Raw genomic sequence first — 121,896 nt, forward strand, 5'->3', positions numbered from 1 at the left:
TATAATTTCAAATCAATAAACTCTCGAAATAATAATGTTTCTACATTACAGATAAGGAGAAAACGTAGAACTCACCACAAATTACGTCTAAGGCGCACAAATGTATGTAATCAACCAAATGGACAACATCTCTTTTGCTTTGGAGTGCCACTTGTAGGCTCTGCACAAATTGCCGCGCCTGCCTATCAAAAATCTCCACAAACTGCTCGAGGATTTTAAAATGGAATGCTGGAGTAAGCACCTTGCGCCGTGCGAACCACTTACGGCCTCGGCTAACCAGAAGACCTTCGTTCAGCCAGCGTTTAAGGGCATCATATTCGTCAGCCTTTTCCAACAGCTGAGTGCCGCCCAGGACCACCTCCAGGTCGCTCACATCGGATAACAGCAGACTAAAGATTGGACCCAACCAAAGTTTCACCGTGCCGCCATACCGGTCGAACAGGCCCATAAAAAGCGTGCACGCTTCAGCCGGACTAAGGCCTAAGAAAAGATGTGCATGGCCCACCAAAGGCAGCGATGGGGCGCCCCGGAATTGAGCAGCCAACTGACGCACTCGCTGAAGGCGACGCAAAGGCGGATAGGTGATGGCGATCAGTGCCAATAACAGACAAACGGCAGCGATGCCTACTTCGATCGGCGACAACAGACTCATTTTTAATTACTGATTAATGCACACTGATTTCTATTTAATATGTAGGGCCACAAAAGATTTGTTTTGCTTATCAGCAAAGCCTGGATTGGAAGCTCATTGACATCCACTAAAAAAAAACAAGTGGAGACGCTAAAGTCGGGTGTCCCGACTTTGAAATACTCTGTACATTATGCGCGTTTGTGTTGGTATCGACTCGTCTTGTCATCCTGATCAAGAATATATGTATATACTTTGTGGGGTCTGACACACCTCCTTCTGCCTGTTACATACATCCTTTCACCCTTTGGGCACAGGCTATAAAAATCTTATTGATTATACCTCCTTGGGTATTCGAACTCACGGAAAGGGCGTATAACAGCACATTAACACAGGAATTGTTAGTAATTGACTAGTAATAAATTATCGTCGCACTTTAAATTGAATATTTGAATGTTAAAGTCCAAATTGAAGTCTGCACACATTAAAAATACTAAAATAAATAAATAAATATTTAATTCTGCATGTTAATATTTAAATTTACGTGTGTTTTTATACTTTGTACCCGTAGGGTAAATAGGTTTGCGCAAAGTACATATGTAACAGGCAGAAGAAAGCATCTCCGAACCCATATATACAAGTATTCTTGATCAGCGTGACGAGAGAAATCAATCTAGACATGTCCGTCCGTCCGTCCGTCTGTCCAGATGAACGCAAGGATCTCAGAAACTATAAAAGCTAGAAAACCCAAAGTTGGTATCCAGATTCTCTTAGGTCCGAGAAAGGACAAGTTTGTGTTATTTTTGGAATTTTCCCCCCCTTCCACCACTAAAGAATTACGTCAATACTTTCCACATTTCAAAAGCTACATAAACCAAACTTTGCACACGCAATCTATGTACAGTTATCTACTTTAGTCTAAAATTCTTCTTCCGCTTTTTGCTTCTGCTATGGGCGCATATGACTCAGTGACGGAAGTTTGTCTGGGTACAGGGTATTTCACTGTCGGGCTTGCTCGACTGTAGCGTTCTCTCTTGTTTTATAGGTGTAGCAATGATATTTTGGAGGCAATATAATGCATATACAAGTATATGTATATATGTATGTATATATGTACATAAGCAAGAGGATTCTCTACGGCGTAATACTTAGAATGTTGACACTGCCGCCAGCAAAAGTCTTCTGTAGCCAAAAGTCAAATGGTGTATCTTTTCATTTCAAAACTTGACAGTTTCATTTAAACAAACGGCGAGGCGAGCACAGCACACTAAAAGCGCTAGCCTTTTCCAGCTTTGATATATCAGCTGATAGTGTGGCGAACACTTTTTTAAAAGTCAAAAACTTTGAAATATTAGTCAGAGGCTATCATAAAATTTAGTTTTTCAGGTTTTTTATTTTTATTTAGCACGTCAAGCGGTAGAGTAGAAGGGTATACAAAAACAAGTGGAGAAACTATGACATATATGGCTATAACTTCCTGTTAAATCGGTCTATCAATATGAAACGGAGTACAGACTCATGAAGTTTCAATGAAAAATTCCAAAAAAAATACGGGAGTTATGGAAAATCTGTAATTACGTGGGAGAGGGGGAAGGGAGGGAAATTCCAAAATGCACGTTTTCTGCGTATTCACATAAGTCATCTGAGCCTAGAATTTGGTGTCCCTGGGTTTTAAAAGTCCGAGATTTAGGTGATTATACGAACGGAAAAATAATGAGATCCAGGTGTTCATACGGACAGACAGACAGACAAACGGACAGACAGACAGGACTAGATATACACTGCCACTGGGGTCTGCCACGCCTCCTTCTGCCTGTTGCATTTCTTAGCTCGTGCAAACCTAATATAGTACTCTTGTACTTTTCGTGTACACGTAGTGGAAACTGATTTTCCCGATTTATAAAATTTATTTGGTAATTCGCTTTGGCGTTTCCAACACGACAATGCTCCGATTCACACTGCCCGGACGATTAAGTCTTGGATTGAAGCACAAAACGACAACTTCTTGAAGTGGCCGCCTTTCTCACCGAACATCAAAAAAATGGGTCACGTGTAGGGATAGCTGGCTCGCAAAGTTAACGAATCTGGCACACAGTATTCTAACAAAGAGGAATTGACTGAAGGCATTAAAAGTACTTGGTCAGCCATTCCTTTATTATAGTATTGGATCTATGAGATAATTCTCAACTAGGGAGGATCGACTAATTATTCAAATTATAAAGAAATGCTTAAATTAGTTACTATATAAGTTTCAAAATAAGTTCCTACCTGAAAAGGTTTAAAAATTAAAAAAAAAAGTGCTATGTGTTAACCTGATGACCATTTATTTTCTTGATTTTTGGTGGATTAGCAAAAAAATTTTTGTTAATATTGAAAAATGGAGGAACATTTATCTTTTGTCTAATTTAGTTAAACATTAATTTGTTTATAATCGCCGGAATTTTTAGAATTTTATCTTTTTTAGTTTTAATAGAATTGAGGGGAAACTATTAAAAGCAGGGGTGTGCTAACCTGATGACGCGCAGTGTGTATGTAAAGACAGAATGTACTGTCCACGAAGACAACAGAGTAGGGGAACACAGAGCAAAATGAAATATGAATGAGGATGTGTGTGCACAAAAATGTACTCTGATTCATGAAAATCTCAAAGTCAGATAGAAAATAAGTATCACGAACCACCAAACCGTCCATCCACCCACCCAAGTATGCAGTCCACAATTTCATTTCTTGTGTAAACATTCATACATACGTGTATACATCTGAGTATACGAGTAGCCACAAAAACAATAAAGACAAACGAAACACAGGAGAATATTACAGTCAAGCCAATCCGACAGTGAAATACCCCGTATCCGCTGTGATATATAAATATAAATAGATACATACATGGATTCAAAAGTACGTTGTTATACGCGCTTATAGCAGAACCAAAAAATGCAGAAACTGCTGCTGAAGCTTGGGATTACGGTTATCAGGTGTTTAAATATAAGCCTATTTACTGAACATAGTGACGAAATTCTAAAGCATGGTAGGAGGAAATATATAATAATATACAAGTATTGTATAAGTATATAATAATAGGTATATAATATATACAAGTAAGTCTGTGTTTCTAAGTGACTTGGATAGTGTACATACAAAGTTTGGTCAGTGTGGCCTCAGCCGTTTCTGAGATCCATGCGTTCGTTCAGATCGTCCATGCTAATCAAGAATTGTGGGGGACAAAGCTACCATTAATCCCTTACTACACGACGGGGGTAGGGTACACCAATCATTACGTATAATGATGCTAACAAGTAGGCGTCCTTCAACCGTGCCGAATTCCAAAATTCTTGCGTCGGTCGTCGACGTCATTTCGCTTCAAAGTTTAAGTAAATATTTATATACGTCTACATAGCTATATACAGACATACTACTTATACATTCATCTGCCTTTTTTCTATTTCGAGAATGGCCGGCTCATGGCTATATGAAGGGATCTGTGCTTTGCAAATTCTTCAAAATCGTTTCCATCAAATCTGACAATTTACGTGCAAATGCTTACCGGATATGCGCGTTTAATTATTATCATTTATTAATTTATCATCGTGTTAAGTACGAGCCGACTGCAACAAAAACAAATCCATAAGAGAAAATATAGGGTAACGACATACTCGCACGAGTACGTACAGATGTATTCCTTCAGGATTCCATTCTTTTTATGTAATGGATATATACGGAAAGAAGCATTCCGATTCCTTAAGGTTTGTATATTTTTAATCACCGTGACGAGACGAATCGATATAGCCATGTCCGTCTGTCTGGATGAACGCCTAGATTTCGAAAACTGCTGAGCTCACATTGACAAAACTCGGTATATAGACGCTCCCTATCAACAGGCAATACGAGATTTTTATTTGACTTTATTTGTGCGAATTTGGGCAAGGGAATTTATTTGCCACGGTCTGACCAATTGAAATTATGGGTTTTCCAAAATTATGAATTTGAGTTTGTCAAACGCTAGTTAAAGGACTAACAGATCTGACCGTCATCTTTAGTCGAAATCTCGAATGTAGTATGTACATACTTGTATAAGTAAGTATATTGATGTTTATTTTTACGCATTTCCTACAGTAATTGCCCCAGTATTTGCCCCTTGCCCCTTACTCAGTCGTGTGGAATTTTTGTAATCCAATTATTTTGTCTGACGTAGTAGTACAAGTATAAATGAATTTTTGAACTTGCAACAATCGAAGCATGTGGAAGTTTCGAAGGAAGGTTGGTTTGTGTAAACAAATAATGCCTTCGCTCATTCGCTCATTCGCTCATCAAGTGGAGAGCGTTTCCCTAAATTACAGCTACCTCCAACTGCACTGCAAAAAATGCGTTGTCATTTAAACATTCGCGATTCTGCGTATTATTCTAATTGCGTCGCCAGCCACTCTTCTAGCAAGAGAAGGCCGAAAGAAATCAAAGTCAAAGGCAGAGACTCGCCACCAATACACACATGGCCATGGTCAGGGCCATGTTCTGGGGGTGACATGCGTGCCAATCGTATGAGCTCAAAAATGACCACAGAATATCAATACATATGTTCCTGCATACATACGTTATGTATATACTTGTATATATATGTAGAAGGTGGTCCGTATAGTGGTTTTTTGAATCATATGGTGTTTTGACAGTGAATACTCTGTCCTCACGGAACGAAATGAACAGCTTAAAGCTGGAACCACATTGGGAAAAATCGCAGAATCTGCTCGAAACATCTTATTTTGACGAAGCGTCTACGTTAACAAGCAAAACTGCCGAATCGGGGTAAACGTGTTATAAGCCGTATCGGCGATGTGAATAGGCTGCGAAGCAGCGATTTAACTCCGCTTGACTTTTTTTGGGGTGCCGTGAAGGACCGATGTCATACAAACAATCCATTAACGATTCAGGCTGCTAATTGAATATTTAGCAATCCATTCGAGGGATAGAATCAGAAACTGTCACCAAGGTCGTGCCCAACTGGGTTAACAGGATCCGCTACTGCAAAGCTAGTCATGGCACCCACATGAGTCAACTCGACTTCCATAAATAATGTTTGCTCTTTCGAATGGATATTTATTTAATTTATTAATTCAACAAAAGTTCTGTCGATACATTCCATTATAATTATTAAAATATATTTTAACATTTTATACATATTAAAATAAAAAAGTTAAAATGATGATATGACTTAATATAAGATTATAATCTAAACTTAAAAGATAAGTAAGCCTAGAAAGAACAAGAGAGAACGCTACAGTCGAGCAAGCCCGACAGTGTAATACCCTGTACCCAGGTAAACTTCCGTCACTGAGTTATATGCGCCCATAGCAGCAGCAAAAAGAGGAAGAAGAAGAGCGAACTTGTTGCAGCAGTTTGGAGGGGTTGTACTGGAGAGAATTTGTTTTGCTAATAACTTTTCTTAGAATTGACTGAATTGAATCAAACAACAGTAGACAATTTTATATAAATTATGTGTGCAAAGTTTGATTTAGGTAGCATTTGAAATGTGGACGCTATTGACGAAATTCTGTAGCGGGGGAAGGGGAGGAAATTCCAAAAAATAAAATAAACTCGTCCTTTCTCGGACCTTGGAGAATCTGGATGCCAACTTTGGTTATTCTAGCTTTTATAGTTTCTGAGATCCTTGCGTTCATCCAGACGGACGGACGGACGGACATGTCTAGATCGATTTCTCTCGTCATGCTGATTCAGAATATATATACTTTATGGGGTCGGAGATGCTTCCTTCTGCATGTTACATACTTTGCACAAACCTAATATCCCTTTTTTACCCTACGGGTACAGGGTATAAAAAGCTGTACAATATCGTCTATTGATGCCTCCGACACACAATTTTATTTACCAGTTGACCAGCTATGCCTCGATTCACAGCCATATGTGGTCAGAGACATTATAGACCTAACAAACTAAGCAAAAAGTAAGTAGAGGAGAACTTAAGAACTAATTATAACAAGAAAGGAATGCTAATGTTGAGCTGGCTCAACTCTTAAGTACCCTGTACCACCCCACAATAAAAAATAAAAAAATAAATAAATTTAAAAAAAAATTTAATTTGATAATTTAACTAAATACACATGCATGCAGACATAGGTGTGTATGTACAATTTCAACAGCAGGGAGGGAAATTCCAAAATACACATTTTCTGCGTATTCACATAAGGCATCTGGGACTAAAATTTGGTGTTCCTAGGTCTTATAGTCTGCCTGTTACATACATTCGCAGAAAACTAGTATAGCCTTTTACCCTTTGGGTACAGGCTATAAAAAGTAAGGAGTAGAAAGAGAAAGAAGAAAAGAGAAAAAGTAAGTGGCACAGAGATAAAGAGAAACAGGGAAAGAGGAAGTTGGAACACCAACACGGTGGGGGAAAATGCCAGTCCTGCAAGCTAGAACAAGTGGTTAGCTAAGCACCAAGATTGCATGCAGTTCAGATCATCCTGCAGGCGATGAAAATGAGACATGTCTGTGTGTCTGATAGTCGGAATAAACGCCTAATTCTTCGAGACTATACGAGCTAAAGACACCAATTTAATTTTTAGAATATATTTCTTTAAATTCTTTTCTTCTTTGTGGGAGTGGGTACAGGGTATTTAAGAGTTTAGCTCACTTTCCTCTAGCATTCCGATCTTGTTTTTTGTCAACTTCATTTTTTTTCTAGACTAGCTCCCCCTATGGGCGACTAGCTCTTCACACTTATACAAGTATCAGATATAAGATACATACTTGTACATATAGTGAGAGCTCGGAGAAACTTACGCAGCAAATAGACTGCAAAAGTTGTACCAACCTCAAGGACAATCATTGCACGAGTGGGATTCGTTGCAGTAATGCTGACTCAGACCAATTTGTCAAGATTCTGCTCAGAAATTACAAAAATGCAACAGGAAATGGCAATATATAGTCGTACATACTTGTACATATCTATGTAAATATGTACTATATATTTATATATACTTGTGTACATCCATTTTCATTCATTAATTGGTCTTGGCGATAGCTAATGTCAATGCGCACTATATAAGTATACCTAATTATGTATACAATTATTCGTAGCTATATACTTACACACATGCATGCCTTGAACTTACATACATACTTGTATGTGTGTATGTATGAATAAAATGTGTATTAGTGTTGCGCAAAAAGAATGTAGAACGCGACTGCCCCTTTAGTCACTTGTAAATACATATCAGCTCTTCTCTATATACTGAGCTACCAAGCCGAGTGACCAATAATCAACAAGTTGCAAGATATACAAGTATTATCCATTGTAGATATGCGTTACCAAATAGTTTGAGACCTATGGTCATCTCTTCCAGCCTGTGCAACATATCCACCAAGTGTGAAGGCACAACGGTATCTCGTCATGATGATGATCTGCCGTTTGCTACGACTGGAATACAAGCACCGGGCATGTAAGTTGATAAGCTTCTACTGTTGTCCTTTAACAAGGCTGCCAATTTCGCTTTTTTCCCGTCAAATCTGGCTGTTTTGGAAGGCCAATTGTGAGTAAAATTTGGGAATTGCGGCAAACGGGATTCTGATTTTTTAGAAATGGGTTTGGCTTTTTCCCCGCTTCTTTTTATGTTGCCCCGGTTACATAAAAACTATGAAAACTGGCAGTTTCGTCATTATTTTTATCGATAATTGCCAATGCCCCACCCCACCAAGCGAAAGTGACGAGATGCTTAGGTAAAAAGCGAAAAATTCCAGGTTTGGAATCGCAAAGAAGACACGGACAAGCATAGGGCTTACTGCAGCTATTGCAAGATCACTATCACAGCCAAGCTTGGTGATTTGCGCGCTCATGCAACAACAAAGAAGCCCACAAATGCAGCAAACATTTTGACGGAGGAACTGCAGGGCGAGTAAAGCTCAAAACTCATTAATGCAGCGGTATCGGAGAATCAAAAGTCAGTCCCTTACCAATCGAGTTAACGGACATCAGCGTTACAAAACTTCTAGATATACATATGTTCATATATATGCATACATATATATATACATATGTAGGGTATAAAGGGTATATTAGGTTTGTGCAAAGTATGTAACATGCAGAAGGAAGCATCTCCGACCCCATAAAGTATAAATATTCTGGATCAGCATGACGAGAGAAATCAATCTAGACAAGTCCGTCCGTCCGTCCGTCTGGATGAACGCAAGGATCTCAGAAACTATAAAAGCTAGAGTAACCAAAGTTGGTACCCAGATTCTCCTAGGTCCGAAAAAGGACGAGTTTATTTTTTTGAATTTTCCCCCCCTTCCCCCGCTACAGAATATCAATTGTCAATAGCGTCCACATTTCAAATGCTGTTTAAAATTGTATTCAAATCGGTCAATTTTAGGAAAAGTTATTAGCGAAACAAATTCTCGTAGATGTGGTTATCAAATATTATTCCGTCCGGCGTCGTGTATTCGTCTCCACATTTCTAAATCTCGTATCATCAGAAATTAGAAATCTAACATGCATAGTCGAGGGCGTTAAAAATACATTGATGCTTTATAAACTAGACATAACAAGTAAAAAAGCTAAAGTCGGGTGTCTCGACTTTGAAATACTCTGTACTTATGTTTACAATAATTATAGAAATTAAAAAAATTCAGAAAATTAAAAAAAAAATTTGGATCGATTTTACCTCTCTCGGCATTTGAACTCACGTAATTGCACATTTACATAGCAATTACATCTGTGTGAGTGTATGTATGCCTATGCGCATCTATTCGTGTCTGTGTAAACATGTTAGCAGTCAACCAAAGCATCAGCATCAACAACAGCTGCGGGCAGCGCCTGGGCAGCAAATACATACATATATTTATGGCTATAACTTCTTAAATCGGTCTATCATAGTGAAACTTGGCATACGGACACAATATCACTAACTGGGGGTATTTACAAAATTTGAATTCAAAATTCCAAGAATTACGGGAGTTACGATTTTCGCGTGAGAGGGGGGGGGGGGGAATTCCAAAATACACATTTTCTGCGTATTCACATAAGGCATCTTTGGTGTTCCTAGGTCTTACAGTCTCCGAGATATAGGCGATGATACGAATGGAAAATCGAGAAAAATCAAAAAAATAAAAAAATAAAGCAAACTGCGGATCCGGAAACCCGGATCATACAGCTAAAGCCGACCGGGATGTCGCGTAATACAGTGTGTATACCCTGTAACCAAGGGGTGAGAAGGTCATATGCAGCTGTACATACTTGTAGCTAAGAGCGAATGTACAAGTATATACATATGTGTGTATGTATGTATGAATGACTAATTGTGTGTTTACAGCTGAAAAGAATAAGAGGAAGAATAACCAAACATGGTATTCGGTAGGTATTTGTTGCTGTTTCAACAGTACCATATCAGCAAGTGAGATAACGACAACGGGAACTAGTATGTAAGTATGTACTCGTATGTACATATGTACAAACATATGTGCATATGAACGTGTATGCAGTTCACAATCGCAGTCGTCTTGTGATTTAAAAGTCGCAGCCATTGCTGTTGCCACCGCGGCAGAAAAATCACAATTTCCCTCAACACTACGAGGGACGTGCACCTTCATGGTACCTGTTGACGTTGGCGTGCCATACACGTACATACATACATACGTACATATGTACATACATATGTATGTATGTATAATTGCAAAATAGTGGTATACAAAGAAATCGTTAAGTTGCCATGCACTTGCGGCTGTCAGCTAAACATGCAAACATTATTGTACTCAAATTTGTTTAATTAGGAGCATTTATTCAAAATGGGCTGGCTAGCTGCTTGGATGGAAGGCGACAAGCCAAAACAGCTGGGCGCGCGCCTAACGCATCGGAGCTAGTAAGAATCTCAAAGCGTCTGCGGCAGCCGCGTCTGCTAGCCACATCTCGAACGGCATCCAAATAGAAATTTGAAAATTGTTGCTGTTGCATTTAGATAAATGTGGCATTCTAAGTGAGTTCAAATTGTGAACAAATCGTACAAGTATATGTGTTATAATTTACATATGTATGTACATATACATATATAAATAAATGTATATAGGTTAGGTACACATACATACATACTTGTATGTGTATGTATATTTGCTCGTACCTAGACATCGCCACCATCGAATGTTTATTGGCAGAGAATGCTGGGATGTGGTCGTCCCATCATATTGCATGCCGTGCCGATCACTTGCCCACTAGATGACAATCTATTTTGAGTGTCACTACTTGGTCGATCACCACTTGAGGTCGGGGAGGGGTACACTGCTCTTTTTCTTTCGGTGCTATTGGCTTTTGACTTTGAAACTGAGACAGCGGCGACTGTAGCAAGTGAGACGACCGCGGCAGGCGACTGCTTCCGGTTTTTCCCAAAAGCAATACCAGAAAGATTAGTTGCCAACGCGCCACTCGTCGTTTATGGGGCTCTGATGCGTTCAACCATTTTATTTTCTATGTGCTATGCTCTAGGTAGTGTGCCATGTGCGCCATTGTAGTATGCATATACATACATTCTTGTATGTACTTATAAGTACATACTTTACAAGTATGTGTATACAATGTTCATATGAAAGTTAACTCAGAAACAAATCAAGCATTTCCTTATAATCTCAAAAGGTTTTAAGGATATCCCAAGAAGCCCGAGGTTACATAACAGGCATAAAAGGCGTAGTGAGTCCCATATAGCCACGAATAATTGTAGATGTGTGTCCTCCTGTCCGTCCATATACACATCAAAAACTGTGAAACTATAGAAGCGAGGATTTCGATAACAGGCGCTGGACATTTTCTTACGCAGTCCAAAGGTGATTTTGGCTATGTAGACTCATAGACATCTTAAGTCATCTTAAGCTTTCCATATGTTATAGACCAACCATGAACTATTTATTTACCAATACTCCTGTCTAGATGCACAGCTGACTTCCCTTCGCACAACCGTATTCGGGATTTGTATTCTCAGTATAATGCAGAGTTCATTACAATCTCCCCGTTTTAACCATCTCCGTGGAAATCGATGACCACAATTGACTATAAGTTGGGTCACTCCTTTCTTTGGCTAATTAATTATTGCAGCTCCGGCATGAGATATTCATTATCTACTAGTTCATATTAGTCTTCCTTTATATATTAACGTCTTTAACCACATTTGGTATCGAATGTGTGTCATCTGTTTAAATGTTTCCCATTTGGGTTCGATGCAGTTTACGCTAATTTCGTGTTGTATATACATATGTACAAGTATGTATGTATATGTAATTGCATATTGTTGATTTTTTAAATAAAATTATTTACTGACTGATTGGTGATTGGTGATTTGGTGTACTCTTGGTACACTCTAAGAAATAACACAAAATAGACTGCAAGGTCGGTTTTCGTTGGGGCTGGGGTTCTCCCTTGGAGAAATTTTAACTCGAAAAGTTGTGTCCAATCAACGCCCAACCCACATGGTAAGAGCTAGAAAGCTAATATTAAGGCTCTTTTTTGACGTATAGGTTACCTCTAAACTTGATTTGTATACTCTAAGAAGTACAAATTAAGCTGCGTAATAGGCTTATGTACTCTGAACCTGAACTGTGCAATGGTATATTAGGCAGACAGAAGGAGCCGTGGCAGACAACACAAAGTATAGTATGATTACCATGACAAGACGAGTCGATTTAGCCCTGTCTCTCCGTTCGTAAGAACTACTAGATCTCAAGGACTGTTATAAGACCTAGAGACACAACATTTTCCACACAGTTGTCCAATATGTGTACGCTGTGCAAGTTTATTATACTCTGTACAATGTACAAGGGTATATTCGGTTTTCGGGAGGTGAAAAATGTAACAAACAGAAGGAGGCGTGGCAGACCCCACAAAATACATATGGATGTTCCTAATCAGCATGACAAGACGAGAAAACGAGACTATAAGACCTAAAACACAAAATTTTTTATTTTGGAGCTAGAGACACTACATTTTAGCCCAAGATGCCATTTATTAGTCCGCAAGTACACGTGTCCGTACTTCAAAATTTTCCGTCTTCCCCCAAACCCCCGATATTAGTGAATTTCCATAACTCCCTTAATTCTTGAAACTTTGAAATCGAATTTGGTAATTACATCCTGTTAGTGCTTTTAATCTTGTTAAGTTTCATCATGATAGGTCAATTCAAAGGAAAGTTATAGCCGTAAGGCTTTTCTCTGCTCAAGCTCTGTCCGCAGCTGATGTTAGTATTGCTGTTTCGACTGAACTCTATACTGCGCACAAGCTCACACACAGACACGCATAGACAAAGGAACGGAGTATTTCCCAAGTCGTCGCACCAGACTTAAGCTTTTTCACTTGTTTGAAAATTGAATATTGAATACAAAAGAAGAAAATATTTTAAAATATCTCGATGTATAGTATATAAATGTGTATAGTATATAATTGTGTATAGTATATAAATGTTCCAGCTTACAATACATAGCAAAGAAGTTTGCAACTCGGTGGTTCCTAGAGAACAGTATAAAATAAGCTCGTATTGCCGGGATATTAAATATTGTTATCCAGTTGGGTGAATGTGGGATCAACCGCCTCCGACATCAAGGCGTTCACACAGACACTTTGCACAATCCAAATTTTTCAAATATTCAAATTAATTTGTATACTTTCAACACACTAAGCTAGTACACCCTTTTCCCTTTGGTTGCAGGGTATAAACATATAACACGTACATACTTGTAGATTCGCACAATTCCAATAGAATGCATTTGCAACAATATTGTGTCTAAATGTGACTACTTGTATGTTATCGTGTATGTGTGAGTACAGAGTTGAGCCAAAACAACAACAACAGGAGCTGCGGGCAGAGCATGGGCCGAGAGTACACTTTTGGCTATAACTTCCTATCCTATCATGATGAAACTTAACATGAGGACACATAAGCACTAACTAGATGTAAAATTAAGGCATTATATGGGAACTTGGGCTTGGTGTCCCTAGCTATTTCGACTAAAATGTTATACATAGGTGTTCTTACAAACTGATATGAATGTATCGATATGTCTCGTCATGCTAATCAATTATGTATGTACCAATGATATGGAGTCTGCATGCCTCCGTTTGCCTGTTACATAAATATTTTATTTCAATAAAACCCACGTTCCCATCCCTTTATACTTCGCTTAATCTGGTCGATTTTAAAAACAAGCAAGTTCTTTGCAAAATGATTTTGTAAATACTTTGGAATATTACATATTTGGAATGGAATTCTTTTAAAAACTAAAAACATAAATGATTATTAAATGATTATTTCCTAAGTATACATAGATATACACACACACATACATACATACATACATACATATATATAAGCTTCAAGATAAAGATCAACTGTGTATATGTGGGTGTTTTTATCCAATCTATCTAATATTAATTTGTGTGCTCGTACAAAAGTTAATCGAAATTGTTTCCTTCGGTTATAAAACTTTCCCATTCCTCACACAATTGTGCATGATTTAGCTGAGTGTACCTGCTTCTTGTATACTCTCTCCCTCTCTCTCTTTCTCTCTCAGTGGTTAGATCGCGTACGTGTGCGTTGTGTGTGTGTGTATGTGTTAGCCAGCTATAAAAGCTCATCGCATTCGCTTGTGATGCTCATTTTGGTTCGAACGACCAAACGGCGCGCAAAAAGAGAAAAGTTGAAAGCAAAGGGAATACATACTTTTTCAGTTGATTTTTTTTCCCAAATATTTTCAAAGTGTTAAAAGTGTATTACAAAAGCAAAACGAAACTATATCAAACAAAAAAATACAAGCTCAAGCAAAAATTTGAACGAAAAAATAACAAAAAGCTCATATCAATTGTGAGTAAAGTTCGAAAATTGAAAAAAAAAAAAATTGGTATAGAATGTGAAACTGTTGGCGAAAGGTCAGGCATCCTGGCAGCCCTTACCATCTGGGCCTCCTCCAACTATTGGATGAGTGTGAGCCACCTGTGGATGTGGTTTCTCGTGTGTTTCTCGTAGCGTCAAGATACTAGGGCGTGTATAAAGTGTGACTTGACACACAAAATGATTTTCTTGCTGGGTAAGGGAAACGAACAAGATAATCAACTTGTCATAAAAAGAAAACACGCTGCGCAACGCACATACAAGTAAATGAAAATGTTCGAGATTGCTGGGCAAGAAATGCAGCAACGGCTACGGCGGCGGCGGCGGCGGCAAGCGCAGAAGTTTTCACATTTGTAACCAACTTGAAACGGGAAAACGGCTAATACTCGTCTGCAGCCAGAAAAGTCCGGTTGTATGTTTGAGTTTACGTTTTAATTCGGGGTCAGGTTCGAGCTTGGACTTGCGTGCAAATGCGCATGCGCGTGTGCAAAGTTGAAAGCTCAGCCTTAACGGTAGTCTGTTTTTATTACGACGTATGTTTCCCATTTTTCCTCAACTGGCGCAACTATTTTTCTTCTGTTTGTGTTTTTTTCTTTCTTGTTTCTGCATATTTTAAGCTACTTCTCCTTTTTTTCTCATCATTTTGACCGCCTTTATTAATGAGTGTCGCTTAGGCGTTGTTTTGTTGGTCTTGTTTTGGAGTTAGCCGCGAGTCATAAAAGAAATGGTAAAATGAGCCTCAATGGGTTGGGAAGCAAAGTCCATTATAGACGGCGATCCATGCAAGACAAATTTCTTTGTTATAATGTTTTCATAACCTCTACTTTTTGCAATGTTTCGCACACCTAATTCGATTTTATCCACCTCTCTCTTATTGTCATTGTTTTCTTTCAAGTTGCAGATTGCTTCCGACACTGACCCCGCCACAAGTACAAACACAAAAGTTTGGCAAAAGTGTGACGAAAGTCGGAGTTACCAAAGGTTTAACAGTTACGCTCCATTATTAAAGTATACAACTAATACAAAACTGCAAAATCCAAATAAAATGACAGACGTTTCGCATGAGTTGGGCTCCCTCCGATTTGTTGTGGTAAGTAGCGAATACCTCCCCATCTGATAAGCAGTTGGGAGTATGAGTTTGAGGTTTGGCCAAAGCTGCAGGCAGCAACATAATTTTACAAAAAGATACATCATTCTTCCTATACATTCATTGTCATAATATTGATACTCAACTAAAATTAATACAAGTGATAGTGTTTTTTTTTTGGGGTATGCTCTTAATCGGTTCTGACCTGGCGCCTACCCCTATCTATCTAGCTTGAGGTCACCGACCTCTTTGCTTGTACATACATACATCGCATGTTACATATATATTTATGCATATACTATTTATGCATATAAAATGAAAATTTATTTTTAAATGTCAAAATAATTTTAATTTATGCAAAATTTATATTAAAATGTATAAAAGATTAAAATTATCAAACTAATAACTTCAAAATACAATCAGTATATACTTAGTATGCGAAAATATGTTTATAAATTTTGAATGTATGTATATACAAATATATATATCTATATGTTCATATCCCTATATAATGTTACCAAGAAAGGCAGAGAAAAGTTCAGTTAATTAAGTTTGATTAACTTGGTCGCTCAAAAAATAGTAGATAGGCTATTATAAAAATCACTGTCAGGGGCGTTACAGAAATATCTGCCAACCAAATTACGACCGAAAACCAATTCTCAGTCTCACAAAAATCTCTTTTAGTTGACCTCAACTCTCACACCTTTTAGCAAGATATTTAGTTAAAAACACTTATTCTTTTCCCACATAAAAACATCACTTTTTCCACATACTTGTATAAACAATCCGACCAGTGACCTGCATTACAAATATTTTTCATTTCACCATTTTATACTCTGTACATAAAATGTACAAGAGTATATTAGGTTTGCGGGAGCTGAAAATCTGACAGGCAGAAGGAGGCGTGGCAGACCCCACAAAGTATATATATTCTTGATCAGCATGACGAGACGAGTCGATCAAGCCCTGTCTATCTGTCCGTATGAACACCTGGATCTCAGAGACTATGTTATGTGTGTACGCTGTGCAAGTTTGTTGAATTTTTTTGGATTCGCCCCCCCACTTCCCCCCTTATGGGGGTTTTCCCGATTTTCCGTTCGTATAATCGCCTATATCTCGGTGACTATAAGACCTAGGGACACCAAATTTCAGTCCAAGATGCCTTATGTGAATACGCAGAAAATGTGTATTTTGGAATTTCCCTCCCTCCCCCTCTCCCCCCCCCAAATCGTAACTCCCGTAATTCTTGGAATTTTGAACTCATTTGAAATTTGGGAAATACCCCCAATTAGTCATTATGGGTCCGTATGCCAAGATTCACTATGATAGACCGCTTTAACAAATCGATCAATTTTTTTTTTAAATTCTCTTAATTTTTTTAATTTCTATAATTATTGTAAACATAAGTCCAGAGTATTTCAAAGTCAGGACACCCGACTTTAGCTTTTTTACTTGTTTTAAATTAGATTATTACTAAATCTATAGTTAAAACACTAGTTATCATACACAGAAGCAAAAACAACAGCACAATTAAATTGCCAACATAGTCTTGATTCAACATTAAATACTTGTATTTAGAACTTTGTATTTTGCTGAGTTTAATATTACAAAAAAATTGGGCCAAAAAATTAAACTTTTCATTAAATAATGCACGATGCATTTAAAAAATAATTTATGCATATGATCAATGAAAAAACTTCAACAAATCCAACTTAGTTCCATTCTAAGGCGAAAAAGTGCGTTATAATAATGAACGTGTGGTCGACTTTGTATGGAACAATTTTTTGTAGGGGGAGCAACCCCCCTACGCCCTACTTATGTATTGAATATTTTCTATTTAATTTAATTTTTTAGATTTATTTATTTATTTTACATTTTTTCTTTTTGTGGAAGTATTTAAAAGTTGAGTCCGCTCCACTCTAGCATACCTTTAAATTGAATCAAATTAATCAAATAAAAAAATACACTTACAGTCCTCATCTTCAATAAAATACGTTTACCCTCAATGTTGTGTCTTTGCGTATGGACAGACAGATGGACGGACAGACCGACGAGCAGACGGAGTCGACTCGTCTTGTCATACTGATGAGCAATATAGTATATGTATATACAAATGTACTTTGTTGCGTCTGCCACGCCTCCTTCGGTGTGGCATGTTAGCGGGTCACAAATACTGCGCATAACAGGGCTGGCATGTGCATTGCATTGCTTGGCGGAAAATAACTTTGAAATTTATGTTGATGTTACTCATGAGTTAGGTCTTTGCAGTTGAATTCTTTAGGGAGTTCTTCACCCTATTTTTAGTAAAGTATGTAGCTAGTTGACTAAAAATACAAACACGAAATGAAAAGTAATGCAGTATGTGTGTACGCAGTACGAGTTTGTTTCATTTTTTAGATACATTCACCCACTCCCCCTTCTTCAGCTTTTCCACTTGTTTGTTTCTTAATTTAACGAATTTGTTTGCACTAAAAACTAGAAAACTATAATTGGGTCGTTGCCCAAATTTGAGCAAAGTTTATGAATTTGTTCCACATTTATGGAAATCATCCCTATTTTAAAAATGTTAGGAGTTATTTCCTTACAATATAACAGATTTAAATACCTTAACAAATGTATTTCTCTGCGTTATTGATAATCTGGTCATTTCTAGTAAAAGTATACAATAATAATGAAGCTTTTTATCCAACAGACTCAACAGAGGGATAACTTGGTCCTAACTTTAACCCTAATTTAATTGGGGAAGCGACATAAGCTTCGCAGATAACTAACATACATACATACAAGTATGTATGAACGAGTAAGATGAGAATATGTTTCTTCCTAGATGTCCCTTCTTTTAATTTCTGATCAAACAAAGCCCGAAATCGTTTAATTTCCAGATATTTTCAAAATATACGCGTTTCCCTACTAAGACGCTTGGTATGTATGATTTATTTAAAGACAAAGAATTTCGGTAAAAGTTGGGTCACCCAGCGGCATTTGCGAAATCTTTAAAGATTTTAAATCCTGTTCTTCTTACGCAGCAAATTTAAAGACATAAATACCTTTAAATTATTTATGCCTACAGCCTGGCGCCCAACAATCGGCACAAAACAACAAAATTGTTCAAAATTGTTGTTTTTTAACTTATGCGCAAAAAATGGATTCTGTTAGTATTTTTCGTTGTTGTTATTGTTGGCCATTGTTAAGCATTTGCTGGAACACATCCAAGCAGCCTGATTAGAGATCATTAAATTGGAATGACATAAATATCAACTTTTCTAACGCCGTCAACGGCTGGCAAGCACAACAAACAAAATAATTTCGCTGTGTTTTCATTTAATTTGTCGCCATATGAATAGCCAAAAAGTATGTACCAACAACGGTATACATATGTGCATATGCTCAGTATACATACGTACGTGTATGTACATGTGCACTTAAGGCACTCATGCTATGTATATACACACATATGCATGTACATATGTATGTAAATGTATATAGACATGGCTGACAGCGACAAAAGAACATTTTCACACATACACATCAAAAGCTTGAAACACGGAAAAATTCTTGGCAATGACCATCGTTTGAGTTGAAATAGAAATAAAATATGTAGTCTCAAGAACGTATACCATGGTACACAATTCTATATATACATATGCATACATATATACATTTCATGCCCCAGGATTTCATCTAGGGGGCATGTTTTTTGCGGATTTGGTTGCAAATTATTTGTACTAGAGTAAAGTAACTTTAAATATATGAACAAATAGGTAAAAATAAAACACAAACCAATGGAAACGTGTTCATATAGTACAAATGTATTTTATTTTCATATCTAATAGGAACGATAAACAAAGAGCATAATGGGAGAATTTAAATTCTACATAGTGCCATACTATTTACGTTTTATACCTAAAATATAAATTCAAAATAGTAATCGTCTTTAATCAGCCTGGTCGGCTGGATAAATTTATACTGATCTTGGCGGACCCGTTTACGGTTACGAATAAGTATAATAAATACTTTGAAAAAAAAAAAAAAAAAAAACCGTGTAAAGCGAGTCAACATAAATGATATAGTTTGGATATAATCTTTTTATCGGTTATTGTTCCTATATGTTCGACGCACTGCATTAAGTCCAAACTGTTTGGGTTGAAGTAAACTTACAACCGGCAATATCAAAGGTGGAAATTCAGCTATAATTAATTAATAATATAAAAGCCGGCTTCATTGCGGTAGAATGAAGCTGAAAGGCAGATTGGGCATTGGCACTGGGTCAATGGATAACTTTTGCCCATTTCATGCATATGATTATTCTATAGTGGGTGAAAGGTCCCAGAACACCTCAATAGTTTTTTGGGGGAAATAGCACGCCTTACAAACTCTTTTAGGATATGCCAACCTCGTAGTATACATTTTAGGCTAACTTGGGAAAAGTTTTATTTGTTGTAATACTGTATGGATGTAACATGAAGGCATACACATGTTCATGTTGGCCGTGCTTAAAATGCCTCCTTGCAGTGTGTTTTTGCATGTTTATGCAAAATAAAATACATATATGTATGTACATATGTATATGCATATATGTACGTTTATATCTAAAAAATGTGTGTGTAATTGTCACCAACAGCTGCATAAAAATTGCGTATTCATATGCCGCTCAGTTTCCATTTTATTAGCAATTGTATGGCAAGTTTTTCTCTCCATTTTCATGTTTCACACAATTATTGTGGCTTGTGAAATGTTTTAATTTATTATTGTGTATGCATTTTTATGTATGTATGTATTTCACAGCAAACTTTCTCTGCAAGCCGAAAACTATGCAAAATCACTGCATTTCTGCGACGGCATCGCCCTGTTTTTAGTTCGTTCACACATACATACATACATGCATACATACATACATACATACATACATACATACATACATACATATGTATGTATATATAAGTACATATGAATTTACTATACATGAGTTGACGCAAAGCTTTTGGCACTCTGTTACCGAATTCTTGCTGCTTTTCATTCATCGTAGATATTTACGTTTAATATTTTTCATATGAATGAAATTCACTTTACAAATAAGCGCACAGAAAACTTAATGAGGAAATTTTGGAAACTGAAGAGACGTCATTGCGTTGTTTTGATATTGAAAAGAAAATGCGCAAATGGTATAATTCATACATAAATACATTCATACAAATACACATATACATATACATATGTATATGTATGCATGTATATATACACGTACATGTTTGTTTGCATATAGCCAACTGGAGTATAGCCCTCTTAATACTTAGACATCAAAAGTTGATGATATTCAGAATTATTAGCGAACTATCTTTAGTAAATTCATTGGGACTTGTATGTACATACATACATACATATGTACATAAGTATGTATGACCGAACCGCGGAAAAAAATTTACTTGAAGGTCATCTTTTGCTTTGAGCCTTTTATTTAATTTAATTTATTTTTTCTGTTGTTTGTTGTGTCTTGGCAAAGGCGGCTAGAGGAAGCGTACGAGTAGCATGGTTTCTTTTTCATCAAAATGCCTTGTATGTATGTACATACATATGTATGTATGTATTTTATTTATTTATGGCACGACATTTGCGCATTCCTTTCCTGTACTCATATCTACACACATATGTACATATGTATGTATGTACAATACAGTAAGTAGAAGCGCGTAGCCAAACATATCTATTTTATGCATGTATGTATGTATGTGTGTACCTATTTTACATACTTTAGTGCTAAATTAAAATTGTAATGAATGCACGATGCATTTAAAAAATAATGTCCGAACCTGTTACTCCGCTTTTTTATCAATGCATTCTCTCCCTCAGCCACTTTCAAAATTGTTCATTACATTTTTGTAAACTAATCTTAAACGAATTAATTTAATTCAATTTAATTTACTTACAACGTGCGCATGAATTGCTTCAACACAATAAATTTACATCGGGATTTCATCTAGATTTGTACATTCATATGTATGTACAGGGTGCGCCATCTTTTATGTCGGTATGCAAACATTGAATAAAATTGAAAATAAACAACCGATTTTCAAGTATGAGATATTTTTATTTAATTTGGTTACAATTAAAATTTCATTAACTGAGGTTTTCAACACTGGTCTACTCAAGTCAATCGGTTCACTAATGACAAAGTTATTCAATATCTACATACCGACATAAAAGATGGCGCACCCTGTACACTGTGCGTCATCAGGTTAGCACACCTACATTAGCCAAATACAATTGCGTCTGATTTTGTTGTTGTTAACTTTAAGCAATACTAGTTTTGTGCGCATGTATGTAACACACAGAAGGAGGCCCCACAAAGTATATATATTCTTGATCAGGATGAGAAGCCGAGTGGATATAGCCTTGTCCGTCCGTCCGTCCGTCTGTCTGTCCGTATGAACGCAAGGATCTCAGAAAGTATAAGAGCTAGAATAACCAAACTTGGTTTCCATATTCTCCTAAGACCAAGAAAGTACGAGTTTAAGTTTTTTTCGATGCACCCCCCCACTCCCCCGCAATTCGTGTTTTTTCTTATAACTTCCGTAATTCTCGGAATTTTGAAATCAATTTTGGTAGGTTAGTACTAATGTGTCTGTGTGCCAAATTTCATCATGATAGAAGAAAGTTATAGCCATAAGTAAAATCGCTGCTCATGCGCTGCCTGCAGCTCTGTCGGCAGCGCTGCCCGCAGCTGTTGTTGTTGTTGCTGCTTTTGTTCAACTTTGTGCTGCATACATACACGCATATAAACACGCATAGGTACGTGATGTAAATGTATGCTGTTAAAACTGAACATAAACATGTATTCTAATTTAATTTAATTAATTATTTTAATTAATTCATTCATTCATTTTTTTAATAATTTAATTTTTTTTAATTTTTCTTTTTTGTGGAGAGTACAGGCTATTTTACTGTCGGGCTTGCTCGACTGTAGCGTTCTAAATTGTTTGTTTTCTATTTTTCTCACCTTTGTATGCACTATCAGTAATAGTCTATCACTGACAAAGAGAACATGTGATAACAATATACCGTTATACGGTTTTTAATATTTTATTTTATTTTCAATGGAAAATGGTGCTTAATTTTGTCGTCATCAGGTTAGCACATGCAATTGGCTTTTCGTTTATCTTTGGAATTTGAACAGGTACATGAAATGTAGAAGGGTATACTAGGTTTGCGCGAGCTGAAAAATGTAACAGACAGAAGGAAGCGTGGCAGACCCCACAAAGTGTATACATACATATATTCTTGATTAGCATGACAAGACGAGTCGATCTATGTCTGTCTGTCTGGTTGTCCGTCTGTCTGTCCGTATGAACACCTGGATCTCAGAGACTATAAGAGCTAGTGACACCAAATTTTGCACAAAGATGCCTTATGTGTGTACGCTATACGAGTTTGTTTTATTTTTTAATTTTCCCCCCACTTCCCCCCTATGGGGGTTTTCCCGATTTTCAATTCGTATAATCGCCTATATCTCGGAGACTATAAGACCTAGGCACACCAAATTTTAGTCCAAGGTGCCTTATGTGAATGCGCAGAGAATGTGTATTTTGGAATTTCCCTCAATCCCCCCTCTCCACCGCAAATCGTAGCTCCCGTAATTCTTAGAATTTCGAATTTTGCAAATACCCCCATTTAGTCATTATGTGTCGGTATGACAAGTTTCACTCTGATAGACCGATTTAACAAGAAGTTATAGCCATAAATATAGTTGCTGCCCAACCGCTGCCCGCAGCTGTTGTTGATGCTGATGCTTTGGTTAACTGCAAGCATGCTTACACAGACACGAATAGACGCGCATAAACATAGATACATACACTCACATAGACGCAATTGCTTTGTACAATTTCTTACTTAAAATGTCGGGATATGGTATAAATAATAAATGCGGTAATAATAAAGTGATTTCCGATGCTGATAAAAGAGCAATTTTGAGAGAAGCATCAATCTCTCATAAATGGACTGCAAAGATCGAGGCAAATGTTGGTGTTGAAGCCAGCTTATCTACTGTTTAAAGGTGGTTAAGAAATGCTCCACATTTGAAAAGATTAAAACTAAAGAAAAAACCACCACTTAACTATGCTCGGAAGGGAATACGATTAAGTCAAACTCTGCTTAAATTTTGATTTTAGGGTTGGTTTTTTTTCGGATGAAAAGAAATGTGATTCGGAATGGTCCGATGGATATAATTTTTATTTCCATGATCTTGGGAAGAAAGAGCATCATTTGGTTCGACTTCTTAGTCGGGTGGGTGGTGTAATGGTGCGGGGAGCCAGCTCATGTTGTGTTACGTGCGAGTTGTAATTTTTGAACACGAATATTTATGCAAACACTTATAAAAACGTATTTTCCCCATTTCAAAAATTTGCTTGGTGATTTCCCTGGATGTTTTCAACACGACAATACGTCGATTTATTGAAGCGGCCACCTTACTCACCGGGCATCAATATAATAGAAAACGTGTGGGGATGACTGGTTCGCAAAGGTTACGAATCTGGCAGACAGTATTCTACCAAAAAGGAATTAATTGAAAGCATTAAAAGTGCTTGGTCAGCCATTTCTTTAAGTTATATTGGCCAAATTTAAAATGTGAATTTTTCGGTTGACTTCGAAAAAAATCACAAAAAAATATTGAAAAGTAGAGGAAATCAGGGGGTGTGCTAACCTGATGACGCGCAGTGTATGTACATATGTATCAGAGAACTCCAACGAGTACTACATTTTCGGTCATACTCAAGTATTCGGTATGATTATTTCATTTGGGTATAGTGACAAGCAATGACTGGTTGCGAAGGAGCACTCAGTTCGAATCAAAACTGCAAAAACTGAGTAGTGAGCGGTTGTGGCCGAAACTTCTTGCATGAATGCAAGAAATGATCAAACGTCGTATTTGCAATCATGCCCGCATGACCGAAATGACCAATGAGATGGGCGCGTGCACGTGCACTTGCATTTTCCATTGTTTTTTCGGCTATTAGTTCAATAGTAACTTCATATACAAGTATATGCATATAAATTAAAGAATCCAACAAAACTATTAGCGAAAAGAAATACCTTCCTTTTTATTTCAATTAAAAATAGTTATGCTATTTTAATTTATACTAATTTGTTTACTTTAAGATATTTGAGTTCATTTTTTAAGAAATAAAACGCTGAATATCATAATATACAAAAAAATAAATATGTTTTGTTTTCATTCTGTACCTCTTTATTTCAAATACGTACACATGTTTGCGCATAATTGAAAACACCCTTAATGGACACTTCTTTTATTCGGACACTCTCTTTGGCGGACACCTTTTCTAAAAACATTCGATCGGTGTATAAAGTATGTATCTAAGTATCCCCTTAAGCGGACACTCCCCTTAGCCAACCGTGAGTGTTCAGCCACGAGAGTTTTCCCTGTACATAAATATGTGCATGCATTTTTTATATGGTCATATCCGGGTAAAACCCGCGCAATACTCGAGACATACTCGGGTAAAACCTGCGCTATACTCGAGTAATACCCGAGTATAACTCGCGCAATACCCAAACAATACTCGAGCAATAACGGTATTATACTCATTCGATCAAACGCTCATTGTGCAAAGTCTGGTTTGTTTTGATCAGGACCCAGTCATCTTAAACGAAGTGACCGAGCCTGAACTGTTTTAAAGCAAACCAATCAAGACCGGTGCTTGTTCGTAAAAATAGAAAGATTGCTCATGCAAGTTCGATCATAAGAAAAATGCTGAGAGTACTCAACTCGTTCAAGCTCGTTTGCAGCCAAGCAAAGATCTGATTTGATTGCATTTTCAGCAAGGGCGGTCGAACACACTCGAACATACTTGTTGCAGTTCTTTGGTGTGGGAGTGGTGCATCAGACAGAGGGGTGCATCAAAAAAAATACAAGCTCTTCGATACCAAGTTCAGTTTTTCAAGCTTTTGTTCTTTTTAAGATCCTTACGTTTATACGGACAGGCGGACATGGCTTTGTCGACTATTTAATATATGTATACTATAAACTTTGGGGGTTTGGTTTTTGGGTACAAGGTATAGCACATTGGTTTAAATATACATATTTATATATACATATGTATAATATGTATCTTTCGTATGCACTTGCAGGATTCACCACTCTCATCGAAGGTGGCCATGTTTAACAATCAGGCGACACAGCACAAGCAGTCGCAGTTATTGAATCCATTTTCGCAAGACGGACGTGCCTCATCGCCAAAACCAACATTTTCCAAGGATCAGTATGGCAAGCCACTAGCTGGCAGTTTGACTGAGATGCGCGGTCAAAAGGCTAATATTCATGTAATGAAGGAAATGGTTGAACTTTGTCAGATCATTAGTTCTGAGGGGTATGAAGTAAAGGATGAACCCACTATGCGAGTAATACCATTTGGGGAGCTGTTCAATGTAAGTTCACACACTGATCTGATGCAGCCAAATATTATGATACATTTTATGTTCTATACGGTAGATCTACAACTATATTTCCGATAAAGTGGTTGGCATACTGCTCCGTGCACGCAAACATAAGCTAGTTGAATTTGAGGGAGAGATGCTGTTTCAACGTCGTGACGATGATGTGCCCATATTTTTGCTCAAGCCTGTTGCCGAGATCCGGCGCGAGCTAGAAGCCAAAATCGAGGATATAAAACGAGCAACAAGTCCAGCGCCACAATCGACGTCAGTGTTGCTTGATAAGAGTGCACACGAGAAAAAACTTCAAGTGCAAAAGGAGCAGAAGCGCCAATCCAAGTCGCGTACACCATCGCCTGCAGTTAAATCGAAATCAACGTCACCAACGCCAACGCCAGCTGAGGCAAAGCCACCATTACCACCGGCAGCAACACCAGTACCAACGCCAGTAGCAACGACTGTAGTAATTGAAGCAAAGGACGCTTCAGCTCCGGTCAAACCAAGCGCAGAAATCACAGTAACTGCTACGCCTGCTATTATTGTGGAGCAACCGCCTCTAATTACATCTCCAGCTGATGAGACGTCAAAAGTAGCTGAGACAGACGACCCAGCAATGAAAACAGCACAGGTATCTAGTGAGCAATCACCGCTAACAAATGCTCCCCAAAAGGATGTCCCTGTTACTGCTATTGAAAGACAGGAACAACGTGAGTCCATGATCACCGAAAAACCCAATACTATTGCTGCCCTCGCCACCATGCCGGTAACAATACCAACAGAAAACGCCGCTGCCAACAATGATTTGCCCACTATTGTAATCGAAGCCTCTGCTGTGTTTGTCCGTACAGTCAGCGTAGACAACACCTCTACAAAAGGCTCAGAAGCAGCGCCTACGGAAACTGTCGGCTCTGTTAATGCGGATCCAGATGGCAACATCAACTAAATTGTTTGATACAACTCTCAACTAAAGAAGCGGCAGCTTTAAATTGCAATACTTTAGTTTAAAGCCCATTTAGTTTAGTTTATAATTAGTGCTAACATATGTGTATAGTATAATGTACATACATACATATGTAGATATGTAAGTATGTACATATGTATGTATGTACATACAACATATTTATTTGCACATTACTGAAGACAAGGAAGAAAGTACATTCATGTGTAGGTATATATGTATGTACATACATATATGTATGTATGTACGTCTGTATACACAATATGTATGAACATACATATGTATGTAATAAAATGATCAGCTTAATGTGTTTGACGCCCAAAGAAATAAACATATTATGCTAAAAAAAACCCAAACGTAAAATAAATGCTACCATAGATAGACACAGTATTATATAAAACTCATTTATGCATGAATATTATATAATATGCAGCAGTATAATAAAACATACACATGTACAATATGTACATGCATACACATGCCCCAATAATTTTATCTGTTGCTCTCTATTGGCACCACTTTCCATTGAAAAGATTTCAGCAAGGTGGCAGCACCATCTTAGAGCGAGCGCGCTACGATAGCAAAAAAAACAGCTGGGGAGTCGGCCTATATATGGTGGGAATTTCAGTTTACGCAAGATAAGCAGATAAAGATAAATTAAACATAGGCAATTAGTATTATAGTGACTCAAATCAAAGCCTATTGCTCTTCAATAACTGCCATATTCATGCGCAAGTTCACTGCCCTTGCCCTTGGAACAGGCGCCGGTTTGGTGGCCTATTATTACCAGCGGTTATGCGATCCACAAAAAGTGGTTCACAACTCCTGGACGAACAGCGAAAAGCCCATAAATGAGTATGCCCTCTGGGACAGCAACTGGGATTTTCGTGACCCGAAGAGTTTGGTGCGACCGCAGAAAACCGAATTGCCGCAAGAGCAAAATCGGTACAACAGCGAGCTAGAGAAAGCCGTGCCCAAGAGTGCGCGCCATATCATCCTTGTAAGGCACGGAGAGTACCTGGATGTGGGTAATACGGATGAAACGCATCATTTAACGGAACGCGGTAGACTCCAGGCTAAATATACGGGTAAACGACTCCGAGATCTAGGCATCAAATGGGATAAAGTTATTGCATCTACAATGGTGCGTGCGCAGGAAACAGCGAGTATAATAATCAAAGAGATTGACTTTGATATGAACAATGTCAAACATTGCGCTTTCCTGCGAGAAGGAGCGCCCATTCCGCCACAGCCCCCAGTGGGTCATTGGCGTCCCGAAGCTTCGGTGAGTAGAAAATGTGAGCCAAGCGTCCTTCTAAACATCTGTCAATTCACTTGCAGCAGTTTTATCGCGATGGTGCACGCATTGAGGCAGCCTTTCGTCGCTATTTTCATCGCGCCTATCCCGACCAAGAAAAGGACAGCTATACATTAATTGTAGGACATGGCAATGTGATACGCTACTTTGTGTGTCGTGCCCTTCAGTTTCCACCAGAGGCGTGGCTTCGGATTAGTATCAACCATGCCTCCATCACATGGCTGACGATCAGCGCGTCTGGCAATGTGACTATCAAATATTTGGGCGATTCGGGTTATATGCCGGTCAATTATCTGACCCATCGCATACCACGCGACGCCAAGGGTGTTGTGTAGACAACCAGCCGCCATCCCCCACCTCTATGTAAGATGAAAGAGAACCAAGTAAAGCAGCGTAGCTGGCAATTTTGCATTTATCCTAGTTGTTTTTGTTCTATTTGGAATTGGCCAGACAAGTTGTATTTTGGGAAATAGATACTTTTACACCTTTTTTCGGAGCAAGGTTACAATTGCAAAAACCGGTGTCACATATACGAATATATGGTATGTAAATTAACAACGGGGCCATATGAATCGACGTATATAGTTTGTATCGTCGCAATATGGTTCTTATTCCTGCAATATATAACACTACTCTTTTATACCCTGTACTCATGGTTACAAGACGTTCGTAGAGACATATATATGTTTTACTGATTAGTAATAGAGGGGAAATTGGGGTGCATCAGAAAAAAAACACAAACTTGATCTGCCTAGGGCTTAGGCGAACCTTGATACCAAGTTTGGTAATTCTAGCTCTTGTACCTTCTGAGATCCTTTGGTTCATACAGACGGACATGGCTATATCGACTCGTTTTGTCATACTGATCAATAATATAATTATGTACTTTTGGGGGTCTGCCACGCCTCCTTCTGTTTGTTACATTCGCACTAAACTAGTATGCCCTTTGGGTACAAGGTATAAAAATATATTTTTATATGTATGTATATGGGTACGAAGTAATTAAATGCATTGTATTTCATGTAAGGAAATTTAATTATCGACTCTAGCATTAAATTCTCGTTATGCCCTTATTACCTTACGGGTAAAAAGGATATATACATATACATATGTACATATATAGTATTAAGTTTATGCATGCAAAAAAAGCATCTCTGACCCCATAAAATATATACTTGTACATGTGTATATTCTTACTCAACATGACGAGAAGAATCGATCTAGACATGTCCGTCCGTCTGGATGAACACTTGGATTTCGGAAACTGAGCGCACATTAGCCAATCTTTGTATGCAGACGTTCCTAGTCCCTAGTCTCTCCCCTCTCCCAATTATAGAATTTCGTCTATACTGCCTACATTTTAAAATCTACATAAACCAAAATTTGTACACGTAATATACATATATATATTTCTACATTTGTGTTTTTATACCCTGTACCCAAAGGGTGAAAGGGTATACTAGTTTTGTGCGAATGTATGTAAAAGGCAGAAGGAGGCGTGGCAGACCCCACAAAGTATATATATTCTTGATCAGGATGAGAAGACGAGTCGATATTGCCATGTCCGTCTGTCCGTCCGTCTGTATGAACGCAAGGATCTCAGAAAGTATAAGAGCTAGAATAACCAAACTTGGTATACAGATTCTCCTGAGCCTGAGAAAGGACGAGTTTGTGCATTTTTCCCGATGATGAAGTGGGTACAGGTTGGCCCGTTCCAATTTTTAATATCTAATTATTTTAAAGGCGATGTATGATGATGCTAACCTGGCGGTCCTGCAGAATGGAAAAACAAGTGTACCTTTCCAGACAAACACAGGAGTCAAGCAAGGCTACCATCTATCGCTACTGCTCTTCAACATCGTGGTAGACGAGTTCATGAGGGAAATTTGCAAATCCAAGCGTAGTATCACTGGAGCTTCAACAGACATCTTGAAGACTTGGACTATGCGGACGACATCTGTCTGATCTCTCACAATCTCTGTTATATCCAATCCTAAGCTGATGACCTCGTGGACTTAGCCAGTCGGGTCGGGCCTTAAATAAACACGGCTAAAACAAAAGCGATGCGCCTCAATCGCGCCCGCCAAGCAAACATCAACATATGTGGAACCCAATCGAGTTTGTCGATAACTTCACATACCTCGGCACCATTATCTCCAACAATGGTGGCGTGAACGAAGATGTATCGAGTCGTTTTACCAAAGCCCGAACAGCATTCGGAAGACTGTATCGCATATGGAGAAGCGGACAGTTAAACAGAAGAACCAAACTGCGTATCTTCAATGCCTGTGTCAAGTCCACATTACTGTATGGGAGCAAGACGATTCCGCCCTAAGGGGGATTTTCGGAAACGCCGTTCGTATAATCACCTATATCTCGGAGACTATAAGACCTAGGAACACCAAATTTTAGTCCAAGATGCCTTGTGTGAATACGCAGAAAATGTGTATTTTGGAATTTCCCTCCCTTCCCTCTCTCCACCGCAATTAGTGATATTTCAAAACTCCCGTAATTTGGAATTTCGAACTAAAATTTTGCAAATACCCCCAGTTAGTGAATATGTGTCCGTATGCCAAGTTTCATTATGATAGATCGATTTAACAGGAAGTTATAGTCATAAATATACATATTTGCTGCCCAGCGCTGCCCGCACCTGTTGTTGATGTTGGTGCTTTGGTTGACTGCAAACATGCTCACACATGACATGCATACACTCATATAGACGCAATTGCTTTGTATATGCGCAATTATACACCCTTTACGTGAGTTCGAATACCGAGAGAGGTAAAATCGATCAAAATTGATTTTAAATTTTTTTAATTTCTATAATTATTTTAAACATACATATGTACAGAGTATTTCAAAGTCGGGACACCCGACTTTAGCATTTTTACTTGTTTCATTTAAAAAATGTGTTCACGACATTCGACTTTTCGACGTCGGCTGAATGTACTCCAATTCCTAATTCTTTGGCATAGCTGTTTGAAGGACTTGCTGCAGTTTTTGTAAGCATTTACGTATGCCTACATCAACGCCCGGACCGCGTTTCTGCTCTACGATCTGCGCCTCATTTTTAACAAATGGCAGCAGGGGCGCAACTAGGGCTGGCACCAGCTCACTGATTTTAAAGAGCATTTGAAAAAAGAAGTAGGTACAGTGAGCCATATGTTTTTTGGCTAGTGTGCAGATATCAGCGGCGAAAGCGTCACGTATTGTGGAAGACCGCTGGAAGATTCTATGGCTGATAAGCGCGCGATACAATTCTAGAACTAAGATGCGACTGTGGGCATTTTCGTCCACAAACATCACGTGCTCAAGCAGCGGCTGGTGTGCAGCTTTCAGTAGGGTCAACAACTGTGCCTCTCCACTAGCCTGTTGCTCCGTGCTTGGTACATCCTCCAGCCCATTAATCAGCTGCTGCAATATGGTTACGACGAGCCCCGTATTTGGGCCCGCCTGTCGTTGCTGCACAACCAGGAACTGCGCCATCAGCTTTTCCAACACAAATTGCGACAGCTGTCCCTCCACATCAGTCTGCAATATGCTCGCATAAGGGCGCGAAACCAACTTGGCGTTTGTCAAGTTTCTGAAGTACGGCGTCCAATGAAGAAGAAGCTTTTGCAATGTCCAACCAAGATACGCGTCCGTTTTATAAGGTAGCCGACCTATGCCTTGCAGCAGTACCGGGAATATTTTGTGCATCATCTGTGGCAGGCGGCCTTTAGGTGGTGTCCCCGTCTGCAGAGACGTAGGCAAGAGAAAACGCGACAAAGCCAAATGAAAGAAGCAGCTCGGTTTCGAACGCACATAGGCCAAGGGAGCGCAGTTGTAAATAACAATGGCTATAAAACTGTAGAAGCGTGTAACCAGTTCAGGACGCTCTGCGTGGATTCGCTCCGGTGGCAGCCACAACTCAAAGTTGTGTACGTAGGCATGCAGTTTGTTGCTTAATTGCATGCGCACATGTGCATTGTCCTGGACGTGCAGGTCGAGCGCTCTAAAGAAGGCGCAGAGTGGTTCTCTTGTCTCCAATGCTGACGGTTCAATGTGCAGTGCCTGAAACTCTGAAAGCTGCTGGACATGTGGCGTTAGCGCAATCACAGCTTCGTGATGCGGTGTCAGTAACACTAGCGACTTCACCCATACTTGTATGATGACAGCATCTGTCAGTATGATGCCGCCAGATTGTTTATCCGCATGCTGATCCTCCAGCACATGCAGCAGTAGCTGTGCATTGGCCGCCATATTCGCTGGTGTACCATGTAGAAAACCTGGTAGCAATTTACCATCTTTGAGACAAAAGTCTGCGGACAGTTTAGGCAACCAAGTACTGTAGCTACTAACGTACTGTAGACGGAGCAAGGGCAGTATATGGTCCTGGAGTGCCTGCCACATATCTTGGACTCCCGCGTTTGGGACTTGTAATTCACGTATACGCTCAAAGATCAGATGTAGCGTCTCCCAGACGCGATCCTGGGCAGCCTGTTCACTGTGTTCTACGTAATGGACCAGCCAAGAACTGATCAAAAGATGCTCACCATGAGAAAAGTCGCAAGTCTGCTTGTAGATCGGCTGAAGTGCAGCTACAAAAACACTAGCTACATCCAAGTCATTTTGCACTTTCTTGAGCTGAGCCAAAAGCTTCTTAACGTATTCGTCCACCGGCACTTGACGCTCTACGTGCAACAATAGCAGTGCCATGTGACCTTTCGCTGTGACCAGGCGACGATTTGGCGGCAGCTTGTCCAATGACATACAAAGCATCATCTCTCGCAATTTAGGCGCCAACTCCGCAAAATCACAGTATGAGAGCAATAAGCTCAGAAAAAGCTCGATCACTTGGTGTATGCCCTGCTCGTTAAGCGCTAGCATTTTTGCGGCGCTGAATTTGCTGAAGATACGACCCAACACTTTTTGCACCTGGTTACTATGTCCAAGCAACTGCAGCGACTTGCCAAGCAGCAGGACGAAGAGAGTAAAGCTGCCTAAATTCAGATCATCCAGCTGCTGCTTTCCGAGCAGCTTGCGATAGCGCTCCAGGTATGCGCTCCCACTTGCGCATGTTTTTGGCAGCTCTTGCATCCGCGAGCCGACTATAGTCAAGCTACAGTTGATGGAGCGATGCATATGCTCCCAGATATGGCAGAGTACGTCTGAGTTGGGCCGACCGAATTGCAGCTGCAGTGGCGCTAAAAGGCAGAGATAGACACGTCGTTGCTGCTCATCTGGCTGACAGTTGAGGAACTCTTTGAGGCAGGCTGCAATTTGGAGGACCTCTGATGAAGGAATGGACTCTTCTTGCTTCCACTGGGCACTGAGACGCACCAATGAGAGACGCAACCACGCATGGAATTCATGACAGGCCAAGTCTTTGGAAGAATCGACTGTAAATTAAGGACGTTAGGGCATGTGGACGAAAATAAATGAAAAGGCTTCTTAAATTAAAACTTACGCTGCGTCTTGTAGCGGTACATGGCTCGGTCAAAGAGTGGCCAGAATTCTGCTTCCTCGGGAGGCATCAAAGTCGACAGCTGGTACGACCACATAGGCAACAAGCGCTGCAGTAGCATCCAAAACTCCTTTATACAGGGACATACAAAAGCTGAAGAGTGCAACAATTCAACTTTATGTTTGCTGTGATGAAAATAGCTGGCACACAGAATCAGCTCATCCAGAGTGCGCTCCAGTTGGTCATAAAAAATCTGTTGTGCCTCCTGTAGTTCCTGCCCATGTACCTCGTACTTCAGGATCAGGTACAAATCCAGCATACGCCATTCTAACGCACCGTGGTAGAAATGATAGGCGGGCGCTTGGCATTCGTTGCCCTTACTGTGCTCGGCGAAATACAAGACACGCCACGTGCCCGCATCCAGAATGTTGTTGAGCAGCTCTCGCAAATAGGTAACAGGTTCCCGCAATACTGGCCAATGCAGTTCCATAAATTCATCGTGTAGCAGCAGATGATAGCAGTGTGTGACCTGTTGACGCGCTTTGTACCAGTCGATTTGGGTCTGCGCCGATCTTAAATGTTGCTGCTCTACCACAGTCGAGTAGAACTTTTGTACGTTTTTGCTGTCGATTATACAAATATACATATCGGTTGACTATTACTGATGCCACTTAATTGATTCTTACCATGCATCGCTTAGGAGGAAACTCATTACAGCGCGCACTTGTAATTGTCCTGGATCAAAGCCAAACATCAGATTGTCCAGCTTGGTGCATGGGGGCAGCTCATGCAACCCATAACCAAGGCCAATGAAGCTATCATTGCGAAAATCTTGCACGCGCGATTCTCGGCCGCTGCAATTGAATTCCGGCAAAACTGCTGTATATTCATTGTGTGCAGATTGTTGTTCAGATGGCAAGCAAACAGTAGTGTTTACTTGTTGCTTATCTGTTTGAGTTGCAGCCAGGAAAGCATTAAGAATATCTTCATCGTCATCCGATTGAAACAGGTCATAATCCATAATACATGTGTATTGTATTGTCTGTCAAAAAAGCTTTTAAAAAGAAACTAAGAACAATGCTGATCGCTTTTACCTACTTTAGCATAAGAACTAGCGTAAAGGGTGTAGGGACGTAAGAAAGCATCGATCTATCGAGTATTGACAATGTTCTTTACATCGATGTTTTACGATGTTTTGTTGCTTGCGATGCATCGCCGATTCATCGATATTTGTTCATACATGGAACATTTTGCATGTCTTGTTCGACGGTCACATTTCTTTGTGCGGTCAAAGCCAAAGTAAGTTTTCCTGTAAATTGCAGTATTTAAAGAGTATGCGTATAGCCACTTTAAAATTGTAAAAGGCGTCGGATTGATTTGTTTTTAAAATTACATGCTCATTAAAAGTCAGGATTATTTTACATTGAGTAAAATTCTGTGACAGCATATCTTGATTAATACACGTTGTTTATTTAAAATATCCCTGTTGATTTCTCCCCAAATATGAGCCGTTTTTCTATGAAAAGTTAATTTTTGAAAACATCGACATCGATGTTTTCTCTTCGACTAACATCCCTGTAAGGGCGCACACTACATAGGAATATGTGTATTTGTATACATATGTATGTCTCGTTTGCCTGAGCAAAGCAGCAGCAACAACAAACAAATTGCAAAATACACATTTGGCCATTCATTGCGTATTCACATAGTACGTCTTGGAATACAATTTGGTACCCTTAGGTCTTATAGTCTCCGAGATATACATATGTACATACATAGGTGCTTATACGAACCGAAAATCGGGAATTCCCCCATAATATAGATCAAGAATACTCATATGCATATGCACACATACATACATATGTACATATGTGTTTTGTGGGGTCTGCCATGCCTCCTTCTGCCTTTACATTTTTCACCTCCCGCAAACATATAACAATTAGCAGCTCAAGGCTCATTGTTATGAAACGCATCACAGTCAGCTTGTCTTTTAAGCAGCTGAGTATCTTTTCGATTCACCAATAGGAAGTTATCGCTAGAGATGTGAGGCATTGTTGAAATCCAAATTTGATAAGCAACTTTATTTTGGATTGGACATTTGGACTTTCGAATAGGTCCGATTGTAGAGTGCACACAATAGATAGATTGGTGTAAGAGACAAAGGAGTCTGTGAACAATATGTCGCTGCGCCCACTTGTCGAAGGCGATTGCGGAGCCGTAAACCCTTTAGTACAACTTGGTGGCCAATTCACTCGCGATGTTGCACACAAGGATGAAGGTCTTACGAAGGCGCAATTTGAGCGCAGTATGCGCTCCGACGAGCGGCTAGTACAAGAATTTTTTGGTCAAGCAGCTGGTCCACCCCAGTCTTTTCAAATGGACACCTTGCTTCAGGAGATGCGCGATATTAACATAAGTGGAGATGGAGTGTCGCAGCAACAGTGCATGCAGGACCAGGTGGCCAGCCAGTGGAGTGCGGACTTCACGCAGCAAATGGCACCCGCACTCCCTAATAATATGGTGCACATGCAACCACAGCCACAGCCACAGTTGCATTACGTTCGGGAGTTTTTTGATGGACCTGGGACGAGTAGTCGGAATTTCTATGCACCACCTATGATGCGACAACCCTACATGGCCATAGCTGCTGGTCCTCAGCAGCATAACACATTCTTCGATACGAACACGATTATAACGGAAAACATACCGATGGCTCAGAAGGGTGAATCTGTTGATGATTGGATCACTGACTATCAAACTAGCAAGAAAGAGAATGAGCAAACTGTAACCAATTTCAACGAGAAATTCTGGCAGCGTCTACAAGAAGAATGGCAGAAGCTGGCTGAGGAGAACGAACATCCCTGGCTCTCCGAATACAATGAGAACTTAGACGCTTACAAGGAGTACGAGTTCGCCGAAGAAAATCCCATGTCCGAGCTGGATAATGCTTTTGAGAAGGGAAAAGAATATCTATCCAAAGGCGATATACCAAGCGCAGTACTTTGTTTTGAGGTGGCGGCCAAAAAAGAACCGGAGCGCGTGGAAGTCTGGGAGCTGTTAGGCATATCGCAAGCCGAAAACGAAATGGACCCGCAAAGCATAGCGGCACTGAAACGGGCTTTGGAACTACAGCCAGAGAATCAACGTGTACTAATGGCTCTGGCCGTGTGCTATACTAACGAGGGCCTGCAGAACAATGCCGTGCGCATGCTCTCAAACTGGCTACAAGTGAATCCACGCTATCAGCACTTGCTCACAGCCCATCCAGAGTTACACTCTGAACAGATTTCACTTGCTTCGTCGCTCATAGGAGCGAATAAACTGCGCGAACTGCAGCAAATATATCTGGAGGCGGTGCGTATAAATCCAGCGCAAGTCGATCCTGATTTACAGGAGGCACTAGGCGTACTTTACAATTTGTCCAATGAGTACGACAAAGCCGTCGATTGCTATCGCTCTGCCCTGCATGTAGATCCACAAAATGCTAAAGTGTGGAATCGTCTTGGCGCTAGTTTGGCTAACGGCTCGCGCTCGGTAGAGGCTGTAGAGGCCTATCAGCAGGCGCTTCTGCTTCAACCAGGATTCATACGCGTCCGTTACAACGTCGGTGTGTGTTGCATGAATCTGAAGGCATACAAAGAGGCCGTGGAGCATCTGCTGACCGCTCTGACCATGCAGGCACACACCAACGCCGCGCGCGAGTTGCCAAATGCGGCAGCAGCTACAACAGCCGGTGGACAGCATCAGATGTCCGAATCAATTTGGAGCACCCTGAAAATGGTCATTTCACTTATGGGCCGGAGTGATCTCCAGGGCTACGTAAGCGATCGAAATTTGACGGCCCTCAATGAGGCGTTCAAGGAGTAGGCTCTCGCTTAACTTTCGGTCTTTCGGTGAAGAGCTTAGTTGTACATAATGTATTTAAATGCATACCTCTGTTTCGCTTTAAATTTTTGGTTTCATGTATTTAGCTATCATACATTCTGCCTTTTTCTGGATTTTTGTGTTAAAGCACAGAATTGAAGATGGCAAATATATATACGTATACGTCTATATTTATATAAATGTATGTAAAGTTCACTTAAATAGTTAATTGCTATACAAATTCATAAAATGACCCTTAACCACTATCTATGGTAAGCGCTTATAATCGATTTTTTCCAACTGCACCAACGGCTTTAGCTGATCAGCAAATACGCGCATTTCCTCCCCAACACTCTCTTGACCATTGGGCGCAACCACTGATAGCTCCACAATATAGCTTTGTGAAATCGGATCATTATCTTGCTGCTTGCCGGGTATTATTTTGATAAGCTTTGATACGGTTATTTTCATGCGTCCCTTGCGAAACATAAAACCTGCATAAATAGACTTATTTTTATTCATTTAATTTCCATGATGGCCTGCCACAACTTACCCTTGGCTATGTATTCAAAATCGAGGCGAAACCCCATTTCTGTGAGAAATTCAAGAATACCATTAGTACAAGCGCAGTCCATGCAACTTCGCACCAATGTAGGCTTGCGTTGGTCCACCTCCGGTTGTCCAAGATAACGCATCTGGAACGGTGCATCACGATCCAAGGCGCGTCGCACCCGCAGAGTTAAGGGTGCATTTTGATTGGGTTGCCGCAAGCTCATGCACACCTCCAGGTCATGAAAAGTCTCCGGTGATGTGTCCACGTTGTCGCATAGGCCTTTTAATCTGCATGAAAGTTGTTAGTAATTTGACGAATCCAAATTCCTGTTGATTACCTGTGCATTAAGTGCTCCACCGCAGAGTCCAGAATGGAGCCCTGAAGCAAAAACTCAAGATTAGGAAGAAATCGATTTTGAAGAGCATGCGAGAGCGATTCCCGGGCCGAGGCAACGGTAGACATCACAAAGGCAGGAATTCAATTAATATAGTGTTGATCTGAGCAGATGCGTATGTAAAAATATTTGCGGCGATTTTAATCCAGTCCAGCGCTGCCGGACCGCGCACAGCTATGACCATCTGGTAGTCTGGTATATTAGTGCTGCCACTTCAAGCGTACCGCAATTTTTACTACTACTATTAGCTGCCATTAAATAAATGTACGTACATACATATGTATTTACAAATATACATAAATATGTGGGTGTGCTATAATTTTACGCCGTTATGAATAATTTTTTTTGGCTGACACCCCCACTACGTTATTTATTCAAACATGCGGATTGTGTAATTTGGTAAATGAAACACTCGTTCAAAAAGTAAAAGTGCTACCTACGTTTATACCGATCTCCCGCTTGTATTTAGTAAAGGCAGAGCTGACAGCAGTTCTAACGGTATAAGAACACGCATACATACATACATATGTATATACATGTGATATAAATGAATGTGTTTAAGAACATTGTACATACATACAATGTATGTACATACATATGTATTCTTAATAGATGTTTTATTATTTTAGGAGTAAACAATTGCACTTCCGCAATGCATCATCACCAAGAACATTTTGATTCATAAATGCTGAATAAAATGAAGCAAGAAAAGTCATTTCTTTTGTCCGGTCTGCAACAAAATTCTGCATGTTCATATGCACGACGTTTTTGCGAGCTGAGTAATCGCAATTTAAATATTGTTTTGTCTATTATTTTGTTGCTTGCCAAGCTACTTGATGTCGCACAATTTTTTATGCAACTCTCATACATTCATAAATACATATGTATGTATGTATGTATATACCCACGTACAAATACGTATGAACATATGTACATATGTACGTACATACATATGTACATACATACATATGTACATACATACATATGTACATACATACATATGTACATACATATGTAGTATGACACGCACTCGCCGTCTTACTACAGATCATGGCGCGGTTCATGTTAAAGCGACATGAGTTTGGCGTCACACTTTGCCAACCTATAAAAACTATTGATGCGATGGTTTTGCTTGGCATTGAAAGCTCTTGACCAGAAGCGAAAACAACATACAACGGACATAGCGCAGAGACACATTTTACAGACGTACGTTAATACATACATACATACACAAAAAAGGACACAATGATCTTCTATGCTGTGAGTATATTTTTGGACACTTGATGCTTACAAAACTACATACATCAAATTTATTCACATAGACCGCTTTTCTTTTCATTGCTACCTGTATGGATACCCAAGCGGTGCTTCATGGCATAGAACCCGCAAGGACCAATTCACAAGATCACCAACACCTATTCTACGAAAAGTTGCTACAGCACAACAACAGGCATGGCTACCGCTACAATGGACCCGCGCACAAGTATTTGCCGGCTGAAGGGGCACCCAGTACCGATGCCGTTACCACAACTGGACATTGGCAATATAATCCAGAAGCTCATCATGAAGGACAGGAACCGCAGTTTGCGTACGACGAGCGCAGATATAGCAGCAAGCCTAGCCTATTAAGTGGGCAGTATGAAGAGAACTTCGATCAAAAACATAAACAACATGGCTATGTTGGACCCTATAGCCAGCAATATTATGCACATCGCGCTGAGGACCAGATGCACAGTCATCAAGAGGCTACGGAATTTTACTACAAAGAATCGCCATACTCCAATGTCAACCATTACCAACAGCAACAATCGCATCAACCCACAGCCAATCAGGATGCCCTACATATTGTTCCTGGTAAAAATATTGAGGGTCACGGCACTACAAATACTGCTTCGTTTGCGAATAATGTTCAATATGTTCCTGATATTCCTCTTCCTACTAATTCGCACGGCCAAATGCAAATTGGTCAATGGAATAAGCAGTTGATGAGTCAATCTGAGCCATACGAACAGACACAGTATTTTCAGCGCGTTCCGCAGCACCAAAAACACCAACAACAAGGAGGCAGTACCACGAGTTTTGTGCAAATGCAATCTCATTCATTTGAATTGCCTACATCCTTTAGTACTCAACATGATATAATCCCTCCGCCTGTCTATCGCCCTAGCCAAGCCCTTAAATATCCGACGACGCTACAACCTGAGCATCAGCAATCGTTCGAATATGATAGTAAAAAAAGTCAGAGCCAGCAAAAGAAATTTAATCGAGAAGAAGAACTGTCACAGCATCATCGACAAAATTATGGGAGCCAATCATTTTATGCATTCGGTTCAACTCCCACCATTTCACCGGTGACATTTGTATCCACACCAGTCACACCACACCATCAGTTGTCACTATCGTCCTACAGCGTCCAACAGACGACCCAGCCAAACTCAGCACGTCCAAATCGTGAATTTCAGCATTCTTACTATTAAGGGACCATCAAAAGGGGAGAATAGATGCAATCCACAGGCTTTATCATTACTTTTTTTGCTAGCTTGTTAAAAAATCGGGCTGTTGCTGCTCTATATAGCCGACTTATGCGTTATATAGATGTCACGTGGTTGCTCTGCGCTTATTCTGAGCGTATGCTTGAATTACTTCTAAATGCGTTAGATACATATAGTATATTTTATACACCAGCATTTTGTAAGGAAACGCATTTCGTATATTCAAAACATATTTAAAAGTAATATTTTATGTAGAAACCAAGTAAAATAAATCATGTATTATGTATATACAAGTACATATGTATATAAACTAGTTTGTCCTGACTGATTGGTGATCAACGCACAGTGTAAACGGTAAGATAGCTGGTCTGAAAATTCTATATCCCATAAAGTATATATATTCTGTCTGGATGAACGCCTGGATTTCGGATCGGCTGAGCGCACATTAACCAAACTTCTTGGTATGTATTATTATCTGAGCCATTGTACCTCCGTTTCAAAACGACATACCTCCGATCGGAGATACGACGCTCGAAAGGGACATATATCCGTCGCAAAGATGTACTAGGCGGAGATATGTTGTCGGAGATATGTCGCTATGCCCGAATAACCACACATAGTATTTATTGTACTATATGTATGCCCTAGCTCTCTAAAGTAATTTTCAATTTGGTAGTTCCTTTACAAACTTTAGAGAGTGTCTGAAGAGAAATAGCATATAATAGTAATTAAATTCATAATTTTAAGCAAAAATACTTAGCCCAGCAAAGACGAGCAAGACCTGCTAGTTGAGTATTAAAATTGCCGTGATGTTCACGTGACGCTCTGGCCAATTTTTGACCATACTTCCGTTCTTCAATACTTCCATTTAAATGCGCCATGCTTCTTCTTCAGCCTAATTATAGCGGCTGGATTGTGTAATTTGAACTTGACACTGGGTGAGATGTGTGACGGGCTTGCTTGGGTGGGTGTGTGAAATTAAAAACCTATTTAAAAGCGAAATTAAAGCTAACTTAGTTTTGAGGCATAATAAATAATGAGCTGTAAAATACATAACTACGTACATTTACACTTGTGTGTACAATATATGTGTATCTACGTACATATGCCTGTACACTCCCGTTCAACTGAATAAGTTCAACATATACTTTAAAAATTAAAATTGTGGCTGAATCGTCAACTTGTCTCCCGCCTTCATGTAATTTTTTGGACAATAGCCCCCAAATGATCTCAATCGTTATTATGTCCCGGGAGTATGGCGAGTTCTCAACCCTATCCACATTTTGATCTTGTATCCACGTTCTTACCACCCTGAAAGTGTTTTGTGGGATCCATCTGTAGATACACAGTGCAGGAGTATATTAGGCTTGTCCCAAGTGAAAAATGTAAAACGCACAGAAAATGTAGGAGAATTGTCCTCCTACTAAATCTGTGGGGTCTACCACGCCTCCTTTTTTATGCTACATACATTCGTATTAAGCTAGTAAACCCTTTTACCCGTTGGGTACAGGGTATACAAAATGTTTTAGTATTACATTAAATTAATTAGTGAGCCGGGTACCAGGTATAATAACGGGAGCGCGAGCTACTACTAGTGGTACACCGGCAAAACCCCTACGAAAAACACCCGTGGTTAATTCAGCCACTGATTTATAATTTCAATTGACTAGGAAGGATCACGATATGTTGACTGGGATAGACCAGACCTATATATAACTCAGTAATCGGAAGTTACCAACTCGATCCCCCGCTTCATGACCTGTTACCCGCGTTTTAGTTTTCTACTCTTTTTTTTAAACCCTATATCCGAAGGGTAAAAATAGGGTTTTGGCAACAGAAAGCATTTGACCCCAAATATTCTTGATCACCGCCTAGATTTCGGAAACGAAAACTCTCCAAATTCTAAGGCTACACGAGTCGTTCCAAAGCTTCATAAAAGTAACGTCCATCTTGAAGTTCATCTAAATCGGTCGATCCTAACAAATGTTGTTAGGGAAATAATTTTACTCCAGTAGTATACCCACAAACTGCATCAGCGGTTTCGCCTCGCTTCAGTTATTAAAGCACTTAAAACAGGATGTTTTTTCGTTCGAATCAATCGCGCTGATAATAAGCGCATATAGAACAGTATCTAAAGTAGCGCTGGGCACGGGTCGTATTTTTGGTCGTGGCACTTCGTGCCACGCGTGGGCCCGCATGTTCGTGTTGCAAATTCCGATCTCGTGCGTGGCCGTGCGCGTTCGTGTTGAGCTAAAAAGGCATGACAAAACACGAAGAAACACGAATATAACACGAACAAAATTAACAACAATAGTAATAAAAATATAGTCAACGCGACTTTTCTTAATTTTTGGAAACTAATAATGCAAACAAAATTTTCTGGGCAGGTCAAGAATATAACTACTACTTGTATATGTATATATGTAGTGCTGTTGATTTGTGTGTTAAAGTACTGGAAAAAAGTAAAAATTGGAATTGCTTAGGCAAATATCAAGATATATTGTCAATATCCCTGACAGCTTTTCAACAAGTGAACGAGCTTTTTCCACTTCTGGAGCAATTTCCAATAAGCGACGAGCTCGACTTCTCTTTGCTCAAATAGCTATAAATACAAATTCGAAGTGCTTAATATGGATATATTTTTCGTTTTTACATTTAATGGTAATAACAGGTTCGTGTTGGGCCGTGCTTAAAAATATTTGCTTCGTGCGTGCGCATGCGTGTTTCCAAAAGTTCATTTCGTAGCCGTGTCGTGTCGGGCCGAAAATAGCCGGCCCATGCCAATCTCTAATCTGTAGCATCGATCGACCTATTGGGCAGCCAACGGGATGAAATGCAAACAATGTCAATACGAGCAACTTGACAAACCATTCACATGGACAACGTGGAGCACACGATATTCCATTGCAAAAGCATTTGGATATGGCACACCGGAGAACAATCGAGGAAGGACATACAGCGAAAAGCACTGGAGATAAGTAACGGCCTTTGTTGGAACCCTTCTACGCTTTAAGATGAATGACCTAAGGATACAATATATACCCCATTATTTGTCACTTTTCTAAACACTTCGATTGTTTTCCGGCAACAGCGGTAAACATTTCTTACCATTTTTGTAACCTATTCAGTTAAGCTGGGGTGTTTGTTCATCAGGAACGCGTGCGTTCATAAATCATTTCCGTTATGTGTGTATGTACGAGTATGTTGCTTTGAATTGCAGTAAGACATGTTTTAACGAATGCTTAACTGAGACTGGCTAACAGCAGCAGACAAACAAGCACACATACAGATTCACAGACAAACATGCAGCATAAAATATGAAAAGTGAAGGTAATGTAAATACTCGTACAATCAAAATGCACAAACACCATACACTCCCACATACATATACATATGTATGTATGTATGTATGTACATGCCCTTCAACTTTTGCGTCCGTTATGAAATTATAACAGACAAATGTCAAAGCCCAACTTAAGTCGCTGCTCAACACTGACGCTGTGCAAAGAAAGTTGCACTTGGGACCTCAAATTGCGAGCAGTGAATGCGTGATAGTTAACAGTGGATGCGAGATAGTTAAGACAGTGAAAACTCCCTTAACGGACACCCCTCTTAGACGGACACTCTTTCTAGAACATTCGTTTTGGTGTACTTTTTAAGTACTTTCAAGTTCAACTCTCTTGTGCGGACACTCTCCTGACCGGACGCGGACACTATTTTTCGAGAAATTCGAACTAAAGCCGCTCTTGGCTGGACGCGAGCCTCGTGTTAACGGATGCTGACATGCATAAGCACATCAAATTTGAAAGAAAACCTCTCTTGGCATTCAAAATAATTGTAGTGATACTCTTCATTAAGCTTGATCATCCGTATTTATCATATTCTTTTTATTTCTAATTATTTTTTTTCTACGTATACCCATGTGATCCACTACAAGATTTTTATAAAATGTTCTATAGCTTCCGCTATTACACATACATTGCACATATTATTGTTGTTACATATGTAATTATTTGTTAGTTAGTTTTGCAAGATAAAAACAAGAGAGAACGACCCAAGCTCGACCTTTCTCGGACTTAGGAGAATCTGGATACCAGTTGAGGGTGAAATCAAAAAAATAAAATAAACTCGTGTGGCCTATGGACTAGGAGAGTCTACATACCAAGTTTGGTTAATGTGCTCTAGCCGTTTCTGAAATCCAGGCGTTGACCCAGACGGTGTGTGCAAAGTTTGGTTAATGTAACTTTTGAAATATGGACGTTATTGACGAAATTCTGTAGTGGGGGAAAATAAAATAAACTCGTCTATTCTCGGACCTAGGAGAATCCGGATGCCAACTTTGATTATTCCAGCTTTTATAGTTTCTGAGATCCTTGCGTTCATCCAGACAGAGTTCTTTCAAAAGCTGTTATACAAATTATAATAATGTAGTATAAAGCTACCAATTAACTTAACTATTAATTCGTCTTCGGGATGGCTGTACCAATTCGACGCACTGTTTGATCTTTATTGATTTAGTGGTATAACAATTCTCATTGATTATTTTATTATCATATCGTACTAATGACCTCGGCCTGTAAGCAATCATCAAGTTTTCAGGGTTACATGTGCGTGTATGTAGTACTTGTATGTATCTTTGGCAGAAGGCTTATCTTTTCACTTGCTCCAAATTTGTCGACTGTAAAATTTGTGCAACTTGGCTGTGGAACTTGAAGGGCGCCTCAGTTACATGGGCTGTTGAGCGCCTAAATTCAACAATGCGGACTCAAAAAACTCAAAATCAGCAAGACTAACAGAAACATCAGCAGCACCACCAATTTGCAGTTGGAACTAAGTGGCCCAAAAATTGCAAAATCTCGTTTGCGCAAGCAACAAAAATATAAAGAAAATTATAACGCATAATCGAAAGGCGTCAGGTGTCGTAAAGCGATTTTCGGCAAAGAAGTTGAACGCCTCGCCTTCGCCCATTAAACGATTCCCCACTCTTCTCCCCACTCGAACTCTCAATTAGGGAGTTCGTCAGGCAGACTGACAGACTGCGCTGGTTAAATTTTGAGCTTAGTTGAACAGCTGCAGTTGGGAGTAGCTACGACTGAGGTTGCATAACTAGTCACGGGCACTTGGGTTAAATAATGGAAGCGGAAGCTGCGTGCCGCGTGACGTATCACTTGCAAGCTGCAACGGAACTGAACTATTGGATTGGATTACATTGCAGTAGCCATATAAATAAAGTTACCAATCGCCGCTTGCACCAAACACTCAAAATGCTGTCAGCTGTTGTCATCATTAATCTCTGCCTGATCTCACTCTGCTGCCGAGTGGACGCTCAGCAGCAGTTGCCTGCTTACTACTCGCAAGCCGAACTATATGCCATGCCTTGGGAGACTGTAGCGCCAGCTTCGTTACAGAGCTTAACCTACACAGGTCCACAGAGATTTCCGTCTTCATCACCAGTACCAGCAGAAGTATCTCAACAGACGCCAATATCCATGGGTCTGTTTAGGCCTCATTCGTTGCAAACATCGTCTGCAACAGCCGGGTCTGAAACCAACTTCAAGCTGCCGTTCAGACCTTCTCCGTTTGCCGGATATAGTGATGGGAATGAGGAGCAGTCACCACAGCTGCAGAAACAAGAGCAACAGTTACGGCCTCCTCTGTCCCGACCAGGGGAGCTTCCTTTCCACGCACCTGGATACTATAATACCAAGCCCATTGGCGGACCCAGTACAAAGAAGAATTCCGATCCCAGGAGTTTCACGTATATGTCGCCCAGTTACCTTTACAACTTGTTTAGAAACTAAGTTTAACATTTTATTCAACTATTTGGGAGGTGTATAAGTGCTGTTTATGCTTATATAATTTTTTGTTAGATGCTACTTCTTAAAATAATTGATTTTAAATTATTGTATATTCTACAGTATGAACCGACATCTTAAGTAAAAGACAACGTCATGCCATAGGAACATAGCTCCATGTATGTAATCTAATCTTACCGAATACCTTGAAAGCTGTTAAGTAACTAAACATGATTTGAAGTTTTAAGCCATCCTACATTCTACTTTTTAGGCCCTAACCCCTTGCTACATAAACTCGACTTTGCACACGTAATTAATAACTTTTTTTAACTTTTGTTGTAAATTTCATCCAAATTGGCTAAATCTTAGAACAGTTATTAGCGAAACAATTTCACTCCGGTACTACGTCCACAAATAACGGGATCAGGTTCGCTTCCCTTCTTCTTCTTTCTGCTTCTAATATTAGTTGCTTGGGTACAATTCACAGTCGGGTTGGACAGCCCCATAATAGATAGAGCACAGATTAATTCTCTAGGACGTTTTAAAACTGTGTCCGCTAATTTTTAAAGGACCGCCAAGGGTATTTCAGTCCAACAAGGTGTGACTGCGGAAATAGTGACTTCGTTGGTTTTTCGCAAAGACGCACTTCTTTTACACTTCTCCATAACTTTTTTGACTCTTATACTAGATATTCCTTTGCAAAACACGCTATTTTGAGCTTTTCACCTTTCATGTGGGCATTTCCAATCTGACGTGATGTGACAATATATATATATATATATATAAATTGTATGTATATGTTCCGTATATAGACTCCGAAACCGCTCAACCGATGTTGATCAAATTTTGTGGCAATATTCAAAATAGTCCCGTGAAGTCCTGTGAAGTTTCGTGGCGATCCATCAACGCAATCAGCCATCGTTTTCCGACTTATTTCTGCTCTGCTTTTTACTCTGTTTTTCAGTGTTTTATACGCAAATAAATAAAACTGTAAAATTGAGTTCAAATTAATTCAGCTGACAATGCCGATGAACGCGAATAACATTTGCAAGATCTTTGCGAAAGCGCATCTACGTCTTGAGCCATAGAAATGGAACAAGAATGGGAGTTGCGGCTTTGGCAAATGCGCGAAAGGGCATCCACATCCGATCCAAGAAACACCAAAAGGGGATGTCCATGGGGACATCCTTTGTACAGACGACGAAAGGTGGACGTCTGTGGGTACTCAATCAAGGACGTAATCGGAGCCATAAAAAGCGAAGGATGTATTGGGAAAGATGTGATGTCGGAGAGATTAAAAAGCTGTACAATTCAAAAATGTTGTTGTTGTAGCACAATTATATTATTCTTAGAATTGTAAATGATAAGGATAAAATGCTTTTAAAATATACAAAGCTGACCAAAACCTGAACTTGAAATTTATAGGTTTTTATATAGCCACTAGCAGGTATTGCCCGTCTTAACCCGGCTCAATATAATGTTTCCAATTGTATTTATTTTGTGTGTGCATAACCTACCCATATGTTTTCACCTTATAAGTTACCAGTAGGAAGACATTTTAGGTATTTAAATGAACATTTTCTGTTCTTGACAGAAAATTGTTCAGTAGTCCGTTACATTTTTGTTCTTGCCAAACTATTTCGTTAAACGAACATGACCACTATAATTAATATTTTTTAAAGCTCGTTTTCCCCCCTTTGGAGCTAGAATTTTCCAAAAGCCTTTCTTAGTGTGCTCCTACACTATGATGGATACTATGAAAGGATACTTGAGTCCAAATTTCATCTTTTACCGTTTGGGCTGTGCGTTGATCACCAATTAGTCAGGACAAACTGTTTTATATATAGAGATAACGCAACGTTTTAAGATAGACGATTTGCAAAAAATGGGAATAATTATAAGGGTATATCCTAATTTTAAATTCACATATGAGTCTTTTCGTGCCATATTGAGTCAATACGGTCACGCACAAACTCGGAATATGAAACACGGCACTCGTGTCAATGCCGTGCAGCGATGAGCCACGATCAAAAAGCACTGACAATTCTCATCTCAATTTGCTAGAGTAAAACTTTCGATAGTTGAAGCCACCGATACCATCAAAATATCGAAGTTTGAATGCAATAAGCAGAATATTTAAATAATAAAATCTAATTATTTATTGAGATCAATAAGAACAAATCATACATACATACATCTGCCCGCAATGCGAAGCAGAATATGCGTAGCTCCGTTATTCGGTTTCTGCTTTACTATCGCTTACGCAGTCGTTGCTTAGCGACGGTAACTGTAAACTTTTGGCGTTTTGCCTTTGCAATTAACATTAAATGGTCAATACGAAAGAAGATGTGCGAGCCAACAACTTGAAGTTGTTGTTGTTGTTTTGTATGTACATGCTACATACATATACAGGCATACATACATATGCTTGTACATATGTATGTATGCATGGGCACACATAGACACGAACTGTTGCTTGTTGTATGTATGTGTGAGTGTGTGTATGTGATGTCCCCAACTATTTGATATTTGATATATGGCAAGTAAAAAACATATTGCTATATTTTAATCGTTGAATGCCAATTTGTTGATATAGTTATATTGATTACATTACCCAAATTTGAAATCGATCGGACAAAATTTATAACACAAACTATTCATTTGAAAAAGTGAATAAATATTAAAACCCCAATAATAAAATTAAATGCGATATATCGAAAATATCGATACTTGTGTTGATATATCGTAATACATGTCGAATACAAATACATCGAAAAACATCGTTTGAGAGTTATTGATTATAATACTGTATTCGATTGTTCACTGTACACATATGTACATACATACATACAAATGTATTTGCATGTGTACGGTAACTGGAAACTTTTGGCATTTGGCGTATGCAATTAACAGCCGTAAATGATCAAAACGAAAGAAGATTTGCGATCCAATAACTTGTTGTTGTTGTTGTTTTAAACATTTTGATTTGAAACCATAGAACACTATTTATTACAATTAAACAACAGTGTTCGATGTCCCTCTGCATACATACAAACCTATATACATATGTATATAAGAATGTATGTACGTACATACATACTTATTGATGTACATATGTACATACTATACATACAGACGTATGTACATATGTATGTACGTATGTAATACATATGGTGCTGGTGTAATTCATAATGCGAAATTCTTTCTAAGGGGAGCAATGTCCCCCCTGCCCAACCTGCGTACGCCCTTGTAGTCCGTTGTCCTAAAATCCCTTATGCCAAATGTACTAAACAAAGAAAAAATAACATAAAAATGTTTATGTTATAATGTTAATAATTTTTAATTAATTAACATTTCTTGCCCTGTCAGTGCAAGACGAATGTACTTTTATTCATATGTATGTATGTATATATGTACATACATTTGTACAAATGAACATTCACACATTAGTGTCTCACATTTTGCTTTGGCTACTTCAACCGTTTGCACGCAACTACACGAACAGCTGCTTGTATATATGTATGTGTGTGTGTATGTATACTTAGTTGTCCCCAACTGTTTGATATTTTGTATTGTTTGTTCTGCCTGCATTTGTAAAATGCATATTTTAAAAATCGTTAAATGCAAAGTTGTAATTTTAGTTACGTAGATTATATTACCCAAATTTGAAATCGATCGGACAAAATTTATAACACAAACTTTTCATTTGAAATAGTGAATAAATATTAAAACCCCAATAATTCAAGGTCCAAAATTTCGAAAAACCGAGTATGCAGTTTTGTTTGTATTCTTTTATAGATTATAAAAAACAAATTTAAAGTTGATCGATTCAGAAATGCAGAATTTTCAAACAAACTTTGGAGCTACTTTTCCCCCCTTTGGAGCTCGAATTTTCCAAAATCCCTTCTTAGTGCGCATCTACACCATGATAGGATACTTGAGCCCAAATTTCAGTTTCCTAGCTTTTACCGTTTGGGCTGTGGGGTGTTGATTGTGTTTCAATTTTTCCACGGAAAACCCCCCCTTTTTCATGCCCCAGGCAAAATGGTGAAAAACCAAGTATACAGTTTTTCTTGTATTCTTTTTGAGAGTATACAAACTAAGTTTGAAGTTAATTGGATGAAAATTGTAGAATTTTCATACAAACGTTGGAGCCCGTTTTTCCCCCTTTGGCGTTCGAATTTTCCAAAACCGCTTATTAGTGCTCACCTACACCACTGAAGACAACATGTGTCCAATTTTCAGCCTCCTAGCTCTAACCGTTTGGGTTGTGCGTTGATTGCACATAGCTTTTCGTTTACCGAATTTTCCACCGGAAAATCATTATTATTCAGGCCGCAGGAAAAATATTGAAAATCCAAGTATACAGTTTTTATACCCTGTACCCAAAGGGTACAAGGGTATATTAGTTTAGTGCGAGTGCACATGGAACACACAGAAGGAGGCTTGGTAGACCCCACAAAGTGTATATATTCTTGATCAGCATGACAAGCCGAGTCGATATAGCCATGTCCGTCTGTCCGTCTGTCTGTCCGTCTGTCTGTCTGTATGAACGCAAGGATCTCCGAAAGTATAAGAGCTAGAATAACCAAACTTGGTATACAGATTCTCCTGAGACCGAGAAAGGACGAGCTTGTTCATTTTTTCTGATCCACCCCCCCACTCCCCCCCTATTAACGATTTTCTATAACTCCCGTAATTCTTGGAATTTTGAACTAAAATTTGGTAGTCACATTAGGTTAGTAATTATATAACCGTATACCAAGTCTCATTATGATAGAATGATCGGAAAGAAAGTTATAGCCATATAACCAGGCTCAATGCACACATACATACATATGTACAAGTACACAAACACGCATAGACACGATTCTGATGTAATTGTAAATGTATGTATGCATGCATGGAATATTTTATATTTAATTAGTTAATATTTAGTTAATTAATTAAATTAATTTAGTTAATTAATTTAATTAAATTAATTAATTAATTTAATTACTTTTTTGTGGGGTGGTACAGGGTATTTAAGAGTTGAGCCTGCTCGACTTTAGCATTCCTTTCTTGTTTTTGTATTCTTTGTGAGAGTATACAAACTAAGTTTGAAGTTAATCGGATAAAAATTGTAGATTTTTCATACAAACGTTGGAGCTCGTTTTCCCCCCTTTGGAGCTCGTTTTCCCCCTTTGGAGCTCGAATTTTCCGAAACCCCTTCTTAGTGCTCACTTTCACTATAAGAGGGATCTTGTGTCCAAATTTCAGCTTCCTAGCTCTTACCGTTTGGGCTGTGCGTTGATTGCCAATCAGTCAGTCAGTCAGTCAGTCAGTCAGTCAGTCAGTCAGTCAGTCAGGACAAACTGTTTTATATATATAGAGATTGCAACTAGGTAGAGCTTTGAATGTAATAAAATTTGAGCATTTCTCTTCAATATAAAGAAAGAAAAAAGAAAAACTCTTAGAGAACTTTTAGTTTTTCGGTCATGGTAGACTTCTCTGTGGAAATGCCCGTATATAAGAAGACGAAAGTTAAGCTGTGTTCTAGAGCCTCTAAAAAAACAGCAATGAAATACGAGTAAGTTGACCAAGATGCTCATCAACAAGTGCACGGTTCGGGCAATGAAATACGAGTATAGATTTGGTTATTCTAGATCTTATACTTTCTGAGATCCTTGCGTTCATACAGACAGACGGACATGGCTATATCGACTCATCTTGGCACCCTGATCAAGAATATATATACTTTGTGGGGTCTGCCACGCCTTCTTCTGCCTGTTACATATTTCCTCCCGCAAACCTAATATATGTACTCTTGTTGTACATTTCATGTACAGAGTATAATCACCGGTAGGGTTATGAGTAAATTCGAAGGAAAATGGTGCAACGACACACGCACTGCATGTATTTTGTTTTTGTAAGTTCGCTCGCGATCGGCGTTTGCTTGTGGGTCTGGCTGACGTCACTTCTGTAAGAAAAGATGCCGACCCAGCAGACAAAACCGTGAAGTTTTACTTCAAAAATACGTACATACATAGATATGTACATATGTACATACATTCATATGTACACCTAATTCGGTTTTTATACGGTCTTTTTTTACACGATTTTGATATAACACGGTTTGAAAATTAGAAATTGCATACATACATACAATGTATGTACATATGTACATATGTTTTTCTTTAGAGGTAAGGAACTTATTACCTATTTTTACATATAATCAATGTCTTTTTTACACGGTTGTTTCTGGAACCAATCTACCGTGTAAAAACAGAATTAGGAGTATATAAAAATCCTGCACCATTGGCAAATTATAACGATCCCGACAAGCACTTCAACGCATGCGTGCACACCGTAACTAAGTAGATATAAAATGTATATCTATACTATTTATATTATAAATTATATACATATGTACATATATACAAGCGAATTTACATGTGTGTAACGCATAATCACTAACTGGATTTAATTAATAATTAAAAAAGTGTTCACACATATATGTACGTACATATGTACATACAGGGTGCGCCATCTTTTATGTCGGTATGTAAATATTGAATAACTTTGTCATTAGTGCACCGATTGACTTGAGTAGACCAGTGTTGAAAACCTCAGTTCAAGAAATTGTACAGAACCAAATTAAATATAAATATCTCATACTTGAAAATCGGTTGTTTATTTTCAAGGATATTCAATGTTTGCATACCGACATAAAAGATGGCGCACCCTGTATATGCAAGCGCATGTACATGTGTGTATATACATATGTATGTATAAAATTCTTTTCCAGCTTTTTTAGCAGTGCTTTCCATCTTGTGGTGTCTGCCTTGTCGGCAGCTTAAAATATTTGACTTGTTGTAATTAGAGAAGGTGGTGCCACTGTCAAACTTTCTGCTCTTTACTTTGTATTCGTACATACATACATACCCGTATGTACATATGTGTACGTATGTATGTACACGCACATAGTATGTGTTTATGGTGCGTATTATTATGCCAAGGTCTTGATATAACTTCGCCACTTATTCGGTCCTCATTATGCCATTTGAAAGCGAAATTCGGCCCGCCCATGGTAAAAGGCAAATTACTTACGTGGGCGCAGTTAACAGCGCGAGCAAGAAATGGTCGTTAATGAATGAGATTTGCAAATGAGGAAAAGGGCGGGGGGATATGATTCGTTAGATCAACGTGTACAATAAAGTCCAGCCAGTCTTTAATGGTTTATTTTAATAGATAGGCCAACAAAATTTCGAATGTTCATAGGATTGTATTTCTGTTTCTGATGCGACCTAGCTCTGATTCAGATGTGCGCTGCACCACAAAAACAAAACAAGAATAAGAAGCCCTAAGCTTAATCTCTGGCCACGCTCTGCCCGCAGCTGTTGTTGTTGTTGCTTCTTGACTTATGTAATTCTTTACTGCGCAAATGGACGTACACAGACACGCCTAGGCAAACTGATGAGCCAAAAAAAAAAAAGTATTCTTTTGACTCTATGTACTATGTTATGTAATTTTGATTTTTTTAATTTTATTTAATTCGTTTAATACAAAAAAGGTAAAAAGAATATAAAAGTATATATATTCCTGATTAGCGTGGCGAGAGAAATCGACCTAGACATGTTTTTCCGTGTGTCTTTCTGGATGAACGCCTGGATTTCGGAAACGGCTGAGCGTACATTAAACACTAAACTTGGCTTGCAGATGCTCCTAGTCCCCAGTCTATACGAGTCCATTTTACTTTTTTGATTCCCCCCTTTGCCCGCTACAGAATTTCGTCAATTCCGTCGACATGTCAAACGCTATGAACATTTCATACGTAATTTATATCCAATTACAAGTATGTACTATTGTTTCAAATTTCATCTAAATCTGTCAATTCTAACACAAGTTATTAGCGAAACCATTTTACTCCAGTACTATGCCCACAAACTGCAGCATCCAAATTTCGTCAATACTGTCCATATTTCTGAAAATATATGAACCAACTTGGTATGCAGACTCTTCTAAAATCCAGGTAACACGTGATTATTATAGCCTGGCTATAACTTTCTTCGTAATTGATTGATCATGGATGGATATTAATATATGTACGAACACATAATTACTAACTGGACTTAACTAAAAATGTGTTCACTAATATCGGCCAAGGGGGTGGGGGGAAGCATCCAGGTTCAGTAGGGGAACCTGGATACCAACTTTGGTAATGCTAGCTCTTGTAACTTCTGCGATCCTCGTAGACCCATAAGGAATGCTGCCGCGGGTATTAGTGAGCCGCTGCCGGCAGAGTCGTGGGTCGAGTGGGTCGAGTGGGTCGCTGCCGACAGTAGCAGAGTGTCGTTCGAGCCTCAGACTGCTGGCGGCAGCGGATCACGGCAAACTACGGCTGGCTTGCACGACACATGGTGAGCCGCGGCAGAATTTCTCGCGGGTCCGAATGAGTCGTGCTCGCATTTTACGATCCTTGATACTGTATACTATATACATATGTATACTATATACATACACTACTATATATGTACATACACATTGTGGGGTCTGCCACGCCTCCTTCTGTGTGTTACATACATTTGCACAAAACTAGCATACTCTTTGGGTGCGGGGTATAAAAACATGCAAAATGTCAAGTCCCCAATCAACTGTGGATGCAGTTCGTTATGCGATCAGTCTGCGTGTTGATTGTGTTGTAAGTATTTATGCAGTTTGGGTTTTTCGATTATTTATTGTTTGAACCGAGTTCGAAGTCGATCGAAGGAAAATGCCGATTTAGCATAGAAACTTTGAAGCCCTTTTCCCCCCGTTCATAAGTATATAAGTAATATAGCCGAACAGACTTCGTTTTTTTCGAAACAAAATTGATGTGACAAATTCTGTCAATACATATGCATATATACATGGGTCTAAACATACATACTTGTACATACATATATGGACGACAGTGGTTCATGGTCAATGTGTTGGCATTAATTTTAAATAATAAAACCGTTGAATGCGGTATTTATAATATGCTGATTGCTTAAAACTAAAACGACTAAGTATCAAACCAACTGAACAAATCAGTTAAAGGAAAATATAGTAAATCACATGGACGACAATCCTATGTTATATTGCTCTGTTGCTCTCGCCCGTTGTCGCCGCAAAATAAAATGAAAAGTAAACGTTACGAGTGCTTAGAGGCAAGGGGCGTTACAAAGCCCCAACTCTTTCTTACATTAAATGCGGTTTACGCATAAGCCGGGTTGACTTTGACTTCGGCTTGGAAAGGCCAACTTACTCCGTAGCCACAACGCGCTGCCTGGCGAGGGGCGCGGCTGGTGGGTGGTGGTAAGTGAAATGCTAGTATTTACTCACATTTGTGTATGTGTCTGTCTGTCCGTAGTACGTACATACCACTTATATGCACTAACACATATGTACTATACATACCATGTATGTGATTGTGTACGAGCACACACAATTGCGCGTCATATGGAAAAATAACCTTAACTTCAGCAATGCCAAGCAATGCCCGCCAAAAAGTCCACAGTGGGCCGCGTCTCATCGAAACTAACTGTATATCGCTAACTATCAGACGAACTATAATACTACTTGTATAATACATTCCGAACACTGAGAATGAAACCCTTAAATAGGTTCAAATGGTATATGTATAATAATCAAAATAAATAACAAAACTTAATAGGCTTCTTTCGGCACAAATCATATGCAAAAATTGTATGAATGGCCGTTTTGATATCCCACACAACCTATGTCTCGAAGATTATAAGAGCTAGGGGCACCAAATGGTATGGTGGAAATGTGTATTTTATAATGTTTCTCCTTTCCCCTACTTCCCCGCTATTAGTAATCCCCCAAAACTCCGGTAACTCTTGAAATGCTTGCAAACAGACAGTCAATATGAGAATTTTCCATATTCGAGTATAGTTGCCGTTAATAAGAAGAATCCATTTAGGACGCAGAACTCGCACCGCTCTTTTATGAGTGTAAAAAGGATTGAATGCTGAGTGTTAATCGGTTACGCTCATTCGATTATAAAGAAAATGCGTTCAAAGTTACTCATTCGGAGTAGAGTAGATAAAAGTTACGAGGAACTGGTACCGCCATTAAATAGCAAAGCGGGTGGACATTCAGCCTGGAAACATGCGGGGAACTATTATTCACACAGATTGATGATTCGTTCTCAAGAAGAACATTATATGTATTTATAACCTGTGCCCAGAAGGTATGCACCTAATTCTGTTTTTACACGGTTTTCATTTAACACGGTTTGAAAATTAAACAAGAGAGAACGCTACAGTCGAGCAAGCCCGACAGTGAAATACCCTGTACCCAGACAAACTTCCGTCACTGAGTTATACATATGTGCCCATAGCAGAGTCAAAAAGAGGAAGAAGAAGAGCAAACTTATTGCTGCAGTTTGGGGGGTTATACTGGAAATAAAATTTTGAGCTAAGGTAGATAACTGTACATAGATTGCGTGTGCAAAGTTGGGTTTATGTTGCTTTTGAAATGTGGATAGTATTGACGAAATTCTGTAGCGTGGGAAGGGGGGAAAATTCAAGAAAATAAAAAAAACTCGTTCTTTCTCGGACCTAGGAGAATATGGATACCAACTTAGGTTATTCTAGCTTTAATAGTTTCTGAGATTATTGCGTTCATCCAGACAGACGGACAGACATGTCTAGATCGATGTCTCTCGTCATGCTGATCAAGAATATATATACTTTATGGGGTCGGAGATGCTTCCTTCTGCCTGTTACATACTGTGCACAAACCTAATATACCCTTTTTACCCTACGGGTACAGGGTAAAAAATGTATGGGTTACATGACTTTTTTAGGAACCAATCTACCGTGCAAAAGCAGAATTAGGTTTGTATAAAAGGGTAAACCGGTTTCAAATATGCAATGTGCACAAAGAAGTGGTACACAGTAGTGCCCGCCAGTACTCGTAGGTATTACATTTTAAAGAAAACAAATTATTTACGAGCAAGTTCTATTACTCAATTCATTCATTAAATGTCGGTGGAAAACCGAAAAAAAAAATCTAGACTTCATTAAAATGTCAGGAGACTGTTCAGATGATGCCGATGAAAAGGATGGCCGTGAGGACGCAATTCTAGCCCTGTTGTATGATTGGACTGTGAAGAACGTGTTCACGCCCAACGATCTGGGAACAATGGTCGCCTATGTACTCCTCTTCCTTATTTCGTGGTATGTCATCTTGTCGGCCTTACGCTTCGTGATGCGACTAATGTGGCCGGTGATAGTCGTGGTATCGGCGGTGCTGTTGTTTCGTTTTCTAAGAACCTTTGAACCGGCCGATCTGGCGGACATGTTTCTTTACGCCATTGGCCTAGTGGCTGATGTAATAATAGTGTGTCTGGCCAAAACTATTCAATTTTTATTGCATTTATTTGGGTGAGGCCACTGGTGGCTGCCCTCCAAACCTCAGTAATCCGACGCATCCCATGATTGACTATATTTGAAGCCTGTATGATCGTAACCTAACAAAATTGTTGTACTTGTATGTTGTACGTATTGCCCCAATGCAAGAAAAAAGCAAAAGTCGAAATTAAACGTTATTTCTGATTACAAGTAAATGAAGAGACAGTTGGTTCGACTGGGCGCTTTTCGCATCGCTGCCATCATCAGATACAAGTAGCTGGCTTCAAAATGTGGTTGGTTTGCTTAGCAGCTTTTGACGTTGACGCTGCCGCCACCGCTGCTGCCACCGCTGCTGCCACCGCTGCTGCCACCGCTGCTGCCACCGCTGCCGCCACCGCCGCTGCCGTCAATGACGTGCAGTTTTGTGAAGAGCAGAGCGCGTATAAAAGGGCTGCCCAGCGAAGAGCTTGGCAACATTGTGGCAGCTACTTCAGTGCGCGACACTTGTGGATTACGCGAGAGGAATTAAGTGACGCCCGCCTTAAGGATATATCTATTTACATATATATCGCACATAATTTCTCATTAGTGACTTTCTTTTTGTTTGGTGCAAAATATAAAATGAAAATCGGTGTAAGTGTGTGCAAAATGTTCAAAAGAAACAGCAAATCCGAAGAGACAATAGCAACAACAACAACATAAACCATAAACAAAAATTCTATTTCGCAGCTCTCGTGCCTTCTGGCGACGTACGCGCTTTACAGCCTCGTCGGCTCTTCGCAGGCCGAGCAGTTTCAACTGCAGCAGTCGAAACTAAAGCGTGATGCTGGGCTACATTTTGGCACTAGCGCCGCACACTCCTCCCACTCCGCGCACTCATCCTCCTCCTCCCCCTCATCCCACTACCATGGACCCTCGCACAAGTATTTACCACCCGCTTCGAGTGTCTTAGGCTACGAAGGTGGCAGCTACAGTTCGCTGCACGGTAATGGACTGGCTTCCAGCCATGGTCTTGACTTTGGCAGCCTAGATGCGGACAATTACCACCTTGGGCATCAGCCGCAACCATCGCCGCATCATCATCAGTCCCACCACCATGTGTCGGCACATCGCCCCTTATACCACCATGCGCCTAAGGTGGAGACATACATTGTGCAGACAAGCAGCCACGGGCATGGCGGTGGGCATGGGCTAGGTCATGGGATCGGAACAGGACATAGCGTTTCTCTTGGCCATGGCCATGCTGCCCATGGTGGGTACAAGCTCAGTCCACACATCGGAAGCAGCAGCATCGGAGGAGGAGGAGGAGGCAGCACTCTGAGCTTACTGGGCGGACACAAGCTGCACACCGGATTTATGCTTCCCAGCTCCTTGCATCGATATGGCGGAGAATACAGTTATAGCGGGCATCAGAGCAAGCCAAGCTTTGCCTCCTCCAGCCACACTTCCAGTCATGGTCCCAGTCTAAGCCTGAGTCACGGCCATGGTTCTAATCTGGGTCTAAATCATGTAGCCTTAGATCTGAGTGGACATTCCCATGGCAGTTCCTCCTCCTCTGGTTCTGGCTATCACTATTCGCCCACGCTATCGCACGAGCTGGAGTCGCATCATGTACACGGTGGTGCTCAAGAGTCTTCCGGCTACAGCTACGATGTGCCCAGTCTTGCCTTTGGCGCCGGCAGCAAGCCCATAAGTAGTTATGGTGTTCCTCTGCTTTCGGGCTACGATCATGAGCCCAAAGAGGAGTCAACTGCAGGAGTCTCATCGCACGGACAGCATGAGCACGAGCAAGCTCCCGCATATGCCCTAGGTCAGAAGGGTCTGGGTCACTTCACCTACACGGCCAGTACCCCCCATGCCCTGCACACCGACATCATTGGGCTGACCAGCCACCACCAATCGGATGAGGGAGCGCATTCAGTGTCCATGCACGAGCACAATGACCACACCGTTGAACTCTCGAAGGCGCCCTTTAAGCCTTCCGCCTTCCTTGGTGCCAAGCACGAGAGTAGCAGCGATGGACACGACTCTCAAAGCTATGATTTTGATGCCGCCAACACGCAATATGTACAGGCGCCCATCTCAACGGGCTACGACTACCAACCATCCACTGTGCTCTATGGTGCCCCCACGCACTCGGGTGACTCGGCCACACCCATTTTTGAACCGGAGGCGACATATTTGCCACCTGCAGCCGCTGCCGTGCCACAGCTCAGCTATGGCCAGCCCGCGGGCTCCAGTCATGGCTATCATCACTGATAGCCAGACTTGACCATCAGTTAGTTTCCCTACAATAATTTATAAAGCTAAGTTACGAACTTTTTTTTTGCTCCTAGTTTTAAGTTCGTCGTTACGAATTACAGCGAATAAATGTATTTAAGAAAATCAAAATACTTATAATTTAAAATTCACATGCGCATCTTTTTAACTTTCTCGGCCATTTTCTTGGCAGCCTGAGACCTTTCCAGAATTATTGCCGCATGTTTTTTGCCGCAGGTGTTTAGGATGCAAAAGTTGTCGCCGAATTTGGCTGCTTGCTGCGATTTCGCTTTTTTGAAGCGTGTTTTTTTCTTACTGATTTGTTGTTTGTGAATTTGGAACAATTGTTGAAATTGAATTGAATTTAATTCAATGGGTGGGGCGAAATGCCTTTGGCATGCCCAATTAGCTTCGATGGTAGGGTGCTTAATAGGCTGTTAGAGCCTTGACGAACTACATGCGTGTATGTCGGATATCTTGTGCCTCAAAATAGAAAACAAAAAATATCAACCAACAAGTTGAGATCAGCCAAAAATTAATTTAATTGCTTTTTAAAATGAAATAAAAACAAGTTTATCCTTAGTTTTATCTTTCATCTTTATTTAAGGTCTGCCCTAGGTAGGACAATTAGTAAATGATATGGCAACCTTGTCCATTATTATAACGTGATTTCAATCGAGTGCCTACTTAGGAATAAGCTCAGATTGCGTGATTCGACTAGCCCGCTAAACTATGCCAGGCCACTCTAGCTAATGAGTGCGGAAGGAGAACTCGAGGGGATGCTTCCTTTTGAGACGCCTGAGCTGCTGGCTGTTGTCCAGCTTTCCAAGTTTTGTGTTGAGGGTCTTTCTTTTACCAGAAATATGGGCACGCCAAGTGAGTCTCTATATCTAAGGTGAATCAGCATGCAAGATGATGTCATTGCTCAGAATGGAAAATACCTCCAGTCAGTGATTATGTGTTCGTATGCCAGATTCATCAAATTCATCAAAAGAGGAATGGAGGTTATAGCCATAAATGTTTCGTTTATTTTTTTAATTTTCCTAATACCACACAGAAGGAGGCTTGGTAGACCCCACAAAGTATATATATTCTTGATCAGCATGACAAGCCGAGTCGATATAGCCATGTCCGTCGGTCTGTCCGTCTGTCTGTCTGTATGAACGCAAGGATTTCAGAAAGTATAAGAGCTAGAATAACCAAACTTGGTATACAGATTCTCCTGAGACCGAGAAAGGACGAGTTTGTTCATTTTTTCTGATCCTCCCCCCCACTCCCCCCCCCCCCCTATTAACGGTTTTCTATAACTCCCGTAATTCTGAAATTTGGTAGTCACATTAGGTTAGTGATTATATATCCGTATACCAAGTTTCATTATGATAGAATGATTGGAAAAAAAGTTATAGCCATATAACCAGGCCCAATGCACATACTTGTATGTACAAGTACACAAACACGCATAAGGCACGATTCTGATGTAATTGTAAATGTATGTATGCATGCATGGAATATTTTATATTTAATTTAGTTAATTAATTAAATTAATTTAATTAATTACATTAATTTAGTTAATTAATTAAATTTAATTAATTTAATTCTTTTTTGTGGGGTGGTACAGGGTATTTAAGAGTTGAGCCTGCTCTTTAGCATTCCTTTCTTGTTTTTTGAATTAAATTATATTGCATGGGAGAGAATTATAGCCCCCAGCAAAATAATGATGTCGGATTTATCGGTTATATGGCAGATATATGAGTTAGTTGCCCAACTGAACCAAAACTTGGCATGTCGTCTTGAGGGACTAAAATATGAGTACAACCTAAATTTGGTAATGTAAATATCTTAATATTTCGAATTGATGCCAACCAATGGGGATTTGGGACCATAGTGCAGAGAGTTCTCAGAGTTGTATGCGCGCACAGCAGAAGAAGAAGCAGAAAGAAGAAGAAGAAGAGCGAACTCGATGCTGCGTGGGGGCGTAATACTGGAGTGAAATTGTATCGCTCGAGTAATCAATGTCCCAGGCATTCGTTTCGGCCATTCTACTGTTACGCAACAAGCTGAGTGCGTGTGGAGCGTACAACCTGTTTCTCTGTGATCCTTAAATCGCATCAAAATTTCTATAACTTGTGCATATGAGGCGCTGTTCGCAGTGGCGACCACTGACCACTGACCTATATCGAAAACACACAAGCACGCCGTAATGAAAGTGAAAGGATGCATGACTCGGATCGCGTCGGAAATATTAAAATGTGCGACTGCTTGGCTCGCAGCGAAAAACTTAGGCAACGAACTTGTTTTCGAGCGCATTATTTATAGCTTTTTAATTTGATTGTTTTGGCTTGCATGGGGGTTTCAGATTGAGTTGAATTGGAATGGATTGGATTGAATTGCTGTGGTTTTTGGCATGCGGCAGTCAGTTGTGGCTGCCACCTGACACAACCAATTGAAAGCTGGCATTTTTATGAGAGCGCGGGAAAGTTTCTATGCGTTTTGTATTACAACAATGACAATGACCATAACAATAACACTAGCAGTAACAGTAACAGTAACAGCAGCAACTGTGGCTACAGAAACAGAAACAGAAACAGCAACAATAACAACAGCCACTGTGGTCAATGCACCAGGCACGAGGCACTAGGCATTGTGTATTACATGCTATGTGTAGGGCTTGAGCGGCTTTGGCCTGAACTTGAAAACTGTGAGTGAGCTCGAGTGTGCGAAGACTTCTCTGCGCATTTGCATAATTGCTTTTGGAAAATGCGTAAAATATGCAAAATTGTTTTTCTCGTCTGCAAGATGATAATTGCAGAACTGAACATTTCGCACATCCGTTGCGGAAGTGACCCCCGCACGCACACTCACACTCACACTCACATAAGAGGCCACTTCCGCATTCCGAAATATAAGAATACGAAAAAGTTCTGGGGCACGTTAAGAGCATCAAGAAACGTGGCAATTATTAGTCATTGTTATTATTATTTTACTTTTTTTATCACTGTTTGTTTTGAAATGGTCGTTTCTCAATTTTTGAGTCAATTTTCGCAGCTTTTTTTGCGTTTTCAGGTAAACGTTGGGTCAAAACTGTTATGCCCATTATGCTTCTCTGGTTACAACATCGCCCATATTTACAAAACATACTATACATACATATGAGTAATACATAATAATCACACACACTCACTCGCACGTGAAAAATTGCCATTTTTGTTTGTTATTTTATTTCTTTTTAAATAGCATCAACAAGTTCATTGAGGCGCGACAAAAAATATATTCAATTCCCCTTCCCTTCCTTTCCTTTCATTTCCCTCCCCACCTCATCACTACACTATTTACTAATGTCCATATGTCTGCTCTAACAATAAATTAGATAATTTGAATATGATTTTGTTAATTTTTGTATGTTTCATTTCTTTTAAATTGTAAGCCAAGTCATTGTATCGGACGGTGCCAAACGACCATATGGCTTGTTGTCTTATTACGAGTGTGAGGCTCTCTATCGATAAATGGTCGAAAGTAATATGGGAAAACACTATGTGAAATTTTGTGCCGTTCCGCTAATCTACACGTCTGGCTGATTGCGGCGTTTTTAGAGCATGGTGGGCATGAATGGGCCAACAGAGAGTGTCGCCAAGCTGGAAGACGGAGATTAAAGATTATGACCACTTTTCTCTTTATCTATTTCATTGTCTTGAGGGGAAGATTGCTTTGATTGTGGTATAACCTGAAATAATAATTGACCCGTTTCCAATTTCGGTTTAATAAGTTCAAAGTTCATTCAAAAAATTGTTTCCAAATTAAATTATTTGTATATCATTTCCATACTGATTTCTTCGATCGAGGATGACCGCAAAGAAAGAAGACGAAAAGTGAGAAAATACTCAACTTGCTCCATACTCGCCGTAAGTCGCGTGAACGTTAGAACCATGATTGTAAAATTTCACCCACAGAGTGGCCTAAGAATATGCGAAATATAAATGCATTAAAAGAGGAATAAGTCATAATAAACACGTGATTGATACACATTATTGTTATATACAATTAACTGTACCTTAGAACATAAGTTGTATTACTTTACTGAACATACAATTTACCTCCAATATCTTTGATATCTTTAAATATGCCCTTAAAGTGGAAAAGCTAAAGTGCGGTGTCTCGACATTCAAATACCCTGTACTTGGGTGTAGAATATTTATATCAAATTAAAAAAACAAACAAAATTAATTCTGAGATTCTTGCTCTCATACAGACGGACGGACAGACGGACGGACGGACATGGCTGTATCGACTCGTCTTGTCATCCTGATTACTAATATATATACTTTGTGGGGTCTGCCACGCCTCCTTCTGTGTGTTACATACATGCGCACAAAACTAATATACCCTTTTACCCTTTGGGTACAGGCAATAAATAGGTTTTTCTTCAATCACGACTCTTTTCATACTCTGCACTCATTCATCATTAAAATGGTTATAGGTTAAAAAGGTTATCTGTAACTTCCTCACTTGCTCAAAGTGATTATAAGTGGATGATTTTTTCGTTTACAAAAAAATAATAATACAAGTAATAATCACTATTTGCGGTCCCAAAGCCGTATAATTGAATGCATAATTGCACATTTACATCGGGATTGTGTCAATACTTCTCTATATGTGTCTATGCGTGCCTATGCGAGAGTATACATATGTGCAGTAAAGAATTGCTACAAGAACAGCTGCTGGCAGAGTATGGGTAGAGATTACATGTATGGAATTTGTTGTCCAATTAATTAAAAAAATTTGCGTTAAAAAAGCCTTCAGGCCATCGGATCACTGCAGTGTGTTCCAGGCGGAAATCATAGCTCTTCAAGAAGCTCTTCTTATACTGCCAACCCCAGCCATAGACAGCAGGGAAATCTGTATATACTCGGATAGCCAAGCGGCAATAAAATTCCCAAATATCGTCATATCGAACTAGTTGTTAGTACATAACTGTCGCAAATCTCTTCACGAGATGGCAACACAGTTCTCAGTCTACCTCATTTAGGTCCCAGGCCATAGGGATATCGAGGGAAATTGCGTAGCCGACGAGCTGGCAAGACACGGCACCACCGCCTCCCTCCTTCCAGACAAGCAGAGCGTCGGTACACCGATGGCCAGCTGTAAATTGTCAGTTCGGAACCACTTTGATTCTGTTGCTAATCAAATGTGGACCAACGATACTGACTAAAATCACACGCCAAACATAACCAATTCGTAACAAGAGACGATCTTCTGAACTCTGTTAACTGAGCAGAAGCCAGTGTTCAGTTGTAATCAGAGCCATCACGGGGCACTGGCTGGTTGGCACCCATGCCGCCAGACTAGGACTCTATCACAATGACTTCTGCCGAAGCTGCAGAGACGTGGAAGGGGAGAAAACTATAACCATATTACAAGGACAAGACAACGCTTTCTTGGAGCTAGCCTCCTCCCAAATCTATCGGCACTAGCAAACAGAAAGCCGATACACATTTTCAGGTTCATCCAGGCAGCTGGATTGATGTAACACTTGCGCAAACGTGCAGCCAACCACGGGGATTTGGGAAGTGGAGTTGCCCACACGGTACCATAACGGGCCAACTTCTATGGTCTAAGTGAGTCAGGGCTTACACCCTGGCTGCCGCACTACCTACCTACCTACCTACCATACATGTATGGATATAAATTCCTTTATAATTGACCAATCACGATGAAACTTGACATACACAAAGGCACTAGCTGGAAATAATTGCCAAATTTGAGTACAAATTACCAGAGTATGGAGTTATTATAACTAATAGCAGGGGAGCCATGGAAGGAGGAAAACTTTAAAATACACTTGTACTGTGTACACATTTGAGGTATATTTGTGGATAATCTGGTATCTCTAGCACTTGTAGTCTCTGATATCTAAGTTTTCATACGGAGGGGACAAGCGGACAGGCAGATAGGCGTGGCTAAATCGACTCCTTTTGTCTTGCTGATCAAGAATATGTACATATGTATATATACTCTTCCTGTCACATTTTTCACTTTGCTCAAACCTAAAATAAGTAGTATACCCTTGTACCTTTCTGGTAATGGGTAACAAAAACTCTATTTACGTCATATTGTTTCTTTCAGAACTAAACGATGTAGTGATTTGACATACTTGTAGTCGATCTTAAGATATCGTCTACGTGCAAGTTTCACGGCGAAAGTTCTAAAGAGCGTAGGAATAGAAGTGATCGAAACAAAGTGATGGAACGACGGACAATGAGGACTCTTCTAGTTAGCTTATTGTATATAGTATGTGGCCTCGAATTGCAGCTTGCTTATTCCACCGCTAGATACTGGTAGATCGGAAAAATTGTGTAATTGCGATGCTTCAATGTTCCTATGTTCCTAATAAAGTAGCTTAAGAACCTAAAAATGTATATATTCAGTGTGTAGTAGTAGCATACAGTAACAGTTTGTTTATTATTCTGATATTTGTTCTAAAGCTAATAAATCTCGAGTTCGTCATATTCGCTGCAGACCTTGTATGCCAAATACTACCCAGCAGCCTGTTCTGGCTCTGATTTGAGGGTATTACTAATGTAGTACTTACTAACTTGTACAAAACAAACTTATTAAGCTACGTATAAAAAGTAGGGCTTCGTGGCCATGACGCTCATGATGTGTGAATATTATCTGCCCGCACTAAAGTGTGCAAAACCGTTACAATTATGGCAACAACAGCAAGTGGCGACAAGCAGCGAATTTCCATAAAAAGGTGTTAAATAATTTCACTTTCTTGTCTTGGTTGGCACTTTGTACGGCAACAAATGTCCCCGGCACTTGTTATTTTTATTTTTTAGTTTTTTATTATTATTATTATTTATAACTTTTATGCCTCATTTTGGTTTATTTCTGTTTGTTATTATTGGCGTTATGACTGGGCGCTACAGCTTAAGAGAAAAAAAACAAGCTCGAATCATTTCACATTCGCACCCAAAAGCATTTTCATGACATCGTGATGATGAAGTCGTCCGTTCACTTTTATTTGATCGTTTAGTGTTATTTCCAACTTTTACATACAATATACAGAGTATGTTTGAGTATAGTTGTCATTGTTGGCTTGTTAAGCCCTACCATTATGTCGCTTTTGTTATTTCCATTTCATCTTTTCAGCGGGCCTTAAATCTAAAGAAGAAACGTACACATGTGGCTAAGAAACAGCAATTTGCATTTACAGAGCTTCCAATGAACTTAATAAATAAGGTCTTTTAAAAGACAAAATGGCTTTACTTTCAGTTAGCACCTCATCGTCTTCAATCACTAAACTGAAAACATTGTACTTCATCCAGCTGACCTGTTCAAGCTTTCCTCTTTTCCCGTTTAATCAAACGTTTCTACGAGGGCAGTCCGAAATGTTTCTAGCAACCAAAAAGTATTCGGCGTGCTGCTCGTCAAAATGGTTCTTTAAAATTTGAGCTTAGAGACTAAAATGAAGTCACTTGGGATTCAAAGCGTAATTCATGGATGCACTGGATAGCATTGGAAACACCCGATGTACATACATATATCCAATTCGTAGCACAAAATATTGCAAACGCGGTCTATGGATATCTTGATGACTTCTTTTACTTTGATTCGGCTGTCGTTCAGAACCAGTTTTGGCCATTTTTCGTTCATGTTTTTGTACATCTCTCATCTTCTTTGCCCGTACATCCACATTTCAAATCAAAAACAAATATCCCAGGACCGCACAATCCTCAACGTTGTCCACTTTAACAAAAGCGCTGATAGCGACTTAGTTAATCGAGTTTTGAACGATAACTAAAATTATGGCTGAAATTTTGGCAAAAACACATTAAAAGGTGCCTAATCACAATACCAAAGTTTGGTTAATGTAAGAGATCGACTAAACACATTTCTGACTGACCTCATATTAAGGGGCATGGCTTAATGATCAGCCAATTCAATCGATTGAAAGAGTCAGGCGATTAATCTTTACATGTATACAAAAAAGACCCGTGGCAGACCCTCAAAGCATATATGTTATGTTATTCGTGATCAGTATAGACGGACGAGTCGATATTGCAATATCCATCCGTTGGTCTGTATGAACGCAAGCATCTTAGAAAGTATAAGTGCTAGAATAACCAAACTTGGTATCCGGATTTTCTTAAGTCCGAGAAAGTTTTTGTTTCCTTTTTCCCCCCATAACACGCGACATTCTTAGAAATTCGAACTAAAATTTGGTAATTACATGCAATTAGTTATAATGCTTTATCATGATAGGTTAATTCTGGAGAAAATTACAGCCATAAATTAAATCTCTGCCCGAGCTCTGCCAGCAGTTGTAATGTTTATTATACTCTGTACAGGGTGCGCTATCTTTTATGTCGGTATGTAAACATGGAATATCCTTGAAAATAAACAACCGATTTTCAAGTATGAGATATTTTTATTTAATTTGGTTCTGTACAATTTCTTGAACTGAGGTTTTCAACACTGGTCTACTCAAGTCAATCGGTTCACTAATGACAAACTTATTCAATATTTACATACCGGCCTAAGTGCGAGGGTGTGTAAATTCACCCCATCCATTGCAACCAAACCTAACCTATTCCAAAACTTATTAATCTTTAAATTGTTTTAAATGAAACAAGAAAGAAATGCTAGAGTCGAGTGGCCCTATCTCATAAATACCCGGTAAATTAATGCAGTTTTTAGTTATTAGTTACTGTTGTTACTGTTACAATTTATTTTTTGCTTAAGTTACATATTTTATTTTATCCTCTATTTACAAGCACGCCTTGGACTTTTTTTTCCAAATCCCCCGGACGTCCTTATTATTATACTCTGTACATGAAATATACAAGAGTATATTAGGTTTGCGCGAGCTGAAAATGTAACAGGCAGAGGGAGGCGTGGCAGACCCCACAAAGAAGTGGGTGGGAAAATCAAAAAAATAAAACAAACTTGCACAGCGTACACACATAAGGCATCTTCGTGCAAAATTTGGTGTCTCTAGCTCTTATAGTCTCTGAGATCCAGGTGTTCATACGGACGGACAGACTGACAGACCGACAGACTGACAGACGGACAGACTGACAGACGGACAGATAGACAGACAGACAGACAGACAGGGCTAGATCGACTCGTCTCGTCATGCTGATCAAGAATATATACACTTTGTGGGGTCTGCCACGCCTTCTTCTGCCTGTTACATTTTTCACTTCTCGCAAACCTAATATACTCTTGTACATTTCATGTACAGAGTATAAAAACAAATAAAAACGTACAAATAATCCACTTGATTGCATATGCAAGGCCACCTAAATCAAATTATTTAAAAATGATATTCATGCATTAGGAATATATATAAGTAAAAATTTAATGAATATCTAGTGCAAATTAACAATTTAAAAGGGAAATGTCTGTGGTAATGTTAACTGCATCGTCGATTGAGCTCAACTATCACCAAGTTGAGTAAGTATGTACATACACCAAACAAATTAAAAGATACCCTTAACAAAGTAAAATTCGATCATGAAACATTAAATTTAGAAGACCGATATTTTACTATGCATGTATCTTATTATTATTGAATTTAAACGCATTAAATACTCTTTTCTCGAATTAAATACTCTCTCCTCTTATTTTTTGCATATACGATCAGGCTATTATTGTTAACCTTCTTGTTAAAATGAAATTAGTTATAAAATTGTTTTTGTTTTTGAATAAATGAATATTATAATGAATTTTGGAAATGTGAAAAGAGCTTAGCAACTTTTTATTCGGTCCGTCGCCTAAAATTTAAATGATGTATCTCCCAAATAATTAACCATTCTTATAAGGTTTATGGGGCAATAAATAAACAACTTCTATTGCCATGGCCGGCGGGTATAGACGAAGATGCAAATCCAACCCAATTTAGTAGGTTTTTAAGCAGTATTATTTTTCAACTTTAGATTTTTATTTTATTGTCAATTGAACTGTTGGTTTTTTTTGTGCACTTAAACTATTGTGGTAGTGTAGTATGGCAGAAGGAGGTAAGAACCCAAACCCACGCCCGTCGAGCTAAGTTTGAGCGTAGCAAGAAGTGCACTGCTTCTAAATCCTGCCAATGCAATAAAAATGTATACACACGAACACCATATCTACCCACACACTACAAAATACCAAAAATTTCAATATTTTTTTACAAATTTTGTTTTTACACACCTATTATTCTGTCCAACCGAAATATTTGAATTAACTAAACGCTGTTATTTTTAATAGTTGATGAAGCTGCTTATTATTATTTTTTTTTGTAGCTGAATTATGTTTATTTAGAAAACATACATACATACGAAAGGCAAGCGTTTTTGAAAAAATGTTCTCACACCTCTTATTTTGTCCAGGCGTGTAGGTACAGGGTATTTGAAAGTCAGGGCACCCGACTCAAGCTTTTCTATTTATTTTTATTTGTATATATGTACATAGATGGGTATAATAGTATATTTTTTAAATGCCTGTCTACTTGAGTTTAAATAAGTATGAACTTTACTTTGCACTTATAAGAAGTAGTAGCATACTTTTAGGGTTGCAAAAAAATGAAAGGGCTAATATTTCAAATTAGCTTTTCCACTTGTTTTTATACCCTGTAGGGCGTAAGGGTGGTACAGCATTTAAGCATTATAGCTGGATCTCAGAGCCTATAAGAGCTGTAGACACCATATTTTGCACAAAGATTTCAGTCCAAGATGCCGTATATGAATACGCAGAAAATGTGTTTTTTGGAATTCCAATCCAATTGTTTAAATTTACCACTTTTAGCTTTTGCAATGAGTCCGGTGTAAGGTTGCACTTCAGATCTGATAAAAAATACGGACGGACAGACAGACAGACAGGCATAGATCGACTCGACTTTTCAGCTCCCGCAAACCTAATATACTCTTGTACATTTCATGTACAGAGTATATATTTTCTGAGATCCTTGCAGACAGACGGACGCACAGGCGGACAGACAGGCAGACGTGGCTAAATCGACTCGGCTTTGTGGGGTCCGGCACGCCTTTCAGGTACAGCGTATAAGCACCGATATATTTCTCCTCTTATGGTAAACCGATTTAATCTAAATGCGTAAACAGTGTACTGATAGGAATATCGCAATTTATTTGATTTGATGATTACATACATACGTATATATACATTCTTAAATGACGTAACTCTATGAATATTTTATTGTCGCCTCACAAAAAAAATTGATAATTACAGACAAACAAAAAAAAAGATTAAATACTTGCATATTCAATGCAACATATAGTATGGTGATTTATAAACTCTAGGTGTTACGTACTACTTAATTGTCTAAACAATGATATTGGTCCTATGCTAACAATTGAGACTATAAGCACAACCCTTCTGAGTCTAGGGCGTCTAGACTTGACTTGACCATGCCTACTTAAGTTGCTCAGTTTCAAGCAGTGTGGTTTCCATATCTATATGTCTTCAATACCTTGTGATGGTTTGTTCAGGACCCAACGTACAATGGACTCGAGCAGCCACAACAGGAGTGCCACCGCTGTGAGCCCATTGATGACGTGAATCGTTGCTGAATAACTGTGCGCGTCGGTGATGATGCCTGCGAAGAAATGGAGCAGAGGTAGAAGTGTTGGATAAGTATTTCGATTGCGGCATAGATCAGCGGACTTACCCAATATGGGACCCATGGCAAATGAAAATACAGTGTTGAAAATAAGTTGCAAGCCCGATGCCGCCGGCAGGCGCCGCAAAGGCACGTAGCTTGGTATGATGAGCGGCGAGAAAATGGTGCGGAATCCCTTTCCGAAACCGATGACCAAGAATGCGGCGATGGTGACCTCAAACGATGTGGTCATCGTCACCACCAGTCGAGCGAAGGCAATGCACAAAATGCCGAAGGCAAACAGTACCCGATTATCCAGCTTCACCTTCTCTAATGCGAATGGCGAAAGGAAGCGCACACAAATATCCATGCCCGCTAAGAGTGACATGGCCAATGAGATTTGCTTGTCTGTGTACCCGTAGCTATTTAATATAAATGGCGTTAAAACGGAGAAGTTCATCTCGCCGAACATCATAATGCTCATTCCAACGGCCAAATTCACAAACGTGAAATCACGCAGGAGGTCTAGATCGAAGAACTTTGTGACCTTCTGGCGAAAGTTCATCTTTTTCTTGGCTTCTTCCTCAGCTACTGCGGCCGCTTCTAGTGCTTCGAGCTCCAGTTGGCGCAACTTTGCGGACTTTTGGAGCAACGCCTTGTCCTCCGCACATGTGCAGCATTGTAGCAACTCTTCGCCAAATGGTTTTGAGTAGACGCTCGTCTTACTGGCATAACGATCATGGTCCTCACGCTCGCGATTGAAGTAGTTCGGCTTGTATAGGGGCGATGAGGCGTTCAGGTTAGACTCATCTTGTATAGCCCCCGAACCCATTTGCAGATTATCGCGACTGCGCTGAAGAAGTGCCTGCTTATTACGCTGACGTGCTCCCAGCTCTGAGCTCAGCGACAATTTAGAACCAAACCAACCATCATTGGCGCGAGCCAGCATGGGTGTTCCGGGCTCTGTGATCTCATAGCCAGGACGCTCGGGATCGTCATCGTTGAAGAGGTACTGGGAGGAGAAAAGTCCACGCTTGCCACGCTTCTGCCACTGACAATACTTGCACTCATAATCGCTCACAAGATGTTCACCATTATTGCTGGTCGCCAGCAAATTGCCGTTGGCCTCCTTCTCCTTAATGACATTATCCTCAGACACTTGAGTTTTCGGCTTACGCACATGCCTCAACACAGGCTGCAATGTAAGGGCGCACAGCACAGCATTTAGTGATAAGCCCGCATAAATGAGAATGCTGCCCTGGGCGCCATAGTAGCCCAAGAGCAGCGTCGACACGTGCGGAAAGATAATGGGACCAAGTCCGGTGATGGTCCAGGAGAAGCCTGTGGCGCGTCGTCGACGCAGCTTAAAGTACGTGTTGACCGCCAATGAGGTGGCGGCCATGGCCAAGCCTAGACCTATGCCATAAACGCAGGACAGGAAGACAATGTACTGCCAAAAAGTAGTGCAAAAGGCTGACACGAAGATCCCAATGAAACCAAGAGTGGTTCCCGTCAGCGCCACCTGCCTAAATGTGAAGCGACGAAACGTGGCGCCATTGACAATACCTGCAATAAGGCACGACATAAATCGTCAAAAGCTAGACTCGAACCTTCTTCCACTAAGCAGAAACTTACCCACTAGTGAGGATATGGCCATGACCACATTGACAATGGTCGTTGTCTCTTTGGCATCGAATCCTAGGGCTTTCATGCGCCCTCTGTAGATGAGACCATATTGCTGCAGTGCGGGAAACATAAAGAACTGAAAAGAACATGAAGACATCGTTTAGAAACTAACACTAAAACACTTTTCAACTCAATTCACTCACATTGTTGAGGCCCGCTGTGACGCAGACCACCCAGCCCCAACCACCATCGGGGGCTTCAAAATCTGGTCCTAGGTCGCTTTTATCACGCCGTTTGGGCTTCTTTGGCTTGGTTGTCTCCTTATATACGCTCGTTTGATTCTGCTTAGTCAGGTTTGATTTCTCCATTTTCGATGGCTTGGACGAACTGTAAATTTTAATGAATATGAAAAACCTCTTGACGAGCAGAGAAACTTAGTACCAAGATTACTTGTAAGATCACAACACTTCTTATATCAAATATTATTATTCTACTTAGCCACAATATATTTGAAATTTTAGTTTGTAATTAATGCTCGCAATGTTTAGGGAAGGGCAATTCGTTCGTCACGTAAAGAAATTCAAAAAAGCGGTTCAATTTCGCACGTGACGAATGAATTCACATATCTATAGGCCTGTCGATAGAACATTTTATTTACACATTTTTTGGAAAAAAGGGATTTATGTACATATAGTACATATATACAAATATCTAACTTGAGACATCATTGTACTAGTAACTCGACCACTAGTAATTTATAGTTTTGGACACAAGTGCCTCATATTTATGTGTACGGAGTGCAAGTTCGTTTTATTTTTATACCCTGTACCCGTAGGGTAAAAAGGGTATATTAGGTTTGTGCAAAGTATGTAACATACAGAAGGAAGCATCTCCGACCCCAAAAAGTATATATATTCTTGATCAGCATGACGAGAGAAATCGATCTAGATATGTCCGTCCGTCTGGATGAACGCGAGGATATAACTCAGTGACGGAAGATTACATGGGTACAGGGTATTACACTGTCGGGCTTGCTCGACTGTAGCGTTCTCTCTTGTTTTTTAATGCTTTAAGTGATTTTTCATAACTTTTTGGAATTTTTTTTTCTAAAATTCGACAACTACATCTGCTTAGTACTTATGAGATCTCATGTAAAGTTCCACTGTGAAAGAAGAATGCAACACGAAGTAACTCCTATAGAAGACTCTAGAATTTCTTTCTTGTTTTTTGATGCTTAAGCCCTTCGGTATAGGTATATATAGGTATAAATGAATGTATCATGAAACCTATAATTGATACATGGGCCGCCTATTTGCGGATTGCCGGAGTAGTTTCCTTCTCCGCGCAACAGACACACCTAAATGCCAGAAACAGAAAAGTTGCGAGCGTAAGGTAGATGGAGAGGCTTGTCGCCTATCACCATCCTTTTGTACCTAATGCTAGATAATGCTCTAATTGCGAATTGGAATTACCGCTGTTGACAAAAGATGGCAATCATTATCAGGCATTTTCTTAGTATATTTCAGAATCTATGGCGCACTGGGCGGGGCAATGACGATAGCGATGGCAATGGCAATGGCAATGACTATGTCGATTCCGACAAGAGCAGCAATATGTGGCGATGATGAGGATAGGGCCATGTGATCGAAGCCTCGATTTGGTATGCAAAGCACCGCACAGCAAAGGTATCTGAATGGGGCGTGCGATCATATGCAGTCAAGGTGTGTTTGCTTCCCCCTCCTGTTCATCAATTGAAGACGGGCTAAGGAAGTCCTACGACATGTGGCTGGCGGGTGTGCCTAGACTCATATCCACACGCCATAGGCATGTCAGACTATCGCAAAGTCGTAAAGTGATGTGTACAGACAGTTGTGTCCCTCAGTGTGTCTCAAGTCACGAGCTGTTTTGCTCCTGCAGTCAAAGTCTTCGGCACTGCTGCGATAATAAAAAGCAGTAGTAAAAATAAATCGACTTAAAGATGACGGCTACAAAAGGGGCAGACAAACAGACAGACAGACGGACAAAAACAGGCAGCGCCCTCATCCTCATTGCACCACGGTCTTTATTTATGCTTCGATAATGCGACGAGGACGACTCGCGATGTCGACCAAGGCTCATACAAGTAGAACTGAGTGCTGAGGCAGCAGCCGATGCAGTCGACCAAGTTGCCGTATTCAACAGGCAAATCAGTTCGACAGACGGACGGACGGACAGACGGCCTGACGACACTTGAATGTCTTCATTGAGACGACAGCCGCCCAAGCCAGCCACTAAAGTCAACGGAAAAAGGATGGACCTGGAACTGAACATTCCAGTTCAATTTGTACAATTCGATAAGCTACTACATTAGTTCTCTTTTCAGTTCTGAGCCACGCATAGTAGAATTATTCGAGCAAACGTTGAAGCATTTAAATAGTATTAATAGTAGTAATATTTGTAACACGAATATTATATTATATAAAAATGCAATTATTTACTTCGAAGGATAGTTGTGTATAGATATAGTTGTGTATTCAAAATTGGAAAAAAAAGTTCATTGTAGATGCATATATTTTAAAAAGTTTAGGTAAAATTAAAACCAATGCACAAAATCAGCGTTTTTTTGGGTGTCTCCCCGTCCATTCTACACGTCTTTTGGGATGTACATTTTTATGATGTTCTCGTATTTAGTTGACCAACTATAGTACCTACACATACAAGTATATTACATTTAATACTTAACTTTGCTTCAGAAATATGCAACTTTACTTAAGGAAAGCTCTGCACCGCTTTTTTAATTTTGTAATATTATTCTGAGTAAATAGATGAGGAAGACGAAATGGATTTGAAAAAATTTAATTAAAATAATACGATTCAGTAGTTCATCGAGTCCGGTCCGACGGCCGACTTATCCAAACAGTCTTCATAACTTTAGTTAGGCCACAGCCAGAAGATTTTACGCTTTGACCGAACAACTCCATAGGAACGAACACATCTGGTTTTGAGCCAATTCTTGCCAAACGAGATATCTTCCCATTTAACTTTTTCGAAGCGTGCCATAAATTGACGCCTGAGACGTCAGAGAGCCGAAGACTCAGATACCTGTTGATAGCGAGAGACAGACAGAGCGCGAAAGAGGGGGAGTCCAAAGGCCATCAGATACATACATACATACACGTACATACTCGCAGATACATGTGTATAGATGGCACTTAGTAGACAAACCAGACATCGATCAATTGGAGAGAATCAAAACAAAGCAAGACACAACATTCGCGTAGTAGCGTACGCGTAAAAGCCCCAGTGGGCTGAAATGAATGAGCGGATCTGTGATCGTCCGTCACCAACTACCGCAAATGATACCAGTTTGTCCATTTGTCCATTCGTCCATTTGTCCATTTGTCTATTTGTCGGTTGACGATTGCCTCGTTCTTTTGGTTTTTTGCAAATCATGCTGCGTAGACAACAAATTATAATTTGCGCTTGTTCAGCAAATTTTGAAAACCGTCACATACAAATACCAAATACCGAGTAGGTTTATCAAATACGAGTACTGGTACTACTCCAATATGTTCATATGTATGTATACCTGCACACCTACCGGCATGTACAGAATGGTATTGGTGTATACGAGTATTCGTGGAAGGCACTGATAATGCAAATAAGGCAGTGGGCGAGTGTCAAGTGCCGAAAGCTGAAAGCAGAAAGCCTTGACTCATGTACTATTTCACAAGAATATAAGTATTTCACAATCTTAGGAACAAAGTCAATTTGTATAAAATGTATAAATAATGCTATTCTCGTATATGAAGCATACTATATTTATACATATTATATGTGCAATTAAATATAATCCAACATATGCGCCCCACTCGTAAGATCAATCTAGGGGCAAGCATTGCACTTTTAACTGCTATCAAAATGTTCAATATAGTATAGTATGTGATTCGACCACAAGAACTCTAACTAACTCTACGAATATTCCAGCCAAAATAGACCAAATTGCGGGCCACAATGTACAGATGAACCATTATAGATAATAATAATGCTTATTAGATTCAAACATTTTCAAAAACAAAAAAATCCCAGATCAGAAAGTTACCACTGAAACCTAACAGATCGCAAAAGATAAGGACGAAAACTTCAACTACACTTCTTGCTAAATCAGGTGCAATGCGTTGTTAAAATTTTGAGGAGCCCTTTGTATAATTTATCACACAGAACTTTATTTATTAGGCTTGGGTAAACATCCCTCCAATGAAATTATTTATAAATAAATAAATAATAACCATCAGTATTTTTTGATTTAATTTGATTTCATTATAAAATGTCTATTTAAAAAAGTTCTTTGTAAAGTATGGCCTAACCAAAAGATAAACTGTAAATTTAAAAAATATAAGTCTGTTTGTGCCATTTATCTTGTGGGTATGGAAAACATCGAACGGATTGGCCATTCAGCCGTTCAAAAAGCTGACCAGTCGATGAATGCCACATGATATAGTCGCGATATTGAAATGAAAACAGAGACTACTGTGACAACTGGCACTAGTTCATTGTACCGGGTCTTGCTAAAATACTATAATAAAAAATAAAGTAGGATTGGTAAACATACAAATCGCTCAGATACGTAATATGCACATATATACATATACAAGTATCTACTAGATGTGCATGTGTGAGTTAAATAGGAATGGCAATGTCTATGACATAATAAACACACAGAGAATGACTGGGATATTTATAGGGCGGGAAAGAGCACGTGCTACCAAAAAGTAAGTCCATAATGCGCAGCAATACATATAGTCTGAGATACAAATTTGGAGAGATATCGAAACACATATGTATACATATATACTATAGTTCATAATGTACGTATAGCTGATACGCGCACATACATATGTGCGTATCTTATCGAAGTCTAATACACAATGCTGGGCAATTAACCCGCCGATGATGATTCATGAAATGCAGCGTTTAGATAAAAACAGGCACACATGTGTAGGACGGCACTGAAGTACCAATAGTACATAGATATGTACATACTTGTATAGTAAACAAGAGAGAACGCTACAGTCGAGCAAGCCCGACAGTGAAATACCCTGTACCCAGGTAAACTTCCGACACTGAGGTATATGCGCCCATAGCAGAAGCAAAAAGAGGAAGAAGAAGAGCGAACTTGTTGCTGCAATTTGGAAGGGTTGCACTGGAGAGAATTTGTTTCGCGAATAACTTTTCTTAGAACTGACCGAATTGGATAAAATTAAATTAAACAACAGTAGATAATTATATATAAATGATATGTGCAAAGATTGGTTTAGGTAGCATTTGAAATGTAGACGCTATTGACGAAATTCTGTAGCGGGGGAAGGGGGGCGAAATTCCAAAAAATAAAATAAACTCGTCCTTTCTCGGACATAGGAGAATCTGGATACCAACTTTGGTTAATCTAGCTTTTATAGTTTCTGAGATCCTTGCGTTCATTCAGACGGACAGACGGACGGACGGACGGACATGCCTAGACCGATTTCTCTCGTCATGCTGATCCAGAATATATTTACATTATGGGGTCGGAAATGCTTCCTTCTGCATGTTTCATACTTTGCTCAAATCTAATATACCCTTTTTACCCAACGGGTACAGGGTATAAAAACAAAGGCCCGCGACATGTGGTCGAGTGTTGGTGGCGTCAACGTCGCCATTGACTAGTTGACTGTCGGTGCCGCCGTCGCCGGCTCGAAAAAGAGCTCGGCGTTATTATCAATGTGTATCGAAAAAGGAAAACAAGAAAACCTGAAAACAATGGAACACTTGTCACCTCAAGTTTACATATGAGTACATTTATTTGTACACTTAAGCAGCGCACCGCAGCGCAGCGCGTGATGATTAGAGACAGTGGCAGTGGCCGAGGCAGGGTCGCAGATACGTAACTTCGAAATTTTAGCAAATGGGCACCGAGTAGTGCAGATTGTATCTATCAGATACAACACACTCGTATGCCTGCCGGCCTCTGCTGTAAATGTATGCGGGCTTCTCTACACATGTACTTGTATACGAGTATGTACTTGTATCTAAACACAAAAAACGCAAACTTCTTTACTTGATCTGCTCACAAAGTGGCAGCCAATTGGCGCTTGCCTAGCAATTTAATTGAAATTAATCAGACAGCGTAGTTTTTAAATTGTTAGTGAGCTGCTTGTGGAGGGGGGCGAGAGTGTGATGGGAAGTGGCATTTGCTCATCACTTAACGATTGCCGTTACTGTTGCTTATTCAATTTCAATTCTGAATCGTTGTCATTGTCATCGTGAGTGGATCGCGAGCCAAAGCAATTTAATTGTGACAATGAGAATTTATTAACAAGTAATACACATCCATACATCTATATATGTATGTATATACATACATATATATATATATTGGCCCTCCCAATGCACGCCATTCACCGGCGTCATATAATGATTGCGCATTTTCTTCGAAGGGGCTTGAAAAGGTAAGCCCCAGCAGCAGCAAGTTGGAGTAAAATTTAAAAAAAATGGGTTTACATACATACATTTATTATGGATTACCAGCATCTCAAGAGCTCGAAAAGATTCAGATAGAATCATACACACAGTACATATGCACGTTAGTTTCGTAGGGCGATAAGCAGAAGTTAACTGCCATGGAAAATTTACATTCGCAAAAGCTTATACCAAGAATTCATTTCTTCAAAACTGATCTTTCCATGACAGCGAACATGTAGATAGATTTAGCAGATTTGGTTAAAGCCCGCGCATATATTGTTTTATATAAAATCACAACATTTCAAATTTGATTGAGATTTCATACCCTGTTCGCCAGAATATGAATCGAGTATAGTTTATGGGAAACTGACTAGTTTACATAAAAAAGACTGAAGGGGCTCTATTGATAACAGGAGGCCTGATTCGCCTCCACCTGGGCGTTTTTGAATATTACAACAATATGTATATCCATTGCAAGAAAAATATGTACATATATTAATCGATCCTGCGATCGAGTGATGAGAGGAAAGTTGCAATTCGGCTGTTCCCCAGTTTCCCCAGAATCATCAACATGCTGAAATACTTGTATGTAACCCTTTGTTACCGACCGCATAGTATTTCAGGTCCTTTGAGCAATATTTGTACTTTTCGCACACTGCTCTTAGTTTGTGGCCCGAAAATCCTAACAGAGTCACGATCCATGCACTCCATTGGTACACGTTTTAGAAGTGGCGACAGCAATTTACTTTTCACCCACCTGTTTGCTGTTTATTATTTTTTTAAATTTGGAAAGGTCTTTCTATTGTTGAAGCTTGGAAACACCTGAATAACAAGCTTACCAATTTTTGGAGAAATATTTTTCTGTGATGGCTAAGAACAGCAATTCAACCAATTTTTATGAAGAATAAAAGGCTTGTCGTTCAAACTGTCTAGAAAATGTCAGGGGAAATGGCTATACAGAGATACAGATGCAAAGCTATACGAAAAGGCTTTATTTAAAAGGGATCCAGCACGTAGAATACAGCTGGCTTACCTGCTTTTAGCACAAAGTATGGTTTTCTCTTAGGTAGTTTGGAAAATGTTTGCAGAGTTGTTCCAAAGAGTTGAAACAGCCGACGATGTCTGCTTTGAAGAAGCTTGTATTGTCAAGACACTTCGCTGGATTTCATTCACCCATCCCCATATTCGGCCAATTATGTAGTTGCGGATGTAGTTATGTAAGCAGAATTCCCATACTTATGTGTGTTGGCTTATATCGCACGGATCGTATTTGAATTTCGAGGCAGCGGTTATAGTCGTAGTCAACGCGCCTCTCAGTAGTGGTGTTATTGTGTTATTATTTTGTTATAATCGCTATTTATAGCAACATTCTGACTATACACTGCTGGCTCATTTTGGCATTGGTGGCTACTCGTACGTAGCCTCACAAGCTGGTGAACAGCGGGCCGCCACTGCCACCGCCACCGCCACCGCCACCGCCACCACCGTCGCCACGCTCTGTTCGTTGGCCTCCGTCGACAATACAGAGTACGGTATTTCAGTCGAAAGCCACAAAATAATCCCAGAGCTCGTCAGTTGCACATGTGTCGCCTTTGTGACTGACTGACTGACTCTCTGATTTCCACTGCCGGCCCGTCCAACGAGAATCCCCGAACATTCCCGACCCTCGTTCCTGTTTTTTATGCATTTAATGCGTCTTTCAAGTAATTTCTGGGCAAATGCATAGCCGCTTCAAAAAGTGTTTAGCTGCGAGTATACCCCGCTTAACCAAATACACTCACGTACTACTACTTCAAATAAACTGTGGGCAAAGCGCATTTGAGAGATTCGTTTCGTTTCCAGCGATTGGGTCGCCGAAGAAAACAGAAAGTAGAAACCAAATACTCGTATGTCTGCTGGAACTGAAACCCAATCCAGTGCACTCATCTACATAAATAAACAGTTGAGATGCGAGTACACTAATTAGTTAGGCAGCTCTAAAAAAACTTGGGTATGCGACTGTCAAAGCTGATTTGATGTTTGGGCCCATAATGACACACCACGACTCGAAACGATTAGTATTTTTAAAAAACTATGAAGTACCCGAGTAATGCAAAATTTGAACACTGGGAACCCATCATCAGTTGAATATAAATGCCAGGAAATATACGACAAATGCTCCACTTTACATTAGTACTATATTTAATTATGTATATATCATAAAAAAATTAATTTTTTTAATTTGTTCAAACTTTCAGTTATGAGAGACTGACTGTTTAGAATGTTATAATTGTCTTGAGATTTAAATTTCAATCTTAGTACCAAAAACTTGTTTCTTCACTACGATATGGTAATCAAAATTGGCCTTTAAGTATGTACATACTTACATATATGTTCAGTAAACACAAGTTTTAGTTCCAGTATTGTGGGGCAGAGGAGGGAGGGTATTGGGTATACAAAAGTCGGGCTGGCGCGACTTTAACTTTTCCCTCCATTTTTTAAAATCAGTAAAATCAAATATCTTTTCCCATAGCATGATCACATTTAAAAACAACGATAATCGTTCAGTCCATGGCTTAATTAGGAATCGCACTCATTCATAAAAAAAGCATTACAAACTGTTGAATTATCGACACAAAAGTAAACATTTTGGCAATTCCGATAAAAAGTTCTCGGTATATACATATACAGACATTTATGCGCATGTAATATTTTTCACATGCTTAGTATGTATGTGTAATGAAAACAATTTCAGCTCTAGTCGGAAACTCTATAATTACGGGGGTACGTCATAAAATGATCTAACATATAAAACTCGTATTATTTTGCCAAATCATGTTCGTGTTATTGCAAACTATAGGGCCACCTCTTTAGATATGTATATATTTGTGGAATCAACGCACTCATTAAACTATCACTAACCGGATTGCATATCGTGACTACGATGTGACGTAAAAGTCCACAGCTTATCGCTTCCGCATGAGGCTTTGATTTGTTTGCTCTGCCCTGTTCTGTCTAGTTCTCTTTGCACTTATCTATTTGCGCTCGAGACTCATCGTAATCGATGACAATTATTATTGAGTTTAGTATTAAGTTTGTATGTACTACGCTTAACCACGTCGTAAGCTTCTTCATCATTGTTCGCCTAATAAGTAGTAGCTTGGACTCGGAAAAGTGTATACGTGTGTAATTCGAGTATTTCAATCGAAAATCGAATCTCTGATTCCCTTAAATCCATATAAATGTCAGTAATGTCCTTCTATTCCAATACTGTTAATTCAAACATATTAATCTTATAAATGTACACGTACATATAGTAAATCTCCCAATATGGATACGATACGAAATCGCCTACTTATTTATTATTTCGATATATACATATATACGAATAATTAATGTAGCATCAAACATTAGTTTCAAGTTTTGATTGCCTCTTAAAATAAAGAGATACACTTGATTCTACAAGTATTTATTCATAAATGTACAGCTAGTACGTAATAATTATAATTTACACATAAAATGTATATAGTATAATGCAAATTATTTTTCTTCTTTACTCTTTCAATATTTCTGTGAGTTTATACATACATAAGTACAATAATAATGTCACTGATTTTACAAAGATGTTGTAGAGGAAATTGACAATCAGATGAAATTGTCATTCTAGTGTAATAAGTGTCAATCAATTGTTTTTGTTTTTGCGTCTCCGCTGGCATTATTGCAATTATTATTTGAGGCCGCTATTTGCATAAAGAAATTTGAATAACATGACCCACCCTAATGTGCCCATCGGGCGCATCAAGCTAGAAAGGACAGACAGGATAGGTTTGCTTGCTCGTCTACCACGTCAGAGGCAATATAACATCGTTATAAATACATACATATGTACATAAATACGTATGTACATACATATGCATGTAATTCAATTTACTCCATTTTAGCCAGACGGCTGGAGTTTGAGAGGCAAGGCAAGTAAAAAAAATAAAATATGAAAGTAAATATGCCTTGAACTTTTTTCGGTTTTTCTATTAGAATTATCAGTAAAACATATGTACATACATACATATAAAAAGTGTTAAATTTAAGAGTCAGTTGTTCAAACTTACGCGTCACTGTGATTATTTTTTATACGATATTGCTGTTGTTGCCGATATCCCGTTCGCCGGCTTAGTTAAGTAGTGGTTGATAGTGTTATTGATGCTGTTGTATGTTTGTTTGTTTATATGCATTTATTTTTACATATTTTAGTATGTGATTTGTATAAACAATACATATGCCTACACTTTTTACACTTTCTTACTAACTTTATCAAATTTACCAGAATATTGGATTATAAATACTAAGTTTTAATTTCTATTCTCACACTTTTCACTTTCATGCTCACAGATGTCGCTACAAAAAAAATTGTTTCGTATGGTTTCATAGGCGCATAGACAGATGGTACACATACTCGTGCATACATACATGCACGTACTTATATATGACTTCTTGTATAGAATTGCTAATACAAATTAATAGAAAGAAATAACAAGAAGACAACACGCAACAAATGAGAGTGAGATGATGTCGGCGTAGCAACCTCCCGCTGTTGCTCTTGCTGCTATGGGAGCTGTTCGCGCGCTGTTCCACGGTCTTAACTGTTACGCGTCGAACACACGACTTGCTTGGCAGCAGGCAGCGCTGCTCTGCTTTATAGAATTTTTCATTTGCTATCGGCAATCCGCGCGTACGCACACTCACACTCACTCACACAAGCACAAACGAGTACATACATACGAGTATGTAAGCAAGTGTACGTTTTGACGCAGGCAGCGGAGAGCCCAAGAGCTGTTGCTGTTGCTGTCGCTGTTGTGGTTGTTGATTGTTGTTAAATGTTGCTGGAAGAGCATAGGCAGCGAGGGAGAACAGCAGCTACCAACAACAACAGCTCTTGAATGGCCGCCTGTTGCATTACCTGGCATCGCCAGCTTTCAGAGTTCGCATTTGAATCCTTTGCGCTTGAGTTCGAGTGTGTGCCTACCATCCGATAGCAAGGCGCAGAGTGCGTAGGCAGAAGGAGAGACAGGTAACCAGACAGATACATGTATGTGCGGGCAGGGTGGTTGGCAAACAGGGGCCCATAAAATTCAGGAAAGTCAATTGCCATTTGGGAATTGGCGGCTCTCTCACTTATCACGATGGTCACTGGTCTCTCATCAGCCGACAACGGGATTGGGAGGAATTACATTAATTGTGTTACCCTATGCTGACTGTCAAATGTTCCACTTTGATTTTACCGTCTCCTCAATGAAAAGGCCAACTGTTACTGGCGCACACGCACACACACACACCCATATCCTCATGCACACACTACACACTTAAGACATCACTAATTAGGGGCATAATTGGTTATACAGACGTAGACAAAGAGAACCGCGTAAAAGAATTTCAATAATTGACTAACGTAATAGTAGTTACAAATTATTATATTTGATTTGATTGATTACTGCATACGAGTGTTAGTAGAAAATGAAAAATGTATGTATATACAGCTACGAGGACTAAATACTCGTATTCCTCTCACTGTGTCTTAAAACAAAACTTTATTCCTCCATGGACATGGGCTGTTCCCGTGATAGCTGCTCTTTCAAAACTTTTTTTGCAATTAGCCATGTTTAACACCATCAGATATGACTACAAGATTCTCAATACCTATGTATGTATATAATTTGGTTCCCATATTTAAAAAAATAAAAGGATTTAGAAACAAAAAAAACTATTTTGAAATCGTATCCCATCAAAGGATGCAGTGATTAAAAAAGACAGAAGGGCAAGTGAAATTGGGGTTCGTCTCCTCATACTGATTACATTAGAATTCCGGGTGTTACAAACTTACAAATAAAAAACCATATGTTCCTTCATTTTTCAGTTAAGGTATAATAAAATAATATAATAACAACCCTTATATTCCTACGCTATAAGTGATTTCCCATAAGTCTCCCCAGGATTCCTAGAATTGTTAACTAAAACTTGGCAATTACACCCGATTAGGGCTCGTGTTGGGTCAATTGTAGATAAAGTTATAGTCATAAATTGGTGAAAAATGATTTATACCCTGTACACGTAGGGTAAAAATTGTATATTATGTTTGTGCAAAGTATGTAACAGGCAGAAGGAGGCATCTCTAACCAAATGAAGTTTATGTGTATATTCTTAATCCGTCTTTTCGTCCGTCTAGAAGAACGTCTGGATTTCGGAAACGGCTGAGCGAACATTTTCCAAATTTGCTTTGTAGACGCTCTTGGTTCCTAGTTAAGACAATTTTATTTTATTTGCAATCTATATACCATTATCTACTTTCCATCCAATTTCATCCAAATCGGTCAATTCTAAGAAAAGTTATCAGCAATTTCAGTCTAGTACTACGCCCACAAACTGCAGCATCAAGTTCGCCCTTCTTCTTCTGATGCTATGGGCGCATATAACTTAGTGCTGGAAGTTTGTCTAGGTACAGGGTTTTTCACGGTCGGACTCGCCCGACTGTAACGTTCCATCTTGTTTAATTTTGGGTACAGGGTATTTAGGAATTGGACACCGCTTGACTCTAGCATTCCATTCTGGTTCAATATTCATTTCATTGGAGTATTTCACCATTATTGATGCATATGCACCCTTAAGAGTAATAGTAGCCCTCATATGCTGATGTGGTAATACTTGAACAAATACATTTACTATACACTTTCAGTTTTTCTTTAGATGAATGCTGGAACTAAAATATGCATTCACACAAGTACATTTCCAGTATAATATCAAATTACAACAATTTTATGAACAATTGTTCTTAAACTATGAGGAGCATAAAAATTCATACATACTTGTACAAGTATTTAAAATGTTTATTATTGTTGCCGACCTATACAAAATACACATAATGTATATCTTCAGCATTGTGAGATATGAGCCAATTGGAAAAACAACATTAAAGGCTTCGTGCAATGCGTTATCGAAAATAAATGCCAGCATGATAAAATATTCTAATAATTAAGTAATCAAATCAATTATTTTCATTCACCCCATGGAATCCAACAACTTTAGGTAACTGTGTGCTGGTTTTTCAACTGATCGCACTTAACTCTGCCCGATATTCACCCTCCTTCATTCATTTTAGGTTACTTATTAATTGTTAACTGTTATACCCAATAGCTCCTGGTAAACTGAAGAGTGCATTGTGACGTCTCATATAGTATACATGCATACGAAAGCTTTCAACTCTCTCCTGCAACTTTCAACTTCGCTCCCTTCTGATGTTATAATATTAAAAAAGCGAGCACACATGAACCTAAACTGAATATTAACTTTGCAACTCCAATAAAATGTCTACACACGCACACACACACATATACATGCATAAATAAAAACGTAAGAGGTGCATGTTTGTATACTTTTATGCATGTTTGTATACTTGTATATATTAATGTAAACAAATAAATAAATTAACAATAATCATATAATTTGTCATCATGACGGCATAAAATAACGAAATTGGAATGCTAGGTCGAGTGGGCTCAACTCTTAAATACCCTGTACCTCCCACCAAGAAGGAAAAAATGAATATTTCAATGAAAAATTCCAAGAAATACGGGACTTATGGAAAATCAGTGATTGCGAGGGAGAGGGGTAGGGAGGGCAATTCCAAAATACACATTTTCTGCGTATTCACATAAGTCATCTCACACTACAATTTGGTGTGCCTAGCTTTTATAGTCTCCGAGATATAGGCGATTATACGAATGGAAAATCGGGAAATCCCCCATAGGGAGAAGTGGGGGTACTCAAAAATATAGAATTTTTCATTTGCTATCGGCAATCCGCGCGTACGCACACTCACACTCACTCACACAAGCACAAACGAGTACATACATACGAGTATGTAAGCAAGTGTACGTTTTGACGCAGGCAGCGGAGAGCCCAAGAGCTGTTGCTGTTGCTGTCGCTGTTGTGGTTGTTGATTGTTGTTAAATGTTGCTGGAAGAGCATAGGCAGCGAGGGAGAACAGCAGCTACCAACAACAACAGCTCTTGAATGGCCGCCTGTTGCATTACCTGGCATCGCCAGCTTTCAGAGTTCGCATTTGAATCCTTTGCGCTTGAGTTCGAGTGTGTGCCTACCATCCGATAGCAAGGCGCAGAGTGCGTAGGCAGAAGGAGAGACAGGTAACCAGACAGATACATGTATGTGCGGGCAGGGTGGTTGGCAAACAGGGGCCCATAAAATTCAGGAAAGTCAATTGCCATTTGGGAATTGGCGGCTCTCTCACTTATCACGATGGTCACTGGTCTCTCATCAGCCGACAACGGGATTGGGAGGAATTACATTAATTGTGTTACCCTATGCTGACTGTCAAATGTTCCACTTTGATTTTACCGTCTCCTCAATGAAAAGGCCAACTGTTACTGGCGCACACGCACACACACACACCCATATCCTCATGCACACACTACACACTTAAGACATCACTAATTAGGGGCATAATTGGTTATACAGACGTAGACAAAGAGAACCGCGTAAAAGAATTTCAATAATTGACTAACGTAATAGTAGTTACAAATTATTATATTTGATTTGATTGATTACTGCATACGAGTGTTAGTAGAAAATGAAAAATGTATGTATATACAGCTACGAGGACTAAATACTCGTATTCCTCTCACTGTGTCTTAAAACAAAACTTTATTCCTCCATGGACATGGGCTGTTCCCGTGATAGCTGCTCTTTCAAAACTTTTTTTGCAATTAGCCATGTTTAACACCATCAGATATGACTACAAGATTCTCAATACCTATGTATGTATATAATTTGGTTCCCATATTTAAAAAAATAAAAGGATTTAGAAACAAAAAAAACTATTTTGAAATCGTATCCCATCAAAGGATGCAGTGATTAAAAAAGACAGAAGGGCAAGTGAAATTGGGGTTCGTCTCCTCATACTGATTACATTAGAATTCCGGGTGTTACAAACTTACAAATAAAAAACCATATGTTCCTTCATTTTTCAGTTAAGGTATAATAAAATAATATAATAACAACCCTTATATTCCTACGCTATAAGTGATTTCCCATAAGTCTCCCCAGGATTCCTAGAATTGTTAACTAAAACTTGGCAATTACACCCGATTAGGGCTCGTGTTGGGTCAATTGTAGATAAAGTTATAGTCATAAATGTAATCTCTGCCCATCCTATGCCAATAGCTTTGGTTCAACTCTGTACTGCACACATACACAACGTACATAGACATAGACATAGCCGCACATTTTTCTTTTTAGTGTTTTGGAAAGGAGTTGAGATACAACAATACCGTTTGAAAGAGCATGAAAATAGATAATAAACAACAACACTTTCCTTCCAAAAAAAAAAAAAAAAAAAAAAAAAAAAACGGGAGGTCTGAAGATAAATCTGCGGAATTAGAATCATTTGGTGAGCAATTCCTTGGTAAGCAATTCCTTGATAAGCGTTAACTTAAAAGTGTATCAATTGACCATTACACGTGCTTTGAAAAAGTCGGAAATTATAGTCAGACAGAAATTAAAGGTGACTTCAAGGTTATTATGTCGCCATAAAGTTACTCGATTGGAATTCTCCAAAAAGAATATGCTAACTGACTGAACAACATTTTTTATCTTTAAAATCTTCTCGGAAGAGAAAAGGTTTAATTTGGGATTTGAGAAAAAACTATTCTAATTCTCTAAGAGACATTTTGGCGTTTGATCGTTAATGGTTTTGGGATTGTTTTGCGATGTGGGATGCTTGGAGCTCAAATTAACTCCGCCGGGTACGTGAAGATGTTGAAAATGAATCTCTTGCCTTTTCTGCGATCTCGAATGCACAAGAAGTATATTTTTGAACAAGACACTGTACATAAAAAACATGTCTCCACTTATGTATGTATGTATTGAATACTTGTTATTTCATTTAATTTATTTTGTTTTTTTTTAAGTAGTTACAATTTTGTTCTTTTTTGTGCATTTAAGAGTTGAGTCTGCTCGACACTACCCTTTCTTTATTTTGCTAATCTCTTTCTTAGAGTATTTAACAAGTCAAAAAGCTAAAGTCGGGTGTCCCGATTTTGAAATACTCTGTACATATGTTTAGAATAATTATAAAAAAAAGTAAGATAATTAAAAAAAGAAAGAACAATTTTTTTTATCGATTTGGTATTCGAACTCACGTAAAGGGCGTATAATTGCACATATAGAAAGCAATTACGTCTATGTGAGAGTATGTATGTATATGTTCGTATATTCGTGTCTGTGTAAGCATGTTCGCAGTCAACCAAAGCACCAGCATCAACAACAGCTGCGGGCAGCGCTTGAGCAGCGCTGCAGCAGCAAATATATTTGTAGCTATAACTTGTAAAATCGGTCTATCATGATGAAACTTGGCATACGGACACACAATTACTATTACTGGAGGTATTTGCAAAATTTTAGTTCAAAATTCCAAGAATTACGGGAGTTAGAGAAAATCGCGAATCGGGGGGAGGGAGGGAATTCCAAAGTACACATTTTCTGCATACTCACATAAGGCATCTGGGACTAAAATTTGGTGTCCCTAGGTCTCAGAGATATAGGCGATTATACGAATGGGAAATCGGGAAAACCCCCATGGGGGGAAGTGGGGGGGGGGGGGGAATCAAAAAAATAAAACAAAGTTGCCCAGCGTACACACATAACGCATCTTTGTGCAAACTTTGGTGTCTTTACCTCTTACCTCTCTGAGATTCAGGTGTTCATACGGACAGAAGGACAGACAGACAGACAGGGCTAGATCGACTCGTCTCGTCATGCTGATCAAGAATATATATATACGTTGTGGGGTCTGTCACGCCTCCTTCCGCCTGTTACATTTTCAGCTCCCGCAAACCTAATATACTGTACATTTTATTTACAGAGTATAACAATTTTGAAATTGGTGAAAAATGATTTATACCCTGTACACGTAGGGTAAAAATTGTATATTATGTTTGTGCAAAGTATGTAACAGGCAGAAGGAGGCATCTCTAACCAAATGAAGTTTATGTGTATATTCTTAATCCGTCTTTTCGTCCGTCTAGAAGAACGTCTGGATTTCGGAAACGGCTGAGCGAACATTTTCCAAATTTGCTTTGTAGACGCTCTTGGTTCCTAGTTAAGACAATTTTATTTTATTTGCAATCTATATACCATTATCTACTTTCCATCCAATTTCATCCAAATCGGTCAATTCTAAGAAAAGTTATCAGCAATTTCAGTCTAGTACTACGCCCACAAACTGCAGCATCAAGTTCGCCCTTCTTCTTCTGATGCTATGGGCGCATATAACTTAGTGCTGGAAGTTTGTCTAGGTACAGGGTTTTTCACGGTCGGACTCGCCCGACTGTAACGTTCCATCTTGTTTAATTTTGGGTACAGGGTATTTAGGAATTGGACACCGCTTGACTCTAGCATTCCATTCTGGTTCAATATTCATTTCATTGGAGTATTTCACCATTATTGATGCATATGCACCCTTAAGAGTAATAGTAGCCCTCATATGCTGATGTGGTAATACTTGAACAAATACATTTACTATACACTTTCAGTTTTTCTTTAGATGAATGCTGGAACTAAAATATGCATTCACACAAGTACATTTCCAGTATAATATCAAATTACAACAATTTTATGAACAATTGTTCTTAAACTATGAGGAGCATAAAAATTCATACATACTTGTACAAGTATTTAAAATGTTTATTATTGTTGCCGACCTATACAAAATACACATAATGTATATCTTCAGCATTGTGAGATATGAGCCAATTGGAAAAACAACATTAAAGGCTTCGTGCAATGCGTTATCGAAAATAAATGCCAGCATGATAAAATATTCTAATAATTAAGTAATCAAATCAATTATTTTCATTCACCCCATGGAATCCAACAACTTTAGGTAACTGTGTGCTGGTTTTTCAACTGATCGCACTTAACTCTGCCCGATATTCACCCTCCTTCATTCATTTTAGGTTACTTATTAATTGTTAACTGTTATACCCAATAGCTCCTGGTAAACTGAAGAGTGCATTGTGACGTCTCATATAGTATACATGCATACGAAAGCTTTCAACTCTCTCCTGCAACTTTCAACTTCGCTCCCTTCTGATGTTATAATATTAAAAAAGCGAGCACACATGAACCTAAACTGAATATTAACTTTGCAACTCCAATAAAATGTCTACACACGCACACACACACATATACATGCATAAATAAAAACGTAAGAGGTGCATGTTTGTATACTTTTATGCATGTTTGTATACTTGTATATATTAATGTAAACAAATAAATAAATTAACAATAATCATATAATTTGTCATCATGACGGCATAAAATAACGAAATTGGAATGCTAGGTCGAGTGGGCTCAACTCTTAAATACCCTGTACCTCCCACCAAGAAGGAAAAAATGAATATTTCAATGAAAAATTCCAAGAAATACGGGACTTATGGAAAATCAGTGATTGCGAGGGAGAGGGGTAGGGAGGGCAATTCCAAAATACACATTTTCTGCGTATTCACATAAGTCATCTCACACTACAATTTGGTGTGCCTAGCTTTTATAGTCTCCGAGATATAGGCGATTATACGAATGGAAAATCGGGAAATCCCCCATAGGGAGAAGTGGGGGTACTCAAAAATATAAAACAAACTTGCACAGCGTACACACATAAGGCATCCTTGTGCAAAATTTGGTGTCTCTAGCTCTTATAGTCTCTCAGATTCAGGTGTTCATACGGACAGACAGACAGACATAGATCGACTCATCTTGTCATGCTGATCAAGAATATATATGCTTTGTGGGGGTCTACCACGCCTCCTTGCGCCTGTTACTTTTTGGACCTCCCGCAAACCTAATATATTTAACCTTATATGTTCTTGTACATTTCATGTACAGAGTATAAATTATATGCATGGCTATGTGTTCTTGTAGTAAGTGTGTTATACAGGTTGGGCAGAGACCACTCATACAATTTATGTATGTATGTATGACATTGAAACTGTACATAAACATAAGTACACACACATAGAATGCTTGTAAAATTTGATTGTCCTAAATTTGAGTTTTTTGTTTTTATTAAAAGTGCCTACAGGGTATTTAAGAGTTGGGACCGCCCGACGTCAGCATTATATTCAATAAAAAGTTTTGATTAATACGATGACATCGCAGAAAATACAAATACTACCGCCTTTTATAGCACGAGTTCAAGTATATGTACATATGAGCATATTTTTATGGTAGGGTAAAAGGGTATGTTAGGTTTTTTTTAGAGGAAATGGATATGGATATATTATGTTAGTTCAAATGTATGCATGCAGGCAGTTGAAGTATACATATTCTTGATCAACATGTGGAGCAAAAAGATATAATCCCAAACACTATTCGAAAGCTAAATTTCCGTCCCCATGTATTACAACAAAATCTTTATGCCTCCATTGTCATGGTCATAGACTTGTGTGTCTTTCCAATATCGTAACACCATAAATTGCTTTCATTTTGTCATCAACGACCACCTTTGGCGACCCAAAAGAGATGTAGAGATGTACCATAAAGCAGACAGAGAAAGTTTCAATATATAGTGGTGATTTAAAATGGTCGATCGCGACAAGTTTAGCGATATACTCTAATACTCTCAGTGATTAAAATAGACATGCGTATTTGTAACAAGTGTTTTGTTTTTCGCAAGAAAAACTGTAGCAGACAACAGACCCCAGCTTAGATAAGCCGTAGATTCAAATTCCTCCCTTTGATATTTAATTTTCCCACCCGTGAGATTGACTCAACTATGACGTCGCTGAAGCGTGGCCGGCAGCTTCGGCATCATAATTAGAGCCACAATTTAAAGGCAAACATTTAAATTGTGATTTGCGCACCCAAATTAAGCCATATTGTGCGCTATCTTAATACGATAAGCTGCTGGATTGCGATAAATATGTACATACATGCTACGCAAACATAAGAGTATATAGCAGAGATGAGCACAGGCCCCTTTATAGTGCGGGCCATAAAGATAGTGCCGGTTGGTGGATGTATCATTTCATTCATGCTTGAATGATGGCCACTGTACTCGTAGTAACTTTGAATTATGGTTGGAAGTATTTGCTCAATTCATTATTTGGTACGAAATGCCTCCCCACATTTATTGTAAATTGTTATATTATCTATTTATTTTGTTCTATGTAGAGCAATTCCTCCATAGCGCGTTTCCGTTTTTACGGCCCAAGTCTATTACACACAAATTTGTCGAATCTTATAAGTACATACATAGTAAGTATGTATGTAATGCGTAAATAATATTTCAATTGACACTAATACAATTCTATATAAAAATGGTTTTCTTCAACAAAAACAATTTCTGGGACTTCTTGCAAAACCACACAAATATTGATGAAAATGATTTCCGCTTTTGCACAAAAAATGCCCGAAACGGTTTTCACAAACATGTGGAATATGTGACTACAATGGACCCTACAGTCAACTTCCAGCTTTCAATTGGGCGCACCTAGTACTTTCTACTACATAGTATATGCGAGAATATCGATTCTTCTCTGCTGTTAATCGAGAATATATCTATCAAGTGGCGTCACAGATGTTTCTTTCTGCCTGTTACATATGTATGTACATACATTTACACAAACGGCGTAGACGGTTTTTTCCGTTGGGGGTCAAGGTATAAGCAATTTGACTTGCAAGTAAGCTTGTCTCTCAAAATCTTTTTTCATCCGCTCTCTAAATAAAAAAAAAAGAGAGCAAGTTTCGCAATAGCTGGCATTATCAGGCCATTTATGCAAATACCTTCTTCTTACACGAACTCGTCAGACTTTCTGTGTACGGCCCGCATTTGGAATGCTTGCAGTAGTACGAGTACGATCAAGTTTATTGACCGAGTTCAGAGGCGTGCAGCAACCGGTTTATGTTTATTTTGCTCGTTTACTACGATGATACCCACAAAACGACGGATCGACCGGCTTGTGGGCCGGCGTACCGGCTGTCTGGCTGTTTGGATATTTGGCGAATACTTCTCATTATTTTTTGTTGGTTAGCTTGGGGCCAGCAATACTGTCAAAAAAATAACTTTCTTGGTTGCTACGGACAACTGGATGACACATAATCGCCCTACACAATACTTCGTTGCCGAGTATGCATGACTTAGTGTTTTTGGGTGATAGGCTGGCGTGCTTTGCCAGCTTGGGAATTGAAGCGATACATACCCGTACAAATTGATAAACATCCAATTGGACGCGTGTAGGAGATAGATTTGTCTGATTCTCAATACACAAGTCAATTACGTACTACAATTTAGTACCATTATTGAGGGTAATTAAAAACAAACTTCAGTTCATGCAATAGACAGAATGCACGACGTAATGAACATACATACTCGAATGCACTCGGAAAAGGCTTAAGGACATCATATTTGTTCATGCGGCAGCCCGCTGTTAGCTACAGCCAAGGCTAACAGCTATCAGCGGTCTGTTAGTTAACAGAGCGCTGTCTTTCTCCCTAATAGTCCAATTAGACTATAAGCGCTTTACTGGGATTTTGTAAAGTTAGTTTAAAAAGAAGAAACTTGCTGAATACACGTGTATAGGAAAAAGTGTTAGTTTTTTCATTTACGCCGCCATTTTGGAGATATTTAACCAAAAAGCGACGCCCCACTCCTTTACAATTGAAAATTGAAATAAGCGAAGTGCATATGGAGTCGACAAGCTTATTATAAGAATGTTTAGTATGATCCCTGCCATATCGTGGTAATGGATAATACACGAGTACTCGGGGTACTTAGTTTTTTTTAGTTGTTTATTAATTGAAACAGCAGTACATAGATTGCGAAAACCGAAAAACTGCTGATAAGAATAAATAGGAAATTCTTAGTTACAAACTCGTACTCCACTCTTCTTAGTTCTTTAATGCAAGAACTAATCGGAGCACAATTTCTTAATTTCGATATAATACAGGGCGCAAATACATATTAAATTGTGCTTACGCATACTAATAACAATTAGCAGTAACAATGACTTCTCGAACGCATTCAATTATATACAACAGAATTTCTAATACACTTTACAGATATGTATATACTTGTAATGTATAAGTATATGGTGAAAACAGTGGATAAACAAAACTTACAACATAGAAAAAAAACAACATTGCTAAACTATGCGGTAAGTGGGTATGGGGTGGTGGCATGGGGACTAGTGGACACCCAGCCCGAGCTCTCACTTGCAGTCGCTGTCGCCGACCGGAGTTGTTTTGCGAAAACGAGCGCGCACAAAGTCCTCGATGTACCACAGAGCTATTGCCGTGATGCACAGGGCGTTGAGGACGTTCAGCGTCAGGGCGTAGCTGGTGTGATCGCGTATGACACCTGCCGGGTATTGGGGATGGGAGTAGGGTGTTAGTATAATAGAACAACGAGAAAAGCAATGCTACATTCTGTACACGTACACATACTTGTATATAAAAAGGACACATGCAGACATGCTTGCCAGACTCACCGATTACGGGTCCAAACGCCATGGAGAATGTGCCCGACATGAGCAGTTGCAAGCCAGCAGCCGCCGGGAGGCGCTTCAACGGCACATGACTGGGTATGATCAGGGACCAGAAGACGGTGCGGAAGGCCTTATTTAGACCCAGCCAAATGAAAATGGCCATCAGGAAGTAAAAGTTGCTTGTGAGCGAAAGGAATGCACGTCCCACACACATTCCCAAGATGCCAACCACGAAAAACGTACGATTGCTCAGATTTATATTCGCACTGATCAGTGGCACCAGAAAACGAACAACCAAGTCACAAAATCCCAAAGCGGACATGGCTACTGCTGTCTGGTGATCATTAAAGCCAAGATCGTGGAGTATGAATGGCGTTAATATGGCGAAATTGATTTCAACAAAATTAATAAGCGTTATGCCCACAGCCAGATTAACATAGGTTAGATCTCGCAGCAAATCGAGGTCGAAGAATATGATAATCTTTCTGTAAATAGGCAACTTCTTCCGACGCTCCTCCTCCTCATCATCGTCGTCCTCGTCAACATGCTGTCTGGCCAGCTCTGACCTATGTGCCGGTATCACTTGAAGCTTTTGGCCTAAATCCGTCAAGGGTTGTGCCGCTTCATCGTCGACGTGCTTTTCATCATTGTGATCGTCGTCGTGCTCTTCCTCCTTAATGCTGTGGCTCACCGAGAAGCTGCGCTGCTTAGCATTGAAATCACGACTGTTCAAACGTTTCAGCTCCACATGTCCACCATTTTCATTGTGCTGCTGTTGCTGTTGTTGTTGCTGTTGAAGACGGTCCGATGTGTTCACACGGTTCCTTGTGCCATTGCTGCTTAGGGAGCTGCGTGATCCAAACCATCCATCGTTGGCACGCGCCAATACTGGCGTCTCTGGATCGGCTCCTTGTTTAATGATATCATCATCATCGTCATCACCATCGTCTGGATTTCGTTTTTGCGCCTCCTGTGATTTTAGGGCTTCCGCGTCTTTATCACGCTTTACGACATGCCACTTCACCGGCTGATAGATCAATGAACAGGCAATCGTGTGCAATGAGGCACCAGCAAAGAGCAGAACTGTTCCCTGCACGCCAAACTCTTTAATCATATAGGTCGCGAAGAAGGGACACACAATGGGCCCCAAGCCCGCTACTCCAAACTGATAGGCTGTGGCTGTTCGACGCTTCTGCTTGAAGTACGTAATAACCGCCAGAGACGAGGCGGATACAGTCAATCCGCGCCCGAAGCCATAGATGATGGAAAAACTGAGTACATAAATTTCGAAGGTATCGGCGAAGACCATCATGAAAAGACCGAGAAAGGTGAGTACTGAACCCACCAGGGCCACAGCTCGAAAGGTGAAGCGGCGAAAGAGTGGCCCGTTAAGAAGACCTATAAAGCAAGATAAGAAAAAGATCACATAATATGTACAATATTGAGCAAATTCAAAATACTAAAGAAACCGTGATAACCTTTTTCTAAGAGGTTCTTCCTCTTACTCGTAAGACTTAAAATTCGTGAACTATGATAATTCACATTTTGAAATATGGATGACGACCGTAGCTTCAACGAATCGTGCCTGCCTGACTCTGAAGTTAAAATTATTGCGAGTCATTATTCAAAACCTTTAAATACAAAATTTAGTTACCAAATCGTTTCTGTGACAGCTACTAAATATACATATGTATATGATTTAGTAGATGAAACTTCAGAACATCATGCGGCACTATAAGAATCATACCAAATGATAAATAAATGTCCTACTAAGATTGATTTTTGCACGGATCAGTCTTCGTAGGCAAAAGAAAAGTCTACATACTTGTATTACTCGTAAGTTAGGTGTTCCTAGTCTTTATGGTTCAAAAGTTCTTGATCTGAGATACACTTACGGGGGCACACACATATCCAAGTATGTAAAGTTTTATTTTATTGTTTTATTGAAGTTTTAGCATAAAAATAACAGTCCTATTAAATATGTAATCAAACTTTTTACTGCACCGGAAGCAGGTTATAGAAGAGTTATTTTACGTTGTACCCAAGGGGTTAAAGAGAATACTAGTCTTGCGTGTATGTAACACATATACAGAGGGGTGGCAGCCCCCAAAGTATATACATATATATATATATATATATATATATATATATGTGTCAGGGTGACAGGTCTATACAGCCATGCCCTTCAGTTCGCCCGTTTGTATGAGCGCAAGGATCTCAGCAAGTACAGGAGCTATAATAACCAAACTTGGTATCCAGGCTCCCCTAAGCCCTCGGCAGGTCAAGTTTGTTCTTTTTATTATGATACACCCCCCTACCAATAAGTACCGTAATTCTTGGAATTTTGAACTCACTACCAAGTAATAATACAGGAAAAGATTATCAATGTGATGCAACAATTCGAAAATGAAGGAAGAGGTTTATTGAAATGTCTACCGGTTAAGGGGGTTTCATCGAAAGATGAAAATAGGAATAGATTTATTAGTATTAAGGTAGTAGATCACAGTCCTAATAATGACACCGTTTCCTAATCGCATTCAATAAATACACACATAAGGCATCTTTGTGCAAAATTTGGTGTCTCTATCTCTTATAATCTCTGAGATCCAGGGGTTCATATGGAAGGACAGACAGACATAGATCGACTCGTCTTGCATTGCTGACGATGAATATATATACTTTGTGGGGTCTGCCACGCCTCCTTCTGCCTGTTACATTTTTCACCTAATATACTTGTACATTTCATGTTCATGAAAATGCCGATGAACGCGAATAACTTTTGCAAGATCTTTGTGAAAGGGCATCTACGTCTTGAGCCATAGAAATGGAACAAGAATGGGAGTTGCGGCTTTGGCAAATGCGCGAAAGGGCATCCACATGTGATCCAAGAAACACCAACAGGGGGCGATGGACATCCTTTGTACAGACGACGAAAGATGGACGACAGTGGGTACTCAATCAAGAACGTAATCGAAGCCATAAATAGCGAAGGACGTATTGGGAAAGATGTGTGACGTCGGAAAGATTAAAAAGCACTACAATGGCGCACTACAAGTGGAGCACTACAAGTGACACAGCAATGCAGGCCGGAAACGCTAGTATTACTATAAATCTAGTAGTATTCGAGCATCCATACTCTATTTTCTGACTCTAAAAGCAATATGGTTGCCTCAGCGTAAGTATTCTCTATCAAACAACAGCATTTCGCACAAACTTGCAAGGGACGTTTCTGAGAACAACTTTAATATTTATTGCTACGATATTTTTAATTAGCTTCTTTCACTGTAGTACCTACAAAACAAGGGAGAACGCTACAGTCGAGCACGCCCGACAGAGAAATACCCTGTACCCAGACAAACTTCCATCAGTGAGTTATATGCGCACCTAGTAGAAGCAAAAAGTAGAAGAAGAGCAGCGAACTTGATGCTGCAGCTTGTGGGCGTAGTAGTGGACTGAAATTTTTTCGCTAATAACTTTTCTTAGAATTGACCCATTTCAATGAAATTTTAAATTAAAAGTAGATAGTTATATATGAATTACGTTTGGTTTTTGTAGTTTTGAAAATGTGAACAGTATGGGCGAAATTCTATAGCGGGGTGGGGGGAGGGAAAATTCAAAAAATAAAATGAACTCGTATAGTCTAGGGCGCTCCTAGTCCACATACCAAGTTTGGTTAATGTGCGCTCATGTCTAGATCGATTTCTCTTGTCGTGCTGTGTCAGAATATATAGTATATACTTTATGGGGTCGGAGATGCTTCCTTCTGCCTGTGACACACTTGCACAAACCTAATATACCCGTTTTACCCTAAGGGTACAGTGTATAATAAACAAAAAACGACAAATTCACTTGTTTGGTTGTTTTATCGGTGCCACTTGAAATATACTTTTACTTGATTTCAATGCGCGGAGTGGATGATACCAAACTAAATACTTTTTGATTTCACTTTTAATAAGTTGCCCAGCACGATTACAATAGTAATAGTATTACAATCTAGTACAAATTAAAGTGGTCTCATCTTTGTAAGAACAAAAATGTCTACGCAGGATCTTTTAAATTCAAAGTAAAGGATGTTTCATTTAATTTCTCGTTGCAATGAGCAATGTTACTAGCACTGTAGAATCCATTCAGAATCGATTTCTTTCAGTTAACGAAGAATAGAGAATTTTTTTTTGTAAAAACAGGCAAAGATCCGAAAAAGATCGATTGCAGTTCTAAATATCACTAATAATTTGGTGGAGCTCAGTTCAATAAAAATTATTGACCTTTCGGTTGGGCAGAAAATTTGTTGATGTGGGTGCTGATATTAAAAGTGAATAAAATATGGTAGTGGTCCCAAACCAAGTATTTAATGTATTTCGGCAAAAGGGCATTCGATTTTTATGTTGTAAAACCGTTTAAAGTAGGATTTCGAAACTTGGTATCGGATTCCCCTAAGGAGAAAGGAAAAGTTTGTGTTTCTGATGCACCCTCTCTTACGGTAGCCTTTCTTCCATTATTATTTTAATGTTTAAATGTTTACCGAGTTGATTTATCTGTCATAATTTCTTGGTTTGATGTTGTAGATGCTCTTGTTTTTAAATTATCTATAACATTTTCTTGTTTGTATTTTTAGTTACTGTTAAGTCAAAAAAATGTGGCGTTTCTTCATATGTTCTTATATGTTCTATAATTACTCAAATCCACAAAGGTTATTTTATTTGTCGTAATCAGTTTACTTTACGTTTTATTAAAGCTTAGAACGCAGTTTGCTGGAATGGAAAAATGATCACTTTTAAAACATTAGTTCTATAAATCACCACTGCTTTTAATCATTGCACAAATATTATAACGTCACGATGGGTGAAAGGGTATACTAGAAGAATAATGCATACCAGAACTAATGTTAAAGTTGCATATACTACATACATATGTATGTACATATGTATGAAGATGACATTTTTGACTATTTCTGAACACCGAGAACTTTTGAACCATAACCGAAAGGGACACGAAACTATGTACATATGCAGACTTATCTTACCACATGCTGAGCAAGTATGATATAACTAATGTATAGACCATTTCTATAACACCAATCGCTAGGAAAATCCCCATTAGTAGAATAATTTGTGTGCTTATTTAACTTAACACAATTTGTTATTAGCAAGATTATTTTTTTTCATAAAGCTGCCATAGTTACAGAAATCACTTTTTGTATAAAAAAGCTCATTTGTTTATAATGTCAGAACTACATTTGGTGTTTCACATTTTTTTTTTGCAATACCTCACAGAATAATCAGCCGTTTCCGAAGCTTCATTGAAATCTTCATTAAATAATATATTAAAGGGGCAAGAGCGACTTTACTCCCTTTTTTCCATCATGACTCATTATTAAATGCTAGGCATACATGTTGTTGTTAGGTATTTTAGTAACATGGAAATTTATCAGCCATTCTAATACTCCATCCCTCGGGGTATAATAAGTCGTTCGCTAGGATCAGGACTACTTATAATTGATTAATTGCACAAGATCACGAGTCTGGCCTGCCTAAATCATTTAGCAACTCCCTTACCTGTGAAAGCAGACACTGCTATTTGTATGTTGATAATTGTGGTCAGCTGTGAGCTGCTTATGCCCAAGGTAGACATGCGATTCCGAAAGATGAGTCCGAACTGCTGGGCCAGTGCAAACGTCACCAACTGGAGGATATGGTTAACAGAGAAAATAAATTAACATCAGCGATCTGAAGGTCATACTCGTACTTGTATTCAATGGGCTCACAATATTAATGCCGCTGGCAATCGCCACCAGCCAACCCCATCCGCCATCGGGCGCTACAAAATCATCTCCAAGATCGCTCTTGTCGCGTCGCTTCTTCTTCTTCTTCTTAAGTGTCTTTGGAGGTAGCGCTGTCGTCGTTGGTGAGTACACACTGTTATTGCTAGCAGAATAATTTAGTTGTTCGGGTGGAGGCGCTTTGCCTGGTATTTCTAATCTTAATGCATCGCTATGGCCACTGTTGTTGTTGTTGCCCCCAGGGCTGGTATAATCTTTATTCGTCATCGTTTATTCTTAGTTAAGGTGCATCACCGCCTTGAACTTGTTGAAAATAATCTGCAAAAAAAGTTATAAGAGTATACCGTTAAAATTCCCCTAAGGGCTCATTTAGCTGAAATCATTTAGTATTAATGCCTATTGTCTGCTAATAACATGTAAAGGAGAGAGCAGTTTTAATTGTTTTTATGCCCTGTACCGAAGGATGAAAGGGTATAGCAGCTTAGTGCGAATATATGTTACATTCAGACCAAGCCATGGGAGACCCCATAGAGTATGTATATTTTTGATGAGGATGATTTGTTTTCTGATGTATGTATGTATGTATTGAATAATTATTATTTTAATTTATTAATTATGCGTTTTTTTTTTAAATTAATCTTGAAACAATTGTTTTTTTTTATTGTTTAGTTGGAATGGGTAAAAAGTAGAGTCCGCTAGACTTTAGAATTTATTTCTTGATTTTAAATGTGGTTCAACAATAAAAATATGATATTTCATTATAAATAACCATGCCTCGGCAGCTGTCCCTCTTCAAGGCTTACACCTTGTAGCTGAACGGTAAAAAGTTAAACTACGAAACCCGATTCCAATTATCGTATGTAACAGAGAGACCTCTGGTAGTATGAATGAATATCAATAACTCTTAAACTGAACCCGTTTAAAATACCTTATTAGTAAGAGCTTAAAGTTAAGCAAATGAAACTAGTATAATGTTCGACGGTATTTTTGTCTTAGAGGACTTAGAAACAGATATTTATAACTAACTCAGTTTTCGGATTTGAAGTACCTGTACCTTTTGTACTTTGGTACTGTGATTTGGCATCCTTTGTGGATTTTTCCAAAGTTTCAGCCATATCGATATTATAGTTAAGTTCAACAATTGATTTACTATGTCCATGGTTATGGTTTTGTAAACATTAAAAAAAGTACGCCCCCTCAAATTAACAAGTAAAAAAGCTAAAGTCGGGAGTCCCGACTTTGAAATACTCTGTACATATGTTTACAATAATTATAGAAAATAAAAAAATTAAGAAAATAAAAAAAAATTTGATCGATTTTACCTCTCTCGGTATTCGAACTCACGTAAAGGGTGTATAATTGCACATTTACATAGCAATTGCGTCTGTGTGAGTGTATGTATGCCTATGCGCATCTATTCGTGTCTGTGTAAGCATTTTCGCAGTCAACCAAACGGCAACATCAACAGGCGCGGGCAGCGCTTGAGCAGCGCTGCAGCAGCAAATATATTTATGGCTGTAACTTCTTGCTAAATCTTGCTAAATCGGTCATAGTGAAACTTGGCATACGGACACATAATAACCAACTGGGGGTATTTCCAAATTTTTTTTTCGAAATTCCAAGAATTACGGGAGTTACGATTTGCGGGGTAGAGGGGGGAGGGAGGAAAATTCCAAAATATACATTTTCTGCGTATTCACATAAGGCATCTGGGACTAAAATTTGGTGTTCCTAGGTCTTATAGTCTCCGAGATATAGGCGATTATACGAATGGAAAATCGAGAAAACCCCCATAGGGGGGAAGTGGGGGGAAAATCAAAAAAATAAAACAAACTCGTATAGAATACACACATAACGCATCTTTGTGCAAGATTTGGTGCCTCTATCTCTTATAGTCTCTGAGATCTAGGTGTTCATACGGACGAACAAACGGACAGACAGGTCTAGATCGACTCGTCTCGTCATTCTGATCAAGAATATATATACTTTGTGGGGTCTGCCACGCCTCCTTCTGCCTGTTACATTTTTCAGCTCCCGCAAACCTAATATACTTCTGTACATTTCATGTAAAAAGTACGCCACCTCAAATTAAAAACGAGATGTATTTGGGGACTCTTGCCCACCATATGCAATTGCTAAGTTGTGGGCAGTTCAATTGTATGAGCTTCGAAGATGGAAGAGGTTCGGGGCGCCCAATAATGTTAACCACTGAACAAAACATCGCTAAAATACACCATATGCACTGCAGAATCAAGGTAAGATCACAAATATGTCTAGAGATCCTGCATCGGCATCGTAACTGACATCTGAAATATCTACGAAATATCTATTTCTATGTATATTTTTATAATTTTATATGTGTGTACTAACTTCTAGCTGCCGTATGACCATACGAGTAGGATTACTTTTTGTTTATGAAGATATCTTAAACGAATCGTAATATAACTTGTTATTTATGAATTTTTTAGTGCCTCGTCATAATAGTTTTATCAAAATCGGTCGACTTTATCAGATATCTGACATTGAAATGAATGGTACAATAAAGTTTATTTTAACTGAAAGCCTGTATCGGAAAAGGGAAACGGTGGGTACAGGGTATTCAAAGGTCGGGCTGGCACGATTTTAATGTTCTGCTCACAGATTGTTGAAGGTGCATGCAAATATGAAAATAAAGAAGCAGCGTTTGTAAACACTGTTCAGTTTTTGATCCAAGTGTACAACTATGTAACAACTAAGACTTCGGTTTTGGCTTAGCTATGCCGAAATGAGCTGTCGGCATCGAAATATTAATCTTAAAAGACTTCAGGTTAAAATGTTGATTAAATAATGCATGGTGCGTTTAAATAATAATTTATGCATATGATCAGCAGAAAACGTTCGAAAGCGCCATATTAAAGAATGTACATATGTTCGACTTCAGATGGCGGACTTTTTGTTTAAGCTTTATGGGGGTAATGGCCGCCTTTCCCTGCGTACACCCTTGAGCATGACGAGACAAGTCGATATGACCTTGTCCGCCCGCATGCAGCATTACCTTACGCAAGGATCTCAGAGACTAAAAGACCTAAAATAACCAAACTTGGTATGCAGATTTTCCAAGAAAGAACAAGTGTGTCTGATGTACACACTCGCTAGAACTGATTTTTTATAGCTTCCGTAAATCTTGGAGTTTGTTACTCAAATTCGACAATTGCATGAGGTTATCGCTTAAGTGTCCTCATCATTTTGATTAAATAATGCACGATTCGTTTAAATAAAAATGTATGCATATGATGCAGTCCCATTTTAAGTCGACTTTATATGGCAAAATATGTTTTCAGTGTGATAAATCAGCATATACATATGTGTCATAATCTTTTATTACCGCTCTAAAACCATTGCAGCTATTAGTCGGCGATTGTTCCGGCGTTTGTAACAGGCAGTCCTTTCAAAAAGCAGTCCTTTACATGAAACGAATGCTAAGCTTGTTGTTTTTGCTAACAGAAACAAAATTGTTGAGTAATGTGCGTTTTACAAGTATAACATAAAATGGGACACGGTGGTTGATAGTCCAATCACTGTTATACTCAATTCTACTATTTTTATCATATGGAATTGATATTTTCTAATCGCAATTTGTCAGCAAATTATCACAGGGCGAAAATAAATTCGCGCGATTTCGTTGCGATTTCAGAGCGCAAAATTAAGTGAAAATCGAAAAGGGCCCAGAAATGTGTATAATTGTATATTGTACTTATGTATCTACGGGTATTTACGGGTATGTACATATGTATGTATGTATGTACACACTAAATATCAATTTGAGCCACCAAGGAGAAAGGGGAAGGGACCGCAAGCAAACAAACACACACAGACGCGCACAGCGGATTTGGCCAAGCGATCAACCAGGTGATGTAATTGGCGAAGTGCTGCCAACAACAAAAACAACGTGGCACGAACTTGATGTGATTGATTGGCAAGTGATAGGCAGGACAGGACTGGACTGGACTGGACTGGACAGGTGGCGTTACCATAGACACATGATAGCACGACGAACATACACACACAGTATTTATATGTACATACTTATGTAGTACAATTTGTAATGTTTCACACACACACACATTTAAAGACGCACATACATACAAACATACGAGTATGTACATATGTATTTTAATTTGACTTTCATATTTTACGATTATTCTAAAACTCTCAATTTCGTTTTCGCACGTTTTTTTGAATCACACAACAACACTACTATTCCGTGGAAGTATGAAAATCAAAAATAATTTTATATTATATGTACATGTGTATGTTATATTTTGGGTACAAAATGGCACAGCGAAATTTCAAAATCATGGTGTTAATATTTTATGCTAACTAAAAACAAAAGTTTTAAATAACATACAGGTTGAGGAAAGAGAGGGAGAGAGAGAGCGAGAGAGGCAGAGCGACAGACACACACGTGCGTAAGTTTGATTTAAATATATTCGCTTTGTCTTTTCCATTCGCTGCCCGATCCCGATTGTCTGTCTGACTGTCCGCTTCCTCGGCCTGAGCGGTTGAGGCGGGCGGCACCGATATATCACGATGTTAAAAAAAAAAAAACAGGCGACGACTTTTCCGTTACGTTCTCCAGCGCGAACTGAACTGTTGTGCGTATGCGAGTAATTTTGTGAATTATACTATGACACACATACACGTACGTACAACCGACATATGCACATGCCAATGTCTGTATATGTATGTGTTTGTGTGTGTGTGAAAACGTAAGCTCTATGAGCGTGCGCGTGTGAGTGTGTGTATCATACATACATATGCACGTGTATAGTATGTATGCATGTTTCGCGTTCTTGGGCTGGCTTCTGCTCCGTTTCGTTATACTTATTTTTGTATTAATCTCTAGTATTGCTCGCGATTTTACAAATTTGATAAACTTTTTGCTATTGCTTGTTGCTTGCTGCTGTTGTTGCCGTTGTTGTTGTTGTTGCCGTTGTTGTTGTTGTTGCCGGGTAAGCGCGCTCCCGATTATCAGTTCGCAAATACAAAAACACTCGCAACACCAGCAACTATTATTCGTAGAGTTTCAACTCGGCCAGAGGTGGTGCTTACATACATACATATGTATGTATGTACATATGTATGTATGTATGTACATATGTATGTATGTATGTACATATGTATGTATGTACATACTCATAAATAAATTAAGATAGCAGGCGATAGCATTTCGATTTCGTTACCCTACAGTGGTTGGAGCATTTAAGTCGTTTGTCACCCAATACAAAAATTACACCCAAATTATGTGTGCCCACCGAAAAATAAACGTTGTTAGATCCATATTTTTACGACTCTTGGTATACCCTTACTAGCATATACCCGTACATATGTATGTATGTACATACATATGTAATTTCGTATGTCTTATTACATATCTATAATGTAACCTGTTACCCAAAAGGTAAAACCGTCAATGTCAAGTGATAGCCAAAAATGTAATCTCTCTCCATGGTCGTAGCCAGGTTTTAGTCAAGGGAGGGGTACAAAATTTTGTTGGCCGATTTCTTACTATCAAACTATTTCCACTAAACAAAAAACGCATGAAAAATAGGGAAAAATGAAATTCAAAATGATATAAAATGGGTTCATCTAAAGATTTCGAATGCAATAAAATTAAAAAAAAAACCTTGCTAAAAAATAAGATTTGTGATCGTGGAACTAATATAAAGTTGGTCCCGTGCGACATCGAGTGTGTAAAATTTAACAATTTGAAATTTTGTTTTCTTACATAAATGAATAATTTTTAAGTACTAGTATATACATATGTATATGTGTACATACTTTAAAATTATTCAAATCTAGATGAATAATAACGGCGGCGAAAACATAAAGAGGCGTGCAAACGGATAGAAAAATATATAATGTTACTAATGGGTGCTGGGCTCAGTTTGAAAGCCAATTTATGGTATCAAGTCCAGTTAATTTCCTAAAAAGAATTCGGACGCTTCTCAGTCTAAAATCATTTTGTTTCGACAGTTCAGAACTGAAACTGCATTTTCTAAACTGCATTTAAATCTATTTTTGTTTATTACATTTATATTTATTTATTTATGGTACATAAAGATTGTTCGTTTGATATGAAGTTATTATAAGTATGAAAATAAAAACATTGTATGTTTCTGTTAAACCAAAACCATTTTTAAGAGACAATAATGCACAACGCTTTAAAATTTGTCGCATTAATATACATATATTGCCTCAGGTTTGGATGAAATCAGCGAATTGGACGCAAAAACAGCTGCCCGCTTTGCACCCTCCTCGCTACGGCCATGTCTCTCTCCATCCTCAGACAGAAGCTGTTGTTGCTCCTATGGATCAACTTAGTACTACATACAGACATACATACATACATATATATATATACGAGTACATACATACATATGTATGCATAAATTTTAATTTGAAAATAATTACTTTGAACAAGAGAGGAAAACTCTTGAGTCAAGAGAGCTCAACTCCTAAATACCCTATACCCACTACTCTCACACTTACAAGAATAACATGTTTAAATATGTTTAACTTTTTTTAAAGTAAACTAATTTATTAAAAATATTATGGCTTTTCATTTGACCTATTATGATGAGACTTAACGAGGACACATAAGCTCTAAGAGAATGCAATTGGCAAATCTCCGATCCGACCTAGCCATGTCCGTCCGTCTGGATGAACGTGTGGATTTCGGCAACGGCTGAGGTCACAGTGACCAACGTAGGCGTGCAGATTCTCCTAGTCTCGCTTTATTTTATTTCGTCATACAGTACCCCATTCCAATTCTGCAAAACACTTAACTTTGCATACGAAAATTATATGTATTTATCATTTGAATTCCATCAAAATCAGTCAATCCTGAAAGTTATTAACGAAATATTTTTACTTCCATCCAACGGTTGGTTACAGGGTATTTCACTGCGGGCTGGCTCGACCGTAGCTTCCTTTCTTGTAACAAATCCAAGAATGCCGTAGAACTTTCACAGCTGAATACTCATAATGCGTAATAATTCTAACGGGATATGATATAAGCCCATATATAAATAATACTAGCTTGCAATGTTGCGGTACTTAAGAAACATTCATAAATGTTTGTATGTGATACACGTACATATGTATGTACATAGTAGCCTTTGTATTAAAATATCCTGCCGGTCGGTTAGTCAGCCTGGGTAAGCAGCACATGCTTTCTCACATATTATTTGTTTATTTTATGTTATTCATTTATTTTGTACCGTCACATCGAGCTTGTTGTTATATACATATATATACTATGTTGATTGTTCCCATCGAATAAATCATAGATGCCAATTTTCATAAAGGGGCGGCACGATGAACGAACAATGAACGATTTTAAAATATGATCAGACTTTAATAGTCGGACTTTAATTCTAACATGCAGAAAAGCAAGGTCGGGTGCCCCAAGGGACAGGCAGACAGGACAGGGCTAAATCAACTCGTCTTGTCTTCTCATGCTGATCAAGAACATATACTAGGTATATGGGGTCGGCCACGCCTCCTTCTGCCTGTACAACAAACATAATTCACTCTTGTACCTTTCAGGTACAAAGTACGAATATATGCATGCAGGAATTTTTGAATGACAGAATGATGACGAAAACAGTATTAAATAGACCTTCTAATATATATTTACTCACTTCATTCTCTCCGTCACTTTTTATGAGCACGGCGTTGTTGTGTTTTGTATTCGTCATCGGCGAGCCGTCACACACACAATAATAATGACAATTGGAACTAGGTGCCACTAAGGCCAACTGCCTCTAAGACCAGTTAGCATCTGTCGGCGCGAAGCCGACTGAGCTGATTGCCTACCACATGCAGAAATAATGAGGTGCATTGCGCGGGTCCGTTATGCGCAGATGACGTCAATAATAAAAATAATGACGACATAAGAAAAATCTGTGTACAACATGAAGTTTGAAAATTGATTTGGCAAACAATTTCAGTTCTGGATATATCCATTATGTACTTGTTAACTGTCGCACCACATGTCCGTCATTGATTGGATTGGTGATAAGAACTGAAGCGCTCCATAATTTGCAATAAACAGATTAATTGATGCTGCCAGGCAGCGCACCTGCAACCAGTTTTGGCAGCACTTTGTATCTCACAGGTTAAGGCCTCGTAGCAATATCTAAATATTTGTTCCCCCGTAAATTGTACATTGCCGCCAAACTAATAATAAATAAATAAATCAAACTCTCTAAGCAATGCCGACACGAAATAGAGAACACACAACCATTCAGCTCGCCATCACAATATACTTGCATGTACATACTTGTACATACGAATATGTATCTAACAGACAGTTATAATTATTATGAATATAATTAGAGATGTACAATTACTATGCATTTATATGCATGTAAGTAATTATTTGTTTAACTGAGTGACTGACTGATTGACTGAATAATTGGTTTTAAGATAATGTTCGTTTTAAATATTGTACTCAACCGATCGACTTTAAACTTCAACATGCACTGACTATAAATTCGATCATCATTTTTTTTTTGGCCCAACATTCAAATATGTACATACGATTAAGTGTTAATTATTTTCTCAGCTGGTAACTCAGCCGCGCTCCCGTTTCGCCAAATAAAAAACAACTTTCAAGATTTGGGTACAAATACTTGTATATGGCGTTAAAATTAAATGGGCCGTCTTTTCATTTTTGATTTCGAAACGTTAGTGAAGCCGAACGGTTTTTCGCGTGATTTTCCACGCATCTGAATACAAATTCTTTAGAAAGTTCCCCATTCCCATCCCTTCTCATATATGTATGTATTTATGCATAATAGCTTGACTATTTAGAAAACAGGTTTGCCATTTGATTTAAAAGTGTGCTGTAAATTGACAAGAAATTTGAATGTCTACATACCAGTTCGGCGAACCGCTTGAGAACTCCAGATGTTCTTCCAAACGAACATACATTGTCTCGTCATACTGATTCAAGAATGTACTCGTGTATACTTTATGGAGCCGGATATTTTGTCTTCTGCCTTTACCTTGAGTACAGAGTGTAACAAGTCGGCGGGATGATTGTGAAGCGATGCTGTTCCTTGATACGGTAGGTAATCGCTATAAGTTCCACATCTTCCGTCTGTTAATGTCAGTTGGTCAATCTAAAAACATACATACATATGTATGTATAATAAGCGTTTAAATAGCTTTTCAAATATATACATACACACTATATGTACTTTAGCTTATACGTTTGTTTTCAACACCAGACATTTATTTCGTTTGTTGATTCATAAATTATATACAAAGTGCGCTTTTAGAAGTATTAAAATATATAGTTTGTATCGATGTATGTATGTATGTGTATGTCTATGAGTGCTTGGGTTTGTAAAAAGCTATAATTTGTATATCTTTATGTCGCACAGTTTTTATTTGCGTTTGGTGGTCTAGTCCAAGGTACAAGGTGGGTGTGTCGGCTTTGATAAAGGGTCCAATAATTTTGACGACCCTCAATAATAACTGATAGAGCACCAAATTATAATCGTAACGGCGAAGATGTACATACATATGTACGAATATATGTAAGTATATACTTATAAGAGTTTGTGGTACACTTTTGTCACAGGTGTCCGTACCGTATTTTTTTTTAGATGTGCAGAATATATTTCATCCAGGATGATATGGTAGAAATACTTTATAATATTCCATAAGAACAAGTGGAGAAGCTAAAGTCGGGTGTCTCGACATCGACTTACAAGTATATATATATATGACGAAGCAGCGCCCGAAGTAGAACGAGAAAAAGAAAAAGAAAGAAGGAAAGAGAGATAGAGAAACAGAATAAGAGAAAGGTGGAAAGAGAGACGAAAAGAAAAAGAAAAAGAGGGAAAGAGAAAGAGGGAAATCTCCAACCCGGTGGGGGAAATTTTAAATGCCAGTCCGGCAAGCTATGCCCCAACTCACTGCAGTAAGTGGTCAGAGATTTCCCCGAAGATAATTATAAAGAATAGCTTTGATAGAGCAGAGAGAGAGTCCTGTCGAAAGTAAATGTGAAAGATCATTATAATGTCTGCACATGACCCAAAGACGATTGTGCAAAGGGTAATCAGTTGTGCATCTTGCCAATATAAACGGCAAATAATTCCCTGTTGGTCTACAAGGAACTGAAAAATTAAGGCGACTTAAGAGGGCAGAGGAGTCAACCTCACCGATAACCAACTTGTGGAGAAAAATTACTCCAAGTATGATTTACTAAAGAAGGAAGGTTGGGATCCCAGCTTAAACCACATAGAGCAAAAAGAAGGAATCGCTTCTGAACAGACTCAATACTTTCCTGATGCTTTCTATACTGCGGAGACCAAACGCATGAGAAGTATTCAAGCACAGGGCGTACTAGAGCAGTGTAAAGAAGCTTTGTGGTATAAGGGTCATTAAATGCCTTGGACCAACATTTAATGAATCCAAGTAATCCCTTGGCCTTATTGACAATACTAGATGTGCAGGTTGAAGTTCAATTTGGAATCAAAAGGAACCCCAAGGTCTTCAACAGTCGATATGCGTTGCAATGGCACATTGTCAATCGTATGCGTCCCTAAATGAGGCAAGGTTCGGTGAAATGTCATGAACTTACATTTAGAGCAATTGAGGTGCAAGAGGTTAGCTAAGCTCCACGATTGCATGCAGTTCAGATCATCCTGCAGGCGATGAAAATGAGAAGGGTCTTTGTAAGTCAGAATAAGTTTCACATCATCAGCATAAGAATATGAGAGTGTGACAAGGTAGCGGGGAGGTCCTTAATAAATAATGTAAAAAGTAAGGGGCCAAGATGGCTACCTTGAGGCACACCTGATGATGCAAGCACAGGCTTAGAAATGAGCGACCTAAGCAAGATCCGTTGGGATCTGTCTTTTAGATAAGACGAAATCCAACACATAAAAGCGGAGGGAAATCCTTTACGACTTAGCTTAAAGAGCAGAAGATCATGTTTCACAGAGACAGGATGCTTTACTGAAGTCAGTGTAAACGACATCAGTCTGCATTTTTAGAGTAAATGCTTCATTTACCAAGGAAGTAAATTCCAGCAAATTGGTCGTAGTAGACCGTCTCTTTATGAAACCATGTTGAGCCGGAGATATGACAGAGGTGCTGCAAAGTGCTGCAAACTATTTTTTCAAATAATTTCGGTATGGCAGAGAATTTTGCAATACCTCTGTAGTTTGAAATATCGGACTACCACCCTTTTTATGAAGAGGAATAATAAAAGATTCTCTCCAAATAGTTGGAAAGATTGAGGACCCAAGCGACTGATTGAAGATTTTTATTAATGGCTGTAATAGGGAACTAGAACACTCCTTGAAAACACAACTAGGAATGTTGTCAGCTCCAGGATAGTATGAAGATTTTAAAGATTTGATAGCAGAAAGTAGACAGCTATCAGTAATAATGGGAGCGTAAATAGTGTGGGAAGATGAAATGCTGTAAGGATAGGAGGAACTACTGATAGAGACAGAGGAATAAGTTGACTGGAAGAAATTGGGAAACAAGTCAGCAGCTTCAGAATCGTTGCTGGCTTCTTTGTCACCAAGGAAAAATGATGAAGGTAGAGAAGCAGTTTTACGTTTAGAATTAACGAACTTATAGAACTGTTTAGGGTCCTGTGCAAATTGCATCTTGCATCGGGTAAGGTAATTATTGTAACATCGTGAATTAAGAAGAACAAAATTCGATTTCGTTATAGAGTATTTATAGAAGTCAAGAGATAGGCCCGACTGCTTATACTTTTTAAAGCATCTAGATTTAACAGTTTTGAAGTTTGAAAGTCTTGGTTAAAACCAAGGAGGTTTTGATGACGCAGTCGATATGACACTATTTGGGATACAGACATCGAAAAGAGCATTAATAGTGTCATAGAAAAACTTGACGGCTATGTTGATATCAACCGCACTATACAAAAAGGACCAATTAGTTGCTACATTAAGTTCTTTAAGCAAAAAAAAAAAATTTCCTTTGCGAAAGCAACGACGTGTTTTGTTAGAATTAAGTGTAGGAGTAAAGGTGTGATTTGAAAATGATAGGGAGATTTCTAAAGTAGGGAGGTAAGTATCTTCAGGCACTGACAGGGGTAAAGACCTAGAGACTACAGCGCTACTAGGGTCAGTGACATAGACGAGATCAAGCATTTTGCTGAGGTGATTAGGTATAGAATTAATTTGAAACAAAGAAAGGTCCAACAGGCAATCCAAAAATTCATGTTCTGCTGAGGGCACCAAATAATTGGACTCATTGAAAAATTACCATTCTATGTTAGGCAAATTAAAATCACCTAGCACAACAAACGCATCTCTGTCACGGAGATGAGTGGAAATTGCTTTAATACAAGTTATATGTTGCATATAAACTTGAATATTGGAAGAGGGAGGTATATGACGAGCAAGTGATGTAAAGAGCAGAAGACGGAAAAGTTACTTTAACAGCAACAAATTCAACATCATTTGGCACATCACCATCAATGATTTCCGACCGAAGGTTGGATTTGACTGCAATCAGTATCCCTCCGCCTCGACGACTCGGACGATCATGACGAAAAATACAAAAGTCATCTAATAAAATTTCATTATCAGAAATCGTAGGATTTAACCACGTTTCTGAAAACGTAATAATATTAGAATCAAAAGAAAAACTGCTCAGAAATAAATTTCCGAGCTTGGACAAAAGACCCCTAACATTCTGATACAGAATATTAAGCGAAAAAGGTCACGAGTCTAGTTTTTTGAAGCCATACTTGACGTGGGTTTCGAAGAAAGAGTACTAGACTGTAAATCAACAGGCAGTGACGAAACTCGTTTTTTCTGCCTAAACTCAGGGACAATCATATGTGGAGGCCAAAATTTTGGGTCACAAATAATTGTAAAAGCCTCAGGCGGAACGCTTATTTTATACGAGGCTATTTCACGGGGCTCAGCATGCTGATCAAGAATATGTATGTATACTTTGTGGGGTCAGAAAAGCCTCCTCCTGTGTGTTACATACATTCACACAAAACTAATATAGCCTTTCAAACTTTGGGTACAGGCTATAAAAAAGCATCCTGACTATCGTTATTAACCTCGTATTATAATATATGTACCTTATGTCTGCCTAGGTAATTGTTAAATGCATATATATTAAGTATATGTTCCTACATATTATATATTTTAAAAATGTATATGCCCCGGGTGAGGCTCGAACTCACGACCTTAAGATTATGAGACTTACGCGCTGCCTACTGCGCCACCGAGGCTAGTTAACAATTTGGTTTCAGCTTAGAAGCTGTCCATATCCTCGCATAATAATTTAAATTATGATATGTGTGTTGAATAAAAAGTGTTTCTTCTTATATAGTGACGTTGTTGTACGTGATGATTTGTAAAGCAATATGCGTATGTGATGTTTTTCGTCACTTCAATTTGTACGCTTACAAAAAGCGAATGAACATAAAGTAAAGGACATCGCATGTTTACTTTGGAAGTTACAATAAATTGTTTTCAATACTATGTACTTGTACTTACCTTACTTTAGCATCGCACAAATGCATTTGTGCAGAAGGCGCTTTGATAGCCATAGAAATTTCTATGTTTGAGACCGAAGGGACATCCGATTGCACTGAAATATATGCTCTATATATATGCACATGTTAATAGCGATGAACAGTATCAGTATTAAATTATTATTTTCTAACATATGTAAGTACGTGTATACTATACCATACCAAATGCACAGATGAGGTCTGAAGTCGAATAATTGTTGCATATTTTTAGGCTCAAATTTATTCGTATGGCCAGCACCATGCTACTTACCCAGGGGAGCTTAAGTGAGGATAGGCGAGGGAATGTCTTGCTTCCTGGGCGATGTGACTTAATTTTGGGAAACACACAACCATTATGGCGAAAGCTGGATGGCGTGGCTGCTTACACCTAGGAACAAACTGTCCCTGTTCAGCAAGGTGAGAATTTAAAAGTCCTTCCTAAACCTAATATGGAAACATGCGCTACAAATCAACAAAATTGCTTCGAAATTCCACATAAACAAAAATTCTCAGGAACATATGAGATGTCCCCTGGTACATGCGCACAGGAAGAGAAGACTAAAGAAGTGCCATCCGAAGGATTTCCCCACGAGGTCCCTTGTTTAAAATAAAGAATATAGAAAATAGAAAATAAAATATATTTCATATTTAATGTAAACATATTGTATATGCAGTATATGCATTGTATATTTGCATAGATTTAAGTGTGTATTATATATGTATACTATGTACAATTCTTGTATTCCAAATTAATTTGCAATTAGCTTAAGCTGCCATATTGGTAGCAGAATACTGGTTTAATAAATTGTAAATAAATTTTGTAAAAAAAAAAAAAGAAAAATTAAAAACACATGCATGCGAGTCGAATATAAAGTTTTGCATATTTCGAGGATAAAGTTATTCCTTTTCGTTCTAGGCATTGGCTTTGTTTGTATTTTTACTTAAGTTGGTACCATTGATGTATTAGGAATGTTCACTTTACTCAAATCTTTCAGTGTAATCGTTATTTATCCAAGTTTTTAGATGTATTATGTGTTCGTGTATACAAATTTCGTTGTTTTTTATACTATGTACATGAAATGTACAAGAACGAGAGATGAAAAATGTAACAGACAGAAGGAGGCGTGGCAGACCCTACAAAGTACATACATTCTTGATCAACATGACAAGACAAGTCGATCTTTGTTGATCTGTTTGTCCGTCCGTATGAGAACCTGGATCTCAGAGACTACGGAATTTCCCTCCCTCCCCACTCTTCACAACAATTAACTACTTCCTATAACTCCCGGAATTCTTGGAATTTTTGACTAAAATTTTGCAAATACCTTACGAGCCTATATTTCATTATGATAGGCCGATTTAAGAGGAAGTTATAGCCATATATGTAATCTCAGACCAAGTACTGCCCGCAGCTGTTGTTGTTGCTGCTTTGCACAGACACACGAGTAACATACAAGCATGCATAGACACGCATAGACGCAATTCGTATGATAGTGTTATACGCACTTGAGTTCGAATTCTCTTAATTTTATTTAATTTCTTGAAGTAACATTTGCAAGTCACATCCAGTTAGTGATTATGTGTCCGTATATTAAGTTTAATTAATAAGAAATAAAGTGCCATAAATATAATCTCTGCCCAAGCTCTGCAGCTGTTGTTGTTTGTGATAATTAATTTAAAATTCACAATTTTTTCTTATTTTTAGTAGTGTGTACATGGTATTTAGGAGTTTAGCCCGCTCGACTCTAGCATTCCTTTCTTGTTTTAAAATGATATGTGAAAGAAAACACTTTGCAACTAATTTAAATTTTGTCAATGATGTGTATTTTAAGGTGAAGGCGGACAAGCGCTTTGAATTTGATTGGCCGGTTACTGGATCTTGAAAGTGCTAATTGCCAGGCTATTGGCCCCAACGATGGCAGATCGTGAAAACCTGTTTTTTAAATGCAATAAACAAGTGAGTGACAAATTTAAAACAATAATAATTAAAAGGGAACAATAAATGTAAAACTTAACTACGAGAGTAACGCCAGCAGCAGCATAAATAACAACAACAAAAACAAAAAATCGGGTGATCTACAATTAAAATCAACGCACGAATGGAAAATTACTAGTTAAGTTGAGTCGCAGTTATGAAAATTTAAAATGGATCGTTGACAACGGCGTTGGTTCAACGTACCATGATTTACAAGTTAAACATTTTGTGCTGCGCCTTATCTTTCGAATAGCTAGCTTACTTTAACCTTTTCCCAAACCCAACAAACCTCAGCCCGCTGGCCGAAAAATGTTTCTCTCGCGTATGCAGTTTATTTCGTATTTATTTTTTTGAGAATTGAAAGCCAAATTTAAAGTTAAACGAATAAAAAATGCATATTTTCTAAATATTTTTGGAGACTCCATGATCAGCATAAGCGACCAAGATAAGTCGTTCTAGACATGTTCGTCTGAATTGTTATGCTCGCAAGAATATCCGAAAACAAGAAAGCTATAGACATTAAACTTTGTATGCATGTTCTCCTTAATGGAGTAGAGAGCAAGCTCATGTTTAACTTAAAACACAAATAAAACTACTTTAATATTGATTGGAATTGAACCGTTTCGATTCGGTTCGATTTTCTTTGGTTGGGTAAGATTTAGATGCTATAGTATTTAGCAGTATTGGGGCTATTTATACCCTGTACCCAAAGAGTAAAGAGGTACACCAGTTGCGTCCGAATGTATCACCTCGATGGACACTTTGCACACCCCCAAAAGTGTCGAGATGAGTCGTTATTAATGACATTCTATAACAACCGAAGTTCTTGCAATTTTTACCTTAGTCGCCGTGATGGGTCAACCTAAGAATGTTTTAATGATTTTAAAGTCTGCCCTGCTCTGCTCTTCAGTTGTTGTTGTTTCATACTTGAAGTCAGGCGAACAATCTACTATGGATTATAGGTAAAACCATAATAGGTTGCCCGCACGTCCACAAGTAAGACAAATTCGTATATTATGATCCAAAGATCTCTTGATGTATTTGTCGATTTCGGATAGTATGTATTATGTCTAAACCATAATTTAATTGTACAATTGTCTGCAAATAAAATGTCCTTTTGAGATTAAGACCGAGACAGAATGGGAAGGCTTACAAGACAGTTTGACCTTTATTTTGTGTTATGGCTCCATTTGGAAGTTTTAGCAATACTGTATTGTCTGCCCATGCTCTGCTCCTTAGTTGTTGTTGTTTCATACTTGAAGTCAGGCTAATAATCTACTATGGATTACAGGCAAAACCATAATAGTTTGCTCTCCCGTCTACAAGTAAGAAAATAGTTTTATGAATGAAAACTCCCGTTCAGATGGAAAAAACCTCGCTCCTTCCAATTACTTGTATAATCAAAATCAACATAATGGCATCACTAGGGATTTCTCTGTGGAACGCAAATGGCGTTTCACAACGCAAACTTGAACTTATACAGTAAAGGCATATTACTTAAAAGCCGAATCAAACACCACTTCTGGCATAGATTGGAAACATACCACTTTCAATTTACATCTGTAAATGTGCAATCAAGCAGCGGTACTGGGATTCTGGCTGCAGTCTACTGCCCACCTCGCTGTTCGGTCTTTGAGGGCCAATTTATAAGATTCTTCAACAGACGTTTTATTGCAGTTGCTATATTTCTAAGCACACGCATTGTGTATCTCGGCTTGTAAGCCCTGAAGGAGAACAACAGTTTGACTACGTTTCTCCAGGCAAGCCCACATACTGGCCAGGAGATCAAAAAAAAAAAAAAAAAAAAAAAAAAAAAAAAAAAAAAAAAAAGCCGAGGCAATCAGCCGATCAGACTTAGAAGGAGCGAGTGCATTTGCTGCCCACCTACAAGTGTTCCAGCCAAACCCTGGCACAAACTCTTTTGTAGAGCCATCTGAGCCAATGGAATTCCATCGGATTGAAATTGCAAAAGTTATTGAAGAGCAATTAAAGCCCGGAAAATCACCTGGTTTTGATTCAATAACTCCGAAAATGATCATCGAACTGCCTAGGTGTGCGGTTTCTTACATCTGCAAGCTTTTCAATGCAAATCTAGACTTGGATACTTCCCAAAAGAGTAGAAAAACTCGATCGTAGTGATGATTCCTAAAATGGGAAAAGATAAAACGCAGCCATCGTCCACGGCCCAATAAGCTTACTAACCATTCTCTCAAAGCTTGGAGATTCGCACTGCATTTGAACAACGGAAATATTGAACAGCTATATTTCTTGACGTCGCACAAGCATTTGACCGAGTCTGGCTGGACGGACTTACACTGGTCGGCACAATTATTTTGACGAGAAGAAAATCATATATTTAAATTATTATAAAGGAAACTTTTTATACCCTGTACATGAAATGTACAAGAGTATATTAGGTTTGCGGGAGGTAAAAAATAAAACGAACTTGCACAGCGTACACACACAATGAGGCATCTTTGTGCAAAATTTGGTGTCTCTAGCTCTTATAGTCTCTGAGATCCTACGGAAAACAAAATTGAGTTTTTGCTTTACTTACAACTCTTTAACCCTGTATCTCCCACCAAAAAGGAAAAACTGAATTAATTTTAAACAAGTAAAGTCGAGCAGGCTCAACTCTAAAATACGCACAAAAAAGAAATTAAATTAATGAAATTAATTAAAATAATTAATTAACTAAATTAATTTAATTAATTAACTAAATTAAATATAAAATATTCCATACATGCACACATACATTTACATTTACGTCAGAATCGTGCATATGCGTGTGTGCATTGGGCCTGGTTATGTGGCTATAACTTTTTTTCTGATCAACCTATCATAATGCAACTTGGTATACGGAAATATAATCACTAACTTAATGTGACTACCAAATTAGTTCAAAATCCCAAGAATTACTGGAGTTATAGAAAATCGTGAATAGTGGGGGGGAGTGGGGGGTGGATCAGAAAAAAATGAACAAACTTGCCCTTTCTCGGGCTCAGGAAAACCTGGATACCAAGTTTGGTTATTCTTGCTCTTATACTTACTGAGATCCTTGCGTTCATACAGACAGACAGACAGACGGACAGACAGACGGACATAGCTATATCGACTCGGCTTGTCATGCTGATCAAGAATATAATACTTTGTGGGGTCTACCACGCCTGCTTCTGTGTTTTCTATGTACACTCGCACAAAACTAATATACCCTTGTACCCTTTGGGTACAGGGTATAAAAAATATATTAATTAAATTAAATAAAAAATATTCAATACAAATATACAAAAGTGGAGACATGTTTATGTACAGTTTCAACAGCATACATTTACATTCGTGCTCAAAATAATAGTAGTGATATTTTTCACAACGTTCTACCGTTTGTATTTTTGTGTTTCCTTTCATTTTTAATCCTTTCTTTCTTCCTATGTGATCTACAACAAGAGCACAATAAAATGTCGCGTTGCTTTAGCTTTTTGTGCACTTGTTGTTGTTATTTGCATTCCCCCAGGCTGCCCCTATTCTACGCGCTCAAAAGAATAGTAGTGCTTGCACAAACATTCCAAAAATATGAAGTGTGTCGCTCCTTAAGCCCACGAAAAGTTGCTAATAGTAAGTTCTATTATTTTTTAATAGTTTACAATAGTTTCCAATACACATATTAGTTTGTTTTTTTTTTCTGATATGGGTAGAGCCAAGCACTGCACTCCTAAACGACGTGCACTCATTCAAAAAGTGATATCTGAGGGAAAAACTTACAATGAAGTTCAAAATATAATAGGTTGTCCTCCTACAACGGTGTGTAATGGTATACAATTTATCCCAGGCCCCTAAGCACGTGGAAGACCTCGC

The 121,896-nt window shown here is 38.8% G+C and overlaps 10 protein-coding genes and 1 non-coding gene across 20 annotated transcripts in view; 6 read left to right on the top strand and 5 right to left on the bottom strand.

Annotated features, from left to right (window-relative positions):
• Positions 1-652, bottom strand: part of LOC115629181 (cytochrome P450 4d1) — a 7,605-nt gene extending 6,953 nt beyond the window's left edge. Inside the window, exon 1 of one of the 2 annotated variants that reach the window (XM_030525563.1) lies at positions 76-652. In XM_030525563.1, the coding sequence (XP_030381423.1) occupies positions 76-652 (577 nt within the window). The remainder of the gene's footprint in view (positions 1-75) is intronic. The other variant, XM_030525562.1, reaches the window with a different exon arrangement.
• A 13,673-nt stretch (positions 653-14,325) lies between these two features.
• Positions 14,326-27,474, top strand: LOC115629144 (titin). Of its 2 annotated transcripts, none has more exons than XM_030525498.1 (4): positions 14,326-14,469; positions 15,398-15,586; positions 25,724-26,020; positions 26,085-27,474. In XM_030525498.1, the coding sequence occupies exons 2-4, from the start codon at positions 15,542-15,544 to the stop codon at positions 26,967-26,969; spliced, it is 1,227 nt and encodes a 408-aa protein (XP_030381358.1). In that variant the 5' UTR covers positions 14,326-14,469; positions 15,398-15,541; the 3' UTR covers positions 26,970-27,474. The 2 variants fall into 2 exon arrangements, with proteins under 2 accessions (XP_030381358.1, XP_030381359.1); XM_030525499.1 differs by having other exon boundaries at positions 14,335-14,469; positions 15,392-15,586.
• Positions 27,475-27,583: 109 nt separating this feature from the next.
• LOC115629142 (serine/threonine-protein phosphatase Pgam5, mitochondrial) lies at positions 27,584-28,722 on the top strand. Of its 2 annotated transcripts, none has more exons than XM_030525493.1 (2): positions 27,584-28,269; positions 28,326-28,722. In XM_030525493.1, the coding sequence occupies exons 1-2, from the start codon at positions 27,712-27,714 to the stop codon at positions 28,635-28,637; spliced, it is 870 nt and encodes a 289-aa protein (XP_030381353.1). In that variant the 5' UTR covers positions 27,584-27,711; the 3' UTR covers positions 28,638-28,722. The 2 variants fall into 2 exon arrangements, with proteins under 2 accessions (XP_030381353.1, XP_030381354.1); XM_030525494.1 differs by having other exon boundaries at positions 28,329-28,722.
• A 2,444-nt stretch (positions 28,723-31,166) lies between these two features.
• On the bottom strand, positions 31,167-34,807 carry LOC115629111 (protein MMS22-like). The gene is made up of 3 exons (XM_030525440.1): positions 34,438-34,807; positions 33,755-34,374; positions 31,167-33,686 (listed from the first exon to the last, which is right to left on the bottom strand). Exons 1-3 carry the CDS (start codon positions 34,770-34,772, stop codon positions 31,264-31,266), a joined length of 3,378 nt encoding a protein of 1,125 aa, XP_030381300.1. The 5' UTR covers positions 34,773-34,807; the 3' UTR covers positions 31,167-31,263.
• Positions 34,808-35,836: 1,029 nt separating this feature from the next.
• Positions 35,837-37,837, top strand: LOC115629103 (peroxisomal targeting signal 1 receptor). The gene has a single exon (XM_030525424.1). The coding sequence runs from the start codon at positions 35,930-35,932 to the stop codon at positions 37,616-37,618; it is 1,689 nt and encodes a 562-aa protein (XP_030381284.1). The 5' UTR covers positions 35,837-35,929; the 3' UTR covers positions 37,619-37,837.
• On the bottom strand, positions 37,771-38,690 carry LOC115629104 (mediator of RNA polymerase II transcription subunit 18). Its single transcript, XM_030525426.1, has 3 exons — positions 38,506-38,690; positions 38,169-38,455; positions 37,771-38,109 (listed from the first exon to the last, which is right to left on the bottom strand). Exons 1-3 carry the CDS (start codon positions 38,628-38,630, stop codon positions 37,883-37,885), a joined length of 639 nt encoding a protein of 212 aa, XP_030381286.1. The 5' UTR covers positions 38,631-38,690; the 3' UTR covers positions 37,771-37,882.
• A 271-nt stretch (positions 38,691-38,961) lies between these two features.
• Positions 38,962-41,350, top strand: LOC115629167 (PAX-interacting protein 1). The gene is made up of 3 exons (XM_030525539.1): positions 38,962-39,060; positions 39,610-39,822; positions 39,885-41,350. Exons 2-3 carry the CDS (start codon positions 39,808-39,810, stop codon positions 41,037-41,039), a joined length of 1,170 nt encoding a protein of 389 aa, XP_030381399.1. The 5' UTR covers positions 38,962-39,060; positions 39,610-39,807; the 3' UTR covers positions 41,040-41,350.
• A 4,836-nt stretch (positions 41,351-46,186) lies between these two features.
• LOC115629196 lies at positions 46,187-46,855 on the top strand. Its single transcript, XM_030525596.1, has one exon. The coding sequence runs from the start codon at positions 46,187-46,189 to the stop codon at positions 46,853-46,855; it is 669 nt and encodes a 222-aa protein (XP_030381456.1).
• Positions 46,856-57,904: 11,049 nt separating this feature from the next.
• LOC115629197 (hornerin) lies at positions 57,905-60,489 on the top strand. Its single transcript, XM_030525597.1, has 2 exons — positions 57,905-58,210; positions 58,960-60,489. Exons 1-2 carry the CDS (start codon positions 57,905-57,907, stop codon positions 60,487-60,489), a joined length of 1,836 nt encoding a protein of 611 aa, XP_030381457.1.
• An 11,178-nt stretch (positions 60,490-71,667) lies between these two features.
• Positions 71,668-107,066, bottom strand: LOC115629146. Of its 7 annotated transcripts, none has more exons than XM_030525506.1 (5): positions 96,721-96,792; positions 73,915-74,098; positions 73,721-73,847; positions 72,155-73,651; positions 71,668-72,082 (listed from the first exon to the last, which is right to left on the bottom strand). In XM_030525506.1, the coding sequence occupies exons 2-5, from the start codon at positions 74,077-74,079 to the stop codon at positions 71,940-71,942; spliced, it is 1,932 nt and encodes a 643-aa protein (XP_030381366.1). In that variant the 5' UTR covers positions 74,080-74,098; positions 96,721-96,792; the 3' UTR covers positions 71,668-71,939. The 7 variants fall into 7 exon arrangements, with proteins under 7 accessions (XP_030381366.1, XP_030381365.1, XP_030381367.1 ...); XM_030525505.1 differs by lacking the exon at positions 96,721-96,792 and adding an exon at positions 84,277-84,750; XM_030525507.1 differs by lacking the exons at positions 71,668-72,082; positions 72,155-73,651; positions 73,721-73,847 and adding exons at positions 102,273-102,399; positions 102,482-102,814; positions 106,884-107,066 and having other exon boundaries at positions 73,921-74,098; positions 96,721-98,115.
• An 8,645-nt stretch (positions 107,067-115,711) lies between these two features.
• On the bottom strand, positions 115,712-115,784 carry Trnam-cau. Its single transcript has one exon. It is a non-coding gene; the product is annotated as a tRNA-Met (tRNA).
• Between the last annotated feature and the right edge of the window lie 6,112 nt (positions 115,785-121,896).

This window comes from Scaptodrosophila lebanonensis, unplaced genomic scaffold (assembly GCF_003285725.1).
Source record: "Scaptodrosophila lebanonensis strain 11010-0011.00,11010-0021.00 unplaced genomic scaffold, SlebRS2 tig00000136-arrow-arrow-pilon, whole genome shotgun sequence".
Taxonomy (NCBI): Eukaryota; Metazoa; Arthropoda; class Insecta; order Diptera; family Drosophilidae; genus Scaptodrosophila; species Scaptodrosophila lebanonensis.

What these genes read in the sequence shown, in the direction of transcription:
- LOC115629104 (XM_030525426.1), bottom strand. Translation starts at nt 38,630, where the DNA reads ATGTCTACCGTTGCCTCGGCCCGGGAATCGCTCTCGCATGCTCTTCAA. An exon ending in GTGGAGCACTTAATGCACAG is followed by an intron (nt 38,456 to 38,505) that starts GTAATCAACAGG and finishes ACTTTCATGCAG; the next exon opens with ATTAAAAGGCCTATGCGACA. An exon ending in TTTTGAATACATAGCCAAGG is followed by an intron (nt 38,110 to 38,168) that starts GTAAGTTGTGGC and finishes CTATTTATGCAG; the next exon opens with GTTTTATGTTTCGCAAGGGA.
- LOC115629144 (XM_030525498.1), top strand. Translation starts at nt 15,542, where the DNA reads ATGACAGACGTTTCGCATGAGTTGGGCTCCCTCCGATTTGTTGTG. An exon ending in GCTCCCTCCGATTTGTTGTG is followed by an intron (nt 15,587 to 25,723) that starts GTAAGTAGCGAA and finishes ATGCACTTGCAG; the next exon opens with GATTCACCACTCTCATCGAA. An exon ending in CATTTGGGGAGCTGTTCAAT is followed by an intron (nt 26,021 to 26,084) that starts GTAAGTTCACAC and finishes TCTATACGGTAG; the next exon opens with ATCTACAACTATATTTCCGA.
- LOC115629196 (XM_030525596.1), top strand. Translation starts at nt 46,187, where the DNA reads ATGGAAGCGGAAGCTGCGTGCCGCGTGACGTATCACTTGCAAGCTGCA.
- LOC115629111 (XM_030525440.1), bottom strand. Translation starts at nt 34,772, where the DNA reads ATGGATTATGACCTGTTTCAATCGGATGACGATGAAGATATTCTTAAT. An exon ending in TTCCTCCTAAGCGATGCATG is followed by an intron (nt 34,375 to 34,437) that starts GTAAGAATCAAT and finishes TATAATCGACAG; the next exon opens with CAAAAACGTACAAAAGTTCT. An exon ending in GTACCGCTACAAGACGCAGC is followed by an intron (nt 33,687 to 33,754) that starts GTAAGTTTTAAT and finishes CTTAATTTACAG; the next exon opens with TCGATTCTTCCAAAGACTTG.
- LOC115629142 (XM_030525493.1), top strand. Translation starts at nt 27,712, where the DNA reads ATGCGCAAGTTCACTGCCCTTGCCCTTGGAACAGGCGCCGGTTTGGTG. An exon ending in ATTGGCGTCCCGAAGCTTCG is followed by an intron (nt 28,270 to 28,325) that starts GTGAGTAGAAAA and finishes ATTCACTTGCAG; the next exon opens with CAGTTTTATCGCGATGGTGC.
- LOC115629103 (XM_030525424.1), top strand. Translation starts at nt 35,930, where the DNA reads ATGTCGCTGCGCCCACTTGTCGAAGGCGATTGCGGAGCCGTAAACCCT.
- LOC115629146 (XM_030525502.1), bottom strand. Translation starts at nt 102,763, where the DNA reads ATGACGAATAAAGATTATACCAGCCCTGGGGGCAACAACAACAACAGT. An exon ending in TTGCCAGCGGCATTAATATT is followed by an intron (nt 102,400 to 102,481) that starts GTGAGCCCATTG and finishes CATATCCTCCAG; the next exon opens with TTGGTGACGTTTGCACTGGC. An exon ending in AGCAGTGTCTGCTTTCACAG is followed by an intron (nt 98,116 to 102,272) that starts GTAAGGGAGTTG and finishes CTTGCTTTATAG; the next exon opens with GTCTTCTTAACGGGCCACTC.
- LOC115629197 (XM_030525597.1), top strand. Translation starts at nt 57,905, where the DNA reads ATGTCAGGAGACTGTTCAGATGATGCCGATGAAAAGGATGGCCGTGAG. An exon ending in CCATTGGCCTAGTGGCTGAT is followed by an intron (nt 58,211 to 58,959) that starts GTAATAATAGTG and finishes TCTATTTCGCAG; the next exon opens with CTCTCGTGCCTTCTGGCGAC.